General features: G+C 38.9%; 5 protein-coding genes, 2 long non-coding RNA genes and 1 other non-coding gene across 10 annotated transcripts; 6 read left to right on the top strand and 2 right to left on the bottom strand.

Moving 5' to 3' along the window:
• Positions 1-678: 678 nt before the first annotated feature.
• LOC134679063 (uncharacterized) lies at positions 679-27,854 on the bottom strand. The gene is made up of 13 exons (XM_063537907.1): positions 27,626-27,854; positions 18,778-18,914; positions 18,200-18,346; positions 13,931-14,017; positions 13,421-13,526; positions 12,085-12,195; positions 11,464-11,637; positions 10,686-10,781; positions 10,478-10,600; positions 10,133-10,208; positions 9,690-9,859; positions 7,628-7,764; positions 679-3,822 (listed from the first exon to the last, which is right to left on the bottom strand). The coding sequence occupies exons 2-13, from the start codon at positions 18,912-18,914 to the stop codon at positions 3,804-3,806; spliced, it is 1,383 nt and encodes a 460-aa protein (XP_063393977.1). The 5' UTR covers positions 27,626-27,854; the 3' UTR covers positions 679-3,803.
• On the top strand, positions 9,324-90,116 carry LOC134679312 (uncharacterized). The gene is made up of 2 exons (XR_010100315.1): positions 9,324-9,364; positions 87,993-90,116. It is a non-coding gene; the product is annotated as an uncharacterized LOC134679312 (long non-coding RNA).
• Positions 31,674-90,116, top strand: LOC134679046 (anoctamin-8). 3 transcript variants are annotated; one of them, XM_063537879.1, is made up of 24 exons: positions 31,674-32,080; positions 32,545-32,673; positions 56,737-56,866; positions 57,636-57,741; positions 57,887-58,025; positions 60,365-60,481; positions 62,144-62,250; positions 62,777-62,880; positions 63,003-63,084; positions 63,609-63,761; positions 65,486-65,603; positions 66,568-66,623; positions 69,469-69,543; positions 70,165-70,297; positions 71,090-71,247; positions 71,672-71,869; positions 72,759-72,890; positions 73,820-73,951; positions 74,403-74,548; positions 77,887-77,980; positions 78,724-78,852; positions 79,113-79,233; positions 79,652-79,800; positions 82,497-90,116. In XM_063537879.1, exons 1-24 carry the CDS (start codon positions 31,963-31,965, stop codon positions 82,584-82,586), a joined length of 2,916 nt encoding a protein of 971 aa, XP_063393949.1. In that variant the 5' UTR covers positions 31,674-31,962; the 3' UTR covers positions 82,587-90,116. The 3 variants fall into 3 exon arrangements, with proteins under 3 accessions (XP_063393949.1, XP_063393929.1, XP_063393938.1); XM_063537859.1 differs by lacking the exons at positions 77,887-77,980; positions 78,724-78,852; positions 79,113-79,233; positions 79,652-79,800; positions 82,497-90,116 and adding an exon at positions 76,011-76,163 and having other exon boundaries at positions 31,677-32,080; positions 74,403-74,557; XM_063537868.1 differs by lacking the exons at positions 77,887-77,980; positions 78,724-78,852; positions 79,113-79,233; positions 79,652-79,800; positions 82,497-90,116 and adding an exon at positions 76,011-76,163 and having other exon boundaries at positions 31,677-32,080.
• On the top strand, positions 45,876-48,746 carry LOC134679208 (putative nuclease HARBI1). The gene is made up of 5 exons (XM_063538086.1): positions 45,876-46,654; positions 46,923-47,058; positions 47,190-47,331; positions 47,425-47,709; positions 48,547-48,746. The coding sequence occupies exons 1-5, from the start codon at positions 46,602-46,604 to the stop codon at positions 48,654-48,656; spliced, it is 726 nt and encodes a 241-aa protein (XP_063394156.1). The 5' UTR covers positions 45,876-46,601; the 3' UTR covers positions 48,657-48,746.
• LOC134679318 (uncharacterized) lies at positions 49,151-50,197 on the bottom strand. Its single transcript, XR_010100316.1, has 3 exons — positions 50,020-50,197; positions 49,465-49,587; positions 49,151-49,239 (listed from the first exon to the last, which is right to left on the bottom strand). It is a non-coding gene; the product is annotated as an uncharacterized LOC134679318 (long non-coding RNA).
• A 5,202-nt stretch (positions 90,117-95,318) lies between the features above and the next one.
• Positions 95,319-119,081, top strand: LOC134673072 (regulation of nuclear pre-mRNA domain-containing protein 2). The gene is made up of 16 exons (XM_063531013.1): positions 95,319-95,990; positions 96,577-96,724; positions 97,237-97,366; positions 97,707-97,897; positions 99,464-99,635; positions 100,308-100,454; positions 102,453-102,569; positions 102,964-103,083; positions 103,999-104,066; positions 104,986-105,177; positions 108,810-108,908; positions 109,607-109,703; positions 112,665-112,754; positions 116,389-116,480; positions 116,849-116,930; positions 117,039-119,081. The coding sequence occupies exons 1-16, from the start codon at positions 95,704-95,706 to the stop codon at positions 117,557-117,559; spliced, it is 2,553 nt and encodes an 850-aa protein (XP_063387083.1). The 5' UTR covers positions 95,319-95,703; the 3' UTR covers positions 117,560-119,081.
• A 7,729-nt stretch (positions 119,082-126,810) lies between these two features.
• On the top strand, positions 126,811-130,703 carry LOC134678913 (uncharacterized). The gene is given in 1 exon segment (XM_063537661.1): positions 126,811-130,703. A coding segment is annotated over 1 exon segment (3,531 nt). The 5' UTR covers positions 126,811-126,874; the 3' UTR covers positions 130,406-130,703.
• Positions 130,704-143,202: 12,499 nt separating this feature from the next.
• Positions 143,203-143,274, top strand: Trnam-cau (transfer RNA methionine (anticodon CAU)). The gene has a single exon. It is a non-coding gene; the product is annotated as a tRNA-Met (tRNA).
• Positions 143,275-144,179: the final 905 nt, after the last annotated feature.

A 144,179-nucleotide genomic window follows, 5' to 3' on the forward strand; every position in this document is an offset into this window, starting at 1 on the left:
TCGTATATCTAAAAGAATTAATATTTTTTATTATATTTAAGATTCCGTAGTATGGAAATTTTTATAAGGAATAACAGGATAATTTCGAATTTACGATAATTTAACGATTAAGGAAAATCGAAATATGTTTCGATCAATATAAGTACCCCTTATTATCGTTTGATAATCTTTGATCACATCGTTTGTGCGTCACTATTGATCACTATTATGAGAATGTTGTAATTAACATTAATTTAATACTCATTTAAATGGACAACAATTAAATGTTCTTTGAGCTATGCTTTTCCACAGATTCTGCATTGATTAATAATAAGCATCTTCACTATCTTCAGTCTATAAAGGGCTATTTGTTAGTTACGTTCCAGCAAAACTCACTTACATATTATATCTCAATTCAGCATAGCATCATTTATTGCAGTGTAGATATTTCTGAGACTCGATACAACATCTTTTCGTTGTGCTCTATAAAGGCGACAGCTCTTTAGTCAAAAGGTCCCAGCTCTTTAGTGTTAAAACGCCTAAATATAATCTGAAACTCACTTTGAGTCGCAAGACGCTTATATTATACTTATAGGTATTAACATTACACCAATGATAACTATACCAGCAAGTTTAAATTCTTTCCAGCTTTGAAGGAACTCAACTAAAAATAAAATTTAGTTTACAAATGCACGCAAGTTTAGGGACGGATGTTCATTCATATATTTTATTGAAAGTAATCACTAATAAATAAAATTGTGTATTGCTCTAATGTCAGTTCGATTTGATTCGTTCGAACGGCGCTTTAAGGCAAGTAAAATTGAGCGTTGCTAAATTTAAACTTCAATGATAATAAAATTTTCGTTTTACTATGCCGTCAACCGAGGTTACTTAGATTGACGCTATTTAAGTGGCTCTTACGACGCTGTTCAATTTTTCTTTTCCTGTAACCATTTTCTCTCGATCTTTTATAGTTTTCTCAGTGCAGAAGAATTTATAGTTTATCTCATTGCAGAAGAACTGTCAAAGTTTAAAACTGATCGAAGTAACCTTGGTTGTTTACGGCATTATGAAACCTCTACACCAGGAAGGTATTTTACAACACATTGGTACTCTTTACTAATAATCAGTGACATTTTTGAGCTTTTTCCTCTCGACCGATACAAAATGCACTTTTGTCATGACTGTGACCAATGCGCTCATTTAAGTGCACTATAAATCGCTGAATACTGAGGTTAATTAGTCGTTAGGACGTGTTCGCGTATAGTATTTAAAATGCCTTGCTAACCATTTTTTTTCAACACATTATTTAATTGCATTAAATTCCAACAAATAGGTTGAAAACAAATAAGTTAGTAAGAAATGTTCTTGAATAAGAGAATCTTCCAGATGGTTTAATTAATTCAATAATACATAACTCACTGATATTTTATAAAAATATCATTAATGACGTCTGATATAAATCTCAAGCTGTTCATAAATTAAACCCCCCCCCCCCCCCCCCCTGGGTTGTGGACAAATTACGCGAGGTGTTTTCGTCTACTTATTTTTTCTTAGTTTCGTTCATTGTAGAAAAATACTCGTGAGTTTTCCTGATAACCCTCCTCCCCCAACGTGATCTGTCGTGATTTTTTCGTAACCCTGCATCCCTATCGAACCTCGCGTGATTTGTGGACAAGCCCTCAGTCAGGTATTACGCAACGCGAGCACGTCCCAACCAACTACGTAAAATGTCACTGATCAACTCATGATAAATGCTGTCATATGCTCTCTTCTATTCTACCTGCGTTTCTTTAAAAGTTTACACTAAAATATTAATAGATACCTAAAACAGGGCTCATTTGCAATTTTGGAAATTCATGATCCTCTTTGCAATAGCAGTGGCACTTGTGTATAATAAAATAACTGTATTTGATACAGTCATGAGATTTTTCTCTTAAAGCTACACAGTTGATATATTTTATATGTATTTGTAATACTTTTATGTTTGCGCAATGTTTTAGCCCGCTTGGTATTAATGTGTATAGATATTTACAATACGCGGGCCTCTGACTAGATGTTTAGCCACACCAAGGGATATAACAACAGTTTTTTAAACACACACGCACGTCGCTTTAGCTAACATATCGTGCGACTCCAATCTTACTTCATTCGCTTAATGATATCACAATCTGTTATTATCACACAACTCACCGACGACATTTCGGATGTAAGGGCAAGTTGGTTTTGGCCCCCTTTTGGCGTGATATATATCTGTCGGCGGCCGATCGTAAGATCAGGCATATCGTAATGTTCCTGTGTAATGTTTTAACTATTGTCACATTAATCCAGTATATAGGTAGGATAGGTTCGTTAGGTTGCTTCAGATGCCCGAAGGGCAAACTGTCCAGAAATATCAGGGAACGAGTCAAAGATTTTCGCGTTTCACGATATGCCTAGGAATTTCACGATATGCCTGATTTTACGATCGGCCGCCGACATATCATTGCATTATTACAACTACATGATAAATTCGCTATGTTGAGAGATGTTGCCAGTAAACATATCATTCGGCTTTTCTCAATGTTCTCTAAAACGTAGTGAAAAGAGAAAAGTAGGTCTCTACAAAGATGCGATGTCACTCTTATCCCCGAAGGCAGCGACAGCATTAAGCGTCCTTAGATGACTTGCTATTATATTTCGGTTCGTTTTATAAACACCACATAAATTAATAATAGAAAAGTAGATTTAAGTATAGTTTCAATGGTAACGTAGCGTATACAAAAGATATAAAAGCCGCCACGAATTACTACTTCTAAAAGTGAACGAGAAAAGCGCGCGTTACCGCAGATTTTCCTGAACAGAGCCTGACTTTTCTTTTTTCACTATGTCTAATAATTACGCTACTATTTCTAGAAACCTCTTTTGTTATAGTATTACGAAAACTGTATTCAAAACTCGTCTTTTTAAAGCTTTTGTTTCCTTTAGTCGAGGTGGGGACATTGCTGTATGAATATGAAATGATCTCGAAAAATCAACCCTACTACGATGACTTTAAAGTTTATTTTTCGAGTTTCTATTAAGGTTAGTACAGACCGATATTCACACAGCTTATTCTTAATTTTATATTTTCTATCACACATAAATTCGATTCTCTAGACAAGTGATTGAATACAGTTCATTTGTGTAAGTAGTTTGGTGGCAATTGACTTTTGTTCTCATCTTATTTCTAAGTCACTTCGTATGTTACGCGCGTAATTTTCATTGAAAATTTAAGCTGTGTTGTATTTTAAATTGCTTTACGAAATTATACTAGTTATAAAAAAGAAAGTGTATCAGGAACTTTATTTGATTATCTAACTATGCAAAGATTGCTTTGTCTGCGATTTCTTTAAAGCGGTTATCGATAACTTGTCCCTTTATAAGAGGTACATTTAATAAAGGACTTATTTAGGCCCTTGAGTAGTTAGTATAAATTTCTTTTTAAAAATATTTATATTTAAAAGCGCTCAGAAGAGCTTTTCTATACAGGTTGCATTTTTTTCACCACCATTTTTTTTCTACTTATTACAGGTACATGATGATATTAGGGCCAGTATACATCAGATGCGTGCGCGTTGTAATATACAGGTTCTTATGAGAGACGGCACACCGCTTGCGTGAAGTGTGCGTTCACGGTTCCAACATTTTAGCGCCCGCGCACTTGCACGCCTACTCACACGCAGCTGGTATCCTGACCTTTAATGTTACCTTTAGTCATATTTCTCGATCGTACTGCCAATGTGCGATTTTTCGTAATTTTTGCTCACATTGCCAGGCTTCGGTGTCACGTTGATTTGGCACTCTCATTTTTGAGAATGCAACCTGTATAAAATTATAAACAATAAGAAAAATAAAAAAGTGCCCATGAAATAAGTGTGCAACGTGAAAATAATATTTTTTAAATATTCGTTTAAAATTTCAAAGGGATTATACGCTTTGATAATTATGTTTACATAAAAGCATACATATAAATATGATTACGTGGATTCCATAATACTATATCTATGTAATTAATGTTAATAATGATTTATTTATCTCAAAATACATGGCAACAAAGAAGACATTTTTTTTGCATATCGCATTATTCCCTACATGATTTAATAATTCTTTGAAAGAATTACTTTTTTAAAATAATCTAAAACATTTTCGTGCAAAAGGAGTCAAATACACAAAGATATTTAACCTAATGGGGTCCCGTAATCACTATCAAATACGTAGTGACAGAATTGTCCAAATACATCCTAATTTCTATGGTACAAAGGTGTGTTAACCCTTCTCCAGGCCGCACCAATTTACAAGGTTTTCTCAAAAAATCCAAATATATTCCAACTAACTGCCGGATTCGAACTTTAAGATACGTCAATTAATAGATCTGGAAACGATATGGATTAGATGTGTCAGTGTCAAAAGTAAATAAATAAATATTGGGGACATCTTACACAGATTAACCTAGCCCCAAAACTAAGCAAAGCTTGTACTATGGGTGCTAGGCGACGAGACACATACATATATAGATAAATACATACTTATATACATAGAAAACACCCATGACTCAGGAACAAATATTAGTGTTCATCACACAAATAAATGCCCTTACTGGGATTCGAACCCAGGACCATCGGCTTAGCAGGCAGGGTCACTACCCACTAGGCCAGACCGGTCGTCGAAGTGACGTATTTGTTTGAAGAAACGTCATATTTGACACTGACATATCTAATCCATATCGTTTCTAGATCGTTGACGTATCTTAAAGTTAGAATCGGGCCATAATCCAGGTTAAAGGATGAATTTGAAGGCAAGTCACCCGAAAGTGTAATCTAAATTGAACCTTAAATCGGTATGCTAATGCTGAAATTCTTTTGGCGCGTATGTGGTCGATATATCGTACGGCAAAAGGGTTAAGATATATTTGTCCACTTTAGCCGTCACTATTTATTTTTAATGCTGCCTGTATAGAGTGTTTATACTCTATAAGCTATACATATTGATAATTAGTTTAAATAAGATGTATTCAAGTTCATAGGACCCCAGGAGGTAAAAATAGACGACGTATTCGTTATGATAAAAATAAGTCTATGCTTAAGTTATACTAGTAACTCTATGAGCTAATAATTTCAAGACAAGTTCTTCGTTTATAACTTATGTTATAACTGATATTTTATTTGTCACTTTTATATTTTTATTAACGCGTAATAATGACAATTACGAGTAAAGCAAAAGTAAACAACTGCAATATGTAAAAGTTGCAGTTGTTTTAATGGTTTTTTGAGTAAATTTTAATGTAAAAAAAATTTACAATTGTTACAGTAATATAATGTTCTATGGTGTATTTTGACGAAATTAATTGTTATAAATATTACAAATATTTTAATTATTTTTAGTAGCTGTAACCGTAACAGTTTTACACATGACTGAGGTTACAACAACATGAATCCGATTTTTTTTTCATATGATTCGGAGTTTAATTTTTAAGAAATCTATTTTAGTTTGGTGAAAAAGTATTCAGTTCATTGTCGGTCGATCATCAAAATGTACTGGATGAACTAAAATCGTGATTTCATGGCGTACATTTTTTAGGAAAATCACATTTTCATGTTGTGTAGGTTCAGTTTTTTTTAACATCGGAGAACTTTCAGATGCACATAATTTGAGTTAATATTTCTACAGGTGTAGCGATCCGCTTTAGCTGATATGCTTTCGTGTCATAAAATTGGTGCAAAGTTCGTTCATCCAATCGATGTAGTCGCAGCAGCGCAGGAGCGGTAATGCGTATCATAATACTCACAAGCAAAGGGAGACTCCACATTATAGTCTGTACCTTTAGGTATTTAAATAAAATTAAACAAAATCTTCCCTCAAATGGCTCCTTAAGCTAGTTGAGGGTAGATGAATATATTACATGAATCATGATCAAATAATGTAGGTTAAAATCAGGTCGTTCAGTGACCGATCCAGGCGCTTTTATATTTGGTCGGTTAACCAATAAATGTTACAACTACCCGGAAATTTACAAATTGTTTGTTTACTTTTATTGAAATACCTAAAGATACAGAGTATAGTGTCTTTTGAGCGTCAGCTTCTAGTGAACGATACGGCTGCCGCTCGATGCAACGTTAGCACAATCGCGTAGCGACACCATTTCCTATAGCGCTGACTCTCAAAAGATGCTAGGGTGGGCTCTCAAGGTGGCGCGGTGATGTTAGAACGAGACGGTCGGCAGATCGCTACACCTATAGCCCCTTGTGTGGTCCCGGCGGCTTACGTGACGCCGAGCGGGCGGCGCGCCTCGTGCAGCGCGTGCGCGGCGCGCGCGGCGGGCGCGGCGCGCGCGCGCAGCCCGGGCGGCGGCTTACGTGACGCCGAGCGGGCGGCGCGCCTCGTGCAGCGCGTGCGCGGCGCGCGCGGCGGGCGCGGCGCGCGCGCGCAGCCCGGGCGGCGGCTTACGTGACGCCGAGCGGGCGGCGCGCCTCGTGCAGCGCGTGCGCGGCGCGCGCGGCGGGCGCGGCGCGCGCGCGCAGCCCGGGCGGCGGCTTACGTGACGCCGAGCGGGCGGCGCGCCTCGTGCAGCGCGTGCGCGGCGCGCGCGGCGGGCGCGGCGCGCGCGCGCAGCCCGGGCGGCGGCTTACGTGACGCCGAGCGGGCGGCGCGCCTCGTGCAGCGCGTGCGCGGCGCGCGCGGCGGGCGCGGCGCGCGCGCGCAGCCCGGGCGGCGGCTTACGTGACGCCGAGCGGGCGGCGCGCCTCGTGCAGCGCGTGCGCGGCGCGCGCGGCGGGCGCGGCGCGCGCGCGCAGCCCGGGCGGCGGCTTACGTGACGCCGAGCGGGCGGCGCGCCTCGTGCAGCGCGTGCGCGGCGCGCGCGGCGGGCGCGGCGCGCGCGCGCAGCCCGGGCGGCGGCTTACGTGACGCCGAGCGGGCGGCGCGCCTCGTGCAGCGCGTGCGCGGCGCGCGCGGCGGGCGCGGCGCGCGCGCGCAGCCCGGGCGGCGGCTTACGTGACGCCGAGCGGGCGGCGCGCCTCGTGCAGCGCGTGCGCGGCGCGCGCGGCGGGCGCGGCGCGCGCGCGCAGCCCGGGCGGCGGCTTACGTGACGCCGAGCGGGCGGCGCGCCTCGTGCAGCGCGTGCGCGGCGCGCGCGGCGGGCGCGGCGCGCGCGCGCAGCCCGGGCGGCGGCTTACGTGACGCCGAGCGGGCGGCGCGCCTCGTGCAGCGCGTGCGCGGCGCGCGCGGCGGGCGCGGCGCGCGCGCGCAGCCCGGGCGGCGGCTTACGTGACGCCGAGCGGGCGGCGCGCCTCGTGCAGCGCGTGCGCGGCGCGCGCGGCGGGCGCGGCGCGCGCGCGCAGCCCGGGCGGCGGCTTACGTGACGCCGAGCGGGCGGCGCGCCTCGTGCAGCGCGTGCGCGGCGCGCGCGGCGGGCGCGGCGCGCGCGCGCAGCCCGGGCGGCGGCTTACGTGACGCCGAGCGGGCGGCGCGCCTCGTGCAGCGCGTGCGCGGCGCGCGCGGCGGGCGCGGCGCGCGCGCGCAGCCCGGGCGGCGGCTTACGTGACGCCGAGCGGGCGGCGCGCCTCGTGCAGCGCGTGCGCGGCGCGCGCGGCGGGCGCGGCGCGCGCGCGCAGCCCGGGCGGCGGCTTACGTGACGCCGAGCGGGCGGCGCGCCTCGTGCAGCGCGTGCGCGGCGCGCGCGGCGGGCGCGGCGCGCGCGCGCAGCCCGGCCGGCAGGCGCGCCCACGGCAGCGGCTTCCACTTGAACTCCGTGTACTCGTTCACTTGCTGTACGGAATACGACACTATTTGTAAAGGCTTGTTTACATTTTGCGGAGTGGCAAGTGCAGGTGAGTAGAGCGGGTGTCGAGTGACTTGTAAAGTCAATGTGTGGACAGTCCCACTATTAAGTGACAGGTTATAATATGTACACCGTTTGACACCGTTAAATGGTGGAAGCTATGGGAAGTGCTGCTGGAAATGGGTGTACCACAACACCTAGTCTACATTATTAAAAAACTGTACACAGACAGTACAGCCGCAGTTCGTGTGGATGGGATTGATTCGGGGATTTTCAAAACCGAGGCTGGTGTTCGACAGGGCTGTATTCTTTCCCCTCTTTTATTTAATATATACACCGAATACATCATGCGGATTGTTTTAGAAAAGTGGGACAAAGGAATATCAATTGGCGGCCGATTGATATCTAACCTGAGGTATGCAGATGATACCACCCTTCTTGCGACGTCAAAGGCGGAAAGTGAGCAGCTCCTTTTACTTTTGGAAACAACCAGTTCCGATTTTGGTCTCACCATAAATCGGGACAAAACGAAGATGATGATAGTGGATCGTAAGAATAACAATCGACCAGATTTACACAGCATAGCCAATTGCGAAGTCGTCCAGAGTTACGTTTACCTGGGATCCACTATCACAAATACTGGAAATTGTGAACAAGAAATTAAAAGACGTTGTGCTGTAACACGATCAGCTGTGGAGAAGCTCACGAAAATATGGAAAGATCGCCGAATAACCAAAAACACAAAGGTTCGACTCATGAGGTGTTTAGTATTTCCAATTTTCTTGTATGGAGCTGAAACATGGACAATCCGTGAAAAAGATCGCAAGAAGATTGACGCACTTGAAATGTGGTGCTGGAGACGGTTGCTGAGAATAAAATGGACGGCTCGCCGTACTAATCTCTCCATCCTAAAAGAGTTAAATGTTAAGCAAAGACTTTCGTCGATTGTGCAAGTGCGAATACTGAAAATGTTTGGACATATCATCCGCAACGAAAAGTCGATGGAGCGGTTGGTAGTGCAGGGTAGAGTGGAAGGTCAACGTTCTCGTGGCCGATCTCCTACAAGGTGGACGGATCTCATAAAGTCCACGACGAAATGTTCCCTGACTGAGGCTGCTCGGAGTGCCACAAACAGAGAGAGATGGAGGAGTATCGCAACAGCCACAATAAACATAGAAAAGGACAACCCATAACCACGACCACTCTGACAAGAGTGTACGACTAAGGAGGAGGAGGATAATATGTACTTTCGGACCGTTTCCAACCCACCTTCAAGAAAACTTACTTACTTACTTACTTACTTGGTTGGCGCGATGACCCAAAATGAGTCTTGGCCTCCAACACAAGAGCACGCCACTTTGATCGGTCAGGAGCGGTATCCCGCCAGCTTTCGCCGACTCCGAGCTCACGGAGATCTGCCTCCACTCTATCTGCCCAACGGTATTTAGGACGACCAACAGGACGGCGTCCATTTGGTCGACCCAAGTAGGCCTTTTTGGCTGCCCGATCTTCACCCATCCTTTCAAGAAAAGAACGTACTATTATCAAGGCCGGCAATGCACTTGTAATCCGTCTAGTGTTGCAAGTGTCCATGGGTGGCGGTATTCACTTACCATCGAGCGATTCACCTGCTCCTTTGCCTCCTATATCATAGAAAAACCGGCCAAGTGCGAGTCGGCAAATTACGCAAAAAACTACAAACAAAAATCACGGGAGCCCCACTTAAATATTTATTTTATTTTGTTTTTAATATCTATTGTTAAAACGGCGTCATCTGTCAAGATTTCAACTGTCTAGTTATCTCAGTTCATGAGATACAGCCTGGTGACAGACACACGGCCAGCGGAGTCTTAGTAATAGGATCCCGTTTTTACCCTTTGGGTACGGAACCCTAAAAATGTCATGAGCTCACCCTGACGAAACTCGCGTCGACAGTGTCCGGAGCATCCCCCACATGCACGCGCGCCATGGCGGTCTGCTGCGGGCGGCGCTGGCGGCCGTACACGGCCGAGATCTCCAGCTGCGAGAGCGACTTGCGCAGACGCACGAAGCCCAGCACGTCGTACTGCCACACCCAGTAGCCTGCAAATCAGAAAACCACATCCTGGTGACTCTAAAATACTCTAAATGTACATTACAATGTACTGCATAATTATTTTCCATCGTATTTTCTCGGAAACGTTCGTATTTATACTACTTCAGTCAACCTCAGTACTTTTTGTACCAAGACTGACAGAAATAGCAAGACACGATCGTACGTTTCCGTGAAAATACGATGGAAAACGATTATGCACTAGACATCTGTACTTTAGTGCAATACTCTTTAACTTGTTCTCAATATTTATGATCTCTTACCATGTAATACAAGTCTTCGTAATTGCGTACACTGCCAGCACATCAGTATGATCGGATTCACGTTGCACGCTTCATACTGAAATAGAAAATAATTCATGAAAAACAGAAAAATATTAAGAAAATAAAACGTTTTATTTCCTATGTGGCAGTGGCATCATCATAGAACGGTATCACTTAATTATTTTCCTTATATATTTTAAACAATCAAAGACTGCATGTTGTGTGTAAAGTTCATCCTTATTTTGCCATATGCCATATATTTTTACTTCAAAAAATAGTTGAATGTTTTTTTATTGGGTCGGCGTTCAGCATAGCTTGCAAGCGTATGTTTTTTTCTAGTGTTACCTCGGGAGCGCGTAGTGAGCGTATGACGCGCTGGCAGGACTCGTGGGGCGCGTCCACAACGACGAACTCGCGTAGCGAGTCCTTGTGTAGACGCACCACATGCTTGATCAGAGGCGGGTATAACTGCGCACAAAATAAGTTAGTAAGTTAGTTGTCTATTATGGCGGTATTCACAACTATAATAAAAATAAACTAATAATAAACTTACAGTTTTACAAAACAGCAGTTTGAGCGATGTAAGAGTCAGCCCCTCGACTAGAACGGTCTCCATCACTTCGTCGATCTTCTTTTCTGATAATCCAATCTGAAACCGTGTGTAATAATCAGTGTTCGGCAAACTTGGTGCCATGTTTCTAATTTTAATAAGTTAGTTAGGCCCACTTGCACCATTCCACTAACCCGGGATTAAGCGGTTAAACCGTTAACCTAGTATCAAATTGTACTGGTAACCATGGTAAAGCCAGGTTTAACCGGCAAACCCCGGGTTACTGGAATGGTGCAAGTGGGCCTTAATGAAATAAAATTATAACTCCATCTGTGGAAAGAACTCCCACTATTTTTTTGAGGGGCTACAATAAGGGAATCTTTTTTTAGGGTTCCGTACCCAAAGGGTAAAACGGGACCCTATTACTAAGACTTCGCTGTCCGTCCGTCTGTCCGTCTGTCTGTCACCAGGCTGTATCTCACGAACCGTGATAGCTAGACAGTTGAAATTTTCAGATGATGTATTTCTGTTGCCGCTATAACAACAAATACTAAAAACAGAATAAAATAAAGATTTAAGTGGGGCTCCCATACAGCAAACGTGATTTTTGATCAAAGTTAAGCAACGTCGGGCGTGGTCAGTACTTGGATGGGTGACCGTTTTCTTTTTGCACTTTTTTCCGTTTTTTTTTTTCGTTTTTTTTTTTGCTTTATGGTACGGAACCCTTCGTGCGCGAGTCCGACTCGCACTTGCCCGGTTTTTTTAAAGTATTGTGACTCACCAAGTTAACGGCGACATCTAACCCATTAGGGTAGCAGGTCTGCACTCTGTGCCAATCCACGGAATGTGCCAGTTTCTTGTTACATATGATGATGCTTAGTTGGCTGAATGATGTGAGCTGCGAGAGGGTCTCTAGAGTTTCTGTGGTCACCAGGTCGTAATCTACTAGTATGTGCTGAAAAAAAAAACTTTAGTAAGTCTCGAAAAACAAAACACATATAATTCGTGACCCAGTTGTGTCCCCTCACCCTGATACTATTTTAAAATGCTTAAATTTTATTGCTAAAATACATTTAAAAATTTAGGAAGAAAAATAATTGTAACATGATGGAACCGCAGCCTGCGCAAGTAAAACTCCACCTTGCCATACTAGACATAAGGTACAATATTTATTGATTTTCCTGTAAACTAGAAAATATTGCCTCAGCATTGAATCGTGTGGAAGTAAAATTCTACCTTTTCGAGCTAGAGATAAGGTTAATATTCGTAAGTATTTGTTAATTTATCTATAGACTTGTAAACACAGCCTCAGTGTTTGGCGTTGTGATAGCTGTAAATGATAGGTCAGAGCAAAACTCAACCATGTTATAATGGACTTAAGGTCCATTATTTATAAATTTACCTGCAAACTGGAAAACATCATCGCCTCAGCGTTGAATCTCGATAAAATCGCGTCAGCCGGTGATGAAGGGTCGAAGCGGAGCCCGCGCGAGTAAAACTCCACGTTGTCGTGCTGCAAATAAGGTCCAAATTTAAATAATTTACTTTTGTTCTAGGTTTGAGTGATTGTTTCTTCTTTTTAACTATACTCGATTCTAAAGGGGCTGCTAGATGCTACATTTGTATATCAATGTAGTTGCACTATTATTCTTAATTTAATTTTGTTGTAATAAAAATACATTCTGCCGTCAAATAGCGTTATTTATAAACGCTTGTCTTAATAACAAGCCCTTGATAATCGTTTGTTCTAATCTGTTATTTTGACATTTATGTTATAATAAATAGTATAATAAATAGTAGTACTAGGTACAGAAGGTTCACTCTCTAACAAAACGCGTCTATTACGACAGATATGACCGCTAGGTGGCGCAAGCGCGAGCAGAAGTCCATTCCGTAGCGGTGCGCGGCAACAATACGAGACATCAAAATTGGTGTGGGCCGCGTGTACTTGTAGCGACGCGACAAAATCGCGGAGTGAGCCACGCCATTTATTTATTTATTTACCCGCCATTTATTTACACGCCATTTATTTATTTATTTACACGCCATTTATTTAATTATTTAAATGTCACGGGTATAGTGTCAGACTGTTTCTTTGTTTTTTTTTTTTAATTTATTTATCAAAGGCACATACACATATACATATTCAATTTTAAAGTTACTCGCCAAACTACGTAGAATGCAGTTTGTTGGCGAGACAGCGCTCATTTTATACACTTTTATGCACCTACTTAAGTTGCTATCATTCTAAAGCTTACCCTAAATTTAACATTAAAGTTATTATCAGAAACTAAATAGATATAAATGTAAATACATAATAGGTAGTAAACTTTCCTTTTACAAAACATAATTTTAGAAAAAGATATACTGTGCAAAAACAACAAATCTAATTTTAATAATAATACACGGTGGCTGAGTCAAGGTAAGTTATCTAAAAGTGTTTTTTTTTAATTTGTTCTTTACTTCCATTATACTATATTTCTTTTCCTCTCTTAACCATTCTATTTCATTATATATTTTTGGTACCAAAAATTTATCAGTTCTTCTACCATAATAGTTTTTGACAAAATGTTGTACATATTTCCTTATTCTAATATTCTTAGTTCTATATCTGCTTTGTTTATAGACTTTGCATTTATTATTATAGTAATTGTGGTTTTATATGTTTCTATAGTTCGCCTCCGAAAGGGTCTGCTATAAATTTCATCTAAAAGCCTTTTTCGTTTTTGTCTACTTACTATTTGTTTCGGCTTCTTGTCATCTACTGCGTCCATTTCGCAGTTCATCAGAGCAAAATTCCTTATGCTGTGGGAATGTTTGAATAGCAGGCTCTCTATCATTACTCTGAAAAGGAAAACAGACTTAGGTACGCATGCTAAGCTAGAACAATAGTTTTTATTTTTTGACGATACTTAGCACTAAAGAGTATCGTGGTCGACAACTAGATATAAACGCAACTAGATATAATAGGCACCTATTATATTAGTGATTATGTATGCGCTTTACAAAGAAAATCACTAATAGTATTAACTTGTATTTTATTATGCAATAGGCTCCCAATGGTGCGTTTTTTTACAATTTTGTCCACTGAGAAAGTCAATACATAAACTTGCCAACAGTGACATACAACAAACAGGAATGCTTAAACTACAGAGGTCAATGAATCGACTGATAGGTGATTGATACATTTCGATTGGCGTATTGTTTCACCTTGAGGCGAGGCCATGACATATTAGTAGATCAAATACCTGTCTAGTTTGACGTTGCTATGCGCCATCTGCACGCATCCTGGTCCTATGAATACTATCTCTTGGAGCCTCAGTGTGTCGAAGAACCTGCAAACAAACCAATACATAATATTAATAATACATATTTGTATTACAATTGCAGCCTCTTTATATCGAAATAGGGATATTCAAAATAAGAGGATTGGGATAGTTGACTTTGACTACTCTGTTCTCAATGTCCAAACCTACAACCAAAATCATTGATCTTTATTCTGAGTTTTGAATTTTTAATGTTCGCTGCGCAAAGAGTATCAAATTCAATGCCATATCAGCACAGGATTTTGTTTGCTATGGAGGAAGACCCAAATTGAACATGTAAGTATGTCAATGCACTGTACACTGTATGGTATATGTGTGGGGTGTGGCCACTGGCCATACTTTTAAATGGTGTAAAGTATACATATAAAACATGTATTATGCAACTCCTGCATTCTCTATTTGTATCAGCGAATGGAAAATCGCCATTTGTACCTATCAGGTGCCTCGATACCAGTTTTCTAATTTCAAATTCATCACGATACATTTGAATTTAGGCGCAAAGCGTGCTTGCATACGAAACCGTAACGATGCAAATATATGTGCATACATTTAGCTACTTATCTATATCATCGGTCATATCGTTTTCTGCTACGATTTGATACATCATGATCATACAAAAATCGACTCTATGACGTTTATATTAAGATAAAAATTTGAAGTAGTCAACATACCCCTTTCAAGGGGTATACAAGAAACTATACTGTAAAACGTAATTCAAGACCAAAAAAAGTGAGACAATGTTGCCATTGCAATAATTTGTTTGTAAAATTGTAAATTCCTTTTGATAAATAATCACGCTAAGATAATTTATTCATTAGTAATTTTACTCCTACTATTTAAAAAAGTACTTTTATTTATTTATTTGTACATAAATACAAGACGCGCTAGTAAAAAGCGGCCAAGTGCGAGTCGGACTCGCCCATGAAGGGTTCCGTAACAGCAAGTAACATAATAAAATTGCGGTTTACGGTTTATGACGTATTAAAAAAAAAACTACTTACCAAATCTTGGTCAAACCAATTTTCGGTGGAAGTTTGCATGGTAATGTACATCATATATTTTTTTTAGTTTTATCATACTCTTATTTTAGAAGTTACAGGGGGGGGGACACACATTTTACCACTTTGGAAGTGTCTCTCGCGCAAACTATTCAGTTTAGAAGAAAATGATATTAGAAACCTCAATATCATTTTTGAAGACCTATCCATAGATACCCCACACGGATGGGTTTGATGAAAAAAAAATTTTTGAGTTTCAGTTCTATGTATGGGGAACCCTAAAAATTTATTGTTTTTTTTCTATTTTTGTATGAAAATCTTAATGCGGTTCACAAAATACATCTACTTACCAAGTTTCAACAGTATAGTGCTTATAGTTTCGGAACAAAGTGGCTGTGACATACGGACGGACAGACAGACAGACAGACAGACAGACAGACAGACATGACGAATCTATAAGGGTTCCGTTTTTTGCCATTTGGCTACGGAACCCTAAAAAGTGGCAACATTTCTTACTTTTTTTGGTCTTGAATTACGTTTTGCAAGTATTTGCATAATGTTAGTTTAGAAATGATAGTTGACAAAAAAATACATAAATCCATTTGTAAGTTTATGCATTACGTGAGGAGGGAACATATTTCTTTTTGCGGGCTTCAATTTGCGTGTGGATTAAAAAAATCGTGAAAGTGCGCGTTTCAGTTTTTTTTTAGGAAGTTGTAGTTAACAGCCAGGTTAGGTTAAATATTTTAATATAAGTATAATAAATATATCGTGTTTTTTTTTATTTCCGTTAATTTCAAGGTTGCATTCCTGAGCTTAAATCAAGTAACTTTCTCAAAGACACCGATATTCTAATTAACTCCATTTCGGAGATAATCAATAATTTATTTTTTTCCTATAATGCCTCTACAAGCGTGTACACTTGCCTTAGGGCCGGCTTACATATTGATTAGTGTTTAGAATGAGTTCATACATTTGCTACTAAACTTAAGTACAATCTCGGTCAATCGATGTTCGAAATGACATTGATATGTCATAGACTTCAATTGTTTGGTTGAGTTAAATGTAATGCCTGTGTTACAACAACGCTATATGCTACATATAATTACTTTTTAAACTTAATATTTTTGAAAAAAAAAACAATTTTTTTTTTTAAATTAACTATGCCATTTAGTTATCTTAAACGTACTTAACCATATCCCGAAGTTAATGGGATTCAATAAAAACACGGTGTATAACAATACATAGGCCATACATAAACAGCCAATTTAGTGGTTTGACTGAATACCTAGATCATTTTCATTACGTTTTTGGTGCGCATCAAACCCTTAAAATGCTCGTAGTATTCGAGTGTAACATATCAATTTCTCATCTTTCCCCTTTTTCGTCTTAATTTCGTGACTATATCTTTGACATGTAGTAGTAGTAGCCCAAACAGCTTTACTAATTTTTTTTAGTTTATGTAGAAAACAAACAGTCACGCACATAAGAATCCTTACAAAATGAACACAAATTAGGCCTAGTTTCCTATATTACTACATAACCTTTGCAAATACATGTAAATTATACAATAGTATAAGATGGCATTTCATGACAAAATCCATAGGTCATAATATGGCTACGACAGAGACATGTCATATATATTTTCTCCGAATTGCAAACGAATACGCCATTTAAAGTAATAGTTGATAATGCTCAAAGAATATAATACTCACTACATATAATGCTTCAGGAAAAAAAACTTCCTATCTAAACATCCTATAAAATTACTACGAAATGATTTAACACAGCATTCATCTGCGTAACAATGATAGCATTCGTTACACAATGTTGCTAAGTCACGTAGTTAGATATTTTTATTGAAGTATTTGACGCGTAATGTCGAAGATAGTGTATCGGATGAGGAAATCTTAATAATTGTGCTAATTGTTTTTTTTAATAGCATACGTAATGAGATAGTTATCTGCATCTTGCGTATACGTTAGACATAAGATATAAAATGGTTACTTAAAGCATATATTGCTTTTATTACAATAAAACTTTTTTTTATCATGTTTTAGTATTTTTCAGATATAGACGTGGTATGCAATCGTTACAGCTTAATTAGAAGTATTAGAACATGTTCATAAAAGTCTATTAAATCCAACATGCCGTTGATAGCCGTTAGTTAAGTACCTATCTCTCTCCGTCATTTTGACAATTGGTGTTTGTTAGAAAGAGGCCAAATTTAACCGATGTTTGACAAGTTGTACGTTTTATAATCTAGTGCAATTGTCGATAACTCTTTTAGTGATTCTTACTTTTTCCACTAAAAAGCATACATTTGAATAATTAAACTTATATTGCGCACACTGAAGTCACAGAGGCGAGAAAGTGGACCGCATAAAACGCTTATACGCATACTTATCACTTGCGTAATAGACGTAACTTGGCTGACCAACGTATATTTTCCCAGGTGATTGCCATATTTCCTTATAAATAATCAATATAATGCTATATAAAACTTTATTACAATTATGTATCAAAGGATCAAAAGAGACCATAAGTATCAATTATACCTCATCCACCGTATCAGGCTGGTACAGTCGCCATCAGATATATCGGAGCGGCCAAGGTGATCACAAATATCTGAACATTGTCAAAGCGTTAAAGTGCTTGTTCAGATATTGTGAACACCTTGGCTGCTCCGATATATCTGATGGCGACTGTACAATAATTCTAAGAAAGCATGCAATTGGTCGGCGATAAGAGTAACCAATAAGCACATGATGGCATACACCTACCTATGGTGATGACGGTCAATTTGTCTATGCAAATCTCTCTTTAAGTTCCATTTTGACTGCTCATGAACCTGCTCGCAATGCAAGCGGTATTTAGTTGATCGTTCCCTACATTGTAGGTACTCTGTAGTTAGTAATGTACTTACCGAATATTGCATGCAAGTTCTTGAACAATCTAAATGGGGCTTTATAATATATACAGAGAGCTGACTATAAGAACTCAAACAATGTACTCGTAAGTTTAAGTTAGAAGTTCTTGAGTCCGTTTTACGAGACCCTACGCTTAAAAGATTTCTTATGAGTAATGAGTTGAATCCTTTTTTGCATGTTTTTGAAGCGTGACTCAAAAGGTCTGGAGACCTACCATTGTCAATTTTGAAGTTTTTATCAAAACAAGTAAAATAATGACTTACTGTGGCATAATTTTGTGCATGAACTGGGTGAGCTCCGCCCGGCTGCAGTCCGCGACGTGTATTTGCAGTACGTTTGTGTGTTTCTTGAATATTCGCGCTAGGAACGCGCATTTGTCCAACTGTTTGGCGTTGAGCTTGAGAGTTTTCCTGAGGGAGATTTGACGTTTTTACTTTGAAATTAATCGTAACCAAATCATAATTCTAAAGGCAGTTAAGAGAGGTGTCCTCTGGAAATCCTTTGAATTCTTACTGTTGAGGAAGTAATTAGACATACATAATAATATGAAATGAGAAGAGAAGAGAAGACGGCCATTGGCACGCTAGTCTGATGATATAATAAAAGTAGCGGGAGCCAACTGGATCTGGGAGGCCCAGGACTGAAAATAATTTAAGCATCTGGAAGAGGCCTTCTCTTCTATACCTCTTAGGAGGATTCTGGTATAATTTTCGATATAGATAAATTAAGGTTTAAATCCTAGATTCAGTTTTGTTACCCACAAATAAAAGGCATTTTTTTTATTTGTTTATTATACAGGAAATAGTAAGTCACTGCATGGAATGAAGAGGAGACAACTTACCTCCGACCTTCGTATATGAGCAGGCCACTGCGCCAGTGCCGGCTGGTAGACATGGCGGCTAGGGCATCCTCCAGGCTCAGGTGCTCTAAGATGCAGCCCAGAGGCAGCAGCGGCAGGCAGCTCCAACCTACCGACATCTGCAACCAATAAACATACTTTTTTTGGTAATGGATCAAATTTTATATATATAGCAAGAAAGACCGACTCGTGGAGTAAACGACTACTCGAGTGGCGACCATGGGGGGAAGAGCGTCCCCAAAGTAGACCCAAGATGCGTTGGGACGACGACATCAAAAGGACTGCGGGGAAGAAGTGGCTTCAGGTTGCAAAAGACCGTGACAAATGGCGTAAAATGAAGGAGGCCTACACCCGAAGGGCTAAAGAGAGAGAGAGAGAGAGGATCAAATTTTAAGCAATAAGTGTTTTTAAATGATTCACGGTTAGTTTCACTAGACTTATATCTAGAGGGCGGAGTACCGGTGGCAAATTTCACACAAAAGGTATTATTATTATTTGTATGTCTTTTCCATATCTCGGGACCATGGGGTCCCGGACCTTTGGGAGGCGTACGTGGGGCCGAAGCCAACAGCGCAGAGGCCCTTTAAGACACTTTAATCTAAAAGCAAGGGATACACGTGGCGGATACTATCCCCGAACGCACAATGTGATACATCCGGAGATGGTCCCCGCCAGGTGCAAAGACTATTGCAGTGCAGCACTTTTGTGCTGCGATGGGAACTAAGGTCATGGGCTATAGATTTGAAAGTTGGATGGACTGGATAATGGGCTATGGGAGAGACTAGCGGACACCTGCCGTGACAATCAGTCTCAAAATTGTATAAGACAGGTGGTGACTCGCCAACTCATTGAGTGGGCCCCGCAATGGCCGCACGCACAGTGCGACAACAGGGCAACACTTTGGAGCGGCTGTGAGGTTGTCGAGAGGTGAGTCTGCGGTAGCCAGATCCCGGTAATCCGTTCAAGGGCCGCCGGCGTTATGACATTTTACACTTCCAACCTGGAGCATAGGTCCCGCTCTTGCGACTCCACTCTGGCCGGCCAATCAAGGCAAGCACAGAGGCGAGGGCCAGATGACAGGGCCCTCTGGAATAGGGGTCCGCGGTGTCGCCACTCACCGTCAGCTCGCCACAAGCTGCCCCCGCGGGTTTATTATTATTATTATTGTGTAAGCAGGCAGGCAGTTGTGACAACTGATATTGCCTGTATCCAGTAATCATTAATAGTTATCGTTGACAAGTAGATGTATTGATGTGTCTGTCTAATTTATTTTTAAATTGGTTCACATTTTGTGCTGAAACCACATCTTCGGGGAGTTTGTTCCAAGCCCTCACTACTCGGTTGCTCAGAAAGTGTTTGTATGGGTTACTGTGGGACCTATGCCTTTCTAACTTTAAGTGATGACCTCTCAGACGGGTGTTGTTGTTGCGCTTGAACATCTCATGAAAATCCTTGAGGTCATAGTGCCCAGACAGTATTTTGTATGTTTCTATTAGGTCTCCACGTTCTCTGCGGTGCTTAAGAGTAGTGAGCTTCAGTTCCTTCAGTCTCTCCTCATACGGCTTGTTCTTAAGTTGCCTTGGTAGTTTTGTGAAACTCCGTTGAACCTTCTCCAGCATATCCTCCAGCATAGTATGGAGTCGTTTTTATAATTATTATTTTAGGCTTGAATAATAAAATTATTCATTTACCTAATGTACTTAGTATGGTACCTACTCGTAAATTGGAAGTAAGTACTTAACATTTATTTTCATAAATCGATTTCAGGAACACCTAAATGTTATGTCGTAAATGTTTTGGGTGATTTTTCAATTTCTTTTCCAGTCCTCAATTGTAATTGAATGGTCTTGAAAATAATATATCGTTTGGCAGGTATAACTTCTTAGTCTAGTATTTAGTACCTAATGATAATGTTTTGATAAGAAAATATATTTTAACTCATTTTTATAATTTATGTTTTGAATTGTGTACATTTCCTGATCAACTAAAAATAGCTAGAGTACTGCCAATTCATAAAAAGGGATCAACTAATATGCCTAAAAACTACAGGCCCATTTCATTGTTACCTACACTGTCTAAAGTGTTCGAAAAATTGCTAAAAGACAGATTGTTAGATCATATCAACAGATATAAAATATTAAACACAAAGCAGTTCGGGTACCGTAAGAGTGTTGGGACGAGTGAAGCTATTGATGAGCTAATTAAAGATACGGTACTACAACTCAACAGTGGGAAAAAGGTAGCAGGTGTATTTTTGGACTTAAGTGCGGCCTTCGATACTGTTGACCATTGTATCTTATTGAGTAAATTAGAGCACTATGGTGTGAGAGGAAACGTTCTTAAATTATATCAATCGTACTTAAGAAACAGGAAACAGTTTGTAGAGTTGAAACACATTGAGAATAATTGCGAGACAGTTCATAAATCACGTATGATTGATATAAGACGAGGTGTGCCGCAAGGCTCCATCTTGGGCCCTATATTTTTTATATTATTTGTTAACGACTTAATTAATTATATGAACGACTCTATTCCGAATTTGAAGCTGGTATTATTTGCTGATGACACCAACGCTGTAGTGTCCGCTGATAGCATAGCTAAACTTAATGACGTAATTAATAGAGCCCTCAATGCATTTTCTATATGGTTCACAGTTAACAATCTCACCTTAAATAGTAGCAAAACTAAATCGATTTTATTTAATACTAGTCCTACATGCACCGATTCCTTACTTTTAAATATAAATGGAGAAATTGTTGAACAAGTAGAAGTAGTTAAATTCTTGGGCGTTTTGATTGACTCTAATCTTAATTGGAAACCGCAATTACAGACGTTGAATAATTCAATTAGTTCAGGTTGTTTTGCTTTGAGAAGCTTACGGGAGGAAGCGAAGATTGAACAGCTTAAGGTGGTCTACTATGCCCTCATAGAATCTAAATTACGATATAGTATTAAATTGTGGGGCAACAGTTATCAATATAATACGCAAAGTGCTTTCTTGATGCAGAAAAGAGGTATCCGAATTATAGTCAGAATACCACAATGGGAATCATGCAGGGAGCATTTTAGAAAGCTTAAGATCTTGACTGTGCCTTGCCTTTATATTTTAGTTCTGCTATCAGGTCTAGTCAAAAATTTGGAGGTCACTGAATGCGAATACGACAGAGCTGTAAGACTTGCAACAAGAAGAAAAGACCTTAAAAATAGTTTAGTGCCTAAATTCAAAGTTGTACAACATTCGGCAAGCTACCAGGCAGTTCATCTTTTTAATAAACTGCCGATAGAGTATAAACAGATCTCCGACTGCAAAGTATTTAAGCGCAAGTTAAAGGCTTTTCTTGTTGATAAATGTTATTATTCTATCAATGAATTTGTGAATGAATCTTTTAATTAGTATTGCAATGGTTACCAATTTTATTATTTAATTTAATGGGTTTTTTTTTTTAATGTAAATGACATACCTCTATTGATCTATTGTTGACATTATTATTATTGTTGTAGAAGTATTAAATTTTATTATATCATCAATGAAATTGTGTATGACATATCTTAATGGGAATTGTATTTTTAAGGTATTTGTATTTGTAACGTTAACTTTATTAAGGCCTCGTTTTTTTTTTTTTTTTGAATCTGTACTTGGTAGAGATAAGATATATTTGACCCTAGTTTTTAATGTATGTACTAATTATATGCATGTATTACTATTCGACACAATGTATATTGTTTAGAATTAAAAAAAAAAAAAAAAAAATTATTATGTATTATAGATATTAACAACATATTACATTATATTTGTATGCTCATAAGATAATTTCTATAAGTTCCTAAAAATTATTATGCAAAATTAATCATTTATTCGTTATTTATTTAATCATAAGAATACTTAGGCGACTCCATACATTTAGTGTGAAATTTGCCACCGGTACTCCGCCCTCTACTTATATCGACCGGGATATGGACCGTGATTACTTTTTGTATTGTTTTCGAGCTCCCGAGATTACGACGCAGTTACGTGCATCTTGTTCATGGACAACATAAAAACAGGATCACACAAATCGTAATCACGGTCCATATACCGGTCGAAGTTTGAAAGAGTAGAGTAAACGAGGAGCAATTAAAAGCTCCAAGTTTTTATAAACAAGTCAACATTTTAAGATTTTGCCTGCTTCTATTTTTTTGGGCTGTCAGAGTGAAACAATTGGGTAGGTAAAGTTTTTTGAAGATAGTCAAATTATATTTTTTTCCGATAGTATTCATTATAGCGATCACGGAAATGCAGTTCTTTTATTTTTATTTCATTTTATTGATTAAATATAATTTTTTAAATGATCGATATGACGTTTGTGAGATGGAATGGCAGTTTTCCGAGTAATTCCTTTGCGCGCAGTAAATGGGACGAGATAGAAAAAAACGATGTCAACTGTCAGTGTCACTTAGCTCTCATTCCCGAAAAATAACGGACAAGCCTCATGTTACCTTGCGAACTGCTATTAATGTTATCATTGAGATTTTCGACGACCTCAGCAAGACCCACGGACTTCTGATTCCCCACGACATCTGCGCGTATTTGGACAAAGATTGAATTTACTTTCGATAACTTGGCACTGCATAATTATTGGACAACGTTTTCTTCCCCACCCTTACACGACGGCCCCTGCGCTGACCCTTGGACAGAGTTTTGCAAGAAAAATAAGCGAGTTCATGCGAGATTGCGAGCAGATTCTACAAATTTGAAATTATTATCATAACAGTGATAAGCACAATGCCGTTGAATTAGAGGAGCAATGGCCGTACAGGAGTACGTATCCGTGAAATACATAGGTACATAAAACTTTCTTCACTTGTGTTTTGATTTTTATTATTAAATTGCCATGAGCTGTTATGTTCGTAAACAAGAAATCGGTCAAATTTTTTCTAACAATTTCAACCATCTGTTAGTTTTGTGTGGTTATCCTCATTTTATGAATGTTGTTCTTATTTTCAGGTGGATGTAAACATTCATTGGCGGTATTATACTGATGGCTAATTAGAACCATTGAGCCATGACATACTTCCTTGCAGTGTTATTCGGCTAAGCCCCGAGCATCCTGTGAATCTGAAGGATATAATTATTTCCATAAAAAAGAGCAATCGAATTAGGACCAAGATATCCCGACAATCTAAAGACATTTTGTAAAAAATGCAATAAAATGAAAATGGGAGACTCAATGTTACAAGATCATGACAATGTTATGGTCTATACTTATTAAAATTTTAAAACCAACATGTCTTTATCTTTGACTTGAAAATGTACAAATGATTTGTGAAATGTTTTATGAAATGCAACTTAGGGGTCATCCATTAATTACGTCACACCAATTTCTAGGTTTTTTGACCCCTCCCCCCCCTTGTCACACTTGGTCACATTTGGCAAACCCCTCCCCCCTAGTGTGACGTCACATTTTTTCTACGAAAACGCCAAATCGAATTAAGTAAGTACCTAAGTATTATTAATATTTTATCAAAATATTTTTGACGATATAAATATTATTAATTTTATAACCCAAAACTGCTTCGGAAAGAATATTAAACGATTAAAAACTATTTTCGTTTTAAAAACTTGTTATTTAAATGTACAGAGACTAAATAATTTAAATAAATTTTCGGTTACTGATGAAGTTAAAGTGACGTCACAAAGTTTGTGTCTCCCCCCTCCCCCATGTCACAATATGTCACATTTTCTTGACCCCCTCCCTCCCCCTAAACGTGTGACGTAATTAATGGATGACCCCTTATGCTAAAAATCTATTATTATTATATGTCAAATTATCGTGAACTCGATGTTGCTTAAGGCGTATCCAGATTAGTCAATTTTTCGCCAATCTGATTAAATTGCCCGATCGAATCGGGACGTACGGACGCAAACGCCAATTTGGCTCGCCGAATTCAACCGCCGATAATGACCGATAAAATGAGGTGCGGACACAAGAACACCAATTTGTGAGGCTAGTATTTTCGTTATGGGGCATTTTTTCAATTTAAATGGCTCTAATATCACCATAAATCTAAAATTGGAGATTGACGCCAATTTCATTTCTGATCAGTCCCGTCTGGATACCGCTTTAGCACCGCGAAAGGGCGCTGCGCGGTGCGCGCGGATTGACGCATGCGCGTACCGTATGCTTAGTATCTATGGTAATATAATTTTAAAAAATATGCAAATAAAAGGCGGCAAAGTTTATTCGTCGTGCAATACTCAATAAGTTACCGCTTGTTATTTTAATACTCGTAATAAACAAAATGAGTTCAAGTGACGAAAACGACCTGGAATAGACGGCACACCGCCTCATTTGAAAGCAGAAGCAAACTTAATAATGAATAACTAGCTTCCTGCTAAGTCCAGGGACAAATACAACAGGACTTACGACATGCTCATGCTGTGGAAGGACAGCCAAAACGCAAGAAACACCTACTCTGAAAGTGGTTTTTAGCGTATTTCTGTGACCAAGTGAAAACTAAAAAGCCATCTACATTTAATATAAACTAAGAATATGCGTTGTTTTTTTAATTGTATTCGCGTCACTTTACCCCTATTAAATACGCTTTACTAAATTGAATTTGTTTTATTTCCTCACATAATTTGAGAATAGGTAGTCCTTACTAAGTATACCTCAATGGAAGCAAAAATGTAGTATTTTTGCGAGTTGATACACTTGCTACTTGTGTATAGTGGCAAATGTATTAAACCCGCAATCAACACTAATCAATATGTAAACAGCTAGGCCCCAACGTGAAGCACATTTACCCTACAGACATACCTATCCATATTGACCATATTTGAACCTTTCAACTCTCTTCAAGGGCACGCCACACAGCGTGATCCTATATACTGTTGTAATGTTAATGCTTAAGGATAATAATTTGTGGATTTATAAAATAAAACGAAACGAATTTTACTGGATTTATATTATATTATTTTGGATTTATATTATAAGTTTTCTAAAGTACAGTCGCCATCAGATATATTGGTGCAGCTAGGGTGCTCATAAATATCTGAACACGCCTCTATTATCAGGGCGTGCGTGTTCAGATATTGTGAACACCTTGCCGAGCCCATATATAATAGCCAATAACGACCTAGTTATAAGACTATTACAATCTTAATCATTATGTATGTATAATACAACAATCACGTTTATATAGTCCTCACAAACGTATAAGTTACCATTTTGGCCAATATATCTTCAAAGTTTGGCACCGAATCGCTGTTAAACACTTTGGTGTGCTCAAATACGCTGAATTTGGAAAGTAACGTCTGTACTTCCTACAAGACGGTACGACGCACTTTTGAGTTCATCTCTGTAATATTCTATTTCCATTCGAACGTTTCCGGGATCGTCTCCATCTATTGTGTTGATACTGAGATCCAAAATGATTCGTGTAGCAGTCCAAGAGTCGTGGTGAAGGCGTTAATGAAAATGTTCTCCAAGAAGCAGTGCCAAGTAGTCGAAAGCAATCGTTATCATTATCAAAATATCCGTGTTGATCGTGCTAGGGACGTTAAAAATACTTATTCTAGAAATCACACCGACATCCAATTACAAGAAAACACAAATGTTTCGTCCGACCATTATTTTCCAATTATTTGCAAGTTATTTTCCAAGAATGACACTGACAGTTGACATCGATTTTTTTTCTATCTCGGCCATACTGCGCGCAAAGGAATTAATTATTCGAGTCTGCCATTTCACCTCACAAACGTCATATCGATCATTTAAAAAATTATATTTAATCAATAAAATGATATAAAAATAAAAGAGCTGCATTTCCGTGATCGCTATAATGAATACTATCGGGAAAAAATATAATTTGCCTATCTTCAAAAAACTTTACCTACCCAATTGTTTTACAAGATTTTAATTTGCCAGACATGCATCATCATAGGCCATCTTCTAAACTTGTTTATACAATCTGCTGCAACATTTTTTTAAAACCCTATTACAGTTGTCTCCTGGCTGACAACAGAATATAAATAGTTGATGAACCCAAAAAAAAAATGGACTTTCACAAAAAAACCTAACACTGCTTATTTGGTCATTCTATAAATGCCTATCTCAATAATAGAAGGAATAGAAGTCTAGTAAAAGGCAAGTGTATGTTTTTATGTACTACAAAATATTTATGCTATATTCAAAGCCTCATAAAGAAAAAATAATTTATAAATAATACTGAATACCATTCCTCAGTGCTTACACCTTTTACTATTATGTTGGAATGAAGACCTTAAGACATCTTGCATTGATCTACATTTGCTGGCATTGTCTCTGGCTAAAAATAGATTTACAAGGACACTCTGAAGGTTGTTTGCAAATGGAGAAGGAAACCAAGGACATGACATATAACATAACATACTACTCTAGAAAGGAGAGGAGAGGGGTACTCAGAAAAAACTATAACTATCATTGATTTCCAAGTTAGTTTTTATATATTAAAAACTTATATTTTCGTAGCAAATCTGCATCAGAACGGTAAACAATGTTAACGCAACACTAATTATAACGTCACAGACCAATATTACTCGTGCGTAACTGACAAACCATAAAAAACTAGCACACTATAACTCTCAGCTGGCGGACAAGGTGTGACGACATAGAAACAGCTGTTTATGAAAATATGCCAATAATTACTCACAACAAAGCCAGAAACTGCGCACAAAATTATTTACGCCAAAAGCAGGAACGTAATAAAGGCATGTTAAGGCCAATAAAGTGATATCCGTGAAATTAATTAATATTAAAGAGAGAAATTGCGACGAAATAAATCGAGAACAAGAAAAGGTCAATAGATGTACCTTGGTTGTATGTGTTGTTTTGCTCCTCTCTTCGGTGGTTACTAGCTTAAAACTGTATGACTATTCAATAAGAGAAAGTATCGATGGTTTTTACTTATTATTTAACCATCCATTGTTACTTCACTCTTTAACGCGCAACGCAAAATAACGACCAAACTCGAACTCGAATGATATCAAAATGCCTGGGAACATGTAAGGCGTTTTTTGTGATCACTACCAAGGTGAAGTTTGCATGCTCATTGCTAAAGTCTTGCAGGCAACAGTAGTTCGTCTTATAGTTGAAATTTTTGGTAAAAAGTATTTGAAATTTCTGCTTTTATGAAGAACTTTCAGTTCTAATGTTCTTTTTATGTTATTACACTGGTAAAATCAACATTTAGCCTTATTTCTGTAATTTTGAACATGCTTGTATTTGATCAATTCTGAAAAACTTCTTAAAGAAGCCTCGTTCGAATACTTAATATATACATATTAAACAACAAAATATAAACAAAGTAGATATTATTTTTTATTTGCAGATATACTAACGATGAGTAATTAATTGAGTAAATAAATAAAGCTAATAAATTGACATTAAATTGAGTTTGTAATTTATTATGTGCTGGGTAGTGTTTTGATCATAGAATAGTTTTGATCGTTTTGAACGCACATTCAGAAACTTCAGGAATGACCATAGACATAATATATATATAGACGGTGTCTCAGCGAGCTGTCACCGTTGCCACTTTTGTTTAGTGTACGATTAACAATTTAACACCACCTTGCTGTAGCCATGTCGATAAAGTCATATCGATAAACTATCGACATTTCTTACAATTTTAATGTTACTTCAAAGGTTTGACGATATCTAAAATGAACAAAAACACTTTTATTCGTTATTGTGGTTATCAGATCACAATTTTATCGTCACGCCCCAGCAGCGAACCAAGGGAAAGTTCAGATATTTAATTAAAATACATAAATACCTACTAAGATATGTGTTCCGCAACAATTGAAATATTTTATTATATTCTAATATATTTATTATTCATTAGCATTTCAATTATGTATATGTTTAACGAAGATATTGAAGCTTCAATTAATAGCTATTTCGTTCCGCTGTGTAACGTTTATCGATATATAACATGATTAAAATCGACTTTTGACATCCCTAAAAGAGCACACATACACGCTTTTACGCACACATACACAGCCTGGATGCATCAAAAAAGGCAACACTTGATTTGAAGTTCACCTTGTCAGCAGTATGGTTGTCCTTTTTTGACAAATGGCATTTTAAAAGAGCGAGGAGAGAGAAATGATACTAGTTGCTGCGCCGTCAAATAGAACAATAAACGTAGGGGTATCGTAGGGGCCTTGGGAATGACAGATGAAAAATGTTGCAAACTTCAACAATATAAAAACCAAGCCCCCTACTCTGTCTGTTCTCTTTCACGGCGCAGCAACTAGTATCATTTCTCTCTCCTTGCTCTTTTAAAAATGCCGTTTGTCAAAAAAGGACAACCATACTGTTGACAAGATGGACTTCAAATCCAAGTGGCCCCTTTTTAGGCGACCCAGTTTCTGCATGTGTGCGTAAAAACGTATATGTGTGCTCTTTTAGGGATGTGAAAAGTCGATTTTAATCATGTTATATATCGATAAACGCTACACAGCGGAACGAAATAGCGATTAATTGAAGCTTCAATATCTTCGTTAAACATAAGCATAATTGAAATGCTAATGGATAATGAATATATTATGATGTAATAAAATATTTCAATTATTGCGGACCACCTATTTTAGTAGGTATTTATGTATTTTAATGAAATATCTGGACTTTCCCTTGGTTCTCTCCTGGGGCGTGACTATAAAATTGTGATCTGATTACCACAATAAAGAATAAAAGCGTTTTTGTTCATTTTAGGTATAGTTAAACCTTTGAAGTAAAATTAAAATTGCAAGAAATGTCGATAGTTTATCGATATGACTTTATCGACATCGCTACAGCAAAGTGGGTCGCTTTGTTAATCGTACACTAAACAAAAAGTGGTCCCACTGACAGCTCGCTTGGAAGGCATCTGTATATATTCTTATATATATCTATGATAAAAACTGTCACAGTCACAAAACTTTGTTTAAATCAGGAAGTTATATATTAATCGGGAGCGAACTGTCACTTTTTTTGTCATACTAAACTGAACCTTATCACCGAGCCAGAAAGTTGTTCGTACCAGACTAGAGAAAACGGTCCACATGAGATAGAAAACCAGAGCCCCGTGTCTCACTCGCACATGTTGCCAATGTAAAAAAGATACCATTGTGGCAGTATTTATATCAATATACTACTGAAAGTAATTACCTTCATATACTATTTTAGTGCTATATTCCGATTACAGTTCTGATATCTTTTAAATAATTTGTTAATCATTATGATGTCAATATTATTAACTGATTAAACCAAGCATGTGCATAACAAAAAAAAACATTAAATTGACTATGGTAGAAATTGTAGTAACTTTGGATATTAATTGGTATCCCCAACTTGATGACATATTTTTCGTGTACACACACACACACACACGTGTACAATCAAGAAAACATTGTCAAACTCATTAGGGTGACTATGATATCGGTGCGATTTGGATCGGTCTTACAGAATTGTTATTACGTACTTAATGTAAAAATAAGTTTACCTAAATAGTATACTAATAAATAAATAAAGATATACTTATTTCGGCATGTTTAATTATTCGATTCATGTAATGAGAGCTATATAATTGCCAAAAATTAAATCCAAAGTCCTTAGACATTACAGACTCATATTTATACTTACTTACATAATATTTAATTTACTGAAACGTTAATTCTAACTATTTATATATATGTAATCGATTCTATATAGGTTGGACACACATTTCCGTCAGTATACAAAGGCGGCAAATTTGAAAATTTTGTTGCAATCACAGATCTACGATGACGCTTACGCTTAAAGAATAGCTTAAGTATGCAAAAGGGAAGTCATCACGTATATGAACACACCATGAGTATGATATTGTTAGTGATAGGTATTTTGTTAAGCATAAATAGTGTAAGATTTACACAGTTAAATGTAAGTTTTTATTTCGTTGTGTGCTAATATTTTATTATTTTAGTCAATACTCAAGATAATTTCGTGTATAAACATAAATTGTTACGCTACGCTACGCTAGGGCTTGACAAAATGACTGGTATCGATAACTAGTCGGTATAGTATTAATATAAAGTAATTTGCGATACAAGTGTTGAAAGTAGGAATCAAATTCGTAACGAGTGGTGATAAATTAAAACACGACCGAAGGCAGTGTTTTTAATCGACACGATTTGCGAATTACCTAGTTACGTAGTACAACGTTTTACCCCATCCTGGATATCTGTCTCGCTCTCTCTTATAGCTGTGTTTTTGATGTACGTACGGCGGACCACACCTCACAATCGACCATGATCGCGATTAAATACGCCCATTCCATCTGTAACAGCTTTTATAACGACTAAAAGCTGTTATAACGACTAAATTAAGTAAGGTTGTGCGAAGCGTTTTACAGGAGAGGAAAAAACTATATCCATCTCTTTTCTGGGACAATTATACTAGCATAGGGAAAATACAGTATGATTCTCTCTGATTATGTACGAATGAGAAAAGATCCTGGCCAAACTATACATTCCATCTTATGCTAATATCCCACATACATATGACTTATGGTCACCCTAATTAGAAAGAGATGGAGGGCTCAGGTTTGATGTCTCATGTGGACACACTTTTTGGCCAGTGTACACTATCCCGTTTACTCTCTACGTCCGTGGTTTAAATAGGAAAGTATGGAAGGTAGAGCTACTTCTACACTCCATATAGGAAGGTAAACCACGTTCTAAAAATTATGAAAAAGCGTTGTTAATATTTATTTTAATTGCATAATATACGAATCTAATATTTGTATATATGGAGTGTAGAAGTATCTCTACCTTCCATATTTGTATATATAGTACATTTTTAGTTATAGCAATACATGTAAAGACAATGGCGGCCAAAAATCAATTTTGAATGTGACATGACAGTCGAGGTCGAGGTTGCGGAGTTTTGTCGCAAAACAAAGCGAGTAAATAATTTATCAAGTAAATAGAACACATAACAATTTTTGTGTTGAACCATTACGGTGGCATGCCAATCGACTTTGATTTATTATAATGCTGTTTGTTTTTCCGTGTTAAATCTTTCGATGGTGCATTTTCTATGTTAATCGATGATGTAAGAAACTGAAGGTCTCATTAGTGCGTACTTTGTTTTATTGTTTTGGGTGACTTGTGAGTGTGTTTTCGAGATGGAGGGCGAGGATGGGGGGATGGGGAGCCCGGGAGACGATTACGAGAGCAGTTCCCACTCAACGCCTCAGGAACACAAGTCGTTTGCTGAATTCGCGAAGGATAAATTGGACAGTGGTAAGCGATTCCGGCTTATTTGATTGTTTTTATCCCTTTCTTTCGCCGGTATGTTATGTAAAAGTGTTATTAATTGCCGATTGGATAAGATAGAATATAATAATATCTATGGCATTTGTTAGGTGATTTGTTTTCTTAAAATAACTACTTAATTATTGAATGTACACATTATGTAAATATATTATTTCATTAATGTTTTTTGTCAAGTAGGTAACTACCCATTTACTTAGTTACCCTAGATTTGGTAGGAGTACATTACAGTAGAGACATTAGTAGTTAGTAGTTACCTATTTTATATATCTTATATTCTCATTTTAAATTTTACTAAACCCTTCTAGTGTGGCAAAATGACTCGTTGACATGTTTATAATTAGACAGAAAGTTTATCATTTCAACAACTCGAAAGAACAATAGAAGAGCTAATTAATCTGAGTTCTAATGCTTCCTATATTTGTTGTAAACAGCTAGCAGGGAGCTCCGCCGCCGCCTCCCAATGGCGGGGCAACTGGGGGCTCATCTGATGCATCCTCGGCGCCTGCTGCTGCATTCTACCCCTACTCAGCACACGGATGTGGTACTCATATTCCCTAAAGGTATGTTTTATTGACTTCTATTGCCTGTTCAATTAGAATCTCCTCAGATATATCAATGCGCATTGGCAATAGCGGATAGGAACAAGCTGATGTCTACGCAATAAAGTAAATAGAAATAAAAAAAATCACTTTATTTCAAACAACATTCCATATAAAAATTAAAATTAGCAATAAGAGCGAAAAAGTCGTTGTTCAGCTCGGCTCGCATCGGCCAGCGCCTACCAGCTTTTTCCTATCGGCTTTTGCCGAATGCATGTTGATATATCTGGGGAGACCCTTATAGTCCTACCACTTAACTCGGATGGTAGGTGAAATGGTTGCATGCTGGTTTTCTAGTAGAAGGACTAGATGTATTCTTAATTAAGGATTCAATCTATACCCTGATATCATGCCAATTTCTGGCAGTACTAGGCTACCTCCCTCCTGTCACGCAAAATAGGCGCCTGTTGATATCAAACTATAATACATATGCCAATTTCTTCTGGCAACCCGAACATTTTTCTAGCTATTGCTTTATTTTAGTAAAATTACGAGTATATGTATAATTTTACATGAGAATACATTATTCAAAAGCCAATCATGTTGGTTGTTCACTTTTTCCTGTCAACTGTGAATATTTTATTTATCCTGTTCCTATTTTTTTGTTTTATCAATTCCTATTGAATGCTCTGATAAAATATTTTTTTCACTGGTACAGTCATCTGCAATAATATGTTACACAAGAACAAATATCTGATACGATCTTATTTGTAGAGCCATAAGAGCGTGTCACATATTTTTGCGGCCCTCGAAGAGTAAAATATTATTGCAGGTCCTAAATACGTACTTCTAAAGCAGCATTCACACCAAAACTTAGCACTTAGAATTTGGAATTTGGTGGACAAAAATGCGGTAAACAATAATGAGTTGTCCTAAGACTTACGACGACAGTTATGCGAGTCTCGCAGAGGCGACAGTGCCCGTGGTATCTAACTTTTGTATACACAATTAAACCTATTAGTATAGTTTACCAATTTGTAGAGTTGACTGGCAGTTAGTTGCTTACCTTTTTTGAACACGAACAATAGCATAAAGGGACATAAGTAATGGATATAAATTGACTAAGGTATTGTTGAGGGAGTAACCTTGGAACTTTAGGCTGTACTGTTATACCTAGTTCGCTTCGAGCAACACCGGCTTCCGACACGTCGGAAGGGAGGGGCCCAAGCGATATCTCACCGTACAAATCATTCTGCCATTTTTCGCGGGGGGAAGGTGCACACAGTCGCACTTCTCACACTTACATACAAAATCCAATCAAAGGCCCTACCGCGAACCACGTTCGACGTGTTGCCTCTCTATGGCACTTGTAAATTCATACGTAAGTGTGACAGGGAGGCAACACGTCGAATGTGGTTCGCGGTAGGCCCTCTGTAATGACGACACAAATACATAGAAAATGACACACGTCAAAGACAAATCTTGCAAACCTCGATCTCTTTTTGTGTACGGACGAGTGACTAGTGTCACAACACGCACACTAACACATTTTCGTTGAAGTATGTCATTGTATTCTGAGAGATGAGAAGTCGGATTTGTCGCTCGACCGATCCGCAATTTGTACTGAGCGAGCAAAATCGATAAATCCAACAATTGCTTGAGACTAAAATATAATAATTGTATTTAAATGTAATTAAACGTATGATATGTAAAAAAAATATTACATGTGAAATGTAATACTTTCATTTTGTAAATTTGATGTCCCCGACCTCTTTTTATAACAAAAAACCGAGCAAACAGGCATTTTTGTGCAGCAGTGTTCGAGCGCGCGTCTGGACTCGGTCTAGTGAAAAATCCAAGTGCAACTAGTTTTATTACCCGCGCTAGATTAGATTGACGCGCTAATCTTGTACCTCGGCAGAGGGGAAATAGTGCGAATGCCGCCTCCCTTCCGTGTTGCTCGAAGCTAGTTCGTATTTTTAGCATTAACGTATGCGGAGTGAAATTTGGACAAATTTTGTATATATAAAATATAAAAACACTAAAATCTAAATAAAAAATATGTGTTGTCAATGTAAAGTCAATATATCTGTCAATCAGTTTGGTAAGTCTCATAAAGATTGGGTGTTTAATTTTGTAATTATGGTAAATCAACAAGAACGCCGTCGTCAAGCAGTATGTAATTTCTATAGTAGCCATCCCCTATGGCCGAAATCAAAGGTGGTGGAACATTTTGTGCAAATGGGTGAGAGTCGAAGCACTATTTACAATATTCTGGCGTCCTTTGCCTTGAAGAAAACCACTGCTAGAAAGCCTGGTTCTGGAAACTATTCCAGCTTGAGCAAGGTTTCTGAAAGAGCTCGATTAAAGAAAATTACGGCCGGCCGTGTCGCAAAATCTTATAGAGAGTTGGGAAGAAAATTTAAAACTGACGGCAAAACTGTTAAAAAATATCTTAAAGACATGGGCATCGATAAGCGATGTAGAAAAGTTAAGCCCACTGTCTCTGAAAACCAAGAAATCACTCAGAAAGTACGGCTGCGTAAATTAGTCAAAGAAATAGTTTACGCTAAAAACAATGTCACTTGCGTTATGGATGACGAGTCATATTTCACGTTAGATGGAAACGAGTGGCAAGGCAATTACTATTTTGAGAACACCAATGGTCCAACCGATGAGAACGTGAAATATGTTGAGCATACAAAATTTCCTAAAAAAGTTTTGTTATGGCTTGCCATCAGTCGACGCGGAATGTCTAAGCCTGTATTCTTTGAGTCAGGTTTAGCTGTGAACGCCGACCGCTACATAGAGCGATGTTTGCCATTAGTGCGGGATTTCATAAATACGAGTCATAGAGGAGAAAATGTAGTGTTTTGGCCAGACTTAGCCTCAAGCCATTATTCCAAAAAATCCCTTAGCAAAATGGCGGAGTTAAACATCCCATACGTACCGAAGACATCAAATCCACCTAATGTTCCGCAACTTCGCCCTATAGAAGATTTTTGGGCAAATCTAAAGAGGCGAGTATATTACAATAATTTTCGTCAAAAAATGTACAGAGTTTGATTCGAAAAATAAAATCGGAGCTGTATAAAATGCCGACATCTGTGTTTTCGACAGCGATGGACAAAGTACCACAGAACTGCCGTAAAGCATCTCGCATGGGAGTAAACTATTTTTTGCATTAAGCCTTGATATATACATTATTATAAGAACATAATTATTTTAAAAAAGAATGGTGTTTTTTCTATTTAAAACAATATTGAACTTTGTCCAAATTTCACTCCGCATACGTTAGAAAAAAGGTAAACAATCTTGACATGTCTTTTTATTCAAAAACACTTTTGAAAAATAAGTCACGGCAAATATGTAACAATTATGAATCATGTACGATTATTCACATTCTTTTGCTTTCATAAGTAATAGTTATAGTTCGTAGCTTTCTAATAGAGCCCGACGGCTAATCCTATTGTCTTTTTTTTACTGATATTTATAAAGCGTTTTTTAATTAAGAGGCACGTCAAAATCTCGCAGTCTTTTTCTAATGCTAAAAAAATTAACCATAGTTGTGCCATTTGCATGTCAATGCCTATTCGTCAAACATTAAACTTGCACGATCTTTTAAACCAGACTGAAAAGTTTGCCTTTTCAGCATAATGCTTTTAAAGTTTGCCAAAGAGTACAGTTGCCAAACAATTTGTCGATCCAGTAATACAATACTTGTTTTAAAACATGAGACTACCTTGACTCTTGTATTCTTTATTATTTTGGGCTTTATAGGTCGCATATGTTAATATGGGTAAAATTAAAAATTATAAAATCATTAGTGCTGGCCGTACGGGCCATAAGAATGGGGCATGAATGGGGCCAGTACAGTGGTGTGACACCGCTACAACGCGATTGGTTGATGAGTTCGCATCACGCGCGCGATTAGTTGCAACTAGTTTCGTTAGACTGCACTATTTGCTCGAATTCATTGAGTGACACCGCTGAACTAGTACCATTTTTAGTGCCCGGAAGGCCCGTCCTTAGAGATTTACACTGGCTATATAAGGCTCCAAAGCCTATGTATCACTGCGACCATCCCTGATCTATTGTGATCAAGATCAAGATCTATCTTTAGAGATATATGTCAATGCATAAAATCTTAATACAACCATTAGAATGTAGTTGTCAGTATATGTGGGTAGATTGAAATGATATGATAAATCAGTCTATAATCAGCTGAGGTGGTTTCATTGTACGTTTCCCAATACTTTACAATAGTATTCTACAATTTCAAATACCTAACATTCTTAGGTAACATGGAATTTATATCCTTACGGGTGAACTTTTCTTGGCACGGAACCAAGCATAAGTGTAGGCGGCATGTTCAATTGGGTTGTGCAATAAATTCTGTGCTAAGACCTAATAAAAACGTATGTCCTCTTACTTAACCAGTGTTTGTGTCTGTTTAAGGCGTAAATGAATAATCAGGGAAAGCTGAGGAATTTTTAGGGTTCCGTACCCAAAGGGTAAAAACGGGACCCTATTACTAAGACTCCACTCTCCGTCTGTCTGTCACCAGGCTGAATCTTATGAACCGTGATAGATAGTTATGAGGGTTAAGCTAGGGATAGCCGTGGAGTTCTCTCTAATGCTAAACAAGTGCGAGTCGGACTCGCGCACGAAGGGTTCCGTACCATAATGCAAAAAAAAACAAAAAAAAGCAAAAAGAAAACGGTCACCCATCCAAGTACTGACCCCTCCCGACGTTGCTTAACTTTGGTCAAAAATCACGTTTGTTGTATGGGAGCCCCATTTAAATCTTTATTTTATTCTGTTTTTAGTATTTGTTGTTATAGCGGCAACAGAAATACATCATCTGTGAAAATTTCAACTGTCTAGCTATCACGGTTCGTGAAATACAGCCTGGTGACAGACGGACGGACGGATGAACGGACGGACGGACGGACGGACGGACGGACGGACGGACAGCGAAGTCTTAGTAATAGGGTCCCGTTTTACCCTTTGGGTACGGAACCCTAAAAAACGAACAATAATGTTTACCATCAACCGGGGCGAATAGGGATGGCTGGGGTGAACAGGGACAAAACCTAAAATTTGATCTACCTGACTATTCTCAATAAGAAATTATTGTAAACATTTTAAGTTTTCTTCCTATTCACCCCAGCCATCCCTATTCACTCCGGTTGACGGTATTTCATTTATTAGAATTACCTGCCCTAATATTATAATATCATACAGCCTTTCTTTACTTTCTATAAAAAAACATTTTTTCCCTTTTGTAAGTCTGAATCGATAAAGATGTTTTCGAGAATCTGTTTACAAAAACGTTTTCGTACCAAACATCGAAAATACCCTTTACAGTACATATGGTCCTATTTTTCCGCACTAGTGCGTAAAATAGCACTTTTCGTGCGATGTCAAAAGTTTAAAGGGCCATATGTACTGTAAAACGTTGTACGATACACGTGCGAATAGGTAATTCGCAACTCGTGTCGATTTTAAACACTCCCTTCGGTCGTGTTTTAATTTATCGCCACTCGTTTCGAATTTCCACTTTTTCGCACTTGTATCGTAAATAACTATTATAAAATACTCAATCATAATAAGGAAACCACTCAATCTAACGTTCAAGCCACATTTCTTCACCATTTATCATCTCGTAGCATCAAAGGGTAATCTAAATGTCAATGGACTTACAGAGGCAGTTATGGAGACGGTCCATATAATTCACGGGTAACATCCTTGGCACAATCAACTCGCTCTTTATATGCCTTATTCCAACGGCATAAGATCTATTAACGCTCAGTTAATTTTAGTACATAATTCAGCTGGGTTTCAGTCCACGCTTTGCCAGAAGGGCATTACTCCTATACATTTGTGTTATGCGATACATTGCAGAATGCGGGGTAGGGGCAACAGACTTTTCACTCGCGATGGGCCAATGCCGGCCACTCCAAGGGACGCAGTCATACGGTAGAATGAGATCGCAATATTACTTCCTCCCTCTAACGCATAAATGCGGCCGGCCCAACGTGTAGAGGAGCCATAAAAACCGGCATTAAGCATATCGGGCCAGGGATCGGATACCGGTATTTTTTGTATGGGAACGATGACGGTGTTTTTTCGTTCTTTGTTAATTATTTCGTTTCTAATTGGGCAATCTAATAACACGAAGTCGTTACCTGACTACACAACTGAGTACTACATTTCGAGTATAAAGTAATTCGAAAAATATGGTTATTTCGATGTTTACAAATGCTTAAAGATCTCTATCTCTAATATGGAGATTAACAGGCCTATTCGGATTTCGAGATAACCACAAGATCTAGAGACGATATAGAGATCAACTAGATCTACATTAGATATCGACTAGATGTGACTTGGATATCTAAGTCACAACTTGTCGAAATCGTTCAAGAGGACGTTCAGAATCGCGGAAACGTCAAATTTGACATATCGATCTTACAAATATCTTTAAATTATCCATATCGTAACTTGTTGAAGTCTAGTAGAAATCTAATTCATTTTCCGAATCGAGCCGTAAATGTCTATGTACATTTTCTTTTTTTTTTATTATTATGAATGGGCTTACTCATGGCCACAGACTAGCCGAGGCGTAGACGTGGCCTACGATGGAGCTCGCTCGCCCAGAAGGTGCCTGTTCACTCTTGATTTGAAGGTTGCCGGGTTATAAGAACACGGAAATATAGACGCCGGCAGGGAATTCCATTCCTTGGCAGTGCGCATAAGGAAAGTAGAAGCAAAGCGCTTCGTGCGAATTGGTGGAATATCTACCATGTAAGGATGGAAACCGGCCGTGCGTCTAAAAGTCCGATGGTAGAATGGGGACGGTGGAATAAGCTCGTGTAGCTCTTGGGCACACTCCCCGAAGTGCAGCCTGTAGAATACTTCTTATTCCTTTCCTACCCTTTTGTCGCGAACATATCGCGAACCGGCTAATAGCTGCCAGCGTCATGGGGTAGATGGCGCTCGCAGTCACGTTTAAGTTAAAATAACCGCTTCTAGGTTATGGTGATTTTTTGGGGAGACAAGAGGGTAGACGCCGAACGATAGGGATAAGAGGAGGTTATGTGCGAACAAATCTACGGAGGGAGAATTTTGCTTTTGGATCAATTCAACGAGTTTCTTATGGTGTTATTATATTAATGATGTGTCTCTTGTAAATTGTGAACAGCGTATATCAGTAATCAGAGTGAACAGTGATCCGAGGGAATTGTTGATGGCTAATATGAACTTATGGTAAACTAGTGTGAGGAATGGGGTCGCTATAAGGGGAGGTTTGGAGGCGACTACGAAGTTCAGGAAACCAGGTGGATAATCAGGTGAATCTAATTTTATATGCAGGTAATAAAGTAGGACACCAGCAATGAGTGAATCGTCATCTCACTAACGTCCAGGCCTCATATAGGTATGTCGTATGATTACATATCGTTGACCAATCTCAGTAAAGGCATCATCTCATTCGATAGGTTAACAACCTGTGGTGAGCTTGACGACATGGTGGAGGTGCTGGGATTATTTATGCACATGCATAATCATCATCAAAAGTAACATATGAAAAGTCAATTTATGTAATTATGCACGTACAACTTAAGAGTTAATTTTTTTGTTGGTTCAGGTCAATTTAATGTTTTTTTTCAGGCTTGAAATGAAGCCCATATTTATGTAATCCTATTTTTGCAAAAAGGCGTTAAGCTGGCGAATATGTTTGTGTTTCAGCGGAGCACATATGCAATTAAGTGCCTACATTTTATTGAACATTCTTGCTCTTTGATATACAAGAGATTGTAAATGTCAGTAAATATATATACATAGTTTAAAAAAAAAGGTATCTAAACACATGAATTTCCTTGGTATATTATTTAAATGCAATAATATAGTTTCAAAAATTCTTCTTGTAATACAAAATACTAAAAAGCTCGCTTTAATCTTTGAAAGCAGTGTGTTAATTAATCAGTCCTATAGAGTGCAAATTTGGAGTTGATTCCTCATGATAAGCAGTAGAATGGAATTCCAAGTGATGGTTTGGAATGATAAAAATATGTATTTGAAAGCATTAAGTTATATATTTAACGTTTCACAGCAAGTATTTGTCACTGGTTGATGTGATAAAAATGTTTGTGTCACCAGGGCTGCAAAGTTTGTTTTTAACCTACGTGCCTTGAACCAGTCGCAACGCTCAGTATTCCAACATTTCTATGTCATAAGAATGAGAGAGTGGCAAAGATTGTCACATCAGAAAAGATAGTACAATATTGGTATGTTTACTATAAATTCTGTCAGAGAGGTGTTTGTAATCAGTTTTTAAACACTAGCTTAGTAACACTACCTTCAACAAGAGCCATGGAACTGCTTAAGTCTCAGATTTCATTACTTTGAAACCAACCATTACGTACATTTTTCATTGAACATGTCTAAAAACGTGGGGGACGAAATGGACATTCAACTCAAGTTTGAACGCCCTAAGCAGTAGAAACTTTACACGTATCAGTAATAATCCAATAGAAACTGAAATACATATATGTCATGTATCAAAGAAAAGGTGAAGAAGCCAATATTTGATAAACATAACATGATTTTTTCTCAAAGTTGTGAATAATCTCATTGTTCTCTTAAATATCATATGATTGGTACCGTTACCATACCCGCTCATGCCTAATAAGTTTAAGTTGAACAGGAGGTTTAATCGTAATCTATATTTAGGTTTCTGTTATGATTATGTTCACAAGAACATAGTTTCATTTTGATATTTATTATGTTTGATGATGTAGTTGACAAGTTGCTTTACTTGTTTAGATTTAGTTACCTGACCAATCTTTGATAAAATCATGCACTAATAAAAATTTACGACATTTTGGATCAAATAAGTCTTAAATGATTCACGGTTAAGGGAAAGGTAATCACGGTTCATATCCCGGTCGATATAAATACATTTTGAATTAAAGTTTGCTGGTCGATTTGTGAACCAGCATGGATCCTCTCAAACAACGACTTTATCACCTGAGCTAGAAGATTCAAATTATGCAGTTGACCAACAATTTAACATTACTACATCTGCATTATTATTAGTACATCTGTTTTTAAATTGGGTCTTAAGTGACGATTAGGACCTTTTTCGTAATTTAATTAGGTTTAAAGAAATTTTAATACTCATAAGAATATTACAATTCACTTACATGAGTTAACATACTTATATTAAGAATTAATTATCTTGCCGAGTACATTTTTATTTGTTACATAATATTAAGTGAAAAGTTCTTGCAAAATTGACTCAAAAATAATATATATGTAGGTAGGTATACATTTTTTATTTATTTTGCCCGCAGCGACTTACACAAGTAAGTACGCTTTATATTAGTTCCCATGCGCGAGCGCAGGCGCGAGGTCTCAGGCTAACCAGTACTACAGATCGCGGAATGCGTAGCGACTATGTGTGTTGGAGATCATGGTTACTGAGCTAGCTCGGGTGCGCCATTAACTTGCCCGCGCTCGGCAGGCGATCAGAATAGTACATAGCATGGTATAATAATAGTCAGTAACACAGCTTATAAAACAGAGGATGTACTTATAACTAAACAAACATTTTATATTTACATTTATAAAAAAATATATATATATAAATTCATATTTCAATGTTAAATGTAATGTTCAAACAATTCAATGTAAGACATAAAAGAAATCGCATAAATGATTAGATCTGTTAAAATAATTATACTCGATTTTTTTTTGGCATCTATGCCTTTGCAATTTTGTTTGTAACGTTGCAGGAGTTAAGATCTTAATATTAAAATAATAATCATATAATCATAATCATAATCTCACATTCATTGTTCTGTGTGGCCGAATAGTTTTAGAACCAAATTGAAAGTTTATTTTAATGCGGGTAGTTGATATTATGGCTTACCAACTGTTGTTGCTTACAAACCAGTTTAGGTCTGACCTCCGATCTTGTGTATTTTCTATTACATCGGTATCTAGTTAAATTGGTGATAAACAATATTTTGTGATCATGATGTTCCACGCCAAGTTAATTCTTATTGGATTGCATGCTTTTCTAGAACATGCATTGCTTGCAGAATACCCGCTTCATCACAAATTATCAGCTCAGCCATGATTAAACTAGTTGTGAGCGCAAGCGTGGTGAATTGACAACAATTTATACTGCGTATCTTTTCATGAAACGAATGTATCATGTTTAACGTATTAGCCTTATACTTATATGATCAATATTTTTACAACAACACAATATTCTTTACATATGTAAAGGAACTTAACACATCACTTATACTATTGTGCAGAACGGGCGGTCTTATCGCTAAAAGATTGATATCTTCCAGACAAGCAAACCAGGCTATTATAATGGTATGTTTTGCGGATCCATATTTTCACTGGGCTTTAATCAGAATCATTGAGTTTATTTAAAAACTCGAATTTTACACTCACCTAGTTTGAAGGACTAGATCCACTCATATCATAAGATGTTAATTTGGAATTCCTTGCCTCGTCGTTGTTTGTTGTTACAATCGTAAGGAATTGTAACGGATTGGTTTCTTAGAAGTCGATATAATTTAGTTGTAATGTGCCTGGATGAAAATGCAGGAGGCAATTCAAATCAGATTACAATTTGATGTCATATGTACTCGTACAATGTACATACTACTCAAACTCAAAGGACCAGGAACATCATTGGAACTCAATCAGAATCACTCAGCCATTCCAATGGTACCAGCAAAGTGCCAAAAATGCCACTCGCTAGATTAAACAATAGTAACATACTCAATTGGCATGCATGATATTTCTGTTCTGAAAGATAAACGGGTAAAATGATTGTAAACGAATAAAAAACTGCCGAATTAATTTAAACAATATTCACTTACTTTACTTATGGATTGCGTATATCAGCGTTACATTAAGGTTCCAAAGACTTGTCTGTTGATGTAACAAAGTATAGTATCTCAATTTATTCCCAATTAACATTCCAATATAGATTGTTATCAGAGAGTCAGTAAATATCTACTTGGATAACGGTAAATGACAAAGGCAAAACTGTTTAGTATAAGTCACCACCAATACGTTTGCACTTGAGCAATACCCTAAGATATAGTGACTTCCTATTATTACTGAACCATTGATTCTTAGTGTGGAAAGTCCATAGATTAGTGATTAGATAAAGTAGTAGTAGTAATCACTTTATTGTACACAACACAGGTTTACAAAAATAAATTACAGTAATGGAAGTACAAAGGCGAACTTATCCCTATAAGGGATCTCTTCCAGCTAACCTTCGATAAAGATTAACGAAACTTCTGAATTGTGTATATATGTACATACGATGAGACGATGACCCAAACCTAAAGGGTTAAAAATGCTAAAATAAATTATTATTGAAAAGACTCCCAATAAAAGGCATACTTATTGAATGGCCTACTGGTTTCTATATTATCTGCTAACTGATTTAGATACTTCTAAGTACATACTTTACTTTTACTCGAACAGAAATAGATAAGGGAGTGGGAGATAATTTAATGAATAGCCATGCATAACTAATATGATTTTGTTAAATGAATTGGAATCAAGCAACACATATTAATTGATATCGCCTACCCAATCGAGATACTAAATACAGATGAACAATCGGATCAGTCTCAGAAACGGTGTACCTCAGCACATATCTATAACATCATCAGAAATTGTACGAAATCTCAGGTCATGCCGATTCACAGCGCCAAAGCCTAGAGAGGCATTCAGAGGATGAAAATCTCAAATACATTATTATTCACATTAGTGTTCTTATCATCTAATTGTTGATTTATTTACATGTTTGCCTATGAACATCTAATTCCAATTAAAAGAGTAGCTTCTTCCTGCGGGGCGGGAGTGTCGCGAACATATCGCGAACCGGCTAATAGCTGCCAGCGTCATGGGGTAGATGGCGCTCGCAGTCACGTTTAAGTTAAAATAACCGCTTCTAGGTTATGGTGATTTTTTGGGGAGACAAGAGGGTAGACGCCGAACGATAGGGATAAGAGGAGGTTATGTGCGAACAAATCTACGGAGGGAGAATTTTGCTTTTGGATCAATTCAACGAGTTTCTTATGGTGTTATTATATTAATGATGTGTCTCTTGTAAATTGTGAACAGCGTATATCAGTAATCAGAGTGAACAGTGATCCGAGGGAATTGTTGATGGCTAATATGAACTTATGGTAAACTAGTGTGAGGAATGGGGTCGCTATAAGGGGAGGTTTGGAGGCGACTACGAAGTTCAGGAAACCAGGTGGATAATCAGGTGAATCTAATTTTATATGCAGGTAATAAAGTAGGACACCAGCAATGAGTGAATCGTCATCTCACTAACGTCCAGGCCTCATATAGGTATGTCGTATGATTACATATCGTTGACCAATCTCAGTAAAGGCATCATCTCATTCGATAGGTTAACAACCTGTGGTGAGCTTGACGACACCTTTAGCGGTTCGTGCTATCTGGGCCGAGACATTTAGGGCCGCAAATGGAGTAAAACCACTAGAGTGGCATGATAAACCCAGGCTTAACTTAAATAATGGCTTTAATAAAACATAAAACGTCTGACGAGCCGGAGTTTTACGTATGGCGGGGTTGTTGGGCGGAAAAATGGACTGAAAAGATTTATATACTTAAAAGATTTTGATAAGATATATTTTTTATGGCAGTGGGTACATAATGGCTGTAGAATGAACGACCAGTACCAGCCGAGATTTAAAAAATCGAAAATTTGTGTGATTTAATACATTGAGTGCCGGGTACCCGCTCGACGGGTTCTCTGTTCGTAGTCGCTTTCCTTTACAAAGTGGGAAAATGCTGGGATCAGCTACGCGCGTAGCGCTACGAAAACGTTGGCAGTAAATGTCTTAATTAAAGGCTTAAATGTCCACCGATTTACAGTTAACAGTGTGGGGTGTGGGCGATGGTACGACCCCATGGAATGCCCCATGTCAAGTTAAAACATAAATACTTACGTACCCCCTTATTCATAAAACTTTACGGGCCTGATTGAGTTAAATTATGTTTTATCCCTTTCTTACAAATACGTAAGTCAAAATGACGGATAAATACAAAAAGATTCATAGCTAATTCAGGCTTGTAAAGCGTATTATTCCATTTGAAGTGTGCACGGCAAAACCGTCTCGCTATCTGCTGCACACCTATACCATTACCATGAGTTTACAGTGACGATGCTCGCTAGCGACTGCGTAAATGATTTCTATGGAGAATAGTACAGCGCCGTCGGCGGTCACTCATAGAACTAAAAATCGGCAGTATGAGTTCAACGCTAGCGATTACTTTTCGATAGGTATTTTACCTAGCTCGCTAGCGAGTAACGTTTGTAGCTGTTGCCTATAGAAATTGGTACCATGAGTCACATTTTTGACATACGCTACCGAGCAATACGTTATCGACTGTAGTAATCTATTTCACTGGCATATTGGAGCGTGAAAACTTATTAGAATTCGTGTTATAGTATATTTTCTTATCATTATTTATGTAAATAATGTCAGCAAGGCATTATTTGGCATGGGATATGTTAGCGAAAGCTGCATATGAAGACGAACGACGTGAACAAGGAAAATATCAAGCCGATATGAGAAACATATTAAGAAACCCACTTCAACACATAAGTGAGAATAATTTTATTAAAGAATATAGGCTTAGCAAGGAAGCTTTTGAGGATTTGTGTGATTTGTTAATAAATCATGCGGATTTGAAATCCACTCAAAGAGTGTCAGTGGAATCAAAGTTAAGTATAAATTCTATAAAAGTGTTAAGTACTTATACATTTTATTTGACATTTATGAGTGTTATTTTGTAATTAACCAACAAACTAACTCTTGCAGGTTTTATGTGCAACAACCGCTTTGAACCACCCCAATATTCTAAAAATGTTTATCAATTTTCCAACCACACGCCAAGAAAGAGATGACATTAGACACAGGTAAAAATAGACGAATCACAACTTAAACTAGGTACTGACGTAATTTACCTATCTGCTGGCTGAAGCTAGAACCCTGAATTTTCATTAATATATAGGGCTTAACATGCTTAAGATATATTCTCAAAAACATTCAATATGTTCATATTGTAGTTTAAGAATTATTGTGCAACAAAGTTCCTTATTTTCGACACTGACTCACTCACTCACGTAATATTCTTTCCTCTTATGACCACAATACAATACCTACAAACCAATCTTCACATTTTAGTTTTTTCAATAAATATGGAATCCCAGGGGTGATAGGAAGCATTGACTGCAGCCACTTCAAGATATTTACACCCAAAAAGGAAGAAGAACACTTATATTTCTGTAGAAAGCATTATCACTCAATGAATGTACAAATGGTAAGTAGGTCTGTTTTTATCTGTATAGGTACCTAACTTACTCCTTAATAAATTTAGATTGACATGTTTATCTAAAAGCTATTTACTTACTACTCGTAATATTATATACTTACAATATATTAATTTTTCAGATATGTGATCAGGATTGTAAAATTTTATCCATTAATGCTAAGTTTGGAGGTGCAGCCCATGATTCTTTCATATGGGAAAATAGTAATGTTAACAATTATATACAGTCTTTACACAGGCGTAATGAAATTGTCTGGCTTTTAGGTAAGACAATATATTTTGAATATAATTTAAATTATGATTCATTTAAAACAGCATTTATTTTTGTCCTTAATAAAAAATATTCCTATTTTACAGGTGATTCTGGTTACCCTCAACGGCCATGGCTGATGACACCATATTTAAACCCAACTCCCAACTCTATTGAAGAAACTTTCAATGCAGCCCACACTTCTGCAAGAGTTGTCATTGAAAACACTTTTGGGCGATTGAAGAACCGTTGGCGCTGTGTACACCGAGATAGAAATTTACATTACAGGCCAGAAAAGTGCTCACAAATTATTATAGCATGTTCTGTGCTACACAACATTGCCTTAAAGTACAATGTTCCGGATCCCGAAGAGATATGTGAACAAAATCAAGGTATCTATTACCTATATAAGAAAACAGTACTAATAAAAAGGGCCTTCGGGATGGGATATAGGCTATACATAACTATGTATAGCCAGTATAGCCTATATCCCATCTCGAAGGTCCTTTTTATTAGTATACTAGCTTTTTCCCGCGACTTCATCTGCATGGAATCAGTAATTTAGGTAGGTATTATTTCATCCAATCTGCGTTTTGTTGATTCCCCATACAAACTTCCACCCCCTTAAAGGATGATTTCTGGGATAAAAACTATTCTATATCCTTCCCCACAACTCAAACCTATCACCATACCAAATTTCATTTAAATCGGTTCAGCGGTTATTGATTGCCCATACAAATTTCCACCCCCTTAAGGGATTCTGAGATAAAAAGTATCCTATGTCCTTCCCCGGGAGTCAAACTACCCCTATACTAAATTTCAACTAAACCGGTTCAGCGGTTTAAGCGTGAAAAGGTAACAGACAGACACACTTTCGAATTTTTAATATTATTACTAGCTTTTGCCCGCGACTTCGTCTGCGTGGAATCAGTAATTTTGTTAGCTATTATTTTGTCCAAAAGGACCCTTTGTCCTTCCCCGGGATTCAAACAATCTCTATACCAAATTTCATCTAAATCGGTTCAGCGGTTTAAGCGTGAAGAGGTAACAGACAGACAGACAGACTTCCTTTTATAATATTCGTATGGATAGTATGGATATACCTACTGGTGAAAGAATGTATGAAATCGGATAGGAACTTAGATAACATACAAAACTTCAAAATTACATTTTTATAATATTAGTATATAAAATAAATAATTACCTATAGAAGAGCTCACTCTTTTCAGAATTTCATCGAGAGGAAGTGGTGTTGGAAGATGGAGGTGCTAGCGATTTATTAATGGGGAGAGCACTACGGGATCAGTTAGCTAGAAGACTTGCATCAAGACGGTCATAGTATAATTGTTTAAGAGTGTAATGTTTGCAAATAGGTACCAAGTATCATTTGTTAAATAGGTAAAACAAAAATATACATACACATTTATAACATTTTTATTTTTTTTCCAAATGACTTACAATTCTATTTCCCAATACTAACAATTGACTAAAACAATCTAACCACCTTTCTTGCATCCTTATCTCTAAATCTTTTAACCTATTCCTCTCCCGCTCTGCCTCCATTTGGAAATTTCGCCATTCACAGTCAGACCTGACGAAGGCTTGCCTTGCCAAATCGGACTGTGTCTGGGTACGAGTACGAGAGGAGAATGTTGGCGTCGGACGTGTTCGCCGCCACCGTGGCGTAAGTGGTAAGGGCGTAGGACTCTGCGGCGCGTGCTGCCTGCCTCCAGCAGCCATCCGCGCGGCCCGAGTCGCAGGCTCCTGCGCCTGTGTCATGCCGGCCTCACTCCTGTCTAGCATCCGCGCGGCCCGAGTCGCAGACTCCTGCGCCTGTGTCATGCCGGCCTCACTCCTGTCTAGCATCCGCGCGGCCCGAGCCGCAGGCTCCTGCGTCTGTGTCATGCCGGCCTCACTCCTGTCTAGAGGATACAAAGTAATGATAAATCAGTATTTATTGCACATACATACATTCATACCTATTATAAATTGCAGGTTAAAAGAACACCTCTGCAAGATTAGAGTTTAAGTGTGTTGTGGGCAATGGGCTATAATATTACTGAGCAGTACTTACACCTATAAAATGTGTCAATAAATGCAAAATTTATTATCTGCTTCTAAATGAGGTTTAGTAAATAAAACTCTACCTGGGCTGTTAACTATTCCAGGCTCCTCTCTGCCCGCCAAGTCTTGGTTATTCCTGTCCACAGGTAAGGGTGGAAAAACTGGGGGTCGAGCTGATGTCCCTGGCCGATTCCAATCTTCAACATCTGCAATAAAAAATAAAAACAATAAAATAAATACTTGGTAACAAAATTACAATCAAAGAGAGATTGTACTGTACAGTCAGCTGCAGAGAAAAGGTACCACCCCTGCATAGAAATTTGTATGAAAAGGTGCAAACTGCTAAGCTAATAGTATTGCTGACTGTACATTGATACTGGGCTATAATATTCATACAAAAATATAAATCCAATAATTGTTACACATAAAATCATTGTCATCATAAATGAAGAAAATATATTTGTGCCGCTACCCTTTCCAGGATACCGAGTCGGGACAACCAGCTTTCTAGGCAGAATCAATACCAGCTAGGCTATGGTGACTCTTAACTATGTATGTTGTTAGAATTTTTCTCAGGACATGCATTAAATTAATTCCATTGATCTTATTTTTATAGCAACAATGATACGAAAACTCACTGGAACAAGTTTGTTGAGCAAACTCATCATGTAGTATAAAAATAGATGGGCTGTCATCATTATCAAGTGTCGGTAGTACAGCCAGTTCAGTTACTTCTTCCTGTAAAATATTTTAATTTAGGTATGACCATAGAGTAAGATTAAGGGTCGGTTCCACCAAACTGTTTATATCGTTAAAGAGTTCGCTAAATTTTTATGTATGGAAAGTTTCATAGTAAAGCGCCTGGGCGCGCCGGCTGACTTTGATCAGTCTGTCAAATGTGGTTGGTGCAACTGGCCCTAAATAAAGAATAACAAACTCCCATAGGACAGCATTCTCTGTGTAGGGGATTAAGTATGGGAGTTCTTACTTTTTATTTTATCCTTAGGGTAACATTCCATTTCTGACCGCAGCTGCACTACTGGTACTTAATGCGTCACTGTTACTGTCAATTTCCATAGTAAAATGAACAGTAGTGCAGCTGCGGTTGGAAATGGACTGTCACCTTAAGTGTAAGGCCTAAGTGGACACTCGAGTGGGGCGTGCAGCGAGCGGGGTGTGCGGATTGCATGTTAAGTAAACAAATGGAAGCGTATAGGAGCAGCCTTAGTACACGCTGCTCAAATTACTTGTGAGCCCGACGCCATGCTGCACACCCCGCCGAAATTGTTATTAAGCATGAAGTACCCATTACCCTACCTCCAGGCCAACCTCCGGAATTTCTACAATGCCTGTAGCTGCCCGTGTCCCTGTTATAGCCAGCACCCTCTGCTCTAGGTCACTTAATTTTAATGTACAAGCAGGACCACCACCAGTTCCTGCTCCAGCTCTGAATATCCGAGCAGCCTTTTTCTTTGTATTGTTCTTTAGGTCACTCCACACCTTCACACCCAACACGCACACACACACACACACACAAAATCAGTGAAGAGCGAACCAAATGTACATGCAAAGAAAAAAATGTGATGAATGAATAGGTAAATGAAAACATTATAAATATAAAGCTAATGGGTTATACACACAAAACTTCCGTGAGAGACAGACATATTAAATATATTAAAAACCTGACATTACTCCAAACCCGATATTAGTGACCCGTTTTTAATATATTTAATATGTTATACACATACCTTTCTCCACTTATCTGTATTTTTGGTGACGCCTGTCGCATCCGCGTTCAAAAGTTGTGTCACCTCAGCCCACCGTCGGGTATTGAGCTCCTTCCCATGTGGCCCATCGCTGGGTTTGCTAAGGTCACCATGCCTGTTAACACATGAGATGAGAGGGACCTTAAAATACTTTGCTAACCACTTGAAACTAAAATATTTCATCATATTATTATAAACTAGGGAGACTGTATAACTCAAATTAAAGTTAAAGTACATAGATACTTACTTTTGCATGTAGTCAACTAGAAGTTGAAATTGCGACGTACTAGTACGCATTTTTTAGTGTTCCGTACAAAACTTTGTTTACGGAACACTTATGGGATCACTTCGGTCTTGCAAATCAGTTAATTTTGAAGTGAAAACTTCTTTAGCGGCGCTAGGCACTTTTTTAAACACAGTAACACAATTTACGTCATGCCCGTCGACTCAAACTTAAGTAGAGAACTGTCACATTGACAAAGTAACCAACACAAATACAAGACCCCCACTAACACTTTACATAATAATACTGTGCCATGACGCTTTAAATTAGCACGGTTTTGTTTATATTTTTTAAACGAATGCTTGGATACTTAGCTTTTTGCCCAATATCGTCCTACTCTGTCGTTTCAGTATAGTCAAAAAGAGATAGCTTTCTTTGCTGTGAAGTTAGGCACGTCACTCCAAGGTAATTCGCTATCGTAACGTTAACTACACGATGAATCGAGCTTACGTTAGCGAGTATAGTAAACGAGTAATTGACTCATGGTACCAGTTGTTTCGAAATCTACACGAACCGCGTTTAGGCGCTAGCGATTGTAGTAACGTAATGTAAGTTCTCGATAGCAACTCATGGTAATGGTACTAGACGCTTTGACGGAAATCCGACGCTGGGAAATGTAACCAGTAGTGCGAATGTAGGTCTGACTGAGGCAGAGGTAGGAAGTTTCTATGCTTTATGCTTAGTCTGGTGGAAAATGTATCTGAAGTTGCCATTTTTATATTAACAGTGTGCAAGTAATATGTGTTATTTGTGTGACAGGACAGGACAGTATCAGTATAGGATAAGCATCTTAGAAATTGGTACCTAAGCCCATTGGAATCAAGTTGTAAGGAGAGTCCGCCTTGTGGTGCCACCTGGCTGGGCTGACGAAGAAAACGCCATAATAGCCGTATAACTTTGTATAAAATCAACACAACCTCCCCCGGTTTAAGTTCTTTAATCTCCATGGGTGGCTGTCCATTGTAAAGTACAGGCCGTATCGGTAATAAAATTTTGCCAATAACTAGCTGTTCCATGATTGTAGTTACAAGGTACAATATTGCTTTCAATCTGCCTAACTTAAAACTCAGTCTATTCCCAAGGCGCTGCACGCTCGGTAGCTCGAAACATTCAGTTGGCTATAATGTATCATACATCTGCAGTCTACACACGTATCGAGACTAGATGCAATCATGGAATGCTGTATTTTAGTTTTGACGCAATAACGTTATACAAGTTTGATTGTCAATAAAAATATGTTGTCTATACTGTTTTGAATGGAATGCACGTAACGCGTTTACGAAACAACTTTAATGTCGAATCGTTTGAAAAAATCTCGTATCTCACACTGCTACTCAATGTTGAAAGGCAGTAACTCTGTATGCATCCCATACATAGATACCACATTTATCTTTTGATTGACAAAATAAGATACGAGTTTTTTTTTAAAGTTGTGCCGATTTGTACATATAAAACGAAAATTTGTCAGCTTTAGCTAGTCAATCTCAAATAGGTTCGTCGACAAATTCCAGGAGATTCAGGCCCTATGGTTTATCCGTCTGTATATGAGTGATTATCTTCGCCTGCAAGTTCAAATTTGATGTAAAACGATTAACTTACAAATCAGTTACTCCAACTTTGAGAATTACTTCATGTGCACAACAATGTTATGCAACATGAAGTAATTTTCAAGTCAACTATTTAATCCAGTAAATTTGTCGAATTTTGTAACCTGGCTGTTTTGCGTCAAATCCGGTAGTTCTGATTTTTTGCAGACTTGTTTATGATGTTGGCCCAATGAATAATCCAAGTTTGTGACCTCGAGCGCCGAACGCAACTTTGTCAAAAATCGAATAAACCGCATTTTTTTTTACATTTGGGCGATTATTACCCTAAAGTACTAGTTTTTGGTAGTAACTTCCTAGCGCGTTTTTAAAGTAGACTAAATTTGCTACAATAAGATACTAGAATTGTCTCTGTACATCTAATATTTTCCGAGATAAAGCCTTTCAAAATTTTATAATTCATAAATCTAAAAAAAATTGCGGTTTATTCGATTTTTGACAAAGTTGCGTTCGGCGCTCGAGGTCACAAACTTGGATTATTCATTGGGCCAACATCATAAACAAGCCTCCAAAAAATCAGAACTACCGGATTTGACGCAAACGCAAAATGTATAATTTTACTGTATTCATTTCCCAACCCTCTAAGATTTCCCCAGGCGACGTCCCACAACATTAGTTCATACGACTTGAACCACAATGCCACAATCGCAATTTATAATAACGCTGTGCATGTTAATTCCTGAAGCTCTGTGTAGACTAAGAGCTAGTCCTGGAAAATGGTCAACGATTTTAAGAGCAATGAAACCTGCTGGTACCTTAAAGATGAAAGACGTGACTTTAAAGTAAAGAGAATAAGAGCGTGTCAAACCAATTTTGAACACCTCGCCCGCTCAGCAACTTCTGCTGCGACTGTACTATCCTTATTACTATATCCAAGCGTCTAGCAGCTTATAGATGGAGGACAAGACAGACTTACAAAACTTTTCAGTTAGAAAAAAGGAATGCCCAAGGTAAAAATGACTTAGTAGAAAAAGGGCAGATAATACTACTCCAAACCTAAAACTCTACTTGTTTTCTTCAAGTGGCCTGCACTCTCTGACCTTCACCGATGAACGGGTTCCAGACGCCTGGATTTAGTAACAAGAATAGTATAGCGAACTAACTATTGTCACGACAATTTTTTGTACAGTCAACAGCAGAAGTTGCTAAGCATCATGTTCAAAACCACCTTGACACGCTCTTATTTTCTTAACAATAAAGTCGTGTCAAGATCACATTGAACATCTCGCCCGCTTAGCAACTTCTGCTGCTGACCGTACGTATTCCCCATGCAAGGCAAGGTAAACTCGCGTGACAAATAAACATTAAAAAACAATTTGGCGCCCAACGTGGGGCGCAAAATTGTCGCTCGAGTTTTCCTGCCATAGTTTCGTTGCTCTTGAAATTGTTGACCATATTCCGAACTAGCTCCTCGTCTAGAGCAGTCATAACTTTGAATATAGATAGCGTGTTTGTTTGGTATTTGCTTAGTTCAATTCTCAATATCGTAGTTAATGTACCTATCCGATGCCATAACTTTAGTGCCAAGACCTTAACATTAGTCGTGATAAACATCTGGGTTGATATTTCGGAGTAAGCACTGTGATAACATCTGAAATATCGTTACGATAGTATAGAAGTCAATTTATCTTATTTGGTTGAATAGGTAAGTATTGTTCTAGTTTTCTATACCAAAATTGAAGTAGCAAAATAAAGGCTTGTTTAGTAATTTTGATGTTTATTTATCACAGATCACAGGCATAACAAAAACGTCTTACGTCTTACGCTCTCGCGAGTTTAACATTTTTTCCCCATCACAAAAAGGGCACAGCGCCGCTAAAAAAGTTTTCACTTCAAAAATGATTTGGTTGTCGGTTACTTAATTAAGTATAGTTTTTAGGGTTCCGTACCCAAAGGGTACAACGGGACCCTATTACTAAGACTTCGCTGTCCGTCCGTCCGTCCGTCCGTCCGTCCTTCCGTCCGTCTGTCACCAGGCTGTAACTCACGAACCGTGATATCTAGACAGTTGAAATTTTCACATATGATGTATTTCTGTTCCCGCTATAACAACAATTTCCCGGTTTTTTCTTGAATATTTTATAGGTTTATATCGTACACTACCTAACATTCCCCTTCTATTTATTAGACTCAATTTCAAAGACAATTACTCAGTCTACTAAGACAAGACCTCTTAAATAATACTTACGTGTCTTGTGTAGCTTTTGTAAGCTAGTGCGATACTTACTATCTATTCCCTATGGTCATATAAAGTTATGATGTCGAGACGTGGCTTCTAGGTTAATGGGCCCTTTACTGGACAAGTCACTTAACGACACGACCCTTACAATAGTAATTAATTAAACTTTTTTGACGAGGGTTCTGATTGAAGCGGAATGCTTTCAGGGCCTTGCTGAATTAGCTGTCACATCTATTGTGTGTGATACCAAGATATGTAATCATTGGATCGATATCAATGGAGGTATGATCCATTGAATGATTGATGATGGTATGATTATCATGTGTATGTAGGTACCTACATCTAGCAAGGGAAGATACCCAACTGTTCGGCTCCGATTTGATTTGATTTTAGGGTTCCGTATCCAAAGGGTAAAACGGGACCCTATTACTAAGACTTCGCTGTCCGTCCGTCCGTCCGTCCGTCTGTCACCAGGCTGTATCTCACAAACCGTGATAGCTAGACGGTTGAAATTTTCACAGATGATGTATTTCTGTTGCCGCTAGAACAACAAATACTAGAAACAGAATAAAATAAATCTTTAAGTGGGGCTCCCATACAACAAACGTGATTTTTGACCAAAGTTAAGCAACGTCGGGCGGGGTCAGTACTTGGATGGGTGACCGTTTTTTTTGCCGTATTTTGCATTATGGTACGGAACCCTTCGTGCGCGAGTTTGATTCGCACTTGCCCGGTTTTTATATTTGTTATAGAGTAGTCTAAAATAACAGACGCGTATTTTTTTTAGCTGCCCAAACTCAACCTATTGAGAGAAGCCGTAGTCGTCCTCCAAAGTACTGAAAAGTGACCAAACCCTCTCTCTAGAGAGTTTTGTTCAAGCAAATTGCTAGTTAATTGCTGGTCTGATAATATGCTGGAGTACGTGAAAAAAAATATGGGCAAATTCATATTTTACGAAAAAAAAACACTTCAAAGTTTCATACTTTGAAAGCGAGCGTAAAATTGCATAAACCCATTATGAATACAACTTTAATGTACAAGTATACATAGTCTTGGTATTTACTATGCCATGTAGCACAACAATAAACCGACTATCTATTCAAGATAGGGAACCGTTGGGTTATGATATTGAGTATCATTCGTTGTTGAGAAGTTTGGGGGTATCCTATGTCCAGCATTAGACGTTATTATCTTCTTCTCTGTCGTATCGAGCGGTCGTGGTCACGTTGACGCGTCCGCATCGGTAGTAGAGGCGGACACAGCTCTTCGCACGATCTCCCGCCATCTCTCCCTGTTGGCAGACTGTCTGGCGCAGTCAGATACGCGGTTTCCCACTGCGGATTTTATTTGGTCAGTCCAGCGCATAGGTGATCTGCCGCGCGATCTGCTTCCCTCCACTCTTCCTTGTACGACCAGTCGCCCTATGGAGTTGTTATCTCGCCTAGAGACGTTATTATGCTGGTATCTTAAAATCTGTATGATCGTAATGACTACTAAGTTAAACCTTGTACCTTGTCTCTCAGGTCTACCAGACAGCATGCTTCTATGGCTGCTGCAGAAACTACGCGGCAGCAGACCTCGTCTGCGTGTGTGTGTGCGCCAGCACGCATCTTCAGGCTGCTCGGCCTTCTACATCACCGCGGACGATGACGTGTGAGTCTCGCTCTCTCCCCAGCTGTAACCGTGCGAGTGATAAGGATAAGGATAGCATGCTCTGACTGCATAAACTGTAGACCTCTTCTGCGATTTCTACATCTGTTCGCGGGCCGTATCTATAGCTGGCTTCTCGGGGAGACCCCAGGCTTAGAGGTATCCCTAGCGGAGTTGTAATTTAGCGGATGAGTCTTCCTGTTGAGCTTTTGTTTTTTATTAACTATTAATTGATATACATATACCAGCGTCCAGCACTACCCTGACAAGCCATCTCCTCTATGGAGTGGAAAGCCCAAGAGTGTGAAATATAGTTCCCCAGTATTTTGTAAACATACCAAATTGTTCTGACTCTGACTTGATAGCGATTTAACGGCGAATATGCCCAGTCCTATGTCATCAGATCGCAAACTTACGAATAATACATAGCCTTTTTTAGTTCGAAATTGGTCAATCAATAATATCAATATACAGTTTGATTTCTGTATCATATATCGTCTCTAAGCCGTTTTCGGCCACTGCGACTACTTTCTACCGCTGAGAGTGTCGCTGGTGCGCTCTCAGGTGACTGACATAGCCAATATTTGCAGCGAATATGCGGCCACACTCGCTGCAGCTCAGCACCCCTCCGACGTAATTATATGTGATGCCCAATTGCCCACAGATAATCTGGGTCCTTAGCTCGTCACGCTTAGCGTCGAGTTCTGTCGAGGCTGATTTCTAAATACCTAATAAAGGTCTTAACTTTGTCTAATATGAATTTGTTTGGCAGGCTGTTACAAACTGCGGAAGAAGTGCACCTACCCAAACTGCTGAAGCCAGAATTCGGAGGTGGCTACAAGGAGTTTACCGTCCGGGACATGCATTGTTTTCAAAAGGTAATGCATAGAACCAGGTAGGTAGACTAGTGTACGAGTAGGTACTAAATCTGAGAACCCCTTTTTTTTGCGTCCGGGTTAAAAACAATGAAAACTTTTCGTATAAAAAATTGATATTTTGAATTTTTTTTCGTTTGGCGATCAGGGATCGTCAGCGGCGGAACTCCTCAACTCACAAGAGCGAGGGTCTCTTGTCAAGCACGTTTTAGAATCAGCGCGCGCAGAGCCGGGCGATGAACATGCGCTGGAACCGGCTTTGACGCTGCGCCCTGGACAGAGTATTGGTAAGTGGACCTTGTTTATCCACTTGACCGTCCGACGATAGCATAGTATCCGAAAAAAATATGCTCTTAACCGTCCGCGGGAACCTTACTATCCAAAGGGGTGGAAGAAAGACTTGATTTCAGAGCCATCTAACGGAATATTTCGGCATTATTTACTAATTCTCTTGATGCGACAACGTAGCCTAACTAAATAGTTAGCTCTAAAAAAATTTAGATCGCAGTTTAGTTATAATTTTAGTAGAAATTTGTGAATGCGCTGCGCGGGGCGTGCGTCGCTAAAAAAACCCGGACGGTTGACAGGAAAACAGTCTCGCGGGCCGGACGGTTGTGTGAGTCGAATTATTAGGTCGAGTTTTGTTAAACAAGCGTATGTTGCCAATCGAATTATTAAGAGCCTCGTCATCATACTAGCGATTTCCGCGAGTGAAAGCGAGGCGAGCGGGCAGCGAGTTTGCCGCGGGCGCGCTACGGACTCTCCGCGAAGTAAAACAAAGAAGGGTTAATATTAAATCATTTGCTTCCTCGCATTCAAAGTCGATCAAGCCTTCGCAAAGTTCAGCTACGATAAGGTACTCTTTGCTTGCTGCCTGCCTTTAAAAAGGTCACGGCCGGCTTCTACTTTATAGGGCAGTCATTACACTCACTTGAAATAGAACACTGGAATAGGAAACACTTTGGCAGAGTGCCAATCTAGAAGTTTTAAATTAGCATTTCCTAACATTCTCATTTGTACCCTGCGTTATGATACTTATGATGTTACTCTAGTCTGGTTTACATGAAGCCAAAAAAGGTACCAAGAGCACATAGGTCTATATTACGTCGCTGGTTCCAACCTGATTTCAAATCTACTGACAAATTTCCGGAGTTCCATTTTGCTTTTTAAAATTACTGCGATGTTTCCAATTAGGTCAAAAGTTTGAATGTCGAACGATAGGTCGCGACTCTTTCCTAACTAAACGAATATAGGAAAATTGCTCATTAACATTATGTCCGGGATCTTTGATTGTGTGTTTTCCAACTTCCATTTCTAAAGGTTACATGTGAAAGGTTAAATCTCAGTGGTCAAACACTTTTGTAAGTCTTTAGTTCAGCAAACTAAGCTTTTGTTTTCTTAGGCCGGTGATCGATATTTCTATCGGAGCTTTTTTGTTTGAGTTGGCATAATAGTCACGCATGGTTATGTGATAAGAATCTAATACTTGTCACCAGGGCTGTGAAGTAGTAATTTATGTACTGTTTACACTTCATTATAGTATTTTTTTATTTGCAAATGAATATCTCAGAAATCCATTTAATTTCAAACCGGCTGTTTCCAAACTAAACATACTACAACCGTGTCTGAAATTTGTTTTAGAAGTTAATGCTTCGAGTGTTAAAATTTGCTACGTTGACGAGATGAGTTGAAACTTCGTCGCTAAGCGTTAAAAGGTTCGAACGACCAAGGAGAGTCATGAGTAATTTCAACTTTGTGTCTTAAGCTGTAAGATACGAATTGTTTTGATTCTAAAATGTTCATTAAACAATATTGGTACTTTAGCTGAAGAGGCACTCTGAATGTTCTTCAAAAGTTACCTGCGTAGCTTTTTAACGGTTTTCAGGGTACTTATTACGCGCGGTATTATAAGCCTACTTGAATAATGTCGATGTTCTAATGAATACCTTTTGTAAAGCGGGACTTTTTTTTCCCAAACTCATGTATAAAGAGTACTAGTACTAGGGGATTTTCAGAAAAAAGTGTACCGACTGTACCGTTATTGGTAGATTGATGGCGCGTTGTCCCAGAGCCGCGAGTTCTAATGTCACTTGAGACGCTTACCTAATTGCAAGCTTTTATTTCTCATGAAGCTGAAAATTGGCGTGCATAGGTAAGTCGGGGTGATCGGATGATGGATACAGGAGGTGGCCATAGGGACTCTGTGATAAAACAACGCAACCTAATTGTGTTTGGGGTAGTTAGAAGGGCCTCGATGAGTATTAGTTGCCTGTGGAAAGAAAAGTACAGTCAGAACATTGACGTACACTATCTCTAAGGACGGGCCTTACGGGCACTAATAATGGTAGGTACTAGTTCAGCGGTGTCACTCACGAATTCGAGCCAATCGTGTAGCCTAACGCAACTAGTTGCGACCAATCGCGCGCGTGATGCGAAGCCATCGACCAATCGCGTTGTAGCGGTGTCACACCGCTGTACTGGCCCCATTCATGCCCCATTCATATTGCCCGTAAGGCCAGTTCTTAGATATTTAATTATACGTCATTATACGTCAAGGAGTCAGAAAATGAAATTGTTGCCAAAAATATTATTTTTCCATTTATTTCAAAAGCTGTGTTTGTTGCAGTGCCGGCGTGCGTATCCCGAGGGGTAGTGCAGGGCATGTTTCCGTTACACGAGCGAGGAGCTCTAGAGAATCTGAGACGCAAATGGGTGAAGACACTCTTCGCGCCGCAGCCTTTAGGTAAGTCACTTTTCAAAACTATGACCAATTAACATTGTTCACTTTATAAACTAAAATAAATATCATATATAAAGGAAAAAATACCAAGGCACGAAATAAATAATAGTACTAGGTACAGAAGTTTCACTCTCTAACAAAACGCGTCTATTACGACAGATATGACCGCTAGGTAGCGCAAGTGCGAGCAGGTGTCCGTTCCGTAGCTGTGCTCGGCAACTACAAGGCCTAGACACCAAAATTGGTGTGGGCCGCAAGTACTTGTAGCGACGCGACGTAATAGCGGAGTGAACCACGCCTGACCAAGGCCTTTAGTGCTGATGGTATCGAACCAGTGTCCTCTGTTTACGCGACAGATGACTAGATCGCTCGGCTACCCAGTCACGGTGGCATGGGTCGAAATTTCTAAGTTATATACATTTTCCATAGAATATTTTTATTTTCATAGAAAGTAATTTACAATACACAATACAATACTCTTTATTGCACACCTCAGATACACGTAGTTAATTTGCGTAGTAATTTAATTTGTTTTTACAGGCTTACATTACACTTTAATGAGACTTGAGGAAATTCCTAAGACCTACCTAATACAGGTATCTAGGGCGCGTTAAGACGAAGCCTCTGTTCCATGTCTGTTAGGCAAATCACACATTACCACCGCGATCTGCCGCAGCAGGCGGGGAGGCTATTAGCATGTAGCGGTATGCATAATATATCTTCGCTAGCGACTGTTGTCCCTTGGAATGTATTAATTATACAGGATATTGACTCTTGGAGACCCTATACATCTCTAAGGATAACTTGATAAACTATATAATCTTATAGTTCTGACACCTAGAGACATTTACACCTCTAAATATTATAGATTTTTTTTCGTGTGTTTTTTTATCTGTATTTTGTATGTAATTCGACATTAAGAGACCATATACATCTCTTAGTAATTGTAATACGTTAGATTGAATTGTTAGTTTTATTTTATAAAATTGTTGATGTTATTATTTTTGCTTTTATGTAAATTCAATGTTGACGTGTAAAAGTGCTCTTGTGGCCTATTTGCTGAATAAATGTTGATGTTTGATGTTTGGAAATAATCGAGAAACGGGCAGGTAGCGATCAACTTGAGTTGATGCATATCTTTATCCACACGGGATCTATATCTATGTCGGCGGCCGATCGTAAGATCAGGCAGATCGTAATGTTCCTGTGTAATGATTTGACGATAGTCACATTCAACCAATATATAGGTAAGATAGTTTCGTTAGGTTGCTTCAGATGCCCGAAGGGCAAACTGCCCAGAAATAGGAGCCCCGCGTGGCGGGGCTCCGTCGACTTAGGGAACGAATCAAAGATTTTCACGTTTCACGATATGCCTAGGAATTTCACGATATGCCTGATCATACGATCGGCCGCGGACATCTACATGTACGTTTCTTGCACGAGAAATTAGTCGGTGATAGCTTTATCGCTCTCAAGCGGTCCCCAGGCTCCCATGAGCCGTGGCGTGGCAAAATGCGGGCATAACGCGAGGTATAATCGCTGTCTGTCTGTCTGTATTCAGAGTGAGAAAGTCAAAAAGATGGCGCCTTTTACTTTTGGGAACAAGCGTGGATAATTTAAGTTCCTGTTTGTGAACAGACTATCCATATAATGTTTGTTTTGCAGATGAAATAAGCGAATACTTTGGAGTGAAGATAGCGATGTACTTCGCTTGGTTGGGGCACTATACGCGTTCGCTGACAGTGCCTGCTGTCGTCGGGTTTGTGTTCTGGGTAAGTGCTCCTTTTGCATACATTTAGTCCAAAATTACCTACCTTAAGGTTTAGAATGTTTACATAACCGGTGAGAACTCGCATGCGAGTTTCTTTACAATACTGGATTCGGATTGCTGGCGAATGGCGGTAAAACTTTATTTATTTATTTCTATGTCTTCATACAACCATACGACATTCCCGAATTCTAGTTCTTACCCCGTAGACAACATAGCAATCGCTAACGCTACGCAGCGAGCGGAACGCAACTGTCACTGTCACACTAATATGGAAGAGTGACAGAGAGCCACAACGATTCGATGGCGAAGCGTAAGCGATTGTCACGCCTGAGCGGCTACCGCGAAAACCGAAATTCGCATTTTGCGGGGATCTTTCTCTTTTACTCCAATGAAGGCGTAATTAGAGTGACACAGAAAAATCCCCGCAATTTTCGAACTTCAATTTTCGCGGTTATAGCCCTGGTTGGTTCGCAGGTTCTTTTCAATCGAGTGATATGTGTTTATGTACCTATTATTTTCTTTTTCAGATTTGGTTGGGCACTGCCAATGAGAATTGGAAGGATATCGCCCACGTTTTATTCTCACTGTTTAACGTATTGTGGGCCTGTGTTTATTTGGAGACATGGAAGAGGTAATGTGCCGATTTTCGTTATAATAGTTTACATTTTTGCCGAATGACAGAATGGTTTGATTAATTTTAATGGTTATTTGAAAGAAGTAACTATAATTGAGCATGTTTTTTTATGTTTTTAGGTATTCTAATGCGCTGGCATATAAATGGGGAACATTGGATCAGAGATCTGAACTTTTAGTGGAGCCGAGACCTTTATTTCAGGTAAATATAAAATATAACTGACCTATTTTAACATTTTTAATTCAAAATTAATTAAAAATCACTGACCTATTTGATATATCTCGTATTTTAATAATGTATTGTCATAGTGTGCAATAAGTTTATAGTTATTTTTCTGACAATTTATTCGAGAATGACTCGAACACATTATTAATACCTTCGTTTCTAACAGTCAACACATCTATTATTACTTTATTATTAAGTAAGTACATAAAGAATAGAAAACTGATGTTTGACAGCGGAATGTCGCAAATAATGTTGTCACACACTAACTAATGACACGATATCTCCTTGCCGCTCGCCTTACTTACTGGAGTATGTTCGGAAAAAGAAGAGTCGTGGAATGTATTGGGCTCCATACATTCCACGACTCTTCACTTTCCGAACAGACTTTACCTAATTATTTCCCGGGTCAGACCTGAGCCCAGCGCGTCCGAATAATCGAGTGATATACCACTGTCCATACCTCTATTAACATTTTTGACCTAAAATGTTCTTTTCGCCAGGGAGATATGAGCACAAGTCCAGTAACAGGGCGGCCCGAGCCCGAATACCCGGCATGGAAACGCAGATTATGGCGGCACGGGGTGTCCTTCCCGGTCACTCTGCTGTGTCTAGTCGTCGCTACTGTCATCACTTTCACACTATTGCACATGCAGGTATAGTAGAGAGAGACCACAAGCCCAGTAACAGGGCGGCCCGAGCCCGAATACCCGGCATGAAAACGCAGATTATGGCGGCACGGGGTGTCCTTCCCGGTCACTCTGCTGTGTCTAGTGATTGCTACTGTCATCACCTTCACAGTGTTGCACATGCAGGTATAGTAGAGAGAGATCACAAGCCCAGTAACAGGGCGGCCCGAGCCCGAATATCCGGCATGGAAACGCAGATTATGGCGGCACGGGGTGTCCTTCCCGGTCACTCTGCTGTGTCTAGTTGTCGCTACTGTCATCACCTTCACACTGTTGCACATGCAGGTACAGTAGAGAGAGACCACAAGCCCAGTAACAGGACGGCCCGAGCCTGAATACCCGGCATGGAAACGTAGATTATGGCGGCACGGGGTGTCCTTCCCGGTCACTCTGCTGTGTCTAGTGGTTGCTACTGTCATCACCTTCACACTGTTGCACATGCAGGTATAGTAGAGAGAGACCACAAGCCCAGTAACAGGGTGGCCCGAGCCCGAATACCCGGCATGGAAACGCAGATTATGGCGGCACGGGGTGTCCTTCCCGGTCACTCTGCTGTGTCTAGTGGTTGCTACTGCCATCACCTTCACACTGTTGCACATGCAGGTATAATAGAGAGAGACCACAAGCCCAGTAACAGGGCGGCCCGAGCCCGAATACCCGGCATGGAAACGTAGATTATGGCGGCACGGGGTGTCCTTCCCGGTCACTCTGCTGTGTCTAGTGGTTGCTACTGTCATCACCTTCACACGGTTGCACATGCAGGTATAGTAGAGAGAGACCACAAGCCCAGTAACAGGGCGGCCCGAGCCCGAATACCCGGCATGGAAACGTAGATTATGGCGGCACGGGGTGTCCTTCCCGGTCACTCTGCTGTGTCTAGTGGTTGCTACTGTCATCACCTTCACACTGTTGCACATGCAGGTATAGTAGAGAGAGACCACAAGCCCAGTAACAGGGTGGCCCGAGCCTGAATACCCGGCATGGAAACGTAGATTATGGCGGCACGGGGTGTCCTTCCCGGTCACTCTGCTTTGTCTAGTTGTAGCTACTGTCATCACTTTCACACTGTTGCACATGCAGGTATAGTAGAGAGAGACCACAAGTCCAGTAACAGGGCGGCCCGAGCCTGAATACCCGGCATGGAAACGTAGATTATGGCGGTACGGGGTGTCCTTCCCGGTCACTCTGCTTTGTCTAGTTGTCGCTACTGTCATCACTTTCACACTGTTGCACATGCAGGTATAGTAGAGAGAGACCACAAGCCCAGTAACCGGGCGGCCCGAGCCCGAATACCCGGCATGGAAACGTAGATTATGGCGGCAAGGGGTGTCCTTCCCGGTCACTCTGCTGTGTCTAGTCGTCGCTACTGTCATCACCTTCACACTGTTGCACATGCAGGTATAGTAGAGAGAGACCACAAGCCCAGTAACAGGGCGGCCCGAGCCCGAATACCCGGCATGGAAACGTAGATTATGGCGGCACGGGGTGTCCTTCCCGGTCACTCTGCTGTGTCTAGTCGTCGCTACTGTCATCACCTTCACACTGTTGCACATGCAGGTATAGTAGAGAGAGACCCCAAGCCCAGTAACAGGGCGGCCTGCAATATTTTTTTTTAGAATTATGGCTTTATAATAGCCTCTGGGACCCAAAAGGAAAAAAAATGTTAATGGTGACATAATTTTTTGTTGCAGGATTGGTGGGAGAACAAAATAGGTTATTTTAATTTTGTGCCCCGGGCATTCTTGGCCATCATAATATTTTTGGAGGAGGAGGCATACGCCCGGATAGCGAGGTGGCTGAACGACAAAGGTATGATGGAATTCTGTTCTAGTATGTTTTTTTGGAGGTTATGTATTAGTATCCACACTCATTTTTAGTACGGAATACTTGAAATTTTCAAAATATTTCATCTGTCCATCACACTCACTATTTCGTAGTCCTGAAGTTATTTAGATAGGCAGGCATCTTTAAGACTGCATTTAAGTACTCACGACATTCGGACTAAATATTGCTCGGCCACTGGTCTAGGTGTTATGACGTCACCTTCAGCCGAAAGCAATGAATATATTTTTTCCAGTATATGACGTTTATATACAGTTCAGTGAAATAAGCTTATTCAAGGAAATTACTAGGCAGCAAGCAATGCATGCAGTGAATCTTTTTGCATGTATTTGGTCGTTTTCAAGTTATATCAAGTTTTCAAGAAAACGAAACAACAAATATTCTATAAGTACCTACCTATCTAAATTTTTTTTCACTGACACCCATGCATCGTTAAAATTATGGAATTCTTTCCTCATATTGGTAAATGTAATGTGGATATTCATACATATCTTTTCTGTATGGCGTTTGTTTGGATTTCATTTGAAAGTGTGGATTTGTTGAATTTTAAATTTTGTGTGATATTACTACCTTATCTTACCTAATAGTGTACCTATCTTATAGATTTGAAATATTTATGCATGATATTGAACTATACTTTGTCTACGATTCCAATTTCTTTTAAATTCAGTATAGTCATTATAAAATTAGCACCACTTTACAATAGACTCTGTATCCTAAATTTTGTTCTAAGTAGTTTAACTAAATTACGTACCTAAATACTTAGATTTTAGTAATCTAGCTAGGAAGTAATCTACTAATTAGAGTGAAACTTATAGCGTATAATTTTCTTTTTATTGCTTACCAAATGGGACTGGACGTCAAAAAAAAACAACAAATATATTTTAAATGGTAACACTGAAATGCCACATCCCGATTTTGATTTGAACAGAAAACTATCGCCTCGAGACAAAGTATGAGAACCATCTGATTGTGAAAATAGCATTGGTTTGTATTTAAAAGCTGTAAAGTAAACGCCATGCTAAAGACGAGCTATATCACCACGCTTTGCTTGCCATAGACGAAAGGTTATTAACAGATATAATCATTTAACGCACAGGGGTTTCTGGCATAGCACGCGGTTTTTTTTGTGCATGACACTGGCCGAGTTTTGATTGGTTTATTTTGGATAGATTGTTTTCAAATTTAAATACACTCAGCGTCAAAAAAATCGCACATCTTAACATTTTTCTTTCAAGCGGTTTTAAACCTTATATTATATAAGGCAAGATAAGACTATGGGGCCTTATTTGAAAGGTTATTAAACCCTCTATTGGAAAAAGTCGTAAAATGGACGATCTACTCCATACAAAAAGAAAAAATTCAGGAAAAACGAATCGACGTGTATTCAGGTTAAAATTGCAAAGAATAAAAACAGTACAAAATCAACAGATTCAGAAAAAACAAACTTAAAACTAAACTCAAAACCAAGTGCTGCCTCCTCTTGCCATCCGAGTATAGCTTCCAAGTGATCAGTCATGACTGTCATGAGTGCCACGATGCGTTTTTGAGGAAAGTTGTTCCACTCCTCAATAATGGCGTTTTGAAGCCTGTTGAGAGTGGCAGGAGCAGGATCAGACGACCGAACCCGCCGGTTTAGCTGATCCTAGTGATGTTTGATTGGGTTCAGGTCAGGGCTCCTTGCTGGCCACTCAATTACGGTGATCCCAACCTCCCACAGTTAGTCTCACACAACCAACGCAGTGTGACAGCGGGCGTTTGTCATGCATAAACTGGAAGTTGGGTCCAACAAAACCATCATATGGGATCACATGCTCCTCCAAGAACATCGCTATGGAACGCCGAGCAGTCAGGGATCGCTGGCTGTGCCCACCTTCAGTGCGGGAAATGCACAGGAGATCAGTTTACTCGTCGATCGAAATGCCGCCCCAGAACATGCGAGATCCGTCCCCTAAGCAGACGGTTTCTTCAGTGCAGGCTTGCTTAAATTGATCTCCCTGCCTCCTATACTCCCCCCTGCACCTATCGTTGGTGTAAAGGCACACCCTCGTCTCATCGGAAAAGAGGACATTCCTCTATTGTTCAAACGTCCAATCTTCGTGCAGTCGGCAAAATTGCCTCCTGGCTATTCGATGCTATTGCTTTAATTGGGGGCCTGTAGCAGCTCTACGGGGCAACATCCTCTTCTCTTCCGGCTTTCTTCCGATCGTAGAGATGCTTATCGCTGTTTTTGGAGCTGCTTGAAGCTGCTGCTGCTGCTGCAGCTCAACAGCCTCGGAGAAACGGTTCTGCAAAGAGTTCGATACAATGTACCGGTTGTCTTTAGCATAAGAGCAGCGTTGTCTTCCAGATCCAGGCCTCCTGATGTAACCACCAGTCACCTGGAACCCCAGCAACACTCTACGCACTCGGAAACCGCTTATGTTAAATCTTTCAGCAACTTCTTACTGCCATAGTCTTGTTTGCAGCAGTGCCACCTCTTGAGCTGCTCCTTCTGGCCTGGTATCCATGTCCAAGGGTTTTTTCTTGCTGTAACGGTTCATTAGTAACCTCAGTGACCTCTGGAGAGCGAATAAACCATAACTAACCTTTACCCTCCATTTTATACCCGTCCCGGATTGCACAACAACGGACCGATTAAAATTGGATCTCGGCCCTTTTTTAACCAAAACGCTTATGTTCGGCGATGGTTGGTTTTACGGACAATGACGATTTATCTTCTTAAAGTTCATTAATTGCGCTTTCAAATGATACCAATATTGATAAGGTACAATGCATTAGATAAGAGCTATATTTGCTTGAAATGAATTTTTGGCGAGGTGCGATTTTTTTGACGCCGAGTGTATAAGACGTGCCGGCGAGGTACACGGGTATTGATGGAAAATAATATATGCATTATGTGTTTACGTTTGACTAAGTAAGTATAAAGTTATAATTAAATCGTACTTTTCTTACAAAAGGTATTTTACTCTTAAATGTTAATCATATAAACATTACTCTTAAATGTAATTTGCAAATTATATTAAAATAATTTATCAAAATCAGTAAATAACCTAAGAAAAATAGTGATAGTTAGGGTAAGTTACGAGTAACTGGCCGCCCTAAAACTAAAAATGAATTCTATTCACCTATTCGAATAAACAGAATTCATTTTAGTATAAGGCGGCCAGTTACTAAAGGTGGCCAGTTACTGGCGAATTAAGAGCCCTTCAACGTGCACACTAGCGCCACAGCTAAATAATCGTAATTATTTAAATTTAACGAAAGATATTGAAAAAAGGGGGCCGCTACGAACTATATTGTGTATTTAAGTAACTTTTGAATACATCAAACTAGTTTTTATGTTGCTGGTTTCGTCAATCTAGGAACTCAAAACAAAAACGGCCGTTTTAACTTTGGACGCATAGATTGACAAATCCAGCAACCTAAAAACTAGTTTGATGTATTCAAAAGTTACTTAAATACACAATACAGTTCGTAGCGGCCCCCTTTTTTCAATATCTTTGGTTAAATTTAAATAATTACGATTATTTAGCTGTGGCGCTAGTGTGCACGTTGAAGGGCTCTTAACAGGAACTATTAAAATCACGAAAATGTCGTCACAATCAAAACTTGGCTTAAAACATCTTAAAAACGCTTACTAAATTTAGCATGCAAATTAATTATAATCGGTAAATATAGCTTTGTAAAAAATACCTTAAAAATGTACATTTATTTGATTTCACTTTACTTTTCATTTAGAAACCACAGAAAACATGAATACACGCGTGGTACGCTTTTATTGTGTTTGACTGTATCTGACAGTGTTTAAATAATGTGTATTTCATTTCAGTTTCAATTTGTGAACTCGTTCATGAGTTTGTTCTACATTGCGTTTTATCTTCAGGATATGGATAAGTTAAAAGAGGTAAATATACAACTGCCACAAGATTTGTTATTTCCTTCAGTCTATGAGTAAGAAAACCGGGACTGGAACCTCGGGTGGCATGAGCTTTCTCTGCCAAAAATGTGGGAGGTCGTGCCGCTCACGCATCGGCCTCCACAGTCACCAAACCCGTTGTCTAAACATCAATGCATAAATCGCCTGCAATAGACGCAAAGCCTGTGATTATGATGAGCTATAACATTTTTTTAGTTTCGGGAAAAAACTGACGACTAATTCTATTCGAATTAAAAAAAAAATTGTCAAATCAAGTTAATTTGATGATGGAGACCGAAGCTAAGTATATGAATTACTAGGTGATAACTTAATAAATGTACCAACAACACAACCTCATTGAGTTTCTATTTGTTAGAACCGTCTTGTTGAGAGTAAGAAGACCGTTGACAGTAGGTTCGGTCGATAATTTGTTACAAGTGTATAATTTTCTATCCGTCAATTCTTGGGATTCGTTGTCAAGCGGACTCCAGGCTCCCATGAACCGTGGCAAAATGCCGGGAAAACGCGAGGAAGAAGAAGTGTAATTTTCTATCCGTAAGTGATTTTTTAATGCATTAAATGTATTTTAAGTAACGTTATTTATTTCAGCAACTAGCCGTTTTGCTTATAACGAGACAAATCATAGGCAACCTGAAAGAGTCGGCCCTGCCTTATTTGATTGAGAACTTGAGGTTGGCCAAAATCTGCGTCGACGTGTTTGGAGCTCTCAGTCCTACGAAAAGTAAGTAGTAACTGTAATACTTTTACTGACCATTGATGGACTTTATGTCTTGACAATAAGGTTGATGAATTGTCAATGGTCAGTTTTTTGTAAAATAAGTACTAACAGTAATTTAAGCACTGTCTTTTCAAAAAGGCTTATTGTGTAATTCTACAGAGGCCATTTTAGTGGCTAATGAAGGCTTACATCAGAATGGCATAATTTTTCATATATAATAAATAAAGTTGACATCTAAAAAAAAGAATATGACATTCATTACCGCCAGAACATCGTACATACAAAATCAGAGGCTCTGGGCTGGTTTCGAGTCGAAACTACACAAAAGTTTAACTGGTATCACATACCACTTACTATTTATCTTGATATCTTGACAATCGTTGCATGCCTTTACTTTGTTATGGCCACATTTATTTTATTTGTTAGCCTATTGTGTCCCACTGCTGGGCAAACGCCTCCCTCTCTTTCTTCCACGCGTCTCGTTCTACGGCAATATTAGGCCAATCTTTCCGAAAGACGTCAAGATCGTGCCGCCACCTCCTTCTAGGTCTGCCGTGACGCCGCACTATGTTTGGTGTCCACTCGGTAGTTTTCTTGGCCCACAAGTAGTTTGGCATACGGCAGATGTGTCCGGCTCAGTCCCATTTGAGCGTGGCGGCTGTCAGGGCTACGTCGGCTACTTTGATTTTGGAGCGTAAGATGGAATTTCTGATTCTATCAGTCAATTTGACACCAAGAATTCTGATAAAAAGTTTAGCTACTGGCGATTGAATAATTTGTTATCTTTATTTTTAGCACCAACAGCGGCACAGATAACAGAGATGTTCGACAGTAAAAAGACTGACACGCCAACCCCGAGTCAAGTCGCGAACGGTGACGAGAGACGCGACTCGGAGACGAGCGTCGGTCAGAAAATTATACATCAAGCGGAACTTGAATCACAGCTGTTCAAGGTACCTAGTTATGATGCTTTTAAAAGGAACTAGATCATAGCTGTTGAAGGTTCTTAGTTATAATGCTTTTATAAGGCATTCTTCAAAACCTGAACTGGTTTTCAGTGGAATTGTTCACCGGGGTCTAGCAAACTTTGGTAGTCTAGATTCAGTTCCGATGCCGTGGATTTTTATATTTTTGTTATTACTATAGCAATTCATGATATAACTATGCCTCTATAGGAAAAAAATTACAACATTTCCGATTGGCAGGAGCTCTTACATAGTTAATATATACCATTATTACATTTATTACCATTCTGTTAATTTGGCCACCTGCCTTCAGTAATATAAGACACGACTATTTAATTTAACACCTCACGTGACACATCCTAGCTCTACATGCATGACTGTATGTCTATTGTTTTTTTTTTGCATTTTCCAGTACGAAGGCACGTTCGCGGAATACCTCGAAATGCTCACACAACTCGGGCACGTCGTTCTATTCTCCTCCGCATTCCCACTGGCAGCGTTATGCGCACAACTGAACAACGCGGCCGAGATCCGCGCCGACGCCTTCAAGCTGTGCCACGTGGCGCAGCGGCCGTTCGGCGAGAGAGTGAGCAGCATCGGCAGCTGGCAGGTGACTGTCCTACTCTACAGACTATACACTAGTACTACTCTCCTTCGCATTCCCACTGGCAGCGTTATGCGCGCAACTGAACAACGCGGCCGAGATCCGCGCCGGCGCGTTTTAGTTGTGCCACGTGGCTCAGCGGCCGTTCGGCGAAAGAGTGAGCAGCATCGGCAGCTAGCAGGTGACTGTTCTACTCTACAGGCTATACACTAGTACTCTCCTTCACATCCCCACTGGCAACGTTATGCGCGCAACTGAACAACGCGGCCGAGATCCGCGCCGACGCGTTTAAGTTGTGCCATGTGGCTCAGCGGCCGTTCGGCGAGCGAGTGAGCAGCATCGGCAGCTGGCAGGTGACTGTCCTACTATTGCTTCCAATTCCGGGATCCCGCGCCTTTCTCCAGTCCCGCTTGTTGCAGCGATCGAGTGTGATATTGTCACCTTCCCATGTTATTTGTCTGTCACCATTTCGGGCTATAACACTCTTCAGTCCATCAGCAACAAAGAGAGGAGACTTTATGAATCTGGAGAGTCCACGGGCAAATATGTTTTACGAGTAATAAAGTTTTAAAAGGAATTCCGCCGACGATGGACGCCGAAAGGCCTTTTTCTGCGACTTTTACTTAGTTTTTTGGCAAGGTTGCCTCAATTTCTTTTCTAAATAATATTTGTGTATTTTTAAAAGTAAAAGTAAACAGTAAAGAAAAAAATGTTTTATTTGCCACAACTACAAAAACAAATACACGAGAGAAAATGAAAATACACTTAATTTCACGAAGACATTAAATGATACAGAACATGCAAAAAAAATTGTGGTATAGGCAATGAGTACCGATCTCAGTTTTTTGCTAGATATATAGGATATATTAGATATATACCAAGCGCTAATTTTCAGAGTGCTATGGAAGCTATGGTGGCTGTTGCCGTGCTAGTGAACTGCGCTCTGATTGGCTTGTCGGGACCCGTACACAGGCTGCTACCGGACGCTACCCCGGCTCAGACTATACTGGTCATCGTGGCGCTTGAGGTATGGTACTTCAAAAATTGTATATGCTTCTCAAATTAATGAAGTCGTGCAATATAAAGGGCGGTGATGTAGATTCAGCTTTTGTAGAATCTAGGAAGTGGATAGTTGCCGGGTAAATGTTCATTTTAAAGTTTTTAAACGAACAAGCTTGTGATTCCAATACTGTAAAACGACTTTATTACTACACCTTATAAAACAAAGTCCCCCGCCGCGTCTGTCTGTTTGTGTTTGTTTGTATGTCGCGATATAAACTCAAAAACTACGGAACGGATTTTCATGCGGTTTTTACCTATCAATAGAGTGATTGTCGAGGAAGATTTAGGTGTATAATTTGTTAACCCGTGCGAAGACGGGGCGGGTCGCTAGTATCTAATAGGTACGTGCCAAAACTGCATTTAGGGGCGATGCCTTGTTATATGACCGTTTTAATTTGTATACCTTGACAAACGATGAAATGCACCTTGTTGCCAACTAAATCCAACCTGCATCTTTTATTTCTAAGCCCCCCCCCCCCCCCCCACATCTGGCGTCTTTCGAGCGTCGGCGTCTGTCGGCGTCGGTCCAGCGCTATGGAATATGACGTCGCTGCGCAGTTGCGTCGACGCTGCGTCGACGTTGCGTCGACGTCAGCCATAGAATTGTAGAAGCCGACGCTCGAAAGACGCCAGATGTGGGGGGGGGGGGGGCCTAAATACCTTACTGTCCATATACTACACTAAGTAATTTTGTAACTAACAATGTCAAAGACGTTTTTAAGAAATGTATTATAGTTAGGCCCCTCTATTTATAAACGTGCTACAATCCTCAATTAGCTAATAATCGTTTGTCTTTATCTGTCATTTTGACTTATGTATTCGTAAGAAAGGGATAAAACATAACTTAATCAGGCCCGTTAAATTTTATGAATAAGGGGGTAACTTATTTTCCAGCATCTGATCCTCATGATAGTGCTGGCCCTCCGACTTGCTATCCCGGAAATCCCCGGCTGGCTCGCCACCGAGATGGCCAAAGTGGAGTTCCAGCGACGAGAGGCCATCAAAAACGCTCACGCACCACTTATGGTAACTACCATAATAATTTTGAATTTGTATCCTACCAGACTGTGCCAATACTATTCCTAACATTATTCTCTAAATAGAAAAAAAATACAATTATGAACGTGCGATAGTGATAGGAAATGGCGGAACAATGTATGAAATTCTTCTGCTTAGCGTCCTCACTTGAGACAGTCTTCAATACGTTAACCTTGAATCAAGGGCCCACAGATTACCAGTTCGCCATCCGATATCAGCCTGTCAGTTCATCGCAAAAGGTAAAGGGGACCACTAATTACCAAACCGCCGGACGATGGTCAGTTGTTCGGAACTGTCAGCTTTTGCGTTTAACTGACAGGCTGATATCTTCCGGCGAACTGGTAATCTGTGGGCCCCTTTAAATTGATAAATTAGGTTTTCACAAATAAACGTTCAGTTTTTATTAGTCATACAGTTCTCATCAAAAACCTTATTCCAGTCGGAATGTCCGTCCGTGGACGACATGCGCCCCTCCTCCCGCAACACCCCGCGCACCATCACCCCCACCACGCCCAAGCAGCAGGACAAGCCGCCGGAGAAGAAGAAGATCAACATCGGCAAGATACCGGAGATCCCGCCCTTCAGGTCAGAGCTGTGAGTGAGTTGCTGAATGGGAATGGTTGAATGACTAGTTAGCCACGGTAGTTAGCTTAGAACATATAGAGACAATGTGCGTCCGTCCTCGCGCATCCCTCCGCGCACCATCACCCCCACCACTCCCAAGCAGCAGGACAGTCAGGTCAGAGCTGTGAGTGAGTTGCAGACTGGGAATGGTTGAATGACTAGTTAGCCACGGTAGTTAGCTTAGAACATATAGTGACGACGTGTGTCCGTCCGCGCACCATCACCCCCAACACGCCCAAGCAGCGGGACAGTCAGGTCAGAGCTGTGAGTGAGTTGTTGAATGGGAATGGTTGAATGACTAGTTAGCCACGGTAGTTGGCTTAGAACATATAGTGACGACGTGTGTCCGTCCCCGCAACATCACCTACCACACCCGAGCAGCAGTCAAGTCAGAGCTGTGAGTGAGCTGCTGAATGAGAATGGTTGACTAGCTAGCCACGGTAGTTAACTTAGAACATATAGTCGATGGATGACGTGCGTCCGTCCTCCCGCAACACCCCCCTGCACCATCACCCCCACCACTCCCAAGCAGCAGGACAGTCAGGTCAGAGCTGTGAGTGAGTTGCTGAATGGGAATGGTTAATTTTAATAAATTGGCACTGCTAATGAATATTTATTGCATGAAAACTGCCGTGCTTAGCAAACAACTGTATCTTGTCTGCTGTTGAATGTTTTCAGTAAAACGTGACTACGTTTTACTTTTTTCTACTACAAATATTGGTTAATTAAAATAAGTGATTTATCAGTTTGTGTGAGTGTTCTATTGAACATAATCTATTTGTGACGCTAAGCGCAAAACTCTTTTTTTTTTATTTAGCTTCCAATTTTATTTATTAAAAAATAATTTATTCATCATATAACTTAAAATTTAAATCTAAATGTTTTATTTAAAAGACGCATAAGTCACAAATTTAAAAGGAGAATGCAACATCAAGTATAAACACTTTAAACTAAAACTCCATTAGGTTTTTGAAGAATATTTGTAGGTAAATCAAAAGAACCACGTGAATCAGTCATTCGTTCAATAGTATATTATATAATCGAATTTAAACTGTTGTGAGACATCCTAACATTGAATAATTTTACGGTTAAGACTCACTTGTTTTTAGTCACTCGCGCGACATGTTTCGGAGAGCCTACCTACCTACCCTACAAGTCTGAATAATTTTACGGTTTAGACTCACTTGTAGGTACAAGTGAGTCTAAACCGTAAAATTATTCAAAGTATATTATATAACTTTTTTGGTATCTATTATAACTGGTCGAAGGACGTAGTCACTTGGTATTTTTGTTTATATTCTTATATCTAAATTTTAACTTAAAGTATAAGCTCAAAGGACAATATTGTCTATACGCATGACTTAGCCTAGGGAATGTGATAAAGCTAAAAGTTTTAATTTTGGTTTTTTGTTTTTCTTTTCAGTTAATTTGGTACAAGTAATGCCTGGATCGGTGTGTAGTTAAGAACTATATTTTAACTAATGATCTTATTATTTACCTCGATTTCAGTATTAAAATGTAACGCTCGTATATTTTTTTGTTTATATTAATTTGCAATAAACGTTTTTAACTATAAGCATAGTTTGTTTTAACCCTGATTTTTTTTAAATATACCTTAAAGTTTACAAATGTACGAGACACAAAGGTAATTTTTAACTAAATATATTTTAAATGGTCTTCTTGTGATTTAAAAGTTTTTCTGATTCAGAGGACCTACAACCAATATCGAAAATCAATAATCGGTTTCTGTCTCTAGGGGCTATTCATAAATTACGTCATTTCAAATTAGTGGGGGTTCTGGACATCGGATGATGGTAGCGTGATGTAGGAGGAAACAGGGTCATTCGCAGCATGATTTTTGGATGATTTTAGGTGGGGGGGGGGGGATCAAAAATCGTCAAAAATCGATGGCGTAATTTATGGACAGCCCCCTATCGCTCGAATGGGCAAGAACGAAAAAAGGCAGATAACGATTTTCGATTTTTCGATGTTGTCGGTAGGCTCTCAGGAGTAGCTTCTATGCTTTTTTAATTAATTATCTATATAATATTCCATTTAAGTCCTGAGTTTTGGTTATTTACTTTTCGTGTACATACATATTTGTCTTCTTCTCTAAGCCTAAGCCCCTACTACTAATGTTACTTTCCGCAATATAAATACCTGTCAAATGTTACTACTACAGAGGTCGGAATGGTGTGGTAACTTCATATTTCTTTAAATTTTTGCTTATATTATTAAAGTACATTGGTTAAGATCGTATTATTATTATCCCTGCATGCCACGCCTTTCGCGCATGGCGCGTATGAACCTTGTCGGATGTACGAAGGTTGTTGCCACGCGCGTCAGTTGTCTTTGGCGGTCACAGAATTAAAACGACTTTAAACAGAACTTACAGACTAAGGCAGAAAAAGCCAAATAGTACACTCTTTCCGACCTTTGTTTATTACCATCGTCGCACAGGAACGCAAAGTGCAATTATCCTCCAATGCACTGAATTGCATCTGCCCTATTATATAGCTTCTTTGACAGGGCCGCATTATCCAAAGAGTCTAAGACTGTGGTCCCTGGAAGCACCCAAAATGGTCCACGAAATTAAAACTCCTTATTGACTTTTATTTTATCCTCTGCTACTACTCCTTATTGATTTAACATAGATATTAACTTCGAATCAAGAAAATTACCGAGTGGTTTCTTACCGCTGAAAGGTCAAAAACCACTGGTGTATGCCATCTGCTTATGCAGCCTATGGGACTCAGAAACTTGCTACTATAAAGAAGGCATGCATTTTCAAGGTATAATCTGGCCCTGTTGTTTAATTGTTGCACCTGAAATATTTTAACTAACTACACTCTTCTATGGTTTTATTTAAATAACAATGTACCTATAGGTACCAATGGAGTTGGCAACTGTCGAAGGTTTCCATAGATGGCGCCATCATAGCTTGCTCGTCTCTTTAGTTTTATTCTATGAGATTTGGCCAGGCCAGGCCATACAAGCCATAAAATACAAGAAACAAAGAAATTGACACAATTCTAGGGATTGACAGGGCAAGCTGTGCTGGCGCCATCTGTAAAATACTTCGTCCGGCCAACCCCATTAAAAAAACTGCATTGTGATAAAATCGACTGTATTATATTATGACAAAATTTAATTCATGCCTTGTTGATTGCTTACAAAATCCAACCTGTATTGTGGTCAACTTTTTGAGATCGGTTGAACTTTGAACCAATCAAGCTAACCATTTCTTCTGTATAAAAATTGAAAGAAGTATCTAGAGCTGTGTTAACGGCATGTTGTAGGCCAAAGGCGGCGTCGATCGCCGAGCCGCCCGTGATTACGGGGTCGTTGCAGCTGCTCCAAGATGTCAGTCCTACCAAGCCGTTGCGTCGAAAGGTAAATTATTATCTAGAACGTAATGTTTATAGGATATTTAAAATGTGATCCTAAGTGTTAGTGAATGTTAGGGAAATTAGGTGCAAATCAAATCTTAAGTCACAAATATTAACAAAGTGCGGCCGGCTTCAACTCCGTTAACTACCCTTTGGCTGCTAAAAGGTTGCCGACCGCTGCTTTAGGCTTTTTATAGCAACTTCTATCACAGTGCAGTTATAGGGAAAAAAGCTTCACGAACTTGGTTGTCCATTTGGCTTAGAACGGAAGATATAATATTCAGATAATATTGCATTAACCTTTTCGACGCCGTGTCAAACACAAAAGCTGTCACTCGGACGCCACGTCACCGAAACGTGTCAAAACTGAAATTGAACTTTATGCTTATGCACGTAGATCTATGTTGCTCTGTGGTCTGTGACCGATTAATCGGTCTTTGGCGTTGGACCTGCGGTGCGGATATATCGATCATTGGCGTCCAAAAGGTTAAACAAGAATTATGATTAAATCACAATAATATTTAATCGAATGGGAACAGATGTGACTGAAAGCAAAATTGACTTCAGTACATTTCTTGTGAGTCCGCTCTTCCACTATTCATCAAACAGACTTTCGCTTGTTTTACAAGTTACAAACTGGGACCTATTACGGAATAAAAGACAAGCTAACACTTAGTGATTTTGTATGTAAAACCCCCTGGTAAAACAATCACCAGGTCCGGCCTCATTTGCGTTTAATTGTAATAGGAGGCAGCACCAGGCGCTCCGCTATCGCTGCTAGGAGTCCGGGGGCTTCGAGATGAACCTTTGCATCGTTCAGCGCACTGCATTCCTCATCCTACGCAACATCGACCGCTCGTCAACCCTACGCTGCAGGTAATATTCATAATACTACACTACTATACTACATACTACACTTACTAATCAAAATAATTATTACTATCATTAGGCAGCCTAAGAAGTAACAGACATCAGTTAGTAACGGGTGAAAGCATTGGACGATGGCAAAATCCAACCAATACCTATGTACATACAAGATAAATTATGTCAGTACAAGTTTTGATTGAAACTTAATGTTTCAATCCTTAGCCATAACCATTAAAATTAACGCGATATAAAAAAATCTATGTTTTCAGGAGTTAAGTGGCAGCGTGAGCGCAGGCGGATCGGAGCCGGACCTGAACGCAGTACCTTCAGCCGCTCCATCTATTGACGCCAGCGCGACATCGAGCGAAGATGACAAACCTAAGGACAAAGGTACATTGCGATGTCTTCTTTACCTGCCATTCCTATACCTAATTGTCTTTTAACACGAGCAGTGTATATATTGTATCTTAGTCGACTTACCTCCCAGTCACAAAATACCGTTTTTGGCACCGATAAATATACATATAGGCAACGGAGTCTTTCGAGCGCTCTACATTTACTTGTACAGGCTTCATTGTCATCATGTTAGTCAACATACTTCTTCAATGTTTTTTTTTTAAGTAGCCCGTTATAGTGTCCCACTGCTGGGCAAAGGCCTTCAATGTTAGTCACTATTTCTCCATTGCCGATTCCCTCTACCCGTCGTTCGCACTTTTTGTTCTATAAAGCCATATTGTGCTTTTCTTTTCGTCTGCGATTTAAAATTTTATTGTATTATCTTCTAATTTTATACCATTAAATGAAACAGGTCGATCGCGAGCCAAGGCGTTGCTAGTGAAGCGCGTACGCTCCGTAGCAGTGTTTTCATTGGGTCTGCGCAAGGCGCGCGAAGCAGCGGCCGAAAAACATACACATGCGAGCAATGTACCCGCGGTCACCCCCGACAAATATGGAATGGTGAATACTAGCTTTTTTGCTTTTAATTCGGTTTCAAGTTCGCAAATACACGGTGTAACATGAGGAAACCGAATAATTTTAACCACGCATTTCTGAGGCCAAAAGAAGGAAAAAAATTAATATGAGCTTTGGTCAATTCCACCAAAAAAAAATTTTTTTTTGTTTTGTTTTTTTCAATTTTTTGAATGTATTTGTACATAAAAAATAAATGATATTGGTAAACTTGTCACTTAAAATTGATTTTTACTTTTTATTTCGTACAACCTACTTTTTGCAAAGTGTTACTTGTCACTTTTTGACATCTATCAATAAGGATATTTAGACTACGTCCCATAGCAGCAACATCACCGTCAAAAAGGCCTATTACACTATGTAACAATAAAAACTTGTTATTCTTTTTTTAATTAATATTATCGCTGAAACTAGGCGAATTTCAAAAAAGTTTAAGGACAGTTTTGTGTCTAAATATGAACAGGAATACGCTGTTAAAATTATTCGGTTTCCTCATGTTACACCGTGTATAAGTGGCACCGTATGGCATATAATCTTGACTTCTTTAGGTGAGTACTTACTGTTGTGACAGTTTTATCCAGAGAGGTCTTATTGGGTAAAACGTACGCTCCGTAGCAGCATTTTCACCCCTGTCAGCTCTGGGTCATTCAGAGTTCGTCATTCTGAGAAGAAATAACATAAAATATTCAAATATAAAAAGAGTAGAAACACTACAATAATCGACACCTTGCTGTCAACTTTATTGCTATGACATTATGATTGAAAATGTCGATTACCGTAAACTGTTACTTTGATACGTGGGTTAACATTAATCATTGATTTTTTAGGAATAGGCAGTTGATTTTTGAACGCGTACTTAAGAATTTTATGATCTGGTTGGCGACCTTTCTGTTAAGGTCGCCAACCAGATCATACATACATCATCATACATGATAAAGTGGCCTGAAACCAACTCCTTATGGTTTAAAAATCAACAATCAAGGTTCAAATATCAAATATCAAATATCAAATATCTTTATTTTGCATAAAATATGGTACAAAAGATGGATTAGCAATTAAGAAGCACATGCATACTTCACCAGCAACTGGCATGCAAAAACACAAACCCTAGATATGCTACATCTATTAATAATGCTAATAAATCTAATATTATACATATCCCTACTTATAATTACAATGTCAAAACAGATGTCATACTTAATCTAATTACAATGTCAGTATCTAGTCATATTTGAAGAAGTCGAAAAATTCATCAATTGAGTAAAAACATTCCTGTATCAACCAACTCTTAAGTTTACGCTTAAAAAGACTAAGTGGTAGTACTTTGAGATCATCTTGGAGACAGTTATAAATTTTTATTGCCATACAATAAGCGCTCTTTCCATATAATACTGTCTTTTTAGCAGGTATGACGAGACGATTAGGGTATCTCGTATTAAACTGACAAATGTCCTTATATCTAGTAAAAAGTTCAGGATGCACTCTAACAAATAAACAGATTTCATATAAATACATACATGGCACAGTCAGAAGTTTCATATTTCTAAATAGAGGTCTGCATGAGGTCAATATGTCTACATTACAAATAGCTCTGATGCACTGTTTCTGTGCTAGCAGTGCTTGGTTTGCGTGACTAGAATTTCCCCAAACAAGAATCCCATATCTGAGTACAGAGCAAACATAGCCGTGATACGCCTGTATTGCAGTCTCTTTACTGCTAATTTTCGTCAATCTCCACAAGGCAAATGCAAACGAGTTTACTTTACTACATACTTTATTAATATGCTCATTCCAAGACAAACTATCATCGACACATATACCTAAAAAGTTAGTCTGATTGGACTCTGTTACAATTTGATCTAAAGAAGTAACTGTGAGAGGTTGTTTGACAGCATTCCTATTTACAAACTGGATGAATGTTGTCTTTTGCAAATTGACATGTAAATTATTCTGGTTTAACCAGGTTACAATGTTTTGGATTGTATCATTAATGTCATTGTTATATGTCTTAGGGTCTCGACAGGGGATGACGACAGACAGGTCATCTGCGAAAAGAGTACATTTGAACGTCGTTACATTTGGTAAATCGTTAATGTACAGTAGGAAAAGTAAGGGTCCTAAAATACTCCCCTGAGGTACTCCAACACTGTTAAGTTTAGTCGACGATTGATAAGTAGTTACTGTTTTGGCAGAATTAATTTGCGAAATCTCCACAAACTGAGTCCTGGCATGCAAGTAATCTCTGAGCCAATCATTGACGACTCCGCGCATACCGTAGAGTTCACATTTGGCTAACAAGGTTTTGTGACAGACAAAATCAAAAGCCCGGCTCATGTCAAAAAAGAGAGCAGTTACTGGCAGACTCTGGTTCATGTAACTCAAAATATTATTTGTTAAAGTGTACGCAGCTAAAGAGGTCGCCCAGGTTACCCCAGGAATCAAAGTAATCCCAGTTTACGGTATTGGAGCTGTGTCGGGCACCTGAGCCTCTACATACATTATGGCTTCTCTACACGATGGGCCAACGCCGGCCACTCCAAGGGACGCATTTATGCGTTAGAGGGAGCAAGTGATATTGCTATCTCATTCTACCGCATGGCTGCGTCCCTTGGAGTGGCCGGCGCTTGCCCATCGTGTAGAGGAGTATTACAGGTTCAAATAAAATGGCCATCATTGTTTCCCAGGGTGGCCCGGCCCCGATGCTCGGAGGCGAGCTCTCACTCATACCAATCGAGCAGCTCATTCAAGTCGACGACGTACGGCGTCCCACGTAGACATTACACTAACACTACCGACACTTTGTAGACTTAAGCACAGAATAAATAATAGTACTAGGTGCAGAAGACTCACTCTCTAACAAAACGCGTCTGTTACGATCAGGCCGCGTAGCCAAAATTCCAATCGCTTAGGCTCCGTAGCGATCGAAACGCAACTGTCACTGTCGCACTAATATGGAAGAGTGATAGAGAGACACAAAGCGTTTCGTTGTCGAAACGATAGCGATTGTAACCTTGGCTAGGCCGGCAGGACAGATATGGCCGCTAGTTGGCGACAGCGCCACGCGCGGCTTATGGCTAGCCACCAAAATTGGTGTGGAACGGATGTACTTTTAGCTACCTGTAGCAAAGCGACGAAATCGCGGAGTGAGCCACGCCTGATTTAAGGTCTTTGGAATACAAATAACTAATAACTTTGCGTAGAGGGCGCCACTAGCACAAACAGAAACAAAATGCCTTAATGTATCAATGTTCATGTTTATTCGTAACAAATACTCTGTGAAAACATGTCAAAAAATTGTTTACAGCGTGTACTACGCATATTGCTCTATGGTTTACCGTTTGTGCCAGTGATGCACTCTGGCGGCAGAACGTTGCAGTAATACTCCTTGTTGAATTATGATTTGTTTAAAAAAGAATTGCGACGGACCGTTCCATTAGTTCGAATATCCACTAATACTTTTTTAAGGGTTGACTTATTGAATTAAGGTACATTATTGGGGTAACTTCGGGAAATGGTTGATTTTTCAATTTATGTACAGTCGACGTCAAAGAGATCTTTACGACTAACGTTACAAAAAATTATTTACACGACTTTATTGTCATAGCATTTAGGTCGTGTAAACATTTTTTTGTTACTTTGGCTGTAAATTTCTCTTTGACGTCGACTGTACATGGAAAAATGTGCTTAGAAGTTATTTTTAAGAAATCAGTATTTTGAGTACTAATTCATTAGGTACTTTATTTAACTGTTGAAAAGGTGAAAACTGACCGGTGTTACCAAATATCATATGAGTATACGCATTAATTCCGTTCTTAGCAAATTTTAATTCGTATTTAACGCTTGTAACACTTTTATGTGTAAATTACAGTGTTTTAAAGTAAGGACGCTAAGCACGAGGAATTTCGTACACTGAACCGCCATATGCTATCTCTATCGCACGCACATAATTATAATGCTGACCCGCTCAATGGCATAGACCTATCGGTATCATGGGCGGAACAGCAATACAATTACGCGCGTGTGATAGAGATAGGAAATGGCAGGTCGATAGACGACATTCTTTGTGCTTAGCGTCCTTACTTTACATGTAGCAACACCGCAACCATAGATAGATTAAAAAATAGACTACTTCAGAGTAAATTATTAAACTTTTGTATGTAATGTCGACTAGGGGATGCTATGGAACCAATGAAAATTTTATTTATTATTTAGTGTTAGCAGTTACAAATTTAATGTTTGGTTACTATTTGAAATTGTGAAAAAATATCTTTTAAAACTGTTGGATTTGAAAGTTCCATGGGCTTAGGCAAATATAGTACTTATAAAAAATTGAATATAATTGTGTTGATCCGTATAAAAATGTGTTAATAAATCATATGAAACCCCGATATCACAGAGGAACCATTTTATATAGAACAACACAATTTATATAATTATGTTAAGAGCTTTAATTTGTGAAGTATCATCAAATTATCGAACGAGTTTTCGATGTAATCGTTATGTAGGGTAAACTATACCTACTGATTTTGACCCATCTGTAATGATTGGTCCATTCCGACCTTTTTCATATCCTATTAGATTTACCCTTCGAACGCCACGCCTATCCTGCGCGGCATGCCATTTTGAACGTTGTCGCAATGCACGAAGGTTGATATTGAGCTGTAGTCGCGTCACGTCACGCGTTCATGTCAGTGGCGGTCAAAGGGAGTGGCAACTTTCTTACAAAATAGGGACAAATTACTCTTTAAAGGGCAATCATTGGTTAGTTTACCCTAGTTGTGTCATTTTAGTCTTGGTATTGATTCGAGGCTTGTGAGTCTACGTTTAAGATCTCAATTTAGTTTGACGAAACTGTATGGAGTAGAAAATCCTTTTCAGTATTATGAAGCTTGCCTTTAGTCATTTATCATCATCATACAACGAAGACTATTTTAAACTAGTGAATAAAATACTTAATTTTGACTCTCTTCGAAAAAGGACTCCAGTCTTTATGGAACAATCTAATCTATAACAACTTGTCAAAAACTCGAGCTTAAAATTAATCGCACTCCTTAGAAAACTATGTAGAGTCTGAGAAGTGACTCCCAAGTTTCGGATCTACCAACACGAGTCATTTTCGAAGCATTTATTACAATTTTGAATGTATTTTTCAATGTTAAATGTACTTTGCAATCGTTGTCGCGCATTCGTAAAAAAACAGAAGCAATCGTCTTGACAATAAATTTGTGTTTGTTCATTTGTGTGAATGTTCACTCGCTACACTGCTAGACACTTGTTGTTAGCATAGTTTAGTTTAGTTTCAGTCACATTATACTCAGATTTTAAGAAAAGTAAACGTAGAGTTATAAGTTTTTATATTTATTTATTGAAATAAGTATTAGACGAAATCAAGATTACAGAAAATTAGGTGGCGTTCTTTATCTTGCTTGAAAATATTTTCTATAATTCTATGGGATTCGGTACACGATTTCAGCATTATGCCTCGACATAAAGAACTCGCAAAGTTAGCTCTGATTTTCAATTTTTTTTTCTGCAAAAATAAGGACAATTGTTATTAGGTGTAGGTACTTTTTTTGAAGCCTGAGTGTTATGTGATTAAATGTTTAATTGGGGATATAAATTAGCAATTACTCACTACAGAGGGCGCTTCGGTAAAAGGGTTCCATTTACAGAAGATGAAAGTTTGACGTCTCTAATCTGTGGTTATCTGGGGGCTTCACGAACAGTGGCGTAATCAAACAAGCTAACACCCATGATAAATACATAAAATGGGGTCATCGCGGCCCAGCGGCCTCTCTGTCAATTTTGGGTTCCATTCGGGCCAAGACCCGGTGGCAGTTTTCCCGTTTTTCCACCCTAGGAAATAGCTACGCCAGCGCCAATGCTCACAAAATCTCACCTGTCGCCAGTGCCAACGCCCGATGGGGGTTGGAAGGCTTCTTAAACCCATCAGTGTGCAAGAATTACTTTAATGTCAATCGGGTTTCCTATCCCTACCTTCTTACCCTAGGAGTATAAGACCCAGCGAAAGTTTCGACCAACGTTTCACAACCTAAAGCTCTGATTTCCTAGGATAGCGGTGCCGTCATATAGCGGCCGTCTCCATACAAAATACTACTACATCCATATTTAGCCATATTATTTTGTATGGAGACGGCCGCTATATGACGGCACCGCTATCCTAGGAAAACTGCTTAAGTGGGTATCTGATGAAAAGAAACGTCAAGTATTTATCAGCCCCAGAGATGTTTCACTAAAGCGCCATCTGTATTGAGCCTTGCGTGTTTAACCTCATTCACAAATTATTGTATAATCGCAAATTGTTAATTATAGTTAGGTAACTGGCCAATAATAAGTTGGCATAGACTAGCAAAGGCAGCTGTTTCACTTTTATCGTATACACAATTACACACTCCAACACCTGATTCTGTTTCTACTTGCTCAATAAAAAATACAAACGCTGTCAATTAATGATGTTGATATTTCGTTTTTAAAACTAATAATTTTAAGTATGTAATCTGGTCCTATTATAAAATGTAAGCATCTGATACCGAAACGTATAAAAGCGGAACTCTAATAGGTGCAAAAAGCAACCATGTGTGGTAGAAAATAGGGTTGCATATCCATTTAAGGTGATTGTAGTTTAATGATCGTAATTGTGATAGTTAGGAGAGTTTCGCTTCTAAACGGAATATTAATTTTTACCATCATATTGTACTAGTTTAGTTAAGATTAGTCATAATTATATTGAGTAAATTGAGTACCAATAGTACCATGCATGTTAACTATAGTCTGTCGTTTTTGAACTGGCGTTTTCAGTGAAAAATTGGAAACAAAATACAACATTCAAAATATTAAAATTATTACCTTTACATCCACGTAAGGCTCACGGTCCTACCTATAGTGCCTACTTAATTATTAAGTTCGATGAAGTATGAATCATTTTAAATTGGAATAGAGTTACAATTGTTTTGTTTCGATAATTTTTTAAACAAAGCAATATCAACTCGATATCCTACATCATAGGATTTTTTCTTGTATGGCTGGGGGGGCTTAGGAGGTTAAAATTGTGTTTCCAATTTAGCTCGGCTCAGTTCATTAACTAGAGACCATAATAAAAAAAACCATAAGAGAAATAATAGTAAACTGAATAACAGTCGAAATTGTGTTACTTTAGTCCTAATAAAATACAACTACTTGTTTTCTAATACTTCTCTTAGGTTAGAGTCAGACCAAGAAAAGTCTGCAGCCATTTTGACAGCCCACACAATGCAAGTGTTATTTATACGTCATAATTTCATAGAAGTTTGACGTTTAAAATAACACTTGCACTGCGTGAGCTATCAAAATCGCTGCAGACTTGTCTTGGTTTAACTTTAGTAGGTAAGGTATTTCGAATCTTCAGAAATCTAACTTTCGTAAGGGTCTACTATTTCGTCGTCGGTTATAATATAGACAAAATAATACTAAGACGCATTTTAAAGTAGTGCAAAATATGGATGCTCCATTTGGATAGCTGACATAGATGGCTCTAACTGCCGCGTAGATTACGGTAACTAAGTTTTGAAGCATTAAAGTTTGACTAATACTTTTTTCACCTCAGCAGCTCGAACAAGGGTACTTTGCTTCTTAAAAACAGTGAGCAAAATGCGATTTTGGTCACTGAGTCATTTTGTCTCACTCAGTGAGCAAAATCGCATTTTGCTCACCGAGTGACACATAATGAGTGAGCAAAATCGCATTTTGCTCACTGAGTGAGACAAAATAGCATTCAAGTGACTTTTATAGTCAAATGTCATTTTAACATGCGGGGTCTAATACAAGTTCGATATACTTGGGTTATATTATCTCTGTCCCTCTAGGTATGTTCTCACTGCTTAGGGTGAAAAATTTTGTGTACTACAAGAGATCAAAGTTATTTACATCTCGTGCGCTTTTGAATCCCTTACTACGCTCAAGATTCTAAATTAGATTCTATCTATTATAGAATCTTTCGCTTGCACGGGACTCAAAATAAGCACTCGAAGAAATATCAAACTTTGATCTCTTGTTGTACAAATAACTATTTATACAGTTACCACCAAAGTCACAAAACATATAGCTCCAGCGATAGGTATGAAGTATGAACTTGGCAATGAAACAAGTGCGTACGATGAAGCTCGTTTATTACTGCCGCGCAGGCCAGGGCTATAAGCGCGAAAATCGAAGTTCATCAATTGCGGGCATTTTTCTCCGTCACTCTAATCTTAATGAGAGTAAAAGAGAAAGATCCCCCGCAATATGCGAATTTCGGTTTTCGCGGTAGGCCCCTATCAGACTACAGCGGACGTGCAGACTGAGGCGCGGGGTCGTCACATGCATGTACATGTCATCCAGTCAGTGCCACCCACAAATTGTACCTACTGTTTTTGTGGCAACCGTGTTTTGCACTACTTTACACGTCTCATTATTCTTTTGTGTACAGTCGACGCAAAAATATGTTTACACTTTTGCACCTTACTCCTTTGTAATAAGGCGAAAATGTGAAAATATCTTTGACGTCGACTGTATATTATTATGCTTTTGGTAACGGCTATTCGCAGCCCTATGTAATTGTTATTTTACCTAATATGAACCTTAATGTTAATAGCGTAAGTTACATTTCTGGACGACGCACATACAAAGCTTGGATATGATTCCTGCAAAGTGCTAAGCTGAGCAATAATTTGATTTAGCAATCATAGCTTCATTTAGCGTAATTTATTCTCTATAGAGTACTTGAGAGATGTTTTCATTGTTTAGGTAAATTAATGTACCTACCTACTTATGATACCTTCAAGTTATAAAAAATATAGGTGCACACAGCATATAGCCACAAAAACCTGTACAGTCCGACAATAAAGATATGAAAATAATTGAATGCTACTGAGCCTTTGTCCAATGTTAGTGCGTCTCACTCTCTCATTAAAGCAAAATGTGAGACGCAATACACATTAGACAAAGAAATTGGATAGGTGGAATACTACCCTAAGCAGGTATCAATATATATTATACTACGCGACATGTCATATTCACATTATGGATGCAATACACCAACGTTATAGGTACACTATCCATAAACCAGAATGACGACCGATATCATATTCATATTATCATCTCTTTCACTCCTGCTACGACTATGCAGGTGTGAATGAGAAGTCTTACCACCCCTGTCATCAGTTTGGTTTGCGTATCTACGTATAGTTAGTGCGAACTGGGACATTGCCACCACTTTTGGTACAATCTGAGGTATAAAACATTTAGTTCCTCTTTATTAAATTTCTACTCCTTTTTGTCGAACTGTACTAACGGTTCTGAAGGCCTACCGCGACCCACGTTCGACGTGCTGCCTCTCTGTCGCACTTGTTAATTCGTACGTAAGCGTGACAGGGAGGCAACACGTCATACGTGGATCGCGGTAGGCCCTCTGTTTGCAGTCGGGCAAGAGCGCGAGCATAGTGAGGTGGTAACACCTACCTATATAACTTTCTCACTCTTTCTTTAGCATAATGCAATCTGCTATGCAAGTGCCAGAATAGCTAACGGCTCCTCTACACGATTGGCCAACGCCGGCCACTCCAAGGGACGCAGCCATGCGGTAGAATGAGATAACAATATCACTTGCTCCCTCTAACGCATAAATGCGTCCCTTGGAGTTGCCGGCGTTGGCCCATCGTGAAGAGGAGCCCTAAGAACCAAAGAGTATGAGGCAGAATTCTATAATATCATAGGCCCTATATATACCTACGCAGCGTTTCGTGGCATGTCAGCCAATGGGGGCTCAGCATAGAGTCAGACAGTAAATATGACTACCTCTCATTCTAACAGATAGCATTTCCGTCGGCTAGCTATTAGGCTATTTAACAGTCCTGAAGCCTCCTCCACACTCGTGCGCGAATCGCGGCGCGAAGCCGCGAACGCGAGTGTGGCGTCGATTTTCGCAGACAGCGAAATCGACTCCACACTTGCGTTCGCGGCTTCGCCCGCGATTCACGCGCATAGTCTGGAGGGGGCTATAGAAAGAAAAGTAGATTAACTCTTCGATTACACACTCGTTGCTGAGAGGCAAATAGCGAGTCCTATACTTACACTCGCTTTGCTATAAAATAGTACTATAACTCTTGTCTCTGCTATCATGCGTTCATTCAGTCCGAACCGAAACGCTTCATTCCTATCGTTAGCTCTGTGTTGTAGCGTATTAAATATTCGTTGTTAATTATTTTTTATACGAAATATTGATGAATGTTGCATTTTGTGTAGATTTTAAATTATAAGTTTGCAAAATACATTGTTTTTTATTACTCCTGTAACCTCTGTGTTTTATGGACGATGATGATGATGAAAATTCTTTTCTATTTTACCCTGATATTGGAAAGGGCTCTTGGATTTCAGCGTGTAGAGCAGTGTAGAATCACTCGATGCTAATATGCGTGAGAGCCTAGCCACAGTAGCCTGTTATATCCTGACCTAATAATATACAAGAGAGCGTTGTTTTTTCTCATGTAGTATAGTATGAAAAAGAATAGTTCTAATGAAATTCCGCAACTTGGTGCGTGTTCAATGATCATATAATATATTCGTAGTTTGGCTTTACAACCAAATTATTTCTAAATATAATCTTCAACAACTTTGCAGAATAACAAGTGTACAATTCGGACTTCTGTCATGCTTAAAGGCCGTAACACACTATCGTACCGCACCGCGACCTTGATGCGATAGTGTTTAGCAAAGAATATAATACTCACTAGGAGAAGAACGGTAACTCCATACAAAAAAATGTCCCCAACCGTTTATACTAGTGGCGCCGTTTTTGTGTACCAATGGAACTAAAGTTGACAACCGGTTTAGCCTGGCGGGTATTGGTAGGTATACTGGGTCAAGCAAATCTTGTCAGTAGCAAACGGCGGCAAATTTGAAAAATCGCGGGTTAGCAACACTGTGTTCGAATAATTCGAAAATCGCGTGTCATCTGTGTTTTATCTGTGGAATGTGGATCGCGAATGACAGCCATCATCTTGTTTGTTTACAAATGGTTTACAATGTTTACATTCTGAATCGATTCTATTTCAAGAGATATTTCTGCTGTGTCAGCATTAAATACCAATATATTAAATAAGACTGTGCTTAATTAAAGCTAAGGTGCCTACAATGCCTACAGTGCCAACTGAGAAATCTAATAAAATATGAAAATCCAGTATGACATCTACCTGCTGAAGCAATGATTTTATTCATACATTCTTGTTTAACGGCATAGTCCACTTACAATTTTATTTTGAGATCTTCAAATTAGTTAATCATTTTTATCAACATCACACACCGCTTTTAAATTGTCCGTCCATACGTATTAATAACAATTTCAAACATTTTCAATAGAGAATCCGCGAGTGACAATTTGAATTGACGTACGTGACAAGGCGCGCTCAGCGGAAAAAAAAGTTTTGGTTCGATGTACATTGTACATTGCTGCTTTTCTTAGCGCAATACTACTCTTTGAGTGTTGCCCTTCTTTAGTTTGCTTTACATTGCTACTGACAAGATTTGCTTGACGCACTATACTAATTCTGTTGATAAACATATTTGTTATCTTCATATCACGAAACATATGCAAGATGCAAATATTACCCCTTGTTTGTGGTATTATCAATTGATTTAAATAAAAGGCATGTTTATGTTTATAACATTATATATATTATTTATTAAAAAATGTTTTACATATAAAAATATACACTGAAAACTGGCAACTGGCAACTTAATAAAAAAATAGACATTAATAACTATTCACAAAGTTTTCAGTACCTTTTATACAAATAACAGGCATGCCTACCTATTACACTTTACACACAGATACACTACACTTTACACACGGCATTTTACACAGATTTCCAACTTGTATTCATACATTTCTTCACGGTTAATTAATACGCTTTCCAGATGCGTTATGACTCGGTTCCTTCTGAACCCACTAAAGTTGTAAATTTCACTCTGGCTGCTTCAACAGCCGTTGCTCCGCATTTAGCACATTTTCTATGTGCATAGCTGTAATCCATGTAGGTACAGACTTACAGTCTTAAGTGGTACGTAGCGGTACACGTTGTATGTATTATTTAAAGAGTTAATAAATAAAATTTTCGTTATGAACTTTAACCACAGCAGTTGGACAGAGTCATTGACAAATATATTTTTTATTATGGTGGGTAGGCGTACCTACCCTCCATATATTTTATGAACATTGATAAAGACAGTTGGAAGCAAATATTCATTATAAAACTTAATCGCATGTAATTAAGTTTTAAGCGTTTTAAGTCCCGTTTTATGATTAATATTGTATAAAATTCGTGATAATTTAAATCAGAGTTGGGAGCAATGTTGCTGTAGAAAAATGTTTTTATTTTTATTACTCGCAACTTTTTCCCGGAGGCCAACGCACACATAGAAGCTTAAGGCGCACACATGCGCAATTATTTGGGGACATAACTTTCTTAGGAAGTGAACAGGCCTTGGTGTTTAGACTCAAGTATAATTAGACCATGGACTTATAAGATGGACTGCACTGTCACTTTTTTTGCCATACTAAATTGAACTTTATCACCGAGCTAGAAAGACGTTCGTACCAGACTAGAAAAAACGGTCCACTTGAGATAGCAAAGGTGGGTCGCGGTGTCTCACTCGCACGTGTTGCCAATGTTAAAAATATACCATTGTGGTAGTATTTATATCAATATACTACTCAAATTAAATAACTTCTTATATTATTTAAATGCTATATTCAGAGTAAGGTTCTGATATCTTTTAAGAAATTTGTAAATAAGTATGATGTCAATATTATTAACTGATTTAACCAAGCATGTAGACAACAAAAAAAAAACATTAATTTTGGTGTGGTGTGTAGACATTGTAGAAACTTTGAATGTTAATTGGTATCCCTATCGTCATGACATGTTATCAAAACACGTGAATGCAAAATTTCCTAAAAATGGTGAAAATATGTTGCGTTAAAGGTTGTGGGAGTGAAAGAATTTCTAATTGTGGAATATTGTTTCACCAGGAAGCCACAATTATTACATTTTGCGATAAAAATACAAGACAACATTGTCAAACTCATTAGGGTGACTATGATGTCGGCACGATGAGAATCAGTCTCGGAGTAATTAACAATGGAGCCGCCATTAACAGGCGTTCCCCTCTGTCGAAAATAGGCGGCCAATGGTCAACCACATGTCAACCATATGTATGGACTGACGTTTATCTGACATGACGTACCTATACATTTGATGTGCCCCTCCCCCGCAAAAAACGGCAGACTATTTTGTACCGAAAATTTTAGACATGGCGTCTCCGTTATTAATTACTCCGAGGAATCAGTGTTACACAATTTTTATTAGGTACTTAAGTAAGTTTATATAAATAGGTATGTATTTATTTCGGCATGTTTAAATTGGTGAAATGAGAGCCAATACAGAATAAATAATTACCAAAATTGAAATCCAAAGTCCTTAAACATTACAGACACATTTATGCATTGTTATAATAATAATAATAAACACATTGATAATAAAAGAAAAATAGAACTTTATTGTAATTTACTGACTTTTAGGACGATACCAGAAACGTTACTGGGAATTTACCCTCTTTGGAAAATTTACTAAGAACGGCACATCACTAATTTCTTTACATTTCACGACTCTTCTCTTTTCGCACAGGTGGCCTAGCACCGTGAACACCGAAGTTCGCAAATTACGGGCATCTTTCTCTTTTACTCCTATAAAGGAGTAATTACAGTAACAGAGAAAGATGCTCGCAATTTGCAAACTTCGATGTCTATGGTCCAGTGACAGGCGTCCTAGTTAAAAACGATAGCAAGCGGGCGTAGCGGACCCACGCGACCCTCAGGCACTTACGAATTTGCCCTAAGACCGAGTAGGCCCGGGCCCAGGGCGGCCAGATATTTTGGGCGGCAGTCTATATGATGGGTGCTGAGAAAGGGGGGGCGGCTAGAGCTTGCTATGTAGGGCTTGGGGCCTAAGGCGGCAAAGACTGTATGTAATTCCTCCACTGTCCTGAGAGCCTACCCCGTTGCGTCTTTGTCGCACTTGTAAATTCGTACGTAAGTGTGACAGAGAGGCAACACGTCGAACATGGTTCACAGTAGACCCTCTGGTTCTGTCAGCATATTTGTCTCTCTATCTCTCTCACTCATACCTGTGTTCTTGACAGACGTTACGGCGGACCACCTTCCTGACGATCGACCATGTTCGTGATCCAGTACCTACGCCTACTAGTAACAGCTTTTCTTCTTCACTTGGTCCCTCAATACTGAGGATCGTGACATCATATCCTTCTGTTGAAGACCAGGCCGCGTAGCCAAGATGCCGATCGCTTACGCTCCGTAGCGATCGAAACGCAACTGTCACTGTCGCACCAATATGGAAGAGTGATAGAGAGACATAATGCTTTTCGTTGTCGAAGCGATAGCGATTGTAACCTTGGCTAGGCCGGCTGGTTCCTCCATAGGGTTCTCTTCCTCGCCAAGCGCATGGCCTCGTGCAGTTTTAATTGCATAGGTGCCGTAATGTGAACACACCATTTAGAACAACTAAATTAAGTACCTAAGGTTGTGTGAAGTGTTTTACAGAAGAGAACTGAAAAGAAAAAACTATATCCATCCCTTTTTAGGCGAAAAGACAGTAGTAGATTAAGGAAAGATCCTGGTCAAACTATATATTTAAATGTTATCCTAATATCCCACATACATAAGACGTATGGTCACCCTAATTAGAAAGAGATACAACGGCCCACCTTGACTATCTCATGTGGACACACTTTTTGGCCAATGTCCGCCATCCAGTTAATCTCTACGTCCGTGAATTAGACTCATGCTCGGAGTAAATATCTACTCCGAGGACTCATGACTTGCTCATGACCTCCTAGGGAGTATTATATTCTTTGGTTTAGACTCAAGTATAAATTAGACTCATGACCTCCTAGTGAGTATTAAGCCCGCTCCACACTCGTGCGCGAATCGCGGCGCGAAGCCGCGAACGCGAGTCTGGAGTCGATTTCGCATATCAGCGAACTAGACTCCACACTCGCGTTCGCGGCTTCGCCCGCGATTCACGCGCATAGTCTGGAGGGCGCTTTATATTCTTTGCTCATGACTCATATCTAGAACGTAGGATCCTGTAGAAGTGGTATACGCGTGCCACCGTGAGGGACGAAACAAACGCAATGCGACACTGTGATTGGTTGAATTTATTTGTTGCTTACCATAATCCATACTAAATTTATGGTGGGGAACAAAAAATATGTGAGATTGTGACAAGGACAAACAATAATAGCGCTTTCGCTGCAACTCTTACTGAAAAATACATAAAACTATCCCGTTCGGTCATTTTTCCCCACCACTCATGCCAGATCCAGGGTATATCCTAGATTCATGGTTAGACTTTAGCCTAGCTGACCGTGTGAAGGATCCTTTATTGTCAATTGAATTTTACTTTATCTGTGGGCGCCTCCATTGGAGAAAATGGCGGTTGTTGTATAGTAAAAATGGTTAATCAAATGATTACGTTTCTTTGACCACATTTCAATAGCATCGCTATTTAGAATACCATAAAGTATTTCTTTATCATTTCTAGGCAAAATCAGTTTCTCTGATACGCTAATACTTGCTTGTGACGGAGTTATAGTTCAACGCCATAACGCGGTTTTCGGCGGCGTTTTGTTAGTGAATAATATTGTTAAGTGAACAAATGTGTAGTTACTCGTGTAGTAAACATGCCTTAATTATATTTAGAGACCCAGGTGTGAATGTTCTTTAATGACACTTTAAGAACCCCAGTGATTTGTCAGTAAAAGGAATGAACTTAGTTAACAATGGGAGAAACGGAAGAATTTAATACGTTAACCTTTGAGAAGAAGCTTTTGCAGTTGAAAGACACCCAGGAGAGCATCCAAGGGTTGTCATCATGGTGCTTGAAGCAAAGAGCGCACCACAAGAAGATAGTGGCAAGCTGGTTGAATGTGCTGAAGAGAGTGAAGGTGGAACAGAGACTCACGCTGTTCTATCTGGCGAACGATGTGATCCAGTACAGCAAGAGGAAAAACTACGAGTTTGTGGAAAGCTGGGGCCTCAATTTGCAGAAAGCTACTCCGCTTGTGAGGTTAGTTTGTTTACATTATTTCTTCCAAGGTCTACATATATTATTGTTCCAAACATTGCTAACATTCTTAACTAACTGAAGTGTAATATGTATGAAGCTTTTTGTACTTAGTTATAATGTAAAGTTTCATGTAGCTCAGCAAAATTTTTCTTGTTGTTTGTCAGTCCCTTGTCTGCTGAACAAGCAGGACAATTTTATATGTTTATGTAGTATAATACATATTACACTCAAAGAGAACCCCGTAAAACAATTTGTATAAGTCCCTTAATTTAATTATTTTATGTTATATAGAATCAAATCCAGTTATAATATGTTGTTCAAGAGCTGCAATGCCTGCCATGATAACAATAAATTCATCAGCTTACGTCGCAAACCTTGTAACTCAATTTCAAGAAAATTTGTAATCCTTGTAACCTTGGACAAGAATGCTTAAAGTCGTAAACCTCGTAACTCCCCTGGAGGAGTTCCGAGGTTTGTGACTTAGGCTGACGCAATGTATAAAAATAGTTGTATATATTGTATATAAACAATTTTTTCGATTCATCCAATTAGAATTATTGTAATATCTTAATTGGTTTTCTTACAGAGAAGAGAAAGTTCGGCAAAAGATTCTTCGGATATTTAAAATCTGGGAGCAGAGATCTGTGTACGATGATGAGTTCCTCTCGGACCTTACCGGGCTTTTGAGTGCCGGCGCTGTTAAAAAGACTGATGATGAGGCTTTGGACTTTCAAGTAAGTAAAATTATAAGATTGATTAATTTTCTAAGACCTTGTTCCAAAAATGCCAAGGCTTATTTTGAACCTGTAATAAAAAACAACTGAGTTCATCTTTGCACCATCCCACTAACCCAAGGTTAACCAGTTAAATGTTAACCAGTCTCAAAATGTACTGGTAACCATGGTAACTCCAGGTTTAACCGGTTATCCCCGGGTATGTGATTGGTGCAAGTAGCAGTAAGCAATCGAAGTATCTAATTCTTATAAGGATCTGTACTATTATAATTGATACATTTCACACTTAAAGCCATTGATAAAGTTCTATTTGTAAAATGTTGTTTTACATAATTATCACTTTGAACTGCTTATTTAATTTCCATTTTAGAAACAAACTTAGGGGGGGGAGGGGTCCAGTTATCTCTGTAACTTACTGGACATCTATTCTTGGCACTGTGAAATTTAAGTAAGCAGATATGAGAAATTATTTATTTAAAGAACTTGTAATCTTTGTTTATTTATTATTCTAGCCTCAACAACTAGTAAATAAAATAAAGCAATGCGCAGTATTGGAGGCAGATACAGACTTGAGGTTGAAATATATCCATGAGAGTCATCTGCAACTGTCCGATGCTGACGCCTTATGTGCTAGTCTTAAAGGTGCGTAATTCATACTTGTCAATACACATACATTCATTTATTAAGTACATTCTTTTTTAACAATAAATAAATATAGAAACTAAAGAAAACATAAAAAAACATAGTTAAACTTACCATTTAAGTAGAAAATAACCTACAGATAAAAAAAATTGCCCAGATCGCCGTCAACGGGCAAGGTGCTCAGACGGCTGGCCATATTGCAGTATGATGATCCTAACGCTGTGCGGAATAGTGGCCAGCCGTCTGGTCACCAGAAGCCTATATTAATATGTTAAGACAATATTTAGGTATTTTAAGTCCAACTATATATATTTAAATAACAATTATTTTGTTCTCACAGAAACTATATCAGAAGATAAAAGTAATAAAGAGGATGTGGAAAAGGAGCTAAACGAGGGCATAGGATGTGTGGAGAGGTACACCCAGGCCCTACAGAGAGAGATAGTTGCTCGGGAAGCCTTATTGGCACTCCTGGCCTCTGCTAATCAGTACTATTCTACTCAGAGAGGTGAAGTCAAAGTGGTTGCCTATGTAAGTATTTTTATTTTTTAAGCAAGACATTTTTGTATAAGAGACCATTTTATTGCTTGGATGTGAGGTTGTTAGGGTTCCATATCCAAAGGGTAAAAACGGGACCCTATTACTAAGACTCCACTGTCTGTCTGTATGTCAACAGGCTGTATCTTATGAACAGTGACAGCTAGACAGTTGAAATTTTCACAGATTATGTCTTTCTGTTGCCACTATAACAACAAATACTAAAAACCGGGCAAGTGCGAGTCCGACTCGCGCACGAAGGTTTCCGTACCATAATGCAAAAAAAAAACAAAAAAGAAGCAAAAAAAAACGGTCACCCATCCAAGTACTGACCACTCCCGACGTTGCTTAACTTTGGTCAAAAATCACGTCTGTTGTATGGGAGCCCCATTTAAATCTTTATTTTATTCTGTTTTTAGTATTTGTTGATATAGCGGCAACAGAAATACATCATCTGTGAAAATTTCAACTGTCTAGCTATCACGGTTCGTGAGATACAGCCTGGTTACAGACAGACGGACGGACGGACGGACGGACGGACAGCGAAGTCTTAGTAATAGGGTCCCGTTTTACCCTTTGGGTACGGAACCCTAAAAAGTACGGAACCCTCGGTGGGCGAGACCGACTCGCACTTGGCCGGTTTTTTAGTTGTACATATCATTATTTTTGCAGTATGTGGAACCTTATTGACAACTACCAATTACTTTAGACTTACACATTTTATGATCCTAACAACATTTTGCTACAAGTTTAACTGACTGAAACAGAAATGTCATTTCATCTCCCTATTTAAAAGTATTATTAACATTATCATTGAATAAGGAATCTGAAGTAATTAATTCTATTAACCATAGTGTCTTATTTTACTATGCTTGGCGAAAAGTTATTGTTATTATTACAAATATTCTGTTGGAGTTGATGCCATGCAACTTTAATTATGTAGCTTTGTCAACCATTTTTATACAGTATCAATGTTCAAAAGAGTCCAGAGTCAGTAAATTAAATTAATGTAAAAACCTAAAAAGTTTGAGTAAAAAGTACCTATTTGCAGTTATACAGTTAACCCTTTTTTGGCAATGTATCTTACGAGATACATAATTTTACACCCTCTTTTTGTATTTTTTTCTCAGACGCTTCTTTTCCTCTATCAGGCGCGATATTTTTTTATATTTTTTATATTTATTGAATACAATGTAAGCTTACAGTTACAGACCAAATCACTTACATGCTAGGGAAACAGATACATTGTCAATAGTAAATATACATGCTAATTAATAATACACACAAAAATATAAAATCATGCGCATAAAAATGTCATACAAATTAAAATCAGGTATAATAAAGTTCTACTTACACTCTAACAAAACAAGAAAATAAAATCAGAAATCAGAAATAGGGTAAAACAATAAAATAAAGTAAATATTCGATCGAGGCTTGAACTCACGATTTATTTTTAAATTTGTCAAATAAGGCTGTAAGCGCGTTTTGATCTAAATAAATGTATAATGAACGCTATTTCTATAATAAAAACTCATATTTCTATCTTGTACTTTTATGCAGGCGTACAAGAACTTCGGAGCCCGCGTGCGAGCCCTAAAACGGAAACTGGATGAGCTAATACCAACCCTACCTAGCGCCGCCCCTTCCCCCCCGCAGAGAGACGAGGACGTACCTTCACCTGGGCCTGATGAAGACCTAGACCTGCCGAACGCGGGTGACGAGGATAATGATGGTATGTATATCTTCTTCTGCTTAGCGTTATCCCGGCCTTTGCCAGGGTCTGCTTTCCTACTTGCTTTTCTCCACTTTGCGCGATCCTGGGCGTCGTCTCGTGTGAGCCCGTTCACGCTCATATCTGCTTTCACAACATCAAGCCATCGCTTTTTTGGTCTGCCTTTTGGTCGGGGGCCGTCAAGGGCTAGGCATATGTGTCCTACGTAGTCAGCTGGCCTGCGACATATGTGGCCGGACCACCGGAGTCGACATTCTTTGAGCTTTTCTGCTACGTCACGGACTGCGAGGCTGGTATGTATATATTATGAATGCAACTACGTTGTGTGACTATAATTAAAAACTGGGCTTGTTAAGAAACACTCTGCCTTAGGCAAGATCGCCACACACGCAAGATTACGAGCAAAACAGTTGACAGTTGATCACCAAAAACATCGACATGATGACCATATTATGAAAAAAACGCATACGGAAGCATCTTTTACGTAGATGAATATGTCAAAAGTATTCTAAGTGTGGGCCTCGACCTTAAACTGTATCTAAATCATAGGCTCCCTTATAGTTTAATGACTATTTAAGTATGTAAATGTAGATTTAGCGCGAGTCAATTGATGTTTAGATTATATGAATCGTTAAAACTAGAGGAATTTATTGAAATAATTATTGTTTCCAGTGTCCTACAACATCGACAAGACATTCAACACGTCGCTGTCAGCGGATGGCTCACTGTACAACATGGGTCTGTCGTCTTTCCTCAACTCTGACAACGCGCTCGCGTTGTTCAACGAGAGTCCTCCTAGCGCGCCCAACGTCAATAGCGGTGAGTGCTTTAATTCCTGTGTCATACATCGACAAGACATTCAACACGTCGCTGTCAGCAGATGGCTCACTGCACAACATGGGTCTGTCGTCGTTCCTCAACTCTGACAACGCGCTCGCGTTGTTCAACGAGAGTCCTCCTAGCGCGCCCAACGTCAATAGTGGTGAGTAATTTAACAAATGTATCCCTGTGTCATACGTCGACTAGACATTCAACACGTCACTGTCAGCGGCCGGCTCACTGTACAACATGGGTCTGTCGTCGTTCCTCAACTCTGACAACGCGCTCGCGTTGTTCAACGAGAGTCCTCCTAGCGCGCCCAACGTCAATAGTGGTGAGTGCTCTAACAAATGTATCCCTGTGTCATACGTCGACTAGACATTCAACACGTCGCTGTCAGCGGAGGGCTCACTGTACAACATGGGTACAGACCCAATGACGACAGCGTCATTCCTCAATTCTGACAACGCGCTCGCGTTGTTCATCGAGAGTCCTCCTAGTGCGCCCAACGTCAATAGTGGTGAGTACAGTCGCCATCAGATATATCGGAGCGGCCAAGGCGCTCACAAATATCTGAACACGCCTCTATTGTCAAGGCGTTAGAGCGCGTGTTCAGATATTGTGAACACCTTGGCCGCTCCGATATATCTGATGGCGACTGTACTCAGTCATGAAACAATTGTGGGCTCTAAAAGTTAGACTTATATAGTTATACTAGTTCGTTACTTTTATTGGTTGCAATTATTCTTATCTCGAAAGTCGTCATCACAATCCACTGTTTCTAAAAAAAATTACGAGACTTATTAATTTCATCTGACGAGTACAGTAGCCATCTGATGCGCTGGAGCGGCCAAGATGCTCAAAAATATCTGAACATGCACTATAATCTTGATAATAGAGACATTAGAGACTACTCAGATATTTGTGAACACCTTGGCCGCTCCGATATATCTGTTGGCGACTGAATTACACTCAGAACAATAAAACAAAGTGGCTAGTTTATATTGATATTTAGTATAGTTAACTCTTTTCCAGGCATAGTATAATTTATCGTATTTATCGACCACATAAGCGACAATAGAATTTCAGCTTTAACATTCCGATTTAAGGTTCAAATTATATTAGTCTTTCGGGAAATGAGACTTGTCTTCAAATAAAATATTAAAGCTGGATTAATAAAGAATATTACACAAAACTCTGCATATGGGAAGCCACTAGCACATTCAGATGGTAGGCCATGTCCGGTTTTTGTATTTCGGCTGCGAAATACAAAAATCTAAATTTCGTTATCTGCCTCTCTATCACTTTGCATATTCGAACGATAGAGAAGCAGATTTAAATATGCTTGCGTTTCGCGGCAGGTCCATAGAGTTAGACCTAGAAAAGTCTGCAGCGATTTTGATAGCCCATGCAGTGCAAGTGTTATTCATCTATATATATAATACTTCATAATTTCATAGATGTTTGACGTTTAAAATAATACGAGCACTGCGTGGGCTATCAAAATCTCTGCAGACTTTTCTTGGTCTAACTCTATAAACAAACCGCCTTGATGCATCAATGTCATATTAATTCGCAACAAATTAACTGTAGAATCTTGTCAAAAAACTGTTTAAGAGCATATAGTGTAAGTGTAAAAACACCAGAGCACCACTTTATAACAATATTTATTAGGGAATCACAAATATGAGAGTATAGGTCTGAAAATAATATGCGACGACGACGACGCTCTCGCGCAAAACCAATCTAAGATGGACGACCACCTCTAGTGATGTGTCCTTGTCGGTTATCGTAGTGATGTCAAACTCCGCTGAATGACGATTCCACCGTTTAATAGTAAGTACAAGTGGTGCTCTATGGTTTAGGATGTGCGCTAGAGGTGCACTCTAGTGGCAGAACATTGCAGTATAACTCCCTATGAGAATATATTTGGATTTTTTCGGGAATACCTTGTAGATTGGTGGATAGGGTTAAAACGCTTGCATTTCCTTGTTGCAGCCAATAAAATCGAAGTGATAAATTCGCGGCCGAGCGAGAATCAAGACTTCAATATCAACGATTTCCTGAAAACGTTGGTACCTAGTGAGAATGCCGCTAATTCAGATAACAATTCAGGTAATGTACTTTTTCAGTTATTATGAAATTTTAGTTAGGTGTTTTTTTAAACAATGCTTTGTTTTTATTAGTGCCTTATGGATTTTTTTTTTAATCATCAAATAAATCTATTAACTGATTGTGTTATTAACGAATATAGAAGCAAAAGAAAAAAATACCAAAGCATACCAGATTCGAACAAGTATCTTAAGGATTCGCGACAGCAAAAAAAATTCGTAGTTTTAATCTTAGGATTCGTGACAGCAAAAAAAAATCGTTGTTTTAATGTTTGGGTCACATCCACAAACTAAATTTTGTCGCTTTCGGTCCTTATCATGCACTCGAAATTTTAACTAATAAATCTGAGTAAAGTTACTGTAATTGAGGCTTCAGCGTATAAAAATTTTGATTGCAGTAGCGAGCGGCACGATGTCTCAAAAGTCTCAGGACGCGTTGCCGGGCTTAGATCTGCTGTCGGACGGTGGCAACCCGCCACCACCAACCTCCTTCTATGGCAGCATACCTAACAATATTGGTTAGTATATAAACACCGCGATTCCAGTGGCGAATGGCCATCGGTACATACCATGAAAGTCGTATTGCGAAAAGGTACCTTATCATAGGTAGACGACCACCGTAACATAGGTACCAGTATACCATAGCTAGGTACGGTGTTTCAAAAGTCTCAGGACGCGTTGTCGGGTTTAGATCTACTGTCGGACGGCGGCAATCCGCCACCACCAACCTTCTTTTATGGCAGCATACCTAACAATATTGGTTGGTATATAAACAAATAAGATACAGATATATAAAATGAATTGTGAGTGACTGATCGTTGCATTTTTGTTGCCATTGGTCGGTTTAATTTCTATTACGAGCCCCGATGCAAATTATTTCGTCTAGTTCCACGCAACAATTTTGTTTATTTTAATAAATTTTACACATGAACACAATATGATCCAGTAATGGGAACCATAATAGTCATGTTTAATGTAGTTTGTTTTGATCGTATAATAAAATCGCATGAGACTTTTATTGCTGAAAAAACGTACTTTTCAAAAACGTTGTCCAAATCATATTGTCCTCTCCTACAGCACTGCTGCATGCATGGGCTCGAAAGAAAATTGTCAGTATATTGGCAGAACCCTGTTGCTTTCCCTAGTAATTGCCCTTTTCACATATGTTGTAATCCTACCCGTCAATAAAAAAATAAAAAATCGTTATTTTTTTCCTTTCAGTATAAACGGTATTTCTTGTATTTGGATTTAGTTATTGCAGACTATTACCATATAAAATTAAATTACATTATTATAAGCATTAAATATTAGTAATTTTTAAACTAAAACATTATTTTTGAACAAACGCGGGAACCTCAAAAAATGGTCTCACTAGACGAAAACATGTGCATCGGGGCTCGTATATGTTATAATTAATATAGGTATTTGTTTAGTTTCAGAAGAGCCCGAACCTTACCGGCCCGAGGCGCCGCAATGGAATAACAACTCATGGAACATGGTGGTGAGTCATCGTTCATTCTTTATGTTTAATAAAATACAGGACTAACTTACTCATAGACACAATAGACCGCTTCATACGGACGGAATCGAAATAGCTCGGCTAGAAGACATGTCTCGATTGGTATCTTAACTTCTCGTGTGCCGTGATTATTTTTTTCTAATATTTTCCTCGTACGCGGATCCGCGCTCCGGCATACGGCAGCTTAAAAGTGTTCCATTTTCATATATTTTGTTTCGTTTTAAGGCCCGAGGACAATACAAAAAAGTTACTATACAGGAAAAGATTTTTCTCAAAAATGGACGGCAAAGTCGAATTTGCCGTCTAAAAAATAGGTCGCGAAGCGCGTAGTTTATGGTCAGTCAAAAATTAAAAAGTTAAAAACATTGCAGTCTCGATTTTGGGACTGCAATGTTGCATACAAATTCCATTATTTGTCGAGTTACAAACTTTTTAAAAGTTGAAATGACCATATCAAATGAAGGCACAGGCACATTAAACAGCCAAACAGATGATTAGTACCGCGACTATTTAGATGTCTCAAATAGGTTGGCGTATTTTTGGCAGAAAAATACACTTCTATTTTTTTATTAAAAAAAAATAAAAAGGCGGCAAGGGCTTTTTTCTGTCAAAATATATATGTAAGAACGTTGCTTTTGTAAAATATTTCTATGATATTTATATTTCTTGCACCATTTTTGAGAAAAGCACTATATATGACTCGGCTGGAAGGCTACTTGCTGGCTTCGGATTCAATTAAACGGACTCCCAAGGTCGTCCGTTTAAAACGAATCCTCAGCCTGCAAGTAGCTACTTCCGAGCCTCGACAATAATGTACTATTGATGAATTGAGAACAACGGAGGTGTATTTTTTTAAATCGATGAAATGTATTATTTCGTTAAGTATTGTTTGTGTGTTCAGCCGGCGCCCGTCCCCGTGCCGGTGCCGGTGCCGGCGCCGCTGGGGGTGCCGCTGCCGGTGCCGCTGCCGGCGCTGCTGCCGGGCGCGGGCGCGCTGCCCGCGCCGCCGCCGCCGCCGCGCGCCTTCGCCGAGGCGCCCGAGTCGCCGCCGCACAAGCCCGTGCTTATTCCGGAGAACCCGGTCTATCCTAGGGTATGTATCGCCATCATTACCTAGCCTAGCCTCTCCCCGCGCCACTCGAAACGGCAATCAATCGTCAATCGGAGAACGGGACACTAGTAAGAATCATCAGAAACATGCTATCCAAAGTTTAGGTAAAAAGTACATAGTAAGTAATATGAATCAAGAGCAAAACCAATCACCCCGAGTCATCTTTTATTCATTAGGTGGGGTAGAGGAGGGTAAATTTTCAGATTCTGCCAAATTACCCCATTACACACACAAATACAGCTCACGCACACTACCTCAATTTACTGGGACAGGTCAATGACCCCTAATGTCTTTTAAAAGGTGCTGTTTCGAGTTTGGTGTTAACCACTGGCCTCTTTTGAGGAATGCAAAGTGTCAAAGAGTTCCTTTGTGATAAGACAGAAAAAACACTTTTTATATAGCTTGCCTTGTTTGTTCATGTCATGTCATAGGTATGTGACGTATTTAATTAATTTAAATGTAAATAATCCTAGGTAATTCATTTCGTTGTTGACTTTTGTATTAACATAGAGGCACAAACAGCAACACTCTTAACTGTCCATCGGTGAACCTTATGCCCTTTGTAATAAGGTTTACGAATTGTCAGTTAACAGTGTGGTTGTGGGCGATGGTATGCGGATTGTAGAGATAGACCGAATCAAACCTAGGAGTTATTTTTCTAAGTCAGATGGATAATACTTACGAAGCTATTGAAATTTGTATTTAAATAAATAAATTTGGATTACTACAATAGGGACATAGATACCTCAACTAAATTATTGGTAAAACAAAATCAGAGCATTACAAAAATGTCCAAAGGCCAAAGCCATGCTGATAAGACTAAGACCTCGTCATATAAACGTTCACTGAAAGAAAACCAAAGGCATTTCTGATGATCCTATTGCGTTTCTGAGTTATCGTTTTGCACCGAATATCAATAAAATAAAAGCACGTTGTTATTTGATAGATACATTTATATATTGTAAGAATCGTCACATTTAACCAACATACTCGTAAAGCAGACCACTCCGATGGTATTGGCTTTAAATATTGTTCTTTCAACTGATAATATAGCCACTAAAACTCGCTGAGGCTGCAGGTCGACTCTTGATTTCAATTTCTTGATAATATATCGTTGAATTAACATAAACTCAAAGCACGTGATAGCTCTTTAGAATAGCAACAATACTGGGTGAAACTAAGAATTTTACTGCTGAAATTATGTGAACAACATTGCTTCGTCTTCATAAATAAAATTTTAATAATTAAAATTGTTTACGTTAAAATGTGAAGAATTTTGTTGATAAATTGTCTATCTAGTATATTGACATTACCTGTCATATATGTTTTTAAAATGACGTAATATGAATGCCAGTACAATGAAAATTTATTCCAATAAGATAAAACAAATCTTCAAAATTTTTTCATTTTTAGTGAATTAGGAAGAAACTAATTACACTGATTTGGTTGTGTTCGTATATTTTTAAATAATTTGTTATATTTTTAAAGTATTATGACTTGTGAATAAAAACAAATCAAAATTTTAATGACTCTAGATCTCCGCGTGTATTCATTTACCCTATTTATTTTGAACACAGTTTTTCACTGGTATCATCATTCGTATGCGGACATGAATTTATGTAATAAACGAAATGTCAAAATGGGAGATATAGGTACGCGACCACTCCGCACGAGCCCCAGCGGGCATCTGAATGAAAGGAGAATTTTGACAGATATGGCGGATGTATGGAAATTTTACGAAAGTTTAAATTTACGATTGAATTTCTCTGTTGCCTTTAAGAGGAAAAATAGGAAAAGGCTGATTCGTTGTAGTCCAGTTATCTGGCTTTCAAAATCACTTGATATTATAGCTTGAGCCGCGATTTTTTTATACAAATTTTACTAAACCGTGACACTCGTTCATCTCATTTTAGGTACAACTTTGCATAAGTGTATTTATTATATTGTATAAGATTTCAGATTTTCAAGGGTGATTCGTTGTAAACACACTCTTTGGGATAATAATGACATTTATTATAATTTTTTTTATCAAGAGATGTGAACGCTAGCGACTAAACGGTGACTGCCTTTTTCGCTAATTTTGCTCGACTCAGTCTTAAAATGTATGTACTCGTACTTCTATAATTTCCGAAATAACTTTAGCTTATTCAAAATGATCGTACAAGCTGCAACCCTCCCCTAAATATATGATATATATGATTACTTTACGATCGTCATTAAAATAAATAATATGAGTTCCCATGCAGCAAATAGTACATTATTGTCGAGGCTCGGAAGTAGCTACTTGCAGGCTGAGGATTCGTTTTAAACGGACGACCTTGGGAGTCCGTTTAATTGAATCCGAAGCCAGCAAGTAGCCTTCCAGCCGAGTCATATATAGTGCTTTTCTCAAAAATGGTGCAAGAAACATAAATATCATAGAAACATTTTACAAAAGCAACGTTCTTACGTATATATTTTCACAGAGAAAAGCCCTTGCCGCCTTTTTATTTTTTTAATAAAAAAATAGAAGTGTATTTTTCTGCCGAAAATACGCCAACCTATTTGAGACAACTAAATAGTCGCGGTACTAATCATCTGTTTGGCTGTTTAATGGGCCTGTGCCTTCATTTGATATGGCCATTTGAACTTTTAAAAAGTTTGGAACTCGACAAATAATGGAATTTGTATGCAAGATTGCAGTCCCAAAATCGAGACTGCAATGTTTTTAACTTTTTAAATTTTGACTGACCATAAACTCCGCGCTTCGCGACTTATTTTTTAGACGGCATAGTCGACTTTGCCGTCCATTTTTGAGAAAATGTAATTTTTTCGACTGTCACGTACTAACAACACGGTCCCGACATCACGTCGCGACGGCGTACAATTGAATGTTAATGTTAATATGTCTGGGAATGAAACACCATTATCTAATGCAAGGTGCAAAAGGTGACTCTCGACACTCAAGGCTCAGGTTTTATTCGATAAGGCTCGCATGCGGGGTACAAAAGATATTCATAAGGCCTACATTCGGGAAACTGTTTTCGTTGGTCGACAGTGCCCGCATGCGGGACGCGGGAGATTTCCATAATGCATGCCATTATGAGTTTCACTAATCGTTCCAATGAAACTAAGCCTTAGCCGTCGCGCGATGTCGTGGCCAGGTCATGAGTCGAATACTATAGTCCGACCGTTTAAGGAAGGGCAGCGGGGAAGGTGCGGGCGCCGTACGCCTGCCGCCCGCACCTTCCCCGCTGCCCTTAGTCATCCCACCCCGTCGCCCCCGTACCGCGCAGGCGAGGACTCATTTAAGCGGTCGGTCTATATGTCGGCGGCCGATCGTAAGATCAGGCAGATCGTAATGTTCCTATGTAATATTTTGACGATAGTCACATTAAACCAATATATAGGTAGGATAGGTTTGTTAGGTTACTTCAGATGCCCGAAGGGCAAACTGCCCAGAAGTAGGAGCCCCGCGTAGCGGGGCTCCGTCGACTCAGGGAACGAGTCAAAGATTTTCACGTTTCACGATATGCCTAGGAATTTCACGATATGCCTGATCTTACGATCGGCCGCCGACATATATATAGAATAGCGCTGCGAACGAAGGATGTAAAATATGGTGGGTTCCGCAGCCGGCGCCGGTGGCCGCGCCGCCGTGCGTGCTGGTGGACCTGTGCGAGTCGCCGCCGCACGAGCCCGTCATTATACCGGAGAACCCCGTCTATCCGAGGGTACTGCTTTACTTTTCTTATACTTACTTGCCGAACCACCAAGTGGCGAATCGGGCAATAAACCTGTAACGTATCTTCTATACGTAATACTGGCTTGCCTGCACTTCTGTTGCGAGTCCCGCTCCCAAAGAGATAATCCGATATCCGATGATTTACGACCTGACTCGCTACTTAGTTAGGTCCATATATAGGTAGTATGCGGTGTCTAGTATGTTATAATCGCTTGCTACCATGTTCTAAATCAAATTAAGTCACGATACGTATGTCGCCGTACAGGGCCATTTACTTTGGCTGTAAAATTTGAGACTACAATATTTTTCACTACATTGCGCGTCTCTATGTATACTTCTTTTTATCTATATATGCTATATGTATCTTAGCTAGTTAAATATGTACTGCAGTAGTTTTTTTTGGAGCATTCTATGAAATTGTCTACCGTTGTCCCGTACAAACGCGGAGTTTCTGAAGATTTAAAGGTATAATAGTTTCCTTTTATATGACAAATGGTCAAAAATATGCACAGAAAAATAATCGCCTGCTTTAAATGCCGAGAAAAAAGTCGCAACACAGGAAATAAAATGCGTTTGTACGGGACAGCCCGTGGAATGCTCCAGTTGACGTTTTTGGAGTTCAAAGGGTTAATTGAAATTTATGTGTATAAATTTAATTCCCATTTTCATACTGTACTGTATTTTCAGAATATCCCCCAAGTGAAAGACATTCCCCCCGCGGACGTGGACCACAGAGGCATCCTCCCCCCGCCGCCGCCGCCACCGGCTCTACCCATTATGGGACGTAAGTATGCCGCTCATTCATAACTCTCTGGCATGGTATAATAATATACTCCGCCTGGTACTCTCTTCCGACCACGTGACACAAGCCTACGTCATCGTGCGACAGCGCTATATAATAATATGCAATAGCGCTATATACAGTGGCAATGTTATTGTGACGTAGGCTTGTGTCACTCTGGGAAGAGAAGACAATGTTTTATTAGACTATGCTCTCTGGGGTCTAAATTTGCCTGCCAAAAAACGACCTTGACATTATCACGTTCACTGCCAGTGACCCGCTATGCGGGATCTCTGTTCGTAAGCGCTTTTTGCTACATATGATTTTTCTCGTGTTATCGGCTACGCTCGTAGCGCGTAGCTCGCGTTGGCACTGAAGGTGTTAAGTTTAGAATTAGCTGTATCGAACAAAGTTAAGCGGTTTGCAACTTTAGGGATTGTGGGCTAAAGTTGGAAATCCTCTAATTTCAAGAAGTTTCCAACTTTAGCCGACGAATTACAGACTAACCCCCGCTGTATTTACAGGCCGCGTAGCCAAGATGCCGATCGCTTACGCTCCGTAGCGATCGAAACGCAACTGTCACTGTCGCACTAATATGGAAGAGTGATAGAGAGACATAATGCTTTTCGTTGTCGAAGCGATAGCGATTGTAACCTTGGCTAGGCCGGCAGGTTAACCATTTGGTTAAACTGAACATATTCGTAATGTGTGCTTATTTGTTACATAGCTAACCAATCTCAAATTACGAATGGTAAGAATTAAAACCATAGGATCCATGTATACCTCTCTATCCACATTTCATTTCTAAAACACCTACATTTAGGGCCGATACAGACGGCCTACAAACTGACTGCACTTTTTATGGGAACTGCACGTCGACTGCACGCCAACTGCAACGTCGGCGTGCAGTTCCCATACAAGTTGCAGTCGGATGGCAGTCCGTCTGTAAAGGGGCCCACTGATTAACAGTCCGCCGGACGGTATCGGCCTGTCAGTTGTTCGGAACTGTCAAAATCTTTGTTCTAACTGACAGGCCGATACCGTCCGGCGGACTGTTAATCAGTGGGCCCCTTAACGGCCCTTATTGTATACCTTATTACCGTTTTGCAAATTACATCAACAATCTCTTATATTAATTATCAGTTATTAATTATCATGAATTATAATTTAATTTCACCAATTTTTGTATGTTACAATTGTTAGTTGGCTTCCATGATATTGTTTTGCTAGCCACCTACATTTTGTTTATAGCAAGGGTCTCTCAACTGTTGCTTGCGAGCCAGATCCGGAGCTCAATTCTATACAAATTAGCTCGCGAAAAGGAAGCGGAGACCCTGGCCGTGACCCGAGATTCAAGAGGGGAGATCCCTGGTATAACCTCATAAGTATATCTCGGGGTTTTTGGTTTTACAGATGGGAATGTAAACACTATAGTCTGTATTTTTAGGTATTTCATCATCATCATCATCTCAGCCATAGGACGTCCACTGCTGAACATAGGCCTCCCCCTTTTTTATGGGGGATAAAGTACAGTAGTTTTGGAGATAAAGGGGGGAATGGTAATTTTTTGGCTATTTTCTTAAATAACTTCGAACCTATGTAAGATTCGAAGATAATTTTCAAATTATAAAATAAAACAAAAATAAATATGTCCATCTTTGGGTCACTAATTTACACATGTGTACCAAATTTCAACTTAATTGGTCCAGTAGTTTCCGAGAAAATAGGCTGTGACTGTGACAGACGGACGACAGACAGACGCACGAGTGATCCTATAAGGGTTCCGTTTTTTCCTTTTGAGGTACGGAACCCTAAAAATAGATAAAAACTGTAAAAACCCATACTATTTCAACATTTCTAAGCACATTTGGAGCTTGCATTAAGCTTCTCTAGTAATTATTTTACAATAAACAAAGTTATAGATACATACACGAAATCATTCCCGCACCAAAAACCCCGATGTATGCTCATATTAGGCTCAATGTCCACTCAGTTTCAATCTAGTTAGAAACTACACCCAAATAAAGTAGCTTTTCCTTTCATAATCATAATATATTTATTGTGACTATAGGTAGGTATACATAAAAGGTGTTACATTTCATAGGTACTAAAACCATAGCCTATCTTAATGGTGTACAATATCTCTGCACACCATTAAGATGGTGTATATCGTCAGCTGACAAGCAAAAGTCACTAACTAACACCATTGAAATTATTGGACAATAAACCGTGTTACAAGTGTAATAAAGTGCATTGTTACTTTAATTTTTTGATAGTACTTAATGACTTTTGCTTGTCACCCGACGATATATGGTGATCTTTGTTTCATTGTCTTCTCAAACAAACGAAATTGTACGTCAATAGCAACCTTTAAAATTAAGATAAAAGAGTATGTAACCGATGTTCAAACTTCCAACATATAAGCTGACGTACTGCGCTAGATATTATTATTATTGTTATTTTTTTTAGCTATTAAGCTCGTTTCATGTTTACAAACACATACTTCTATTTCCAAATTGTTCAAGCACGGAATTATGTACTGTTGTCATTTAATTAACTCAACTGTCATCTCTTCTCCCATATGTTGCATTAAGTTTTGTTTTGCTTTATTTTATATTTGTTATGTGTATTTAAATTGGTTGCCCTGAAAACCAGCGCCATGGCTAAGGACATTAGTCATCGGCATATGCTGAGTGGCATCCATTTTGGTGTCATGTACTAGAATAAGATGTATTATAGGTTAAGCATGTATTTCAACACCAAATAAACCATTTCTATTCTATTCTATTCTATTCTAAATTTATCGCAATTTATTATACAACTAGCTTCAAATGAAAAAAAAAAACACGGTGGGTATTATTATAAGACATGACAAAAATTTAATGTGTGTTCAGTGTTGATTCACAGTATTTCGTTTTGTGCGTATAATATTGATCATAGTGACATGAGTACTGTATATTACAGACATGGAAGACGTTGACCACAGGCTACTGCCGCTGCCGCCGCCTCCCATGCCCGTCACGACCGCGCCGAGCCGACACCCGGTGCAACAAGGTACCATGCACGCAAATATATACCGGGTGTGGCCTGTAATATGAGCAAAAAATTAAACTGTAGGCTGTACTCCTCGTACTGACCAACATTTGTTCAGCAACTTTTAAAAATAATTTGTGGTTTGATTTTTATTACACTTTAAAGATTATTCTAAGACGCAATGTATATTGCGAATTCTGTTATGTTTAAGGCGTGACAAGCAACGTCAATCACAATGATATGGCGTGGCGATGGCGTCCATTGAAGATAATATTTATTTAGTATGAAAAATAGGGAGTCTAAATACTTCATAATTTTTAAAAGTTGTTGAACAAAAGTGTCACCGTTTGAGGAGTACAATCTATGTTTTAATTATTTGCTCACGTTACAGGCCACACCCGGTATGTAAAAAAGAACTGGCTTCTGCCCGCGACCAGAGGTGCGAAACTCCTGACTTCGGCCAAACTCCGCTCCGTAATGCTCCGAGCAATTATTAGGGTTGACACAACTTGACGTCCTCTTGCGTGCACAACCACAGATAAGATAATGGCTTGAATTTTGACAACCCTAAATAGCCGAAAGAGATAGTGCCATATATTAGAAAAGGACAGCATGATTCGACCCTGGACCGCTGTCAAACTTCGGTTTTGTAGGAAGTTTCCTTTCTGTACGGCAGTACTATTATTTATTCTGTGCCGCGACTCTGTCTGCGTGGATTGGAGCTATTTTGCGCTTTACGCATTTGTAGACTATTAAGTATCTTGAAAATATAATGATTCAAGTAAGTATAGGTCGTAAATACAATATTTTGTTTTTCGCCAGACGCAGATTATATACCGTTTGCCGGTGAGATCGACTTGAAAGACTTTTTTATGGGTGAAGATTATTTTATTATCTTTTCTAAATACTTCATAAACAGATTTGGGGAAAATCAAAATGTGATACTTTTTAATTTTGTGGTAATCTTTTATCGGTAGCGGTTCTTATTAATGATTTCATTCCGAAACACTATCTCACCTAAAGTGTATTCATCCTTACTTGTCCTATCATGTAAACAAACACTTCTCGAAGACATTATCACACTTTTCTCTGCGATTACACAATAATCATCACTTAAAATGTTGTTGTATACATAAAGAAACTCACAATGTATTGAAATCAACCGAATAAGCACTGAATAATATCATTTCTAATAAGATTTTCATCAATAATCGCAGTGACTAACGAATCACCTTAAAAACATCTGACATTACGATGTCTAGATTGTCTATGAATCGTATTGTTGGAATGACACTATGACGTCACTTTTGTTTACATGATAAGACACGTAAGGATTATACACTATTTTTTGGGATTTTTGTATTTACCTACAAAGTCGATTTTATACGCCATACAACCCTTAAATGCATGTATTTTTTTGCTCGAAATTAATAATTGTTTCAGTTAATTATTACTAAATTGCAGGGGTAATATTAAAAAATCCAATAGCCATTTTCGCTGCTAAACCAGTGTTAGTTATTATGTAGGCTGAATTTTACAATGCATTTAAGGGTTAAAGCTTTTCTGTTGTGTGCGAGCACCATGGGTTTTTCACTGCTAATCAAACTATTAATAACTAATTGCACCGTATGCATCAGAAGTTGCTATGTCACACTGGACATATTCTACTTAAGGCCTTATTTCCTTTGTCATAAGGTACCGTCGAGTTCTTCCTTCGCATAAGGAAGTATCCATTTTTTTTCATTTCTCATGCTCTGTAATGCATTGTTGTTCTAAAAAGTGGACAGAAAGGGATACGTTTCTGCAGTAAAGATTTTTTTTTTTCATTTGTTAAGATTTTAAACAATTGTAATTTGGTTTTAAATGGATTTGTCATACTTAGAAGTTTAAAAATGTATACATAGTCATGTTTTTTTAAAAATAACATGCAATTTACTTTCCTTGTATTTGAAATGAAAAGTATAGTGATTAACTCGGGTGGAAGGCATCATTTCATCCCTTGGTTAACAATCTACTATTGTGATTAACAGATGGTCTTAATTGTATATATTTCATTTTGTACATTGACATAAACAAAAGTAAATATTTAAAACACGCATAAATAGTATCCCTGATTCTTAGCTAAGTAAATAATTACTCTGTAAAGTTGTAAATCATACGTTTTATTACAAATTTCAAATATCACGTCTCTCCGTACTCTTTACACACACATGCAAGAAAGACTTCAGCTGTCTTTCTTTGTTGGTGGTTGTGTCGTAGTCAGATCGTATAATCCGCCGTATTATATTACGGCTAGCTGTTTTCAAAAACAGGGGCGTTTTGAAATGCGGCGGTTCGACGATTAGCCGGATTGTCATTCCGATACGTTCTTCAATAAGGCGGCCTACGTTTAGCCGCATCGTACTACTATTTTAGATTGTAGAGTGACCAGTTCTTTCGGTCGCCTACGTAACCGGAATTTGACAATGTTTGCAATTGAATTTATTTTTACCATGGTCCCACCGCACTACATGTGTTTCTTTTCCAAAACATTTCCTTCAAAACTTAAATAGACGGAGCCCCGCAAAGCCCCGCAAGCAGGACTCCTATTTCTGGGCTGTTGGCCCTTTGGGCATCTGAAGCTACCTAACGAACCTAACCTACTTACCTATTACCTACGCTTTTTTCCCCAAAGTGTAATGTTTTCACGGACGTCTCACTTAACCTAACCTACCTATGTAGGTAGGTTAGGTTCGTTAGGTAGCTTCAGATGCCCGAAGGGCAAACCGCTCAGAAATAGGAGCCCCGCGTTCGCGGGGCTCCGTCTAATTAAGTTGCGAAAGAAATGTTTTTTGAAAAGAAACAGTCCGACGAACTCCAGATTTGATGGACACCCCAGCGTTTGTCAGGCAGCGCCACGAGTGTTAAAAAACTAAAAACTGTCAAAGCGGCGGCTAATGACTCGCTGTATTACATTACGGCTAGCCGTGTTGAAGAACGTATGGCGCCGAATACATTCCGGCGGATTCTCATTCAGCCGCATTCAATACGGCTAATCGTTAAACCGCCGCATTTCAAAACGCCCCTGTTTTTGAAAACGGCTAGCCGTAATGTAATACGGCGGATTATACGATCCGACTGCGACAGTTGCACTAAACCGTATGTCACCGTAAGGCCGGGGTCGTTTTCACCCGCCGCCCGCGGCCGACAGCGGCCCGCCGCCCGCGGCGTCTGAATGGTATGTTCGGGAATGCTCGGGAGTGGTCGTTTTCGCCCGCCGCGTGCGGCGTCCCCCCGAAAACGACCACTCCCGAGCATTCCCGAACATACCATTCAGACGCCGCGGGCGGCGGGCCGCTGTCGGCCGCGGGCGGCGGGTGAAAACGACCCCGGCCTAAGGGCTCATTTAGACGGTGCGAGAAGTCGCATGCGATTTTCATTACATTGCGGTGTTTAATCGGTCGGTGGAGTTGAACGTAACCAACAGTCCGCAATGTAACTCTAAAATCGCATGCGAGTTCGCACGCCGTCTAATCAGCCCTTAGAGTGTTCGCCACATTTTATGTATGGGAAGTTTCATAGTTCACTGATGGTGATGAGTGACCTTTGTTCGATCCGCTAAATATGGTTGGTGCAACTGATCCTTATAAAGCTAATTGTTATGTTAAATTTGCAGACGTGGACCACCGGAATCTGATCTCGCTCACGCACCAGGCGCCGCGCCCGGCGGCTCCGCGCCAGGTGGCGCCACCTATCAACTTAGATCAAGTGAGTCACGGTTTTCTAATTACTAATAAAACTCTTTTAACTTTACTGACTATTATCTCTTGGTAATAAGGTTGACGATTTGTTAGGTAATTTGATACTGGGGAAATGTAGGTACCATATTTTCCGGCTATAAGTCTAAAATACTTTCTTGTACATTAATTCTTACCCAATTTGATCAAAAAACTGCCATTATATTATGAAATTAGGTAAATTAGGCTTGTTTATAGGGTATCCGTCACTTTGTATCTGGAAAAGACTACATTTGATTTATATTTTACAGTCAATAAAAATCTGAAATGAATGACAGAAAAGCAGCTCGATTTGTTTTGAAATATCGGCGAATGCTAATATTATATATTTATTTTTAGGACTATAGAGTGCCGCCGATGGTTCCACCGACGGACATCGTGGAGAGCGTCGACATGGATCTGTCCGAGGATGAGGACCAGCGTAAGATTTTTATACCGCTAATTTATTCTACTGCCACTGATTTTGCCTATCTTTGTTATATGAGTCACGATTTACGTCAAGCCTAAACTTTAGCCGGTATGTTTTCAGAAGGCATGTTCCCCGGCCAACCCGTGAACGACCGCCGCAACAGCTTCAACAACAACAAAGTGCTCGTCGGCGGCGACAACGGCAAGCAACACAACCTGGTCCGCATCAACAGCTCCGGCGACCGCGACCCCCGCGACCCCGCCCCCCCGGGCCCCCGCGCCCCGCGCCCCATGCAGAACCCCTTCGACAACATGCCCCCGGACCTCAAATACAACATGCCCTTCCAGAAGTACCCGCAGGACTACGACGACAGGAACGCGGACTACGACGACAGAAATACGGAGGAGGGCGACGCGTACGAGGAGGATCTCCGGAGCCGGGGCCTCGAGAACCCGGACATGAGGAACCCCTCCCCGCCCTTCGAGGAGTTCAGGGAGGAGTGGACCGGGCCCAGGTTCCCCGACAACAGGTACCCCCGGAACTGGACCCCTCGAGACGTGAGGCCGAGGTTCGGTCCGCAGCAGTTCCGCGCGAGGCCGCCGGGCCGGTGGCCGGGCCCGCGGCCGCCGAGGTTCTGGTGATAATGCCGCACCGCGTGGTAGACGTTCCTTAAACTTTTGGCGCGAGTTTTAGCCGCGTTTTTGACGGTTGCGAAACATTTGTGAGATGTTTAAGTATTGAGCGAAATGATCTATATGCTTTGAATGAGTGAAAACCGGTGTTATTGTTGTGAATCTAAAATTACGATGCGATGGTTGTCAAAGAAATTTAATTCGCCTTGCGCCGAATGCGGCCTTATTAGGCTGCTATGCTATATTTTAATTGAGATTGGTTGCTGACGTTATAAAACGGTCAAAACGTATCCTCTCGAAAGGCAAAAAAATCTACGAACTTGTCAAGTGACAGTACTATATACTATATTTGGTGAAAACTTGTATGAAATTTATAGTTTACAGTAATGTTCGTCAATGAATGTGTTTTAAATTACTGAAATAATTCGTTTGACCATTGAGTTATGACAGAGATTTGTTACTTGCGTTCGATCTATCAAATTTTGTCTAATATAATACAGAATACATATGCATAAAATAAACTTAAACAGACATGAAACATCAAATCAGTTACTCTTTACGAAATTCCAAATCAGTTAGTATAAAATTGGTATTGTAAATAAATAGTCATGACGCATATAATCGACTAGGTTCCGTTTTTTGAGGTTTTGCAATTTAATAATTGATAGAAGTTCAAAAATAACTGAAGCTAGTTGCATTTTGTAAATTACAACTTTTTTGGCTCATAATTTCATTAATATTTACTTTATGTAGGTATGTCGAATTCTGGTTCGAATTGACGACACTAGAAACTGCGATTACAATAATAACAATCCCAGTGGGCCGTTTAATAAACGCATGTACATATGTAGTGCATTGATGTTTTCCATCGCATTTTCTCGGATACGTTCATATTTGTCGTGCTACTGTCTGTGTGTGTAGTCAACCTCAGTACTTTTTGTACCGAGACTGACTGAAATAACAAGACACGTTCGTACGTTTCCGTGAAGATACGATGGAAAAAAATTATGCACTATGATCACCAGTGATACAAATGAAGTTTCATTCTGACAAATATGCTTGTTAGATAATACTTTCTCTGGTATACTGTTACAAGTGTTGATCAAACGGCTCCTAGGAATAACACTAACGTGTACAGATCTCATTTGGTACAATCAGATCAAGCTAACTCTGCATAGATTGCGATGACACCATAAAACGTCAAATTTCTATGAAAATATGACATTTAGTATGGCAACTCGACACGGCATGTCAAAGTTGGTGCAGAGTTAGCGTGGTCCAACTATAGTACGCTTTCTTATTGTCATTTGACGTACAATTTTGACATGAACATGTGTAAATATTAAAAACAAGCAGTTACTCAATTTTGTGAAAAACGTGGTCTGTAAAATACGCGCCAAGTTTATTGCAATATGTAATGTGTAATTGTTTATAAGAGTGAATGTAAATAGTTATTTGAAGAGTTTATTGAAATCACTTATGTGGTTTTTGTAATTTTATGTATGATGAAACATACACAACTTGTTTTCAACTACATGTTTTCTTCTAGTCTGTAACACCCGCTATTATTTTAGACTAATAGTTTTATTTTATGTTACCTATAAAGTAAATGCATAGGGGTTAGGTATGGGATTTATGTCGTTATGTTACCTTGTGCTTAAAGCGTTAAAAAACATGAAGTAAACTATTTAATTTGTATTATAAGTTTGTTTCTGAACTATTTACGATATATGCTTAATTTCTGATAGTATTACTTAATGGTTTTATTCGCTTTAATACTTAGATGGGGTTTATAAAGGCAACTGTAGGGTTAAACTATATCACACTTCGCAATTTTTCAGTTCGTTTAATGAACGTTTTAAAAACCCATTACGTTTTTTTTAATAAATTTAGTAACTATTTCATTGGAACGCGTCGCTATAGAATGTAAAATAGAAACTCGCTTATGTCTCGTAAAACATAGGTAGGATTTAAATTAAAGTTTGCTTTTGCTTATAAAAATAAAGCTTAACAATAAGGTTGTATATTATTTTGTCTCTGTAGATTTTTATTGGAACTTGGCCTGATTCTTCCGTACGTTTTTGTTTTAAAATTTCCCTTTTAAATTATCCCCTGTATACTTTTTGAATTTGTCAAAATTATGCGTTACAAAACTACGTACGTAGTATTGAATATTGTTTTGTATTTTATTGTGCGGGCTAATGGGCTTGATTAATGATTATCCTATAGAAAAACTCAATGCCACTTTGTCATTGAGTATAAGTTACATAATATTAACATTAAAATAATTAAAAATGTACAGTCAACTACAGACAAAAATGTCTTCGCCGTACCATCTTGTTTAGAAACTTCTATGCGGAGGTGTCATAATTCACTTTATTGCTGACTGTACCATCTACTAACCTCGTGTTTCCATCAGATATATCGGAGCGCCCGAGGTGCTCGAAAATATCTGAACACGCACTCTAACGCCTTGACAATAGAGGCGTGTTCAGATATTTGTGAGCACCTCAGGCGATGGCGACTATCTGCTAAGCTCGTGTTTATGTCCCAGACAAAATTATAGCCCAATCTACTACCCAACCTGCCCCATTAAGTTCTAATAGTTGTAACACACTACCGCACCGCAGTGACCTTGGTGCGGTGCGGTAGTGTGTTACGGCTAAACACCAGATAGATGAGAACAGCGGTAAAAATTAGAAGAGTCCTTGCGATAGACGAAATATGACAATGGTTTCAAAGTCAAAACCTCGGAAGATGATCATATATCAAACATATAAATATGGGTCCATTTCACGTAATACTGTAAAAGAAGATTTAATTGGAACTATGCTGATATAGACCCTTGGATCCTATGAAAAAGCACCGTATTAGCTTGTATTCCCGTGACAGTACAGTTGTGCTCATATTCTTTTGAGCTTGGCAACTTCTGCTAGTTTTGCTACGGACAATGCCGACAAACCTAAGTGTTTTCGAGACTTATAATTATCAAGACATGATTACTGACGTGCCGTAGGAAAATTTCCAAAATTGCGAAATTTCCTTTTGGTAAATTTTCGGAATCTTGTGATATTTTTGTATAGGAATCGCAAATTTTCATTTCCAAAATGAAAGTTTAATATTGTTTCCTGTAATTTCCAACTTGAAAAATTTCCACAAGTTTCACAGCTACTGAAGATCAGGTCCAACACTTCCTACAGCTACAGAAGCAATTTGCTAAGTTGACAAGTTTAAAACGGGGCGAGTTTCAAACGTGAGGTTACTTTCACAATTCTGTGGGATCTTGATTAGAATTATCGCTTTTTAACGGTGGTTAATACCAGTTGCACCATCCCACTAACCGGGGGTTAACCGGTTAAACCGATAGCCCAGTGTCAAATTGTAGTGGTAAGGGGCTGTCCATAAATTACGTCCATAATGTGCGCGAAAATATCCGCTGTTTACTCCAGGTTTACTAAAATCTATATTATTATTACTTGAGAAGCGAGTTTCTATTTTATTCAGCATTCTGTACCTATTATATCTTAAAGCAAATCAATTAAATTAAACAATAGTTATTTCTGCAACGACAACGAATGGGGAAAGTAGTTTTTGCTGCGATCGCTAAAGAAGTAAGTTCACTAGCATAGCATAAAAGTATAGAGAGGGATTCAAAGGCATAAAAGGTGCAAGCATTAGGGCCCCCCCACATCTGGCGTCTTTCGAGCGTCGGCGTCTACAATTCTATGGCCGACGTCGACGCAACGTCGACGCAGCGTCGACGCAACTGTGCAGCGACGTCATTTTCTATAGCGCTGGACCGACGCCGACAGACGCCGACGCTCGAAAGACGCCAGATGTGGGGGGGCCCTTATTCTCCTGTTGAACATTCACATCAGCGAAAACTTAAATACGACATAAAAGCGCACACCATGCAGCAACACACCAATTAAAAGGTTGAAAATAGGAATCAATTTAATTATAAATATTATATTAAAGGAAAATATTTCGCTATTTAAATTAATTTTATGATAAATGATAATTCACCAAATGAAAATACTTCGCAGCGTAACTTCGAGCAACACGGATTTGTACGGTAAGATATTGCTTGGGCCCCTCCCTTCCGATGTGTTGGAAGCCGGTGTTGCTCGAAGCAGCGTAAGCAAAATCTATTTTTTCTGTTATCACACAGCAAAATACGCTTGTTTGAAATGCCGAGGCAAAAAACTACCGTGGGGGTGAGGTTCGCCTGTCTGCGTCTCTATATTCTTTGGTCTCTATCGCTTGATTTGTGCAAGAGCGAAAGAGATGCAGCTGTTTGCATCTCTTTCGCTCAAAGCTCATATACTTGGTCAAGCAAATCTTGTCAGTAGGAAAAGGCGGCAAATTTAAAAAAATGTAGGCCCGAAGGGTTATTGCCCCATAGAAAATTTGAATTCCGCGCCTTTTTCTAGTGACAAGATTTGCTTGACCAAGTATAAGATATTCTATATGAGCTTTGAGTTCCGATATTCACGGTAATTACAGTAGCCCGTATTAAGGCGGGATTCCACCTGTGTGGGGCACAGGCACCGTATCAGGTAAGCTTCGGTAGCTCAGAGCGGCTACCGCGAAAACCGAAATTCGCAAATTGCGGGGATCTTTCTCTTTTACTCCAACGAAGGCGTAATTAGAGTGACAGAGAAAAATCCCCGCAATTTGCGAATTTTGATTTTCGCGGTTATAGCCCAGGTTATTAAAGCAGTGGGTTGGTGTTCCAGACTCAAACTCAAAGGTAAAATTATCAGAATAATCATCAATTGATCATGCTAACAACGTAGGCCATTAGCACACTGCATCCGATTCGCAAGGATTCGAACGTCGCTCCGACGTGGGAACGGGATGTCGCTATAATACGCGCATAGCGTTGTCTCGTTCAAACATCTGAGCAACATGCGAATCAGATGCAATGTGCTATGCGCCGTAATGTTAAGGCGGTTATACGGATATGCGGTTTTCGAATACGGTAGTCTGCGAGCTAATAAACAGTGATATGGAATGTCTAGTTTTCATTTCGTTTAGCCGCCCAATATTCCTACGTGTCAGGGGAATTTTAACCTTAAATTGTAGATATAAGGTCATAATTACATTGAATTTTCTCAACAAGTCTAACTCATCGTGATGTGGTCGATTAAAATGTAATGGTATGGTATTGAATATAATGTAAGGTCAAGTGGGGTAAGGTAAGAGAGAATCACTTCCTGTTTTGGGACATAATACTTAATTTCCTCATAGGTGATATGAAAAGCAGTAGGTAAGTATAAGTACCTATGTGTCACATGGTAGCAAAACAATATTATTTGCACTTTGGGCGTTAACACTTGAATCCCTCACTACGCTTAGGATTTAATGAACGCCCTCGCCGTAAATATGATATTTTATTCCCTTGTTCAATCTATTATTTCGAAATGAGTCGCTTAACTTCAAACTCGGGTAAATCCATCTGTCAGATTATGCGATTTTGGTTATGGAGTGTAGAAGTAAAGGAGAGCTATCTTTTATGATAAGACGGTTGTAAAAGTGTCCAGCTGTCAGTATAAAGAATAGTTCGAAATCTCTCCGGTGGCGCTAGTAGGTAGCACCGGGAACTAACATGAATTTAGACCTTATTGACTGAGTGAAGTGCGCTGTCAGTTTTTTGAAATTTTATTAAAAATTTTCATAAAGTGATTTATTTAATTTAGGATTTCCTTGTGCAGTAAAACTAGCCGCCCCTGTCTCAGCACGCATCATATAGACTGCCACCTCTGTTATCTAGCCACCTCGGGCCTGGGCTTACCAGGCCTTAAGCCCCACATTCACACTCCTACCTTGTAGGCCGCCTCGTAGTCCGCCTCGTTGGGTAGGATTGTGTATGGGGGTTGCGGACTACGAGCCGTCCTACAAACGGCTAAACGGTAGGACGACTCGTAGTCCGCAACCCCCATACACAATCCTACCCAACGACGTGGACTACGAGGCGGCCTACAAGGTAGGAGTGTGAATGTGGGGCTTTAGGGCAAATCCACCGCTATAGGATATATTTTCTATAGTAAAAATGGGAAAAGTTTGCATCGTAAACAGTTGCCAAAGTGGGCGTAAGAGGAAAAAACAGAAAAATGTTACGAAATCCGTATCTTTTTTCCAACCAACGGTAAGTATGTAATTTTCACTACACCTTATAAAACAAAGTCCCCCGCCGCGACTGTCTGTTCGTGGGTTTGAATGTATCTTTGCGATAAACAAACTACAGGACGGTTTCAGTTCGATTTTCATGTATCAAATGCCAAGTTATTGTCTTAATTACTAGTAGAGTAATTAATTAATTAAGAGCAATAAGCAAAGCTTTAACCAATATGGAGACGATCAGTGAAATTACGCAAGAATTACAAAAAGAAACATTGATAAAAGTTGGATGTGCCGACCATTCCAAACAAGTATCAAAAAAAATTATCGATATGTACGTAGTTATGCGAGCCCACTTTCTGGCAAAATATGAAAATAAACGTTACGACGCAGCCAAAACCAAAACTAAAATGAACAGGAAAAATGCCAAGTTATTGTCTTAATTACTAGTAGTTCGCCCCGAACTAAGAACTCGTATTCGCTGAAAACTACCGCGCAGCGCGCACACTCAGGTTTTGATTTCCAACTCAATCTCACTAGTGATACCTACTAATACTTTATATACGAGATTACCGCCACGTGGGATGTTGACTCGACGATCATTGTTGCGATAGTCGTCTCGGTTTTTTTTCCGTCATGAGATATTCGTGTGGAGGAAACGATCACCCTGATCCCAAAATGTTTGCACAAGTTTACCGATTGGCGTCTCGTTTTTCCCTAATACGCCCGGTTGTAATGTTTCCGGCAAGGATTTGCTGAAGAACTTACTAGGAGCGAAGGATCTGGTAACCATTGATTCATGGTTATGAAGACCATGATTACAACGAGGCTGTAAACCAGTGACACGGTTCAGTCTTACATTGCTGGGTACATCGTCCGCAAATTGCGAAAAATCGTAAAATGCAATAATTGTTTAAAACTCATACAAATGAGTCCTAATGAGGGAAAACTGTTAGTGAGAAACGACGTAATCGATAAAATGGATTTATACGGCGGGTTAATTTATGCTAGTGACGATCTATTCAATCTGACCAAAATGATAGAGAAATGTATGTTAAGAGTAATAAGCAAAGCTTTAACCAATATGGAGACGATCAGTGAAATTACGCAAGAATGACTAAAAGGAGCATTGATAAAAGTTGGATGTGTCGACCATTTCAAACATATATTAAAAAATGTTATCGATATGTACGTAGTTATGCGAGCCCACTTTCTGGCAAAATATAAAAATAAACGTTACGCCGCAGCCAAAACCAAAACTAAAATGAATAGGATAAATGCCAAGTAATTGTCTTAATTACTAATAGTTCGCCCCGAACTAAGAACTCGCATTCGCTGAAAACTACCGCGCAGCGCGCACACTCAGGTTTTGATATCCAACTCAATCTCACTAGTGATACTTAGGTAAGTAATACTTTATATACGAGATTACCGCCATGTGGGATGTTGACTCGACGATCATTGTTGCGATAGTCGTCTCAGCGGACGGTCTCATAGCGAAGAGTCTCAACCAACACCTAGAGACTGGATCAAGGGTCAGATGCAGGCAAATTGTGACAAAACATTCGCTGATGTTAACAAGAAATAACTCAAAATGTAGTCAATATGATGGGTGCTGAGAAAGGGGCGGCTACAGGGCCTGGGGCCTAGGGCGGCAAAGACTGCAAATCCGCCACTACATTATACATATATAAAAATGTGTTCGGGTGTTTTATTTTGTTTTGTGTTTTTATATTTTACTTTTATATTAATATTAAAAACGAAAAACAAAAAAGAGCCTTTTATTTCTCGCCGGTAAAACAAACACAATATTATAAACTTAAATTTACATTAGGTTTAGTATTACAATAATATTTAATATTCCTCAAATCAATGTTCTATTATGCTTGGTTATGTAATAAGTAGTAAGTAATTATATTTTTTTCTTGTAATTTATTCTGCAACAACCCCTCCTGTGAGGGTGAAGGCCTCCTCCAGTGATGCTGGTCATCACAATTTCTGTTCTCTATCTTTTTCAACTTACATATGTATATCAATATTAATTTAAATATTGGTATTAAATACCTACAAATACAAATAATAAAAAGCTAATAAATACTCTTATCGGGATTCGAACCCGCGACCTCCTGCTTCATAAGCGGGGTCACTACCGACAAGGCTAAAAGACCGTCAAAAATTGGTTCGCGATGCACAGTGGCGCCGCGGCGCGGCCTATTTAATGTTTTTGAGGGACACTTTTTAATACATGAAGATTGTTTTCCTCATCTCTACCTTCCATAATTTTGGTATTAAGAAAACGTAATAGGGTAGATATTTGCTGAGAGGGTCCATGTCCAATGGATTTACCCGAGTTTGAAGTTAAGCGACACAAATGTTGTGCTAACGTTGTATGGATTGTACGTCGTGATATCCGAACGCTCCCTGTAAATGTCAAAGTCAAGAAGCCGCCGAAATAAAATCAAAAATGTCAACCGAACTTGTTTTGGTAACAGGCTTTGTTAGTGCCGATAAATTAAGATGAATATAATACAAATTATTGTAATGTGTTTTACCCGACGATAAAGGTATGTCCACATTTGTATTTTCCTAAGTTTTGCCGATATCCCCGAAAATAGTTACCTTCTCTGTCCAAAATTTGCAAGGACTAATTTGTTAAGTTCGGGGATTTTATTAGGCTTAATTGCAGTACTGTCTTTACCATAAGAGAACACGGGGCCCGTGCCCAGGGCCCCCATCCCCAGGGGGCCCCGAAGGACAGACAGTAACAGTATGTTTGTTTACCTATAATAAATAGAAGATCATAGTAGAAAAATGTTTGTCGAATTTGCTTTCTTTTCAAAAGGGCCCCAAATTCTTATGTGCCCAAGGGCCCCAGCATAGTTTGAGAAGGCCCTGCTTATTGCATCGTTTGAATAAAATAGTTTAGTATCAATTAAAAATTCTTTGACATTTTATAAATTGCAACATGTAGGTACTTATAATGTTAATTGTTTAACCATGGAAATCAGCATGGTATTTATTTCACAAGCAACGAGTATAAGTATGGGTTTTCGGAGTGTATCACATCAATACTAAATATTTATGACATTAAAATAAATGTGGCCGCTTCACATTTTAATAGTAACTATTTATTATTATTAAATGTGGCTCTTTTTATGACCGTTGATTATTTTATTGCTTACAGGTACTTCCTTGTCAAAGATGATCAAGTTCCAAGGTAAGAACCTCTGTGAGAGGCATAAAGAGCTTAATTTAAAAGTTAATGCAGCAGCCAAAAGTGATGTGGATTTCCGTGTGTTGAAAACAATTAAAGAAGAATCTGATGTGGATCGTCTCTTCAAGATAGACCTAGCATCAGAATGCAGAAATATTGATTTTATTATAGACCAACTGAAATGTGGTGATAGCTTGTATATCACTAGAGCTCTCAAAGGTGATTGGATATATGGCAATGAGTATGCTTATATATTCAACCCAAATTATTTACATGAGAAAATATTCTCTGTAATGTCTGTAAAAATGATGCACAAGACATTGACCGCAATATCCATCCACATTAGGGATGAAAGCAGAGCACAACTTTTTTATGAGTACTGTACCAATCATAACTTGACAAAACATGCTTATAAATTCCTGATGTTTACATCTGAATCCTTCAAACAAAAGTTCTTGAGTGATGAAGAGAATTTTAAAAATGTACAGTATCAGCATTACATTGCTTTGATCGGCAATTCATTTCTTTTGGCTGATACATATGGTAAAATGGGAGGCCATATTAAAAATATCTCCTATTTGTAGTCTATCAATGAGGACAAATATTTAGACCTTTATGAGAAGTACACCACACCTAAAAATTATATGGAACATGTAAAAGTGGGAGCAAAAATATCGAGAAGTATTTTGAAAAAGCATAAAAATAGAATATTGAAAGACCCTCCATTGTATTTAAGCATGCTTAAAACAAATGAAGTTGCAAAGTACACTTCACCCGAAGATGCACAGGTCTATGCTATAGCTCTATTACCAAAAGATGTTACAGAATTTTGGCAAATCAATTTTTATGTCACATACAAGTACATATTGGATTTGATAAAAACAGATCTGTTCAAATTCATCAAAAAAATATTCACCAACAAGTATCCCTCAGAAGAATTCGAAATGAGTAAAGAATTTTTCCTCTTTGGGTATTACGATTTATTGAATGAGGATGATAAAGAAATATGGGCTTTAATGCATTTGGAGAAGCAATTAGGGATCATACCTGAGTATGAGTATTACCGCTGGTTTGAGTTTGTTAGCTTTTCAAAAACTTTTGAAGTGATAAAGAAGCGAATTTTTGTTGCTGTGGATTGGGCTAAAAAGTTAGAATTGTTACATTTTTTGGTGAAGTCTGCAAAAACTCATAAAGAAATATCAAAAGTACTAATGTATTATTTTGAAACTCATGTCAACGAAAAACAAGAGAGAACACAACGTTTTTTAGAATATGTTGTTGAGCAGCATAATGTGCTTGATTTTCCTGATGCTTGCTGGAGTGTGTTTGATAAACTAGTGAACAGTATTGGGTTATATGCGGCCTTCTGCAAACACAACATACTTCTTGACATTTCTATTCTGTATCACATTATAACAAATCAACCTTTTCCACATTTTGACCTGAATGACTACTTGAGTGGCACTTTTTACTATTGTTTTGAAATGTTACCTTGTAATAGAAAATTGAGTAAAGAGAGAAAAGAACAAGTATATGATTATATGTTTAAATTTTACATGAAGAAAATTGCAGTTTATGAAACACAGGATTACAATGAACCAGTAAAAGTTGAAATTCGACCATATTTGAAAAATCTGGCGAGTTTGAAATATTATTTTGAAAATAAAGACGACTATCCAAGCCTTGTTATAAAATTTATGAAATTAGACCTTGAACATTTCAAACATAATTTAGAAAACAAAGATCATTTTTTAACAGAGGGATATTTGATTAGGTGCTTGAAAAAGGATCCCAAAATGATCATTGACCAATTCAACTTAATTCAGGAAAACATAAAGTGGAATGGAAAGACCATAGCCAGCACATTTTACGATAAAATGAAAATTTATTTTTCGGAAGACTTGGCAAAGCAGTATTTAAGTTTGTGCATAAAGACACTTAACAATATCTCAAGAGAATATCCTAGGCTAGAGAAGAAAAAGTTTGTATTTTTTAATGTTTATGCGATATTTAAACTCGGCGATGAGCTTATTAAATCAGATATTATGGAGAAGCATGAACCTAAAGGCCCTAAAATAGGCTGGAGAAGGGATTGTTACCTACATTTTGTCCGAATGGCTATTTGTGCATTCCAGGGTTATTCTCGACCACCGATGCCATTCTCCAAAACTCGTCCTTACATCAGAGGAGGGTATTTGCGTCATGGTCAGGGGATAATAAATATGTATCTCATGCAATTAACTCCGGACTCACTTGCGGGTTTCATAAGATTATTATTGATCTCACCCTTGTCCATCCAAAAGGTAGGTTTACGCTTAGCTTTCAATGTTTCAAAAACAAGCGGCAAGACGAATCTAGTCATAACTGTGTGGCTGAATACGAAATATGATTCAGTGCGAAATAATCTTTACAAACTAATTGTTGACAGAGTCGGAAAAAAAATAAAGCAACGTCAAGAAACATTTCACGTTTTACTCAAGCTTACGTCCAACGTAAAAGAGGGCGACGATGATGAAATATTTAAATATTTCAAAGGAAATAAATTACCTGAATGTCTAAGAGGTTCGTATTTACAAACTGCCTGGAAAGCTGTATCGGCTTTGCCGGAATCTAGCCAGAATGATAAACGCAAAATCCTGGTTATAAATGCAATGATATCTAATTTAAGATTGTTGGACGAACTGTTTGTTGAAGCGTTGATCAAAGATTTCCTCCAAAAAATATGGACTAGGCTAAAACAGAGTCCGGGAGAAAATTGCCTTGCTAAGGATAAATTGGCTAATGCAACATGGAGATTTATAACCGAATATATTCTAGATATTCCGAATGATGGCAAAGAAAACAAAACTATGAGGATTGTAGAAAATATCATAACTGAATGCTTCCAACATTGGAACGAGAAGCTTGATGGAGAATTTCAATTCCAATTGTTTTTCAAAGACTTTGTAAACAAACTCGATGAAAACGCTTCAAACACTGAAACACAATATTCCAGAGTAACTCATATATTCGAATACATCCTAAAATCTTTTGAAGAGAGGTTTGGTATAACTGAAATGTACTCATACTTTTGGGATTGCCAGCTATTGTTGTTAACTAGGATAACCATAGACGGCAGAGAGCAATGTGACAGAGATGTTCATATCCGTTTTGGATTAGAAGTCGGCAAGTTTGTAAAAAAATTAAAAGAAAAGAACTGCTACTACGTTTCATTCTTACGAAAAATTGTTGGCAAAATATCGAAATGTATGGAAATCTTGTGCAGTGTAAAATCTTCGCCATTGACTGATAGATACGTGAAGATTCTTGTGGCGTACGGACTAACTATTTATGGGATGTACGAGACAAATGTCCTTGCACTTGAAATATTACCTGAAGACCTGTCAGATGGTCCTATAAATGAAGCAGAATTGCAACAAGTTATAATGCGAATCAAAATACAAAACAACGAAGAACTCAACACCTTAATGAACGATAAGTTTGTGTATAGTAATTTAAAATCAAGTAGAATGATGTGATAAATATAAAAAAGAAGACATTCAAAATTGAAATCTGTGATTGTATGTGATTTACTACTCATATAGGTATATTTTTAATATTAAAGTAGGTACTTTCGTGTATTTAATAATGGGTGTAATAATGTGATTTTGAGATAAAGCACTATTTAGATATTAAGTTCTGACAAAGGTAAAACCGCCTATTAAATTATTAAGATTAAGTAGGTAGTAAATCTGCATCGACAGATCATAATCTGATTTAATAAACGAATACTTTTTTTGTACATCTTATCTTTTCCATTTACGTTGATTGTTGTTGATAAGTTGATAACCGATTTTAACTGTTATAATTGTAATAGTAAGTAGACATTGCATTAAATTGATTAATGTAACTTGACTTGCATTTAATTAACATCCTAAATACTTTACCTAAAGTTAATAAATTCAGCCTATTTACGTCCCACTGCAGGGCGCCGGTACATATACATACAATATATCATTACGCACCTATGTCAAAAGTAGGTATATAAGCTTAAAAGTGTAGAGTAGTTTGGAAAAATCATTTTATAAAATATACAATCTGAAGTTAACAATGTCATAGGTAATTACTACACAAAGTTACTTTGGGACTAAGTTTAAATTGCATATTAATACATAACAACTTCATAAAATTCTTCGCCTACACTATAGCCTTTTCAGGTCGCATTTCATACCTAGTTGCCTAGTTGTTATATATTCTCACAAAGTGTTATAATATCGACTCGAAGCGAATAGGTAACTGCTCTACAAGACAGCCGAGCAACTCGAATAGCCCGACTAAACTCCTAACACAGTTATGGACAATTTCAATGCGCTCTATTAAACGGTAGAGTAGCTAGCGAGAGTTCGAGATTACTGCGATCCGTGAGGAAAACTTGCTGAAATTCCTAAAGTAAATTCGAAAGTATGTATACTCTATCTTTCGCAAATAAATGACTTATGGCTTAGGTGGGTAATTTTTGTCTTCTAATTTGTGTGATAGCCGAAGATCAAAGTATCATTTTGCAAACGCATTCAGTGCCTTCAACGCATCATGTGCCTATGCCTACTTGAGTTTAACTGACTATCATCAAGTGCTCAAAGAGTGGTAGATTTATACACCAAGGATTGATTAAAAATTAAAAAAAACATACCTACTACATTATATTACTTACAACAAAGATTAATAAATAAAAGTATAGGTACTTATTACTACGAAAGCAAGTTTGCGTTCGAGGCACATGAATAATAGTTGGTAAGTCCCTAAAAGTAAAATAATTATAAAGTATATAGGTATGTTAGGTGACAGCCAAGTTAACGCTCATATGCATACCTACGTGCATTAGAGCCATTGGAAGCAGTTTACATAATGAAGTTCGGCAGACGACAGAATGTCGATAGTAAATGCGTTTAATTTAAAGCCATTATTCGTAGTAGGTAGGTATTATTCTCAACTTATGAGTCAGTCATAACCAGTGATCGTACATTTTCCAGCATTTTTGGTGCAGCGGAGTGGTGTTAACGGAATTGGTATACTTAAGTAATTTCAACCCTAATGATTAATTAGCATTAATTACGTTAATATTAACCTTAATTTACCATTTCAGTTGAAATTATCTATACCAATTCCGTTAACACCACTCCGCTGCACCAAAAATGCTGGAAAATGTACGATCACTGGTCATAACTACTCATATTAAGTCATAATCATACCTATAGATTTTGCCTCTTCCTTTAAATGAACTGTGGACATTTTCGAGTACGTATGAGTAAAATAACTTTTCCTAAGATATGACGCAACCCCTTCCGATGTTCGTGCATGCAGGTCGCGTAGTCTCACTTTTTTCATCAAAGTTCGCAACTACCCTCGTGGTAATCATAATGTTTTTCTGAGAAACTTATGATACCTATATAATAATACAGGGTTACCGGCAAGGTCGCAGAGAACCCATACATACAAATGAGATATTTGGTAATACTTTATAAGAAAGTACTAATTTAATACATACGTCGTGCGTAGATTATTCGCGTAGGTTAGAATATGGGACGAGGTACGCGTACCTACTTACTAGATTCGGTGTATATAATAAATACTCTCTTATTTAAATAGTTACAGTAAATTTCCATGGATGATCATGTATTTATTATATATAGCTGGTCAAGCAAATTGTGTCAGTAAAAAAGGCGCGAAACTCAAATTTTCTATGGGACGATATCCCTTCGCGCATACATTTTTCAAATTTGCCGCCTTTTTCTACTGACAAGATCTGCCTGACCAAGTATAGTTACCTACACCAACACTAGTTTGCGTAGCGTGAACAAATCTAGCCGTGAGCGAAATCGTTTTTCTTTCACTGTGCTCGAAGGGGCCTCGCGCGAGGCCTCTCTTGGGGCACGAGGCCGTGGGCGACGCCGACAGCCCACTACGCCCACGCCTAGCTACGCCACTGTGGTCTTGCAAGAGTTGAGAAAGTTAAATAATCTAATTTTATCTACACACATATCATAAACTGTCTATGATGCCTTCAAAATTCGTAAATAATGGCCAACATTACGATAAACTGTTTTGTTGCAGCAAATTTTTTATCTGTGAAAATGTGGTAATAGCTTCATTACTATATCAAAATCGATTTGGTAATGCATTTCAAATTTCGAACATCTCTGAAAAAAAAAGCAATTTGATTTGACCCCCATTCTAATATCAGTTGAGATGACGTTATAAGTAAAATATAATTTGTTTTGTTGTTTTTAAAGGAACTATAACAAAAGTTTCGTGTAAAATGTGCGATAAAGATATTTCGGAAACGCCATCTCATATCCGCGAGTTCCGCCAGAGAGCAAAGTCGGCTGTAATATGAAGTTAGTGAATATATCATAGAAAGTTTATAATATGTGTGTAGATAAAGCAGTGTATGTAACTGTACATAATTAGGCATTAAAACACTCGTGTGATACTATTATGAAACTCATTTCATTCGTTTCATAAACCCACACTCGTATTTTAATGCCTTTCATTATGTAGCAGTCACATAAACTACTATTACAGATAAAAATAAACTGAAATTTTGGTATATTAAAGACAAACCTACGCCTATAATAATCTGGTGCTTTATAACGTGCAGAGTGTTAAATATAATTTATTTTAAGAACAGGAAAGTACCTACCCAATTAGATCCACATGAGGGTACTCATTAAGTTTTGTTCGAAAAGTCGTAAAGTGAATTAAAAGTGGATCTAATTGGGAAGGTACTTTCCTGTTCTTAAAATAAATTATTTCACACTCTGCACATAATAAAGCACCAGAATATTATTAGAAAAACTTAGATAGGAGTTATTTTTAACCACAATTTCTATTTAATAAATCGGATTGAAATATAAAAAGTAGGTGAGTTAACCGTGACGTCTCTATACACGTGTTTATATAAATGCCATTATCGTTTTGACAGTTCTAAAAAATAAGCTGTGACTAGTAGGAAATTGGCTAAGTAATAATCAGTGATCGTGCATTTTCCAGCATTTTTAGTAAATTAAGGTTAATATTTACGTATTTAACGCTAATTAATCATTAGGGTTGAAATTACTTATACCAGTTCCGTTAACACCACTCCGCTGCACCAATAATGCTGGAAAATGTACGATCACTGGTAATAATTGTGCCAGTTTAGAACGTAGCGTTATTTACAAGGAATTAATTCCGGCGAGCACACTCAGCTCCTGACTTAACGTAACGTGCAAGTTAAACACTCGTTCCGTGTAGGTGCCTACGGTGTGGCCACGAAGCCAGTTGTAGGGTAATTATTATTTACGATACAAGTGCGAAAAATAGCAAACTCACAAGTGTATCGTACAGCGTTTTACAGTACGTATAGCCCTTTAAATTTCAGGCGGAGTTACGTAATGTGCTTATTATAGCACAGAATGTCGTAATGGAGCACCAGATGTACCTACCTACTGTAAAATACATTATAATAAACAAACGTAATCTTATGGAATGTCAAACATTAACGCTAGCGGAAGCCATTGCAACAAATTTTAAGAATAAGATTTTACGTAGAAAAGATGTCAAAATGAGGGCAGCTGCTGCCCGGCAGCACCAGTCGTGCACCTAGCGGTTTGATTTGCCTATGTACATAAGTCACCTTTTTTAAACATAAAACACTACTACAGGGGTAAATGATATGAAATCAATGCTTAATTCATCATCCAGCCGCTAATTCTGAGGCCCCTACATAATTAGCACCAGCATATCATACGTACTTTGCAAATGTCTTCCAATTTTGCCTCAGCAGTCTGACGTATTCTCGAGCACTGACTGACTCAACTGAATAAAAGGCATTTTATGAGTTAATGCGTCAACTTTATGAGCTACCGTGACTTTAGTCAAAGGAGACAAAGTCTTTTGAAAAACTGAGTTAGTGTTTAGTTTGTTTAGTGAGCTTGCATTTGTGTAGGAGTTAGTGCTCTCATGTCGTGCTCAGGTGCTCAAGTTAGTTAAGATGCTAAAGTAAGTACAATGTGACTGTAGGTACCCCGTATACTTGAGAAGTTTTAATTAGTTTCGCTAAAGTTAACTAATATCCTTTCGTAGAGTGGAAGATTCAATGAAATGCAACTGTTGTCTAATGAAGTTGTCTACATAATTATACCTATATGAATCTTAGGAATAGGTAGCACACAGTGTACCTATTTAATTATGAATTATGTGGCTAATTAGTTTTATATTTGTACACATAATAAGATACTCGTAGGTATAAGGCAAACGTACTAGTGCTCGTCACAGTCCCGGTAGGTACATGTCATCTTTAAACTTGAGTCATTGTCAATAGAGGTGATAGCAGGATGTCATCTATTGGGAATTAAGTAGCATGTCGAGCAATAACTAGTACGTTTACCTTATAGTACACCACGGGGTATATATTTTTATATTTTCGTAAAATTCGAGAAAACTATCTCTCATTGGATGAGAAAAGCCGCTTTTAATTAGATTTCTGCAATAGTTATCCGTTACGCCGCTTGTACTCGTATTTATTCAAATAGCTAGAATGAATTGTTAATTAGATTTCTGCAATAGTTATCCGTTACGCCGCTTGTACTCGTATTTATTCAAATAGCTAGAATGAATTGTTTTAAAAGGTCATACAGAGCCAATGCCCTTAGACTGGAAAGCATAAAGTTACATTTGGCGCAACTTAGAGATTCTCAACTCTTACCATTTGTTTAACTTCTAAAAGGGTACTAAAACAAAACAAAAAGGTGAAGGAACCCCGATAAAGAACCAGAGAAAAGGGAAACCCATAAAAACATTTTACCACAGACAATTTATACGTCTAATCTGGGAAGCAGTTAAGGTGAAGTAATTAGTGGTGTTGAAAAACACTTAAATTCACCGCTTAATGTGTTTTTGTGACACCCCTAATGACCCGGGTGAGGGTGCTGCGGATGTGAGCGAACAAACATCTTTTGTTTTGCGTGCTACAGATGTTCAGGATTCGTCGCTCTTTAGGGTCTTGTTTGGTACGTTACTCGTATGTGTTTGGGGTATAAGTTACGATTTAAACATGTTATGTGTAACTGCAAACACTGATGAGATGATGTTTGACTAATGATGTGTTTTGAAAATAAATTAAAATAAATGCTTATAAAATGCATTGTAATTGCCAGGCCCAGGGGGTTGTTTAGATTCGGCCTTATTAGTCGACCGAAAGTCATATTTGAATAAATTACTCGGGAAAAAAGTTATTGCGAATCGATAATGTGCTAAAATTTGGATGGCGAATCACTACCGGTAATTAAGATGCTTGTATTTGATATAGGTAGCTTTTTCGTAGAGGCATCCCGCAATATGCGTCTTTCGTTTATAAAATCATTATATTGACCGACCGCAACCGTATAACACATTATTTGCGGCTCTAACCCTTAACCCATTCAGTCGCTACGCGATATACAATATCGAATCCAATAGCGTTCACAACAATGCATTTAATTACGACCTACGAACCGGATAATCCGTGGACGTAGACGGGTCCCGATTGATTCAAACCGTTATATCATATTGCTGTTATTCGCAAGGGTTAAGGCTGCTTAGGTGAGTCAGCAAAAGTGTGGTCTTGATCATTTTACTTTTACAGGGTGGCCAAAGAAAGGTTTGACATATTGTTGATAATTTTAACAAGCGTTTGCGTTTGTTCGGAGAATATTTTAAAGGTTACATTGAGTTTTAGTTAACCCCTCGGGTGGCTGAGATGATTTAAGTATTTTTTTGGGTTATTCCCACTAGTTCCCACCAAGTTTTTACCAGTGGTAACTACTGGGAATTTTTTTCCCACCTTTTACCACTGGTAACTACTGGGAATAAAAATTCCCAGTAGTTACCACCAACTCGGGTTAGTGGTAACTACTGGGAATTTTTATTCCCAGTAGTTACCACCAAAACTTTGTTAGTGTTAAATACTAATAAAAACAGTAGGTATGAATAGTATAAATAGAGTTATTTTGAATTACCTAATAAAATCACTTGAAAAATCATCTAAATGGATTATTAAAATTATCCTTTAGTACATATATCATAGTTTTTGTACAAGTACCGGTTAAACTGTTTCAATATTTTTGGTCACTTTTAAGGGAGTTTACTAAAACACTAATCGACTTATAATTATTTATTAAATTACTCTATATATTTATACTACACTATTTATAGTGTTTTTATTAGTATTTAACTCTAACAAAATTTTGGTGGTAACTACTGGGAATTTTTATTCCCAGTAGTTACCACTAAACCGAGTTGGTGGTAACTACTGGGAATTTTTATTCCCAGTAGTTACCAGTGGTAAAAGGTGGGAAAAAAATTCCCAGTAGTTACCACTGGTAACAACTTGGTGGTAACTAGTGGGAATAACCCATTTTTTTTAATGGCACTAATTGTCTTCTTCTGAATGAGACTAATTTGAAGTAAGAAAAATACTCTTATTGTTTAAAAAGAGTATTTGGCTGTATTTAAAATAAAATATATTACTCTTCGAAATTATTTGTCAACGTATTTTTGGGCCACCTTGTATTATTTCCCATCAGATGGAGCCCGGGAGACTTATATACCCTGCCGGCCTAGCCAAGGTTACAATCGCTATCGCTTCGACAGCGAAAAGCTTTGTGTCTCTCTATCGCTCTTCCATGTTAGTGCGACAGTGACAGTTGCGTTTCGATCGCTACGGAGCGTAAGCGATTGGCATCTTGGCTACGCGGGCAGGTGACTTGAACCAATTTATTAAAAAAAATACCAAATTAAAAATATTTATCTTTTTATAGAGTTAGTAGTAGATGCTGGTAAGGTCATTCTCACAACAGCAGCCGCTTTCGATCTTGCCATCGCAAATTCCTTCTTTGCTAAGAAGCCAGAACATAAAATTACATACAAAAGTGGCCAGACATCGTCACAAATAGACTATATCCTAATAAACCGAACCTGTATCAGTCGAGTGACTAACTGTAAGGTTATTCCGGGAGAATGTGTTACCCCCCAACACCGCATTCTTGTGATGGACATGGTGTTTAAGAAAACATCCAAGGAGAAACCAACTCAAACTCCAGAACTCACCAAGTGGTGGAAACTAAAAGGTGAGAAAATTCCTGAGTTCTGCCAGCAACTGGAAAATCTTGTTGTAGATGACGAGTCGAACGTTGACACCTTATGGGAATATCTAAGAAAGTCCATCATAACTGCAGGAAATAAAATTCTTGGTCGTACAAAAGGGGGAAGAAAGACCGATAGGGAAACTTGGTGGTGGACGACTGAAGTGCAAAACGCGATTCAGAACAAGAAAACTGCTTTCAAGGCCTGGCAGTCCACCCAGACACCTGAAGATCGCGAAGTATACAAGAAAGTTAAAAAAGACGCCAAGAAAATTATAGCTATCTCACGAGCGAACTCCCAGAAAAACCTATACGGACAGTTAGCTACCAAAGATGGTCAATAGAATATTTACAAACTTGCGAAGCAGCGTTCTCAGAGCGCAAAGGATCCTACCAGGTGTAAAACCATTAAGAGCTCAAATGGAGAATTGTTGTATCGTGATAGAGATGTTGTAACAGCCTGGCATTAATATTACGAACAACTGCTAAATCCAACATTAGCAGCTATATCGCTTCCAGAAATGGAAACCAATATAGGCCTTATACCTCCAATACTTCCTGGTGAGATTAAGAAAGCTTTAAATAAGATGTCCAACAATAAAGCCATTGGCCCTGACGGTATCCCGGTAGAAGTTTGGAAATGCCTTCGCGAACAAGGAGTCATGCTGCTTACCAATCTCTTCAACCGTGTTCTGCTCTCCTCCAAAATGCCAGAGGCATGGAGATTGAGTACCATTGTTCCGATTTATAAGGGAAAAGGAAGCAAGTATGAGTGCAACAACTATCGCGGTATCAAGCTTCTAAGCCATACTATGAAGCTGTACGAACGAGTGATAGATAGTCGACTAAGAGCAGAATGTTCCCTGTCTAAGCATCACTATGGCTTCGTGCCTGGCTTATCTACTACCGACCCTATTATGTTCGCTCTGAGCACGATTGCTGAGGAGTACCGCGCCAAAAAACAGCCATTGTACATTGCATTCTTGGACATGGAAAAGGCATTTGATCGAGTCCCAAGGGACACGATCTGGTGGAGCCTTCGCAAGAAGAACGTCCCAGAACAGTATGTCCATATCATAACCGACATGTACAAGGGTGCAAGGTCAATGGTAAGGACGGTAGTGGGTGAAACAAAATCTATAGCGGTTAAGGCAGGCGTTCATCAAGGCTCTGTTCTGAGTCCCTTCCTGTTTTGCTTGGTTTTGGACTCACTCACCGAGGCAGCGCAAAACTCAGCGAAGTGGACTTTTGTTTACGCTGACGATGTGGCTATTTGTACCGAGAGCCGTGTTGAGTTACAGGAAGCACTCCTGTCATGGAAGCATCAGTTACAGGCCGGTGGCCTAGTGTTGAGTGTTGCAAAGACCCAATTCATGTCCCTGAACGAGCCAGATCCAAGCGACAATAGCCCAATTTCCATCGGTGGGCAACTAGTCACCATGTGCGATCAGTACAAGTATCTGGGTAGTATGATGCACCATTCTGGGAATGTGGAATGCAACATTCAACACCGAATAGCCGCTGCTTGGCTAAAATGGCGGGAAGTGACTGGTGTTACGTGTGACAGGAGAATGCCGGTCAAACTCAAGGGTCTGGTATACAAAAGTATATTAATAAGGCCGGTCCTTATGTATGGCAGCGAGACGTGGGCAACGACTCAAAGACACGTGCATACCATCCAAGTTGCCGAGATGAAAATGCTGAGGTGGATGTGCGGCGTTACCAGGCTCGATAGAATCCGTAACGAGTACGTACGAGGAAGCCTGGGCGTGCGCGACATTGCCGATAAAATGCAGGAGAGCAGGCTGCGATGGTATGGTCATGTAAAAAGAAGGCCTTCTGACTACGTAGGAAATTTGGCGCTACAACTTTCCATCCCAGGTCGAAGATCTAGGGGCAGACCCAGAACAAGATGGAAGGATGTAGTGCTAAAGGACATGAGTGAGTGCAAGTTATCCGAGGACGATGTCGTGGATAGGGCGAAGTGGAGAAGGTTAAGCAGGAAAGCTGACCCCACCACCATGTGGGATGGATAGCTAGGAAGAGAGAGAGAGAGAGAGTTAGTAGCACTCCAATGTAACGTAACGTAACGTAACGTAACGACCCATTCGGGCATGACAAATGCATGCAAAAAAATATGTCAAATCTCCCGGACTCTTCCTACCCACTTTTAGAATCCGATTACACTAAGTTTGGCCGCACCTTTACGTAAAACTTCTCGGGTTATAACAAGATTCAAGTCCTACGGGAAACTGACGGCACCATGGCAATACACTGTTACGATCCGTTATAGTACAGGGCCATGTGGTACTGCCTTCAAAACTGCGGATCTCCCATGGGGCTAGTTTTGTGATAATTTGGGACCACAAATTATGACCAATATATTTTTTAATGAGTTATCAAAAGCCTCCTCCACACTCGTGCGCGAATCGCGGCGCGAAGCCGCGAACGTGAGAGTGGCGTCGATTTTCGCAGACAGCGAAATCGACTCCACACTCGCGTTCGCGGCTTCGCCCGCGATTCACGCGCATAGTCTGGAGGGGGCTAAACGAGCAGACGAGTCGCCTTAACTTCTGAAAACCCAAAGCCCTATCCAACTGCGTTGAAACGATTATGATATGATGCTTCATATTCAACTAATTTAATCTTGATTATTTACATCCTTAACCTATCAAGAAGGTTCGCATTAAATTAGCAAATAGCGATTTCTAGCTAGAACCTATAAAAAGATAAGGCGACATTACAGTGACATGCATCGCTTACTCGTATCACTAAACGAATTATCTCACCCACGTCACGTTCTGTCACATTCTCGAGTTAAATAGGGTCCCTGCGTCACCTTAGGTGAAGTGTTTGTAGCGATTGGAATCGAAATCTTAAGACTACCCGTGCGATGTCGTGTCCCTAATATGAGGTATTGAGGCCCGCCATTGTACGCAGAATCGGCAGAGCGAGCATAGATCGAGTTAACATAGACAATGATGGGAGAAGTGAGGGCGTTAATCTCCGCACGTGCCTGCTTTCGAAGACATTTAACTAGCAAGTAAATGGAGTTATAGCTAGCAATGTACAAATTGCAGAACATTCCCAAAAAGCGGAAACGTTCTCGAGAATGTTCTCAGAACATTCCTGCAACATGGAAATTATTGTTTAAACAAGAGAATATACTTGAAATAAAGTTTAAATAGGCATAACTTAAAACTAAATGTTATTATGCATATATTATTGCCTATTACAGTTAGCTATTTTGTTGATGTGATAAGTTTACCAATAAATTGCTTAAATTCTCACTGTATTTCAGAGAACATTTCGACTTTCGACAATTTTTTCCAAAAAAAGTTTTTGTTTCATTAGAATCTAGAGGCCTCTATCTCCCGCCATGCCAAATCTCAGCGCGCTCGGACCAACTTGAAAAAATTAAAAAAAAAAGTCGGCCATATTGTTTTTTTTAATGCAGTTTGTTTTGTCTCGGGGCCCTCTATGACATTTGGTCGAGCACCCCCCACATATCACGCACCGTTTAAAAGTTGCCATACAAAATAAAAGTGGCCAGTTTTCCCGCAATTGTAGCATTTTTCCAAAAAAAATTTTTCCATAGGTATCTAGGGGACCCCGAGATTCCGTGACCAAAATATCAGCGCGCTAGGACAAAATTAAAAAAGTTAAAAAAAAAGTCGGCCATATTGAAAAAAAATGGCGGCGTCAAAAACTGCCAGGGTCCCTCTATGATATTTGGTCGAGCACCCCCCACCTAAGTCTGACCGTTTGGCCGGGCCGTCATACATTTTTCTGACCGGAAGCGGACGACCAAAAGTCGGAATTTTCTGGGGGTAAGGACTACACCTAAACTATCGTGAATATTCATGGTATAAACAACGATAAATAAATAAATTCTCGTTCTCGAGAACATTCTCAGAAGTTACCGAGAAATTCTCATGTGGAAAGTTTCGCAACTTTGGAAAGTTCTCGTGCGTGCATTGCTAGTTATAGCACAGAATAAATAATAGTTCTAAGTACAGAAGACTCACTCTCTAACAAAACGCGTCTGTTACGATCAGCACAGATATGGCCGCTAGGTGGCGACAGCGCCACGCGCAGCTTATGGCAAACCCCAAAATTGGGGCCGAACGGATGCACTTTTAGCAAAGCGACGAAATTGCGGAGTGCCTGGTTATAGGTAATAAATATTCCTAATATTTAAAGCGAGTTGACGGTGTTAGGTAAATATTTGATAATCCGTAAAGTAGCCTACCTCAGGCCTACCTGCATTAGTGCCACCGCATAACCAGATTCGGTAGCTAGCTTCAAAATGTGAGGAATATTTAATCCCAGTTCAAAGATACGAGTAACTGGAATACCTTGTGGAATCACAAACCGTTATTATTTACTTTAACTGGACTTAATCGCGTATAAGTTAAGCTTAAAATTAATTACTCCAAGGCTAAACTAAATAATAATGTGAATCCCTTACCTATTAAAAATTAAAAAAATATATATATAAAATTCAAAAATAAGCCACGCCAGTTACGAAATCCAAGTACGAGATGGAATGACTTTCCCATTTCATAAATGGCTACGAGACGGGAAACTACATTTCCCATTTGGAAGCCGGTTACCAAATCTGGCTAGGAGGTCGGACCAGGGGGTATATTACTAGCTACACACAGTATTACATATAGGTACCAGGTATGGTACCTACAATTACATATATTTTATAAGATAATTACCGTGAATTTACTGTGAATAAAACCGACTTAGTCATGTTTTGTATTCTATATAGATCCTATGAAGACGCGTGCCTTGAGTGCCTTGAGTGCGTTGACTCATAAGTACTGTAATGTTATTAAAGGTTCGATTTGACATAATATATCCGCGCGTTTGCAATCCTAACACCAGTTAATTCAAATGATTTTTATAGTTTATTAAATTGAAATAAATTTTAAGTAAATGTTGCTAGTACCATTTTTTTTCGCGCCGCCTTTGGTGATTAAGTAGCTCGGCTCCTAACCATTGTATTCTTAGAAAGTAGGTGATTATAATAGGTAGGTATTGTTATCTCGCCCTAGCAGATAGCTGCCTCCCGATCTATCAGGAGTAAAGTACACCCGTAGTCCCGTACTAAACAGGTTGCGTTGCGCGTTAGGTGTTAGCTAAATTTGGCAACACAAGCATCAAGCAGAGTGGCGCAGTGGAAGCGTGCTGGGCCCATAACCCAGAGGTCCGTGGATCGAAACCACGCTCTGCTAGTGTTTTTTTAAACAAGTTTTACAATTTAAATATTAGTCAACAACATGTAGTTTTTGCTCAGAAACAGTATTCATAGTTTTTGAAATCATCCCATACTTTAGAAAGCCTGCCGCAAAAAGTAGTTTAAATTAATCATAAATAGGTATTCGATATAGGGGGTATTGTCTGAGGAGACTAAGTTTACAACACTCCAAGTAAAGCCACTAACATTTGTTAGTATTTACTATTTATTTTTAACATTATTTTTAATTGTGGTTTCGTAGTTTCTCCACTAATTATCTGGCCAGAAAAATAATACAGAATTCTCCGTTAAAAATATTTCCAGCGCAGCGCAGTGATGTTCACTTGAAAAACATATAATTTCGCTATACAACTTGTTTGTGATTTGTACCCAGCTCAGACTTTCATCTGGAACCAGGGCTGCTTCTTATCAAAACAAATTATATTAATATTATTAAAAAAATAAGTTTTTGGCAATATAAAATCATTTTTGATACACTATTTTATCGCTGACTGTACTTTTATTACCAGAGGCAACTAATTCTCATCGAGACAATTCTAGAAGCCCGAACACTGTTCGGTTGCGTTGTTTTATCATAGAGTTCTTATGACTAGGTTTCGACTTACATTTATATATGTAAATTTTGAGTTTTATCGGGAAGGAATTGGGTCGAATTTTGAATTAACTTGCAAAATTTGATTACAGAGAGACAACAGATCAAGTACCTAAATAAAAGCTTGTAAAAATGTTATCCAATTGTTAAGAAATAAATAAGGGACCACTTGGGAGGGTATTGTTTGTGATTTCGGCGTATGTCCACCAATTTGTAAAAACTATTAAAAAAAATGCTAAATAAATCAATGTTCGGTAATGTAAATATATGTACCTAGGTAAGATCTGTTA

The sequence above is a fragment of the Cydia fagiglandana genome, chromosome 2, assembly GCF_963556715.1.
Source record: "Cydia fagiglandana chromosome 2, ilCydFagi1.1, whole genome shotgun sequence".
In the NCBI taxonomy this organism is placed as follows: domain Eukaryota; kingdom Metazoa; phylum Arthropoda; class Insecta; order Lepidoptera; family Tortricidae; genus Cydia; species Cydia fagiglandana.

Coding starts and splice junctions, on each gene's coding strand:
- LOC134673072 (XM_063531013.1), top strand. CDS start 95,704: ATGGGAGAAACGGAAGAATTTAATACGTTAACCTTTGAGAAGAAGCTT. Junction 109,704..112,664: donor GGCTCTACCCATTATGGGAC/GTAAGTATGCCG, acceptor TGTATATTACAG/ACATGGAAGACGTTGACCAC. Junction 112,755..116,388: donor CCGACACCCGGTGCAACAAG/GTACCATGCACG, acceptor TTAAATTTGCAG/ACGTGGACCACCGGAATCTG.
- LOC134679046 (XM_063537879.1), top strand. CDS start 31,963: ATGGAGGGCGAGGATGGGGGGATGGGGAGCCCGGGAGACGATTACGAG. Junction 63,085..63,608: donor AGCCGAGACCTTTATTTCAG/GTAAATATAAAA, acceptor TCTTTTCGCCAG/GGAGATATGAGCACAAGTCC. Junction 74,549..77,886: donor CCGGAGATCCCGCCCTTCAG/GTCAGAGCTGTG, acceptor GGCATGTTGTAG/GCCAAAGGCGGCGTCGATCG.
- LOC134679063 (XM_063537907.1), bottom strand. CDS start 18,914: ATGTCGGTAGGTTGGAGCTGCCTGCCGCTGCTGCCTCTGGGCTGCATC. Junction 11,638..12,084: donor TGATGTTTTCCAGTTTGCAG/GTAAATTTATAA, acceptor TTTTTTTTTCAG/CACATACTAGTAGATTACGA. Junction 10,601..10,685: donor AACTGCTGTTTTGTAAAACT/GTAAGTTTATTA, acceptor TTTTGTGCGCAG/TTATACCCGCCTCTGATCAA.
- LOC134679208 (XM_063538086.1), top strand. CDS start 46,602: ATGTTTATCAATTTTCCAACCACACGCCAAGAAAGAGATGACATTAGA. Junction 47,059..47,189: donor ACTCAATGAATGTACAAATG/GTAAGTAGGTCT, acceptor TTAATTTTTCAG/ATATGTGATCAGGATTGTAA. Junction 47,332..47,424: donor TGAAATTGTCTGGCTTTTAG/GTAAGACAATAT, acceptor CCTATTTTACAG/GTGATTCTGGTTACCCTCAA.